The 144,179-nt window shown below is 39.1% G+C and overlaps 4 protein-coding genes across 7 annotated transcripts; 2 read left to right on the top strand and 2 right to left on the bottom strand.

The window, feature by feature from the left end:
• The first annotated feature begins 11,930 nt into the window (after positions 1-11,930).
• On the top strand, positions 11,931-33,726 carry SMIM3 (small integral membrane protein 3). The gene is made up of 2 exons (XM_061188342.1): positions 11,931-12,268; positions 32,414-33,726. Exon 2 carries the CDS (start codon positions 32,425-32,427, stop codon positions 32,605-32,607), a length of 183 nt encoding a protein of 60 aa, XP_061044325.1. The 5' UTR covers positions 11,931-12,268; positions 32,414-32,424; the 3' UTR covers positions 32,608-33,726.
• A 21,041-nt stretch (positions 33,727-54,767) lies between these two features.
• On the bottom strand, positions 54,768-116,639 carry LOC133090074 (sterile alpha motif domain-containing protein 1-like). 4 transcript variants are annotated; one of them, XM_061188344.1, is made up of 11 exons: positions 116,519-116,639; positions 115,500-115,597; positions 114,482-114,597; positions 113,848-114,021; positions 106,053-106,194; positions 105,088-105,481; positions 101,523-101,677; positions 85,745-86,021; positions 84,070-84,171; positions 73,022-73,285; positions 54,768-55,601 (listed from the first exon to the last, which is right to left on the bottom strand). In XM_061188344.1, the coding sequence occupies exons 5-8, from the start codon at positions 106,136-106,138 to the stop codon at positions 86,006-86,008; spliced, it is 651 nt and encodes a 216-aa protein (XP_061044327.1). In that variant the 5' UTR covers positions 106,139-106,194; positions 113,848-114,021; positions 114,482-114,597; positions 115,500-115,597; positions 116,519-116,639; the 3' UTR covers positions 54,768-55,601; positions 73,022-73,285; positions 84,070-84,171; positions 85,745-86,005. The 4 variants fall into 4 exon arrangements, with proteins under 4 accessions (XP_061044327.1, XP_061044326.1, XP_061044328.1 ...); XM_061188343.1 differs by lacking the exon at positions 115,500-115,597; XM_061188345.1 differs by lacking the exons at positions 54,768-55,601; positions 73,022-73,285; positions 84,070-84,171; positions 115,500-115,597 and adding an exon at positions 84,788-84,911.
• Positions 91,600-97,636, bottom strand: LOC133089538 (glycylpeptide N-tetradecanoyltransferase 1-like). The gene is made up of 2 exons (XM_061187602.1): positions 97,598-97,636; positions 91,600-91,995 (listed from the first exon to the last, which is right to left on the bottom strand). The coding sequence occupies exons 1-2, from the start codon at positions 97,634-97,636 to the stop codon at positions 91,600-91,602; spliced, it is 435 nt and encodes a 144-aa protein (XP_061043585.1).
• Positions 107,334-107,741, top strand: LOC133090075 (52 kDa repressor of the inhibitor of the protein kinase-like). The gene has a single exon (XM_061188348.1). It carries the CDS (start codon positions 107,334-107,336, stop codon positions 107,739-107,741), a length of 408 nt encoding a protein of 135 aa, XP_061044331.1.
• Positions 116,640-144,179: the final 27,540 nt, after the last annotated feature.

Genomic DNA, 144,179 nt, shown 5'->3' on the forward strand with positions numbered 1-144,179 from the left:
TAACTCAAAATGGTAGTCATTTTATGATCTGTGAGTCTTAGCTTTAAAGGGATTTTGGAAGTGTAAGTGACTTCAAAGAATATCTAATTTAACTCCTTTTTTTTCACTTTTGGGGTCAAAAGACCTAGAGAGGGGTAGGGACTCATTGAAGATCACATAGCAAACTAGTGATAGAGCCAGCAGAAGAAGCCATGATGTAGTATGATTTAGTGCCAGTTTCGTGCCCATTACCTTGTGCCCATGCTGTGCTCACTTCCCTCTGCCTCCCCGGCCCTCCACCATTCCAGTGGAATCCTCTGCTTGTGTGCCTCCAGTGTAGGGAGCTCATGAACACCCCAAGAAAGCTTATTCTGTTCCATTTTCAGACAGCTCTAAAAAAATTGTTTCTTAGAGTGAACTCAGAGTTGCCTCTCCTTGGCTGACACTCTTTGGTTCTAGGTTGGCCCTCAAGATGGCTTGCTCTGTCCCAGTGTATCGTGGAGCTTTGCTCAGAGTCCACATGGCCTCCATGAACCCCCCATCTCTAGATCCTGGTTTCTTGCAATTCTGTATTTTTCTGGTCTGCTTTAGAAGTTGAGAGGAATCTTATATTCTACACAGACGCAATTACCTAGTTAAGGTTTCCTTCGGACTGTGGGAACACAAATGTGATGACTAATTTTATACATCAGCCTAACTGGGAAATGGTACCTTGATACTTGGTCAAACACTTCTTGGTATTGCTATGAAGGTATTTTTTTTTTTCATCTCAAGTCAGCAAACATTTATTAAGCATCTACTTTGTGGCAAGAACCATGCCAGGCACAGGAGAGGCAGAGACAAATGAAATCAGGTTCTCAAGGTACTTACAGCCTCCAGGGAGGAAGCTTTATTTATTTATTTATTTATTTATTTATTTAGGCTGCGCTGGGTCTTAGTTGCGGCATGCGAGATCTTCGTTGCGGCATGTGGGATCTTTTAGTTGTGGCATGCATGCAGGGTCTAGTTCCCCAACCAGGGATCGAACCCAGGCCCCCTGCATTGGGAGTGCAGAGTCTTACCCACTGGATCATCAGGCATGTCCTGCTATGAAGGTATTTTTTTAGATGAGATTGACATTTTAATAAGTAGACTTTGAGTAAAGCAGATTACTCTCCATAATGTGGGTGGGCCCCATCCAATCAGTTGAAGGCCTTAAGAAAAAGACTGTCCACCTCTGAGGAAGAGGGAATTCTGCCAGCAGATGGCCTTTGGACTTGAGCTGAAGCATCAACACTTCCCTGGGCCTCCAGCCTGCTGTCCTACCCTACAGATTTTGAAGTTGTCAGCCTCCACATTCATGTGAGCCAATTCCTTAAAATAAATCAATCTCTTTCCCCCCATATCTCTTTACAATACACACACACACACACAATTGGTTCTGTTTCTTTGGAGAACCCTGACTAATACGATGTTTTCAAGCATTGAACTTTGGCTTTAGGCAGAACATCAGACCTGGAAAGAGAAGCCTTGGTTGATCTCTCAGCATCCATCATTCATTCATTCAACAGAGGGAACATTATTCTGTACCAAGTGCTGGTGATAGAAAAAAAAATATTGCAATAAGAGTTATGAACTTAGGGCCTTGATAAAATCAGACCCTGGCCAAAATCATAGCACAGAGTGACAGAGAATTTAGGCTCTGTAGTCAGACAGTCCTGGGTTCATGTCTGGCTTTGACAATTGCCAGTGACCTTGGGAAGTCACTCACCCTCCCTGAGCCTCAGTTTAAGTTTCCCCATCTATAAGAGGGGATTAGATTAGACGATCTTTAGTTTTCCCTTTAATTTTGTACAAGCAGTGTCCTAATTTATCAAAAATTCAGGAAGTGAAGAACTGTAAATAGTAACAGTCAACCAATAGGATGACAAAGGATGCTGAAATAAGATTGATAAATTAGATGCAAAATGGGTTGATACTCTATAAGGCAAGAAAAACATCTACTTTAGGGCCCAGGAGAAAAACCTATAGATGAATATAAAATTCATATTTACTATGTATACAAATAAGCAGTGTTATCAGTCATAAGCTCTTTCACGTTCATGAGTTGATCCTATTTCATGTTCACTAAAACCCCTGGAGGTAGGCACTGGCGTTCACAGTTTGTAGAAGAGAAAACTGAGACTCATAGACATTAAATACTTTGCCCAAGTCACACAGTTAGTAAGTGCCAGAATCGGGATCTGTTTCTAACGCTGTGTTCTCTCCAAATAGTTTGTCCAAGTATAATTTTGAAAATGTTAAAAATATTTATACATATAGTGAGTGTGTATCAAAGTTTTATTTAGATGTTTAACGGAGGAAATAGTAGGATGACAAAGAATGCTGACAAAATATTGATGTTAGGTGCAAAATTGGTTAATACCATATAGGGCAATAAAAACACAACTTTTGGGGTTATCTTTTCTATCAGATAGAAATAATTTGCATCTCTACTAGACAAACCAACCAACCAAATGACCAAACAACCAATCAACCAAACAAACGAACTGTACCTTATCAAATTTTCTACAAGTTAGCATCTAACTTTACAGAGCTGTAAAATGTCTGGACCTTAATTAACAGTAAGGGACCAGTGGGGACTCTGGGTGTCCAGTGTTTAAGACCTCGCCTTCCAATGCAGGGGGTGCGGTTTCGATCCCTGGTGAGGGAGCTAAGATCCCACATGCCTTGCGACCAAAAAAACCAAAACATAAAACAGAAGCAATACTGTAACAAATTCAATAAAGACTTTAAAAATGGTCCACATCAAAAACATCTTCAAAAAGACAAACAAAAACCCCCCACAAAAAACAGTAAATAGTAAATCAAACAAACGTACATATTTCTAGAGAGTCAGATGATCTTTAAGCAGGCTTGTTAGGCCATGCTCTTGTATGATGTTGACAAGACATCTGGTTATCCTTTTGGTTTATATCTGAGTTCTGGATAAGTTTTCTTATCAGTCCACCTCTATGACTACAAACTTCAAAAATTATTTATGATCACAAAAATGGCTGATTTCATTATATGTTGGGGATATTTGACCTGACTCATTTGCATAGATGCCTCATTGTTGTATGGTCAGCAAATCTAGAGCATGGGTACTGAACAACTGCTACAGCCAGAGGATCGACTTCTGTTTGGAGATTTCATAAAGAACTAGGATTGAATGTTCATTACCCACTATCATTCCACACATATTTTTAACTTGGTTGAGATATAATTCACATATCATACAATTCATTCATTTAAAGTATACAGTCCATCAGCTTTTAGTATGTTCACAGAGCTGTGCAATTATCATAACAATCAATTCAGAAGATTTTCATTATCCCAGAAAGAAATCCCACATTCTTTATATGCTGCTCCCCACCCCCTCACTACCCCCAGCCCTAGGAAACCATTAATCTTTCCATCTCTATTGACTTACCTGTTTTCGATATTTTATGTAAATAAAATCATATAATATGTGGTCCTTGTGGCTGGCGTCTTCCATTTAGCATAACATTTTCAAGGTTCATGTTGAAGTCTGCACTGGTACTTCTTTTTTTTTTTATTGCTGAGTAATAGTCCATTGTATCATCATGAAGATTTATTCTATGTTTTCTTCTTAGAGTTTTACAGTTTTAACACTTTCATTTATGCCTTTGATCCGTAGGAATCCAATTTTATTCTTTGGCACTTGGATATCCAGTTGTCCCAGCACTTTTGTTGAAGAGACTCTTCTTTTCCCACTTAATTGTTTTGGCACCCTTGTAATCAATTGACTGTAAATGTGAGGGTTTATTTCTGGACTCTCACTTTTATTCCATTGATCTATATGCTTATCATTATTCCAGTACTACACTGTTTTAATTACTGTAGCCTTGTAAGTTTTGAAACTGGAAAGTGGGAATCCTCCAACTTTATTCTTTTTTTAACATTGTTTTGGCTACTTGGGGTCCCTTGCATTTTCATATGAATTTAATTTATAAGTTTGTCCATTTCTACAAAAAATACACTTGGGGTTTTCATAAAATTGCATCAGATCTGTGTCTATTGAGATGATCATGTTATTTTTGTCCTTTAGTCTCTTGATGTGGCATATTACATTAATTTTTGGATGTTAAACAACCTTGCATTCCTGGAATAAGTCCCGCTTGGTCATGGTGTTTTTGTGTGTGTGTGGCCTTGTTGCTAGGCGCATATATGTTTAAAATTTCCTGACGGATTGACCCATTATAAAATGTGGCTCTTTTAATATAATTGGATTTACAACTACCATTTCATTTTTTAACTATTTCATATGTATTTTTGTTCTTTTATTCCTCCTTTACTGTTTTCTTTTGTATCAAGTAATATTTTCTAGTGTTAATATTTCAATCATTTAATGATTGATGTTTAAAAATTGCTCTTCTTTGCTCATCTATTCCAGTATGGGAAAACCAAAGCTAAGAAATTAACCTCTATCAGGCTTTACTTGAAATCCCTAAAAATAAGTGAATTCATCTTTTCTCGAGGTCCTCAACATTTGCTAAAGTTCCTGACCTGCCAGCAAGTGAAATTCTTACTATCTTACTAGCATAATGCTGGGTTCTATAAGCCATAAAATAGGTTTATCAGACCAGTCTCCTGGGAGGACTTCATAGTCTTGCTTCCACAAGGAGGTACAACTCTTGTTCCTTAACGGTTACACAATCATATTTTCTCAAATATAAAACTCTTTGGATGGCTTTGTTTTTATAATAGATTTGTCCAATTGCAGCCTGATAAAGATTAAGGGCAGCTTCTTTGAATCTTGGTGGTCATTCTTTGCAAATAATTACATTACTAGGGGCTCAGAGAAAGTATTCACTTTTGAACTCCGAGGGATCAGTGGGAACAAAATATCATTTAAAAATATTTCCTTTTAGTTTGTATAAGCCTACCTTGCTAAACTGAGGGTTAGAGATAGATCAGGAAGAAACCAAAGAAGCAACAGAGAAAAAAAGGACATCCTCATAGGCATATCAAATACAAAACATTAAAAATAGTCCCGCAACAATATTCTACAATGCATAACCACAATCTACAATTATGTTCCCCTCATCAACTTATTAGGCTTATGTGATTTATTCTTGACTCACAAATCTTGGACCAGAAGTGTACTTCCATGAAGTTTTCACTTCTGGACTAACAAGAGTCCTAGAAATCCTGATATAGATATAGATATTTACTTGTGATTGCAATGTCAGCTTATGTGGAGAAGCCTAGCCCTATAAGTCTATTCCAGTTAAGAGTACCTGGTGCAATCTTTCCCACCAAGTCATTTGGACTGTCCTATGTTGAAGACTTTAGCATGCAGCAGAAGACTTGAGGTAAGCATGCAAGGAAAGCAAAAGTCACTTGATCTTGATTAGACTGAAGGCTTTGTTAATTTATTAGAGAAAACAACTATATCAGAATAGAGGAGAGTAAAATCCTATTAGGTTGTGGACTTTGTCAGTGTTTCCTCAAAGGTAAGAATATACTGTGGACATGGGGATACTGACAAATCTACTTTAAAAGATGAACATAGGGAAGATAGAAAATATTTTTTTGATGGGACAGCTTGTCCCAGTTTGTGGGCTTAATATTTAATGCATATCCTACAACAGGATTAAGCCAATTAAGAAATATGGAGCATACCGAGACTTCCCTGGTGGTCCAGTTGTTAAGACTACACGCTCCCAATGCAGGGGGCCTGGGTTTGATCCCTGGCCAAGGGACTAGATCCTACGTACTGCAACAAAGATCCTGCGTGCTGCAACTAAGACCTGGTGCAGCCAAATAAATAAATATTAAAAAAAAAAGAAATATAGAGCATATTAAACACAGCTAATTAACTTTACTATCCCTCCTGATTGTGAATGACACATCATGGGTTATATGGTAAGAGGCCAAGCCTTTGGTATTTTAGTCATCTAGGAAGCAACAAAGACGGTTTGACATGTAAAAACACATTAATAATTACATTTTTATAAACTACAGAACAGATCTTGGGAAGGTAATATTGAAAAGAATTTTCAAAAAACCATCAACAGCTTAAGATGGAAGCCTAGATGCCTAGGAACAATGAATGGTTGTAGCTTGGCTACCTATTAACCAGCGTGACAATACACTGGTGCTAAATAAACATAACTGTAGGTATAATTACAAGGAACTTCAACTATCTAAGAAATGAGGAATTTCTGCTACTGTTTTTTTTGTTTTGAAATAATCAAGGCCATGACAAAGTCAGCAGGAAGTACAGACAGTTCTTCTGATCAGATATATAATATCTGATATTTGGGCAGATTACACAGAAGTTAAAGATAACTTTTACTATCTCTTGTTGATAACAAACTGAATAGTCCAAGACTAGTTTGTCATTTTAACATAAAGGAAAAAATTCAAGTTCTACTCTTGTATTAATATAACAATTTGCAGCAAAGACCTTTTTAACAAGTCCTATGAGTAAACGCATTAAAGCTGAGCCAATTTTGTCAAAAGTTTTAACATATTTCATTCTTTCTTTTGAGACTTACAATTTGTAGGTATTATAAACCATAGAAAACAAGGTTTTCTTTCCCTCAAACTTCTACAACTTACCCATTCAAATTTTATCTCTTACTAATCTTCACATTCTGGCACAGTCAGCCATTTATTTTACTTCAAGACAAAATTGCTCTTTTTACGTTGATAAACACAATCACACTCATAATCTTACATACACATTCATATTTCTTTGCTACTTCAATTCTTAATATAGTCTCAATGGCCCATATAAATTAAAACTTTAAAAAAATAAATTTATTTTATTTTTGGCTGCATTGGGTCTTTGCTGCTGCACGCGGGCTTTCTCTAGTTGTGGCGAGCGGGGGCTACTCTTCGTTGCAGTGCTCAGGCTTCTCATTGCGGTGGCTTCTCTTGTTGTGGAGCACGTGCTCTAGGCACGCAGGATTCAGTAGTTGTGGCTCGTGGGCTCAGTAGTTGTGGCTCATGGGCTTAGTTGCTCCGCAGCACATGGGATCTTCCTGGACCAGGGCTTGAACCCGTGTCCTCTGCATTGACAGACGGATTCTTAACCACTGCGCCACCAGGGAAGCCCAAAACTTTTTAAGCTTACACATTTATTTGAAGAGAATTGACATTGTCACAACTAGATTTTTCTTCTAGAAAAGTGATAGGTTCATACATTTGTTCGTATCTTATTTTGTATATCTCAAAAAGATTTTTCTAGTTCCCATGATATTGAATAAAATGGGATCCTAACATAATAGAGAGCCCAGAAATAAACCCACACACCTACAGGCAATTAATCTTCAACAAAGGAGGTATTAATATACAATGGAGAAAAGATAGTCTCTTCAGCAAGTGGTCTTGGGAAAGCTGGACAGCTGCATGTAAAGCAATGAAGTTAGAGCACACCCTCACACCATACACAAAAATAAACTCAAAATGGTTTAAAGATTTAAATATAAGACATCATACCATAAAACTCCTACAAGGAAACATAGGCAAAACATTCTCTGACATAAATCGTACCAATGTTTTCTTAGGTCATCCTCTCAAGGCAAAAGAAATAAAAGCAAAAATAAACAAATGGGACCTAATCCAACTTATAAGCTTTTGCACAGCAAAGAAAACCGTAAACAAAATTAAAAGACAACCTACAGAATGGGAGAAAATATTTGCAAATGATGTGACTGACAAGGGCTTAATTTCTAAAATATACAAACAGCTCACAGAACTCAATAACAAAAAAAACAAGCAACCGAATCAAAAAATTGTCAGAAGAACTAAATAGACATTTCTCCAAAAAAGACATGGAGACGGTCAAAAGGCACATGAGAAGATGCTCAAAATCGCTAATTATTAGAGAAATACAAATCAAAACTACAACGAGCTATCACCTCACACTGGTCAGAATGGCCATCAACAAAAAGTCTACAAATAATAAATGCTGGAGAAGTCATGGAGAAAAGGGAACACTCCTACACTGTTGGTGGGAATGTAAATTGGTGCAGCCACTATGAAGGTTCCTTTAAAAACTAAAAATAGAGCTACCATATGATCCAGCAACCCCACTCCTGGGTATATATCTGGAAAAGATGAAAACTCTAATTTGAAAAGATACATGCACCCCAATGTTCATAGCCACACTATTTACAATAGCCAAGACACAGAAGCAGCCTAAATGTCCATTGACAGATGAATGGATATATATATATAATGGAATATTACTCAGCCATAAAAAAGAACTAAATAATGCCATTTGCAGCAACATGGATGGACCACCTAGAGATTATGATACTAAGTGAAATAAGTCAGACAGGGAAAGACAAATATCATCTGATATCTCTTATATGTGGAATCTAAAAATAATGATACAATTGAACTTATTTACAAAACAGAATTAGACTCACAGACACAGAAAACAAACTCACAGTTACCTAAGGGAAAGCGGGGAAGGGGTAAATAAGGAGTTTGGGATTAACAGATACAAGCTGCTATATACAAAATAGATAACCAACAAGGTCCTGCTGTATAGCACAGGGAACTATATTCAATATCTTGTAATAACCTATAATGGAAAAGAATCTGAAAAAGATATATATATATATATATCTATCTATATATATATCTCACTTTGCTGTACACCTGAAATTAACACAGCATTGTAAATCAACCAAACTTCAATTTAAAAAATGGGATCCTATCCATTTCTCTTTTTTTCCAGCTTTACTAAGATATAATTGGCACTTAACATTGTATAAGTTTAAGATGTATAAAATGTTGATTTGATACATTTACAAACTGTAAAATTATTACCACCACAGTATTAGCTACCATCTCCATCCCATCATATAGCTACCATTCCTTTTTTTTGTGCTGAGAACATTAAGTTCTACTCTCTTAGCATATAAATTACAACTTTTAACCAATGTAACTACCTTCTATTTCCTCATGGAGGTAACTGTAGGCAAGTAACTGAGTATGGTTTGAAATACACAAACATTTAGCTACGAGCAAAGCAAACATAAAACTTCCTATGGCCACACACATCCCTTTTAAATTTCTTAAAGGGGCCAAACTGAACATATACATTAATATACCCCAAAGGCTTATCTACTCTCAAACATAAAAATAAGAGGCATGTGTGGTGTGTATGTGTGTGTGTACATACCATGCTTGGTGACCAATGTTTTTGTATTCTATCTTCCTTAAAAATTATTCAGCCATCTAAAGATTATTCACCAACTTACTTGATTTAATATCAGTCAAAATTCTTAAAGACCTTGGAAATTATGTTTAAGCTGATATATTACAGAGTAACATAATCACAAATGACATAAACCATTTAGGAAAGTCAGGTTAACTACCATCTCCATGAAAAAACACTCTCCATCACGGTATCACAATATCTTGTTGTGTAGTCTTCATGGTTTCACAAATTGATATCATCTCGCTTATTTATTTGTTTACTTACTTATTGTGAACATTTTACCACTAGATGTAAACACAATAAAGAAAGAGAATTTGGGGCTTCCCTGGTGGCGCAGTGGTTAAGAATCCGCCTGCCAATGCAGAGGACACGGGTTCGAGCCCTGATCCACGAAGATCCCACATGCCGCGGAGCAACTAAGCCCGGGCGCCACAACTACTGAGTCTGCACTCTAGAGCCCGCGAACCACAACCACTGAAGCCCCAGCGCCTAGAGCCCGTGCTCCGCAACAGCAGAAGCCACCGCAGTGAGAAGCCCGCACACTGCAACGAAGAGTACCCTCGCTCGCCGCAACTAAAGAGAGCCCGCGCGCAGCAACAAGGACCCAACACAGCCAAAAACAGATAAATAAATAAATTTAAGGAAGAAAAAAAAAGAAAGAGAATTCGCCTTCCTTGGTGACCAGAACATGTAGAAGACTTTCAATGAATAGTTTTGAATAAAGAAATATATGAATACTCAATAATTGTATCAGACAGGAGGAATAGGTCTCATTTTACTACTTTACAAGTGAGGCAACTGAGGCATTAATGATCATTTAGCTACTGAGTGACAGACTCAGAATTTTGGTTTCCTGATTTCTAACGCAACATACCACATTATTTCTCACAACTAAATAAATGCTCATGTGCAAGTGAAAAATATACAAAAGAAAATACACTGAAGAAGAATATTCTTGCACAGATGTGATTCACAGAGAGGGTATCAGAAATGGATTGCATCCTAGTGGGGGGACCTTTAGGCAGTGTTTTGATAGAAGCCAATGTCATTAGACTACAGCTTCTTTTATTCAAATCCCCCCCACTATGGGGGGGGAGGAGGGTGGAATCTCCCAGTAAGTATTACTTATTTCTTTGAGCTCCTGTTGTTTTTCCCTTTGGTGTACTTGTAATGGAGGATTAAGAAAGAGAAATGTCAGTTGTTCCCTGATTTTTGTTGTAACAAAAGCTTGTTGCTGAAATTAGCTATTCTCCCCCTCCTACTACCCCAACACAGCATCCATTATTCTTCCCTTCCAAAGCTGTCTTGGTAAAATCAGCCCAGCTGAGACACCAGACCTAATATGGGATATCTCCCATAGGATATTCAAATTTCTTCTTCTGGCTTGCCTTTTGGGTGCCAGGGCAAATTATTACTAAAGAGAGACTGAGACACTGCCAAATGGGAAAGGCAGACCAAGCCTGGCTGCAACTGGCTCTGTCCGGGGCCTCTTCATTCTCTAAGAAGGAAGCCAGTGTTCATAGAGGGCACATGGAGTTACCAGCTGTCCACGCAAAGGAACCCCTGCCCCCTTCCACTAACTAGGGAATATTTTGTATTAAGTTGAGATTATCCTCCTTTAACTTTTTATTTTTCCCTGTCAATAGTTTTGTATTAAACTATTCAGAATTGTGTGGTACTTGTTTTTAGGATCCCATACTTCTCTTTTCATTAAAATATGCTGTTGAGTGACAATTCCTAGAATTTTCGTCAAATAACTTCTCATGTCAGTCCCTTTCATCCGCATTGCTTTCCCTCTAAAAAACTGGTATCTGGTAGTGATGATTTAGAAGTCATTTCTGCTCACCTCATCCCTGATTCAGAGAAAAGAGTAGGGGTTACGTCCGGCACTTACGCCATATGAAATTTAGTCCTGAGCAAGTATGGTTCCTACTGTACAAATCTACTGGGCAAAGGAAGAAACTGAAACACAGCTGGGCTCCAAGACTCCTCAAGTTTGCACTGATAGTCAAGGCCTGAGCTCCTGTTTTTTAGAACAGTAAGACTGAAGAACGCTGGGCTACTGAATTAAATATTGTAGGTGCCGAGATGGGACTGGGAGTCCCCCTCACTGGGTAGATCACAGAGGTGTGTAGGAGATTGCAGAGTTGGCACTGTCCTTGTGGAAGCTGGGTGGGGAACTAGTAGGGCCTGGGAGGCCTCTCAGACACTGAGCTCTAATGGGCCTTAGATTGGGCCATTTCACTGTTATCACAAAATAAACAGGACGTGCAGAGGCACGTTATAGCGGGCAACCAACCAGCTTCATTCATGCTGGCCCTCCAACCCTGTCCTCACAACACGACTGGGAGACAGGTGTTCCTGTCCTCATTTTACAGAGCATGCAACAGTCAGCGAGGAGAAGCCTCTTGTTAAGGATCCTACGCTCAGTACATTGCAAAGGAGGAGCTTTGAGTTGTGCTCCTCCATTCAAACCTCCTTCCAAACCAAACTCCAACCAAACTAAAGGGCTAGACTTTCCCATGTGTAAGACTACAGCTGGAAAGGATCACGGAGGACACAGTTTAGGTCAATTCTCTCTGTTTACAATACAAGAGAGTGGAGACCCTCGACAGGAGAAGTGATTGCTAAGGTCACACGGCGAGTGCGTGACAAGTGGCACTCTCGGAACCCCGAGACTCGGTTTCTTCTTTCCTGTGCAGCCTGCTGGGGAGGCAGGGGGTGGAGTTGAGCCGGGCTGCAGCTGCTGAGGCCCCCGCGTTCCGGGGGCGGTCCCTGGCGGCCGCGCATTCCAGAGCCACCCGAGCAGAGCGTGCCCCGTGCCCAGCCGCGAGTCCCGGCCACTGCTGCGCGCTTCCGCCTGCCCGGGGCTTGGAGCTACGGGGCACATTCGGGGCCGAGATCCCAGGGCTAGGGGTCGCATCCCGCTGCTGGGGCCCGTACCGTCCGAGGAGACCTGGAGAAGCGTTCCAGCTGCCTCTACCCCAGGAACTTTTCGCAGACCTGGCACGATCCAGCAGCGGCGGGAGCCGTGGGTTTTCAAAGGAGCTGTGCGGATCCAGGGTGAGTGGGGTTATTCAGTGTCGTGCCTGGGACTCTGGCTCTCGTGCTGCCTCTACCCCAATGCTCTCCCAACTGCCCTCTTTTTATCTCCTTTTCTTCCACATTTCTCCCCCTTCATCGCTTTTCTTTTCTCTTTTCTCCTTCTGTCCGCCCCTAAGTTCCAAAGACCTTCGGCGCTCGATCTTGGGCCTCCCCGGAGGCCGGAGCTTGGATGGGTGGGCTCCCAGCCCCACCGGAAACGGGCCTCTCTCGCGTTTCCCTGCTCCTGCCCGGGGTTGGGGAGCGCGCCCCCTCCTCGAGCAGGCTCTGCTGCCTCTTTGCTCTGCAGGCGCGGCGTCAGGGCTCAGCTCCCCAGCCTGAACACCGCTGTGGGCGCCGCGCCGGCAGTTTGGGTTTTTGCACCACCCAGAGCAGCAGGCTATCTGTCTTACTTTTCTCAAAGTCCCGCGTGGAGAGCGCCAGGGGTTTGGAGTCAGGGGTGGTGGGTTCCAGCCCTGGTCTGTCACGAGCAGTTTCTCTATATGTGAAACGGAGAAAATACCCTTTGCATGAGAAAGGGAATGTGCAAAGTATCTTGGAGAGAAGCCTTCCTCCCAAGCTCCCTCCTCCTGCCTCTTTGCTTAGGACTTGGTTGTTGCAATTGCCAGTTCTCTTGCACCCCGGAGCCTCCTTGAGTGTAGGGACTGTCTCTCATCCTCAGCGCTTGGCACAGGGCCTGGTGAACAGGCGCCCGATACTGCCTACTGAGTGAGAGAGAGATGTAAACCGTTAAAAACCCAAACAACTGTCAAGGTTGTTTTTTGGATTCAGTGGCCAGGCTGGGCTCTTATGCATGCAGCTCCACTTGTTTCTTCTTGACTCGTTCTAGTCTTGTTGGCACCTGGGGGCTCTTGAGTCTCCCATTTGTCTATAGATTCCCTCAAAGATCTAGGCTGTAGTGTTGAGAGCTGCTCAGTTATTCAAGGATGTAAGATTCCCTGATCATCTGCTATGATCTGTGGTCCCAGTGTGGTGGGTAAATAGTCCATAGTCCGGAAGGATTGTTAATGCTTGAATAGGGTGGGGCTGGGGGTTGGGTGAACATTTCCCTGGGAGTCAGGAGACACTCTGGGTTACCTTGAGGGTTTTCCCTATCTGGACCTTGCTTCCCCCACCTATAAAATGAGGAAGTGGAGGTGGAACAGTTGGGTGTCTGTGGTTAAGGGGGATGTGCTTTGGGGGTTATTCAGGCCACTCAGCAATCCTCTGAGCATATACGAGACAGCCCAGCTGAGCCTCAGGACATCACGTACTTCTGTCATAACAACAACCAAAAACAGGCAAGGAGAAGCGTTTCTCTGCTCCAACCGAGACCTCCTGTTTCCAGCTGTCTTGGGGTTATGAATCATGCCACGGGGGTTATAACTCATGCCCCATCAGATCTTCCAAACACTGACCTCTCAGAGCGTCAGTGCTGTGGGCTCCGTCCCGTAAAACTTCTGGGGATTCCCTGTCTCTGGCCCAGCCTGAGAATCACTGAGCCGTGGTGAGGTGTTTGAGACATAAAACAAATCAGAGACTCTGGGGACCAAGTGTGGTTGGGTCACATATTGGGCCCAGGGGTGTCAGACCAAGGGGTAAAGAGGTAGTTACAGCCTCAGATGCTTTCCCAGCCATATTCTGATCCTTTTTTTTTTTTTTAAAGAAAAGTGCTTCTCAGAATAAAATGACTCACAAGCAATTTTTGTTAGCAGTAGCTAGAGAATGGGTAACTGACCATTCTGGTGAATGTAGTGGTGGTCCTGCACCTGGTCCTTCTTGTGGCATTTCTAAAAGAGGCCCCCGCAAAGATCCACCTCGTCGACTATCAGGTAAAATAAAATAACATATTCTAGAGGAAATAATACCCACAGGACTTAAAAAAAAAAAAAAAATGCTGCCAGAAAGTGTAGAGTCTGCTCTTCCAGGGGAAGGCTCAGTGAAACACGGTATATTTGTAATAGATGTTCTGTTCCCCTACACAGAGATGCCTACTATACTGCCTATCACACTCTAACGAAATATTAGAATGCTTTAGTGGGACATGTACAAAGTTTCAAATAAATACATTAAGTGCAAAAAAAAAAAAAAAAAAGAAAAGAAAAAGTGCTTCTGTTTCTTCTCCATGGATTAAAGCATAAAAACACAGGAAATATTTCCAAGGAAAGAGTAGCTTTATCTTGATTGTCTTACGCTGCCACTATTGGCAGTGGTATCAAAGACACACGTGTACTCGCACTCACAGTTTATAAGAGTAAATGTTGGTATTACCACACATTGCTGACCCCCTCCCTGATTGGCCAGGTAAGCTGAATAAAATGTAATAATAATCATACTTGACATTTATTGAGTGCTTGCTATTAGCCAGGCATTATTTTAAGCATTTTACATAATGCTATGATCTTTACCATAATCCTATGAGGTAGGGACCATCACTGCATCCATTTTATAGATGAGGAAACTGAGATCCAGAGAGTAACTCACGCATGATCACACAGGAAGTAAGTGGCAGAGCTGCAATTTGAACGCAGGCAGTTTGGCTCCAGGGCCTATGCTCTGAACCTCACTGTAGTTGCGGGGATCTGGATTCAGATCTTGCCTCTGCCACTTACTTACAGGGTGACCTGGGGGAGTTAAGTGAGAATTTGGCAGCCACTGGTCTAGTGAATCACTAGGGACTCTAGTACCCTTCCAACTCACTAGGGAAACAGACAGTGAACCTCAAGTGAGAGTGGTGTACATCTGGGAGTAAAGGCTAAGAGTTAGGTAGCCAGGAAGGGCAACAGGTCAGAATTATAAGTGCCTAGCACATTAAACAACAGCAAAACAGATTCAGTGACTAAATTGTGTGACTTTAAACTACTTAGCTGTGTGTAGATACAGCTTCCTTATTTTGTTGATTTGGACCCTGGTTGGCTGATTGGGCATGTGAATTGCTGGTGACCCACTACATAGGACCAGGGGAAAAGAAATGGAGGAGGGAGAAGGAAAGACAGAGAAAACAACTGGGTTCCCCAAATCAGTTTCAATTAATGATGACACATATCTGTCACACACATCACTCCTCCTAATTCCCTGCCGCAGGCTGACACTGATACTCAGGACTTTTCAACAAACCTCCACAGGGCAGGAGAATCCTTCTTAACACGGTGCTCTGGACAGCCTCTACGGATTGATTGTGAAGCGTCTGTCTAGCCCTCTCAGGCTTCCCACTTCATTCCTCTGGGATATGTATGGTCAAGGAAGTAACGAGGGGCAAAACAGGAGACCTTTCTTTTTGAGTGCCCTGGGTGGCATCTTAGGAAACACCTTGGGGCTTTTTAAAGATTAATCTTCTTTTTCCCTCACTCTTCTCTATGTTTTCTTTAATGGTTTTCAACCCAACACACCATCTTGATCTGGGGCGGAGCTCTCCGGGGAGCAGAGTCAGTCTTTGAGAGCTGGCCCCTTAGGGGGTCACCTTGTCCATCCTCTCCTATTGACCTACAGGAAACTGAAGCTCACTTTGAAAGAGGGACTTACGCAGGATCACACCCTGCATTTGTTTTCTAATGCTGTAACAAATTACGGCAAATTTAATGGCTTCAAATATATTGTATTACAGTTCTAGCAATCATAAATCTAGTATGGATCTCCCTAGAGTAAATTGAGGCATCATCAGCCTGCGTTTCTTTCTGGAGTCTTTAGGGGAGACTTGGTTCCCTGCTTATTTGAGTTGCTGGCAGAACTCAGTTCCTGCGGCTGTAGGACCAAGGTCACTGTTTTCTTGCTGGCTGCAAGCTGAGGGCCATTCCCTGCTTCTCAGGCCACTGCACTCCTCAGCGCACAGCCCCCTTCCTCCACCTTCAGGGTAAGTAACAGCCAGTCAGATCCTTTCTCCGACTCTGCTGCCTTCCTCCTCACTTTTAAGGACGCATGTGATTAGATTGGGTTCACCTGGATAATCCAGGATAATCTCCCCATCTCAAAGTCCTTAACTTTAATCACAGCTGCAGAGTCCCTTTGCCTCTTCCCTTGGCTCCTGCCTCTGAGCCATGCTTCCTTGTTCATATTTAAGGTTTGAGGACCAAGATGTGGACATCTTTGAGGGGTCATTATTCTGCCTACCATACACAGCAAGGCCCGCTTTAGCAGAGGGACTTGTTCTGGATCACACATCTTGGTAGGGGATTCACACCACTGCGGTGCCCTTGCAGCTCTATCACTGACACCCCTCCGCCCCCCCAGCCCCCCGAGAGCCGATCTCATGGAGCGTCTCCTTTGTCAGCCCAGCAGCAGCAGGCACTTAGTCACTGGCAAATAACAATGATGGATGGTAGAGGCTTAAACAGGATGCTGTGGATTTGGCCCCGGTTTCTCCTCTGCTGGCTCCCTGTTGGTTTCTATGACTCTGTGATTGGCTGGGTCAGATGGTACGTGCAGTCTTGAACAGCTCTGGCTGCTTTCTGATCTCTTTGAAATATCCTGGTGTTTTTCCATTTTTCCAGCCACAGAGGAGCAGATAGAAACTCATGCAGGGAACAAGTCTTTAGACTGTTAAGAATTTTGGAGAAGATAGAAGCCAACTGGGGTAAAATGAGAACAGAATGCTCCTCAGGGACCTTGGGTCATTGGAGAAAGTCCTCTGATTTGCTTTATTTCACATGTTTGATAGTTGTGTGTCCTGCCCACTCCTTCCACTGGCCCCTTTCTTTGGAACAAAGGTCCCTGGTGAAATGGACTCCTTGCTGAATTGGTAAATACTTGAGGCTAACTATTACATAACTGTTTCCAAGAGTAAATGTGAGACTGGGATGGCCTTCTCACACTGGACTTGTCCTGAGAAATCCCCTTCCCTTTTATCAGCCTCTCTGTCCTCTTTGGAGAACAGAGAGAGAAAAGTCCATACTCCGGGCAGTAACCCCCCAACCCCTACACATCCACCTCAATGCCCAGCCCCTGAACACAGGGAATCAAAACCTGAATTTGACTCACCAGCCCAAGCAAGTCAGTAGGTGGGAAGCCTAGAGGACATTATTCTGAAAGGCCAGTGCTCCTCTGCCTGGCACGTACAAGGTGGACTGGGAAAGAAAGAGGCCCCATAATCCTTCCTCAGTGTACAGAGATCAAGTCAGAAGGTGTTATTTTATTCAAGAGATAAGGTTCTGACTTTAAGGTCGTTGAACTTCTACAGGGATGAGAATCCTTTCTGGACTTCCCCCACTAACTAAGTTCTAGGAGTTAAGCTCAAATCTAAAGTTCCCCAGTCTGTCCATATTCATTTCCTTGTCAATCTCACATTCACTGGGCACTTACTGTGTGCCAGAGCAGAGCCTGTGATGGGTGCTAAGTGAACAGCAGAGAACAGGAGATGATGCATCTACTCTCCTAGTACTTGCACTGTACTTTGAGTGGGCAAAGGTGGCCAATAAAAACAAACAAACAAGCTAGTTTCAGGCTGTGAAAAGTCTATGAAGAAAATAAAACAAGGTATGAGATGGAGAATGGCTGGTGGATAAGATGGTAATTTAATAGGGTGGGTCTGGAAAGGCTTTTCCAAAGAGGTGGCGTTTAAGTTGAGATCATGGCCACTGAGACACTGGATATTGAAGAGATCTAGCGGCAAGAGCATTTTAAGAAGCGGGAACAGCAAGCATAAAGGTCTTGAAATGGAACAGCGCTTGGGACACAGGTCACTAGGTACCCCAGGCTACTAGGTGGCCAGTGGGGTCCCTTCTTGGTACTTGAGTTGCCCCCTCTGTCTGGCCTAAATGCTCCATTCTTTTCTGACAATCTCACCAGCTCTTTCAGAGGGTAGAGCTTTAGGAAGAGGTGCTACAAACTGGGCCTTGCTGGTAAACCCCCTAGTCTACTCCCCTGTGCTGCTTCAAGAGACGCCTCCAGCCTAAGTGACTCAGAGCTGGTTCTAGCTGCCTCCTCCCTGGCCTCCGTGTCTAGTGGAAAGGAGTCATCAGCCCTGTCTGCTCAGAGCTCTGGCAGTGCCGGACTAAGGCCACACCTGCAGGAAGCCACCTGCCTCTATCTGCCTTTTCTTCCACTCTGGCATAATTAAGTTTGCCTGCCATCAGGAAGTCATTTCTTTTATTGCATTCTTCCTTGGAGAACTCCTTGGTGGTAAAACTGGTTGGATAACCACTGGCAGTCTCTCAAAAGTTAACTGTTAGCTGCAGTTCAGATGTGGAGAGTGTGCATTTCTGGTGGAAGGTCAAAGCTGGGACAGACATCAACAGCTGTTTGTTTATGAAACTATCACTGCAGTTTCCTAGATCAGTCGCAGAGCAGTCATGGTGCCCAAACTAATGGTGGAGCCTCTGAACTTTGTGTGAGTTTGGGAGCTGTGTTCACTAGCTCAGTTTAACATTTATGAAGCCCTTACTGTGTACCAGGCATTGTCCAAGTAAGTGCTTTATGTACATTAGCTCATTCAACTTCCATGGCATCCCTATGAAGAAGTTACTATTAATAGTTATTATTATTCCCATTTTAAAATGAAACTGGAACTTTAAAAGGTTAAGTTTCTTGCCAAAGCCACCAGGACTACATGTGCTCCCAACACACCAAGTATCTCATCAGCTCTGGGCTTTGTTGATGATGTTTATTCTACTGATCTTGCCTTTCCCCGTATTTCTTTCATTTGAACTCCTACTTACCTTCAAAGTCCATATCAAAAGCCCCCTTTTTTGTCTTCAATTTTACTTAGACAAAAACGAAGGCATGAGGATTAATATTTTTTTGAGCGTCTGTTATTTTCCAGGACTCCACACATATTATCTCACTTTATCCTCACAATAGGATGTTGCAGTGCAGTGCTTTTAGTGTCCCTATTTTAAAGATGAGAAAACAGGTTTAGCGTTTTTAAATAACTTGTCCAAAGTCATACTTCTAAGGGTGGAAAGCAGGATTCAAATCAAGTACTCTCCTTCTTTCCTCCTTGGAGATAGCATGTAGTTTGTACCTTTAGTCCACTTTTCTGCCTTATATTGTAATTCATGTCTTTTCCTCCAGAAGAGCCTGAGCCTCTTAAGGGAAGACACTGTATTTCTCTCTATCTCCACACCCACTCCCCAGTGTTAATCACAGTGCCATAAATGTTTATTGAATTAGAATGAATTGCTACTCTACTAGCTTCATACTTGGACTGGAGGAATAGGTCAGGTTACCCAGTGCTGCTGCTGGTTGATTAAAAAAAAATTGTTAATATGGATTAAGCATCTATCATCTTTGTTGATAAAGCGAAGACACAGTCCAAGTTAGGGATGCTAACAAACTCTAGCCAAAGTGGGTAGATATTTGCAGAGAGTCCCTATGGTCAGGAATTATTAATCATAGGACGAACATTTGTAGAGTGCTTACTGTTTGTCAGAACACTGCTAAGTACTATATGTGATTATCTTATGGAGTTCTCCTAACCCTACAAGGCAGATACTACTATTTTCCCATTTTTGTTTTTGTTTTCAGCTGAGTAAATGGAAGCATTAGGAAGTTAAAGTAACTTATACAAGGTAGGTCAGCTAGAAAGTGGTAGAGCCACATTTAAATCCAAGCTGACTGGCCTCTAAGACTGGGCTTTTAACACTACTCTGCAGTCTGAGTGTTTAGGAGCTAATTCCCTGCTGTTTCCAAGTATTCTCTCCACTCTAAGAGCTTCCATCACCTTACCAGATTACAGGAGCTTGGGGCTTTGCTGACTTAAGAAATGTTTATTCAGTACCTATACCACTGAGTAGAGAGGGGAGGCATTCTGTGAGGAGAACGGAGCTGTGTTGGGTAAAATCAGTGCTTGGGCAGAGCTGGAACCCAGGCAAAGTCCATTCCTCTCCTAGTCTTTCGTTCTCTATGCATGTTGGCTTTTTTTTTTTTCCAATTTGGTGGAATCTCCCACTACAAGTAGGATTCCAGTGTCTCTCCCTCTCTTCTCTGATGTTCTTACCCAAGGTGAGGAATAAATAAGTTACAAGGCTTAGTCATTACGTTCTTCACTGGGTTGATTTGCATTTGGACCTTAAGTCAAAGGGATGAAATACAAAGGTTAGAACTATATCCATGAGTGCTTCCGACAGAACACTGCTTTGCTTTGCTTTTGGTGTGTGGGTGTGTGTGTGGTCCTGGAAAACTATCTCACTGCCTCACCTTTGGGGAAGTTGTTTAGGGCTCTGGGCCTAAAGGTCCCCTTAGGTTTTTATGTAGTAAAAAAGGTACAGTCAAGAAGCCTGTACCAGCCACTATGGAAAGCAGTATGGAGGTTCCTCAGAAAACTAAAAATAGAATTACCATATGATCCAGCAATCCCACTCCTGGGCATATATCCGCACAAAACTTTAATCCCAAAAGATACATGCACCCCTCTGTTCATAGCAGCACTATTCACAATAGCGAAGACAGGGAAACAACCTAAATGTCCACTGATGGATGAATGAATAAAGAAAATGTGGTACATATATACAATGGAATACTACTCAGCCATAAAAAAGAATGAAATAATGCCATTTGCAGCAACATGGATGCAACTAGAGATTATCATACTAGGTGAAGTATTTCAGAAAGAGAAAGACAAATACTATGTGATATCACTTATATGTGGAATCTAAAATATGACACAAATGAAACAGACCACGGACATAGAAATCAGACTTGTGGTTGCCAAGGGGGAGGGGATTGGGGGAGGGAGGTTAGGGTTAGCAGATGTAAGCTATTATACATGGAATGAATAAACAACAAGGCCCTACTGTATAGCACAGAGAACTATATTCAGTATCCTATGATAAACCATAATGGAAAAGAATATTTTAAGAAAGAATATATATATGTATAACAATCACTTTGCTGTATAGCAGAAATTAACAACATTGTTAACATTGTTAATGTTAATGTTAATCAACTATACTTCAGTACAAAAAAAAAGAAGCCTGGCTGGCTCTCATTCGTTATATTAGTTTATTCTCTATCACTGCTTTCTCCAACCCGATGCCCCACCGTCTTCTCCCAGCTCCCATCTGAAACAGGATAGTGATGGAGTTGAAAAGAGCACTGCGAATCAGGAGGCCTGAGTTCTCCCCTGGGTCCTGCCATTAACTTGCTATGTGACCCTGGGCAAGTCATGTCCTTCATCTATAAAATGGAAGGTAGATTATGTGGTTTAAACTAGATAGTGTCTAAATTCTGTGTAGATTTCTAGAATACCATTACTTTGTAGAAGTTTCACCTCCACGGAACAAACCCAGTAGGATACAGTATTGCTGTATTAGTTTTCTATTGCTACCATAACAAATTACCACAATTTTGTGGCTTAAAACATACATTCAGAATCTCACAGTTTCCTTGGGTCAGGATTGTAAGCACAATTTAGCTGGGTCCTTACAGAGCTTCAGTCAAGGTGTCAGCCAGACCTCATTGGCATCTGGGGGATCCATTAGGGCAGAATCTGCCTGCAAGCTCTTTCAGGTTGTGGGTAGATTTGTTTCTTGCAACTCAAGGCCAGCAGAAGAGTATCTTTGACCTAGGGAAAGCTTCAGCCCTCTTTTAAAGGACTTCTACCCGATTAAGTCAGACCCACCCAGGGTAATCTTTTCCATTACTTTAAGTATCTGTTTATTTATTTATTTATGGCTGTGTTGGGTCTTCGTTTCTGTGCGAGGGCTTTCTCTAGTTGTGGCAAGCGGGGGCCACTCTTCATCGCGGTGCGCGGGCCTCTCACTGTCGCGGCCTCTCTTGTTGCGGAGCACAGGCTCCAGACGCGCAGGCTCAGTAATTGTGGCTCACGGGCCCAGCTGCTCCGCGGCATGTGGGATCTTCCCAGACCAGGGCTCGAACCAGTGTCCCCTGCATTGGCAGGCAGACTCTCAACCACTGCGCCACCAGGGAAGCCCTCCATTACTTAAAAGTAAGCAATTCTAGAACCTTAATTACATCTGCAAAATCCCTTCACCCTTGTTACGTGACCTAACCTAATCACAGGGTAACACCAGGGAACGGAGATTATGGGAGCCACTTTAGAATTCTGCTTACTGTCATTGCTTTACAGAAATAGCCTATTTACAGTTGTAACTGGAGCATACTAGAACCAGCTCTCTATTTTCTGAGTCAGGTCAAATGACTTAATGTATGAAATAAGTTCTAAAACTTACTTGTTCCTACACTAAAACTACTCTGCTTTGAACTTGCTTTTTGAATGCAATACGTTATGCTTCCCTTTATTCTAATGTAATTACTCTCCAAGTTATTCTCTTCCAATACCATTAATGAATATATAGTTATTCATAGAGGAAATAATCTAAATGTTAACTTTTTATTTTAAATTAGTTTTTCTACTTGAAATTATATATTGTAGAAAACTACTAATTTAAGAAGTCTTCTGTGTCCTTAGGTGTTTTCTAAAATCTTTTTGTTCCGTCAGTATTTGAGAGAGATGTGTTGAACTCGCCCACTATAATTGTAAATTTGTCCATTTCTCCTTATAATTCTGAGATTAGGTATATAAAAATTAAAAATCATTTTATCTTTTGGTATCTCTAGTTATACTTTTTACCTAAAAGTCTACTTTATCCGACGATAAGATAGCTCTACTAGCTTCCAAAATTTGTGATAGATGGTATTTCTTTTGTTTCCATTTACTTTCAACATTTCTGAATCCCCATGTGTTTCTTGTAAAAAAAAAAAAATTATATTTTTATATGCTCTGATAGTTTTTGTTAGTTTCGGTTTAAATTTACTATCTTTTTTTGTGCTTTCTATTTGTCCCACCTGTTCTGTTTTCCCCCCCTTTTTCTTGTTTTCTCTGAAAATCATGTACCCTTTTGCTACTTTTAAGTGGCTACACTAGAGATTACAATGTACATCCTTGATTTAACAAAGTCCAATGTTATTTGGTTATCTTGCCCTTTCCCAGACAATGCCAGAAAATCAGAACACTTTAATTGTTTCTTCTGCTATTTATTTACTGTTATTGAATATTTAAATCCTGTATTTTTATCTGAAAATTTATTTCATCTTAATACTTTTTATTTTTGTTCACTTTAAAAAATCATTCTGCTTTCTAGATTCCATTGTTTCTGCTGAGAAGTTAGCTCTCAGTCTGACTGGTTTTCATTTGAAGATAATCTTTTTTCTCTTTGCCTCTGGCTTTCAGCAGATTTACTATAATGCACCTAACTATGGATTTCATTTTATTTATCTTGCTAGGACTTCATAGGGCTTCTTTAGTTTGTGAATTGATGTCTTTCATCAGCTTAGTTCTTTCTTTCTCTAATGTTGTTTCTGTCCCATTCTCTCTTCTCTCTTTCTAGGACTCCAGTTACATGTATGTTGTATTGTGTCACTGTTTCCTCTATACCCCTTACCCAGTTTTCTGTATTTTTCACCCTTTTATTTGTCTGCTTCATTATGATTTTTTCTCTCTGATCCTCCACTTCACTAATTCTTTTTTCAGCTATGCTTCATCTGCTGTTAAGTCCATTCATTGAGGTTTTTCTTTTTTCAATTAACTGTATTCTTCAGTTCTAGAATTTCTATTTGGTTCTTTTAAAAAATCTGTTGTGTTCTTTCTTATAGTTTCCAGTTCTCTGTGAAAATTCTCAATCTTGTTTTATTTTCTCCTCAAACATAGTAATCAAGGTTACTTAAAGTGTGTGTCTGTCTGACAACTCCAATATCTGGAGCCCCTGCAAATCTTTTCGTTTTTTTTTTTGGCTGCGTTGGGTCTTTGTTGCTGCGCGTGGGCTTTCTCTAGTTGCGGTGAGCAGGGGCTACTCTTCATTGCAGTTCGTGGGCTTCTCATTGCGGTGGCTTCTCTTGTTGCAGAGCACGGGCTCTAGGCATGTGGGCTTCAGTAGTTGTGGCACGAGGGCTCAGTAGTTGTGGTGCACAGGCTTAGTTGCTCCGCGGCATGTGGGATCTTCCTGGACCAGGGCTCGAACCCATGTCCCCTGCATTGGCAGGTGGGTTCTTAACCACTGCGCAACCAGGGAAGCCCTGTAAATCTTTTTCTATTGTCTGTTGTTTCTGATGGTTCCATTCTAGTCATCTTGCCTTTTTTCACTGCTGCTTATTTTTGGTCATGATTGGACATTTGAATAAAAAATTTGAAATTTGAATGAAAGTTTGAATTGTGATGTTATCTCCTCTAGAGAGGATGTAAGTTTGCTTCTGCCAAGCACCTGAAGGTACTAGTGATCTGGAACAAACTTAATTCAATTTCAGGGACTGTGATGATTCAAAGCTGGGTTGCAATCTCCGGGATTGGTATACTTCTTGTTCACTCTTAGCACTAAGAGTGCTCTTTGAAGTCCAAACTCAAAATGCAGGGATTTTGCTTTCTCTGTCTTGGCAGTCTTGTACTTTTGAGTCTGTCAGAAACACTGCTTAGCCTCCATCCTCCACTAACGGAAATGCTGCTTCAAATGCCAGGCTCACCTCCCTGAATTTCTGTCTTCTTCCAGATCTTAGCCTGGTAATTCTTCATTATTTTGCTACTTCTTAGTGCCTTTGAGCAGATTTTTGGGGGGCCTAATTTTTCCAGTCCTCAGTAAGAAGATTGGTCAAAATTATCTAGTTTGTAGTTAACAGAAGTGAAAGTCCTGATCTTTGTAGATTGCATCTCTCTTTTTTTAAACTGAGGTGTAATTAGCATATGACATTATATTAATTTCAGGTGTACATGATTCAAAATTTGTATATGCTGTGCAATAATGATCACAATAATTCTAGTTACCATCTAGTCACCAAAGTTACAAATTTTTTTTTCTTGTGATGAGTTTTTTAAGATTTATTCTCTTATCACTTTTCAAATATGCAATACAATACTCTTGACTATAGTTACCGTGTGGTATATTACATCCCGACAACTTATTTATTTTGTAACTGGAAGTTTGTACCTCTTGACCCCCTGCACCCATTTTACCCACTCTCTGACGCCTCTTCCCTCTGGCAACCACCAATCTCTTCTCTGTATCTATTGGTTTGGTTTAGTTTAGTTTTGTTTGTTCATTTGTTTTTTCATATTTCACATATAAATGAAATCAAATGGTATTTGTCTTTCTCTGACTGGCTTATTTCACTTAGCATTAATACCCTCAAGGTCCATCCACGTTGTCACAAATGGCAAGATTTCATTCTTTTTATGGCTGAGTAGTATTCCATTGTGTAGATACACCTCACCTTCTTTATCCATTCATCCATTGATGGACACTTAGTTTGTTTCCATATCTTGGCTATTAAAAATAATGCTGCAATGAACATAGGGCTGCATATATCTTTTCAAATTGGTGTTTTTGTTTTCTTTGGCTAAATACCCAGAAGTGGAATTGCTGGATCATATGGTAGTTCTATTTTTAATTTTTTGAGGAAGCTCCATACTGTTTTCCATAGTGGTCACACCAATTTACATTCCCACCAACAGTGTACAAAGGTGCCCTTTTCTCTACATCCTTGCCCACACTTATTTCTTGTCTTTTTTGTAATAGCCATTCTAACAGGTTGAGGTGATATCTCATTGTGGTTTTGATTTGCATTTCCCTGATGATTTGTGATGTTGAGCATATTTTCATGTGTCTGTTAGCCATCTGTTTGTCTTCTTTGGAAAAATGTCTATTCAGATCCTCTGCCCATTTTTTAAATCAGATTTTTGTTGTTGTTGTTGCGTTGTATGAGTTCTTTATATATTTTGAATATTAACCCCTTATTGGATATATGCTTTGCAAATATTTTCTCCCATTCAGTAGGCTGCCTTTTTATTTTGTTGATAGTTTCCTTTGCTGTGCAGAAGCTTTTTAGTTTAATGTAGTTTTTTTTATTGTTTATTTTTGCTTCTGTTGCCCTTGCCTTAGGAGTCAGATCTGAAGGATCCTTCCCAAGACAAATGTCCAGGAGTTTACTGTCTATGTTTTCTTCTAGGAGTTTTACGGTTTCAGGTCTTTAATCCAGTTTGAGTTAATTTTTATGCATGTTGTAAGATAGTAATCTAATTTCATTCTTTTGCATGTGGCTGCCTAGTTTTCTCAATGCCATTTGTTAAAGAGACTGTCCTTTCTGCATTGTGTATTCTTGCCCCCTTTGTAGTAAATTAATTGACCGTATATGTGTGGTCTTATTTCTGGGCTCTATTCTGTTCCAATGATCTGTTTGTTTTTATGCCAATACCATGTTTTTGTGATTACTGTGGCTTTGTAATATAGTTTGAAATCAGGGAGCATGATGCTTCCAGCTTTGTTCTCTCTCCAGATTGCTTTGCAACTCAGGATCTTTTGTTGGTTCCATACACATTTTAGGATTGTTTGCTCTATTTCTGTGCATACCTTTTCTTAATTCTCTAAATCTAGAATGCCCTTTGACCAAAAACAGTAATAGTCTGACCTGGACTTAAAAGAGACCTATGGATCTGGCATCTCCCTGTTCATACTCCTGGGTCTGTGTGGGTGCTTTGGAGGTAGCTGTACGTAGTGGTGAATACAGGGTCAGGAGACCTGAGTTTGAATCCCGTTTACTAATTTTATGATCACAAGCCAGTTAACCTCTCTCAGATTTAGTTTCCACATCTGTAAAATAATATATCCTGCACAGGATTACTGTGAAGTTTAAATAAATTAATGTATGGGACAAGGCCTAGCACAGTCCTTAGCAGTTGGTATTTGTTAAACAAATGCTGGCTTGTGTAATTCTGTGTTTAAGGGGAGGGATACTTCTTTGTGCTCCTTGGAATTAAAAGAGTCATGTCTTTTGAGTAAATAATAGTAACTCCTAAGAGAGTATCATGTATATAGCAAGTACTTAACAAGTGAATGAATGAATGAACACCCTAGACAGAGTTACTAGTCCTGAGATTGCTCAGCCAAAAACGATACAGTGCTCTGTCAGAGCGGTGAAAGTTACTTGTTGCGGAGTGAGTCTCATAATTGAAAGGAATGTAGATAGCACAGATTAGTCACTTTGAATTTGGTTATTCTATAACTCCTGACTTGTAGGAAATTTTAGTTTATGAAATGTATATTTTTTTGTTGGCACTAGAAAATTTGCCATATGATAGAACTGACTGGAAGGATTCTTTTTTTTTTTTTGTAAAAGAACTTTCAGTTACTTTAGAAAAATGGTCCCAAAAGTAAAATTTGATGTTTCTGAAGCAGGCAGCAGGGAACCTCCGCTTTCCTTCCTAGACTGGACCAAACAGACTACTTGATAGATGGGATGAATTTCCCACTTTTGGAGAAGGTACAATGTTTTCATCCTTTGGAGGAACTACTATTTTTTTCTTTTTTTCTTTTTTCCCCCTTACACTTAGTCTTATTAATGGATACAAAATACTCATTTTGGGATTCTTAACTTTTCCATTGCTTAAACTCGTGGTCTAAAGTGGGACCATGATGTCTCCAGGTCACAGGGCAGGTGGTGTAGGGCCTAGATGGTGTCAGTGGCTGATGAAGCTAGTGGCTCCTTTGTTTGTCAGCTCAGGGTGACTTTAACATAGTTTCTTAGACAAACACATCGAACATATGTTAAAGTTTATTATTTATTAACGAGGTAAATAGATAAAGTATACCAGTTTGAAGTAACAAGAATTTAGGCCTGACTGCTGTTTTACCTTCCACGGTCATAAAAACATTATATTTTTATCAATGATAAGGTTAAATTTGTGACATGAATGGCTTGTGCCATATTCCAACTTGACGTATTCATCAGAAATCACAAGTAATATATCTGCAAAGCAAACAATAAGCTTATTGATCTATAGTTATTCATTAGATGTACCAAGAAACAGAGTTTTATGCCCTCACAAGGAGCCAGTCACCCAGATGCCAGATAGAGCCCTCACAAGGAGCCAGTCACCCAGATGCCAGATAGAGGTCAAACGGAAGTCAGCGAGTCCTGCTTTTTCTCAAGCCAATTTTTCCAGCATGCCATTAATGGTGCTGAACATATGGTTTGTGTAGTTCTCATTTGGGGGAAAATTTCTTTTCTTTCACCGTGGGGAAGGGTGGAAGTTCCTGGAACCTCTGTTACATGGGAGGGAATAGCTCATCAGAGAACACGCTGGAGGACTGAGAGCGCTGAAACAGGGAGAGGGAGCTCCCTGTGCCCTCTGACTCCTGGCCACGTGTATGGCCAGCCTTAGAGCCCTGAAGGGCCCTTGGAGAACATCACAGCTTGTGGCTTTCAATCTGTCTTCTGAGGAGCCCAAGGGGTCAAGGAGAAGCTGAACAGCTGTGCTGTACCAAGTGAGCAGGCTGTGCTAAGTGGGGACACCAAAAAAATAACTGGGAAAGGTTATGTTCACAGATCTTTTCAGTTAGAAGAAAAAAATTACTTTTTTTTTTTTAAATTATTAGCACCTTTAATTATTATTTATTTATTTATTTATTTATTTGGCTGTGTTGGGTCTTCGTTTCTGTGCGAGGGCTTCCTCTAGCTGCGGCAAGCGGGGGCCACTCTTCATCGCGGTGCACGGGCCTCTCACTGTCGTGGCCTCTCTTGTTGCGGAGCACAGGCTCCAGACGCGCAGGCTCAGTAGTTGTGGCTCACGGGCCTAGTTGCTCCGCGGCATGTGGGATCTTCCCAGACCAGGGCTCGAACCCGTGTCCCCTGCATTAGCAGGCAGATTCTCAAGCACTGCGCCACCAGGGAAGCCCAAAAAAAATTACTTTAATTTCATTATAACATGTACATTTTGGTGTTATGGTTTAGTATTGCTTTGAGTTTGAATTATATATGTGAAGGGGGTGGGCACCCTAATCTCTAGTGCTTAGGGCCTCTAAGGACATTTACTGAGCTCTACTTACTGGATAGGACCCCAAACACCTCTCGCTGAGCACTCCCCAGCAGTCTAGAGGAGCTCCAGTTTTATCTGTTTTTGTGACTGGGTTTTAAACAATTTCATGTGTGAAAAAGTAATAGTGGTACAGTCTGGAATACAGGTTACAGACAAAGTTTCATTTATTCATTGATTTGTTCTGTTTTGTTTTAATTAGGGCCAGTGATCTGATCAGATTTATGTCTTTGAGTGATCATTCTGGAAGGGGGTGGACTTGAAGGTGGGGGAAGACCTTTGGGCTTCAGTTTTGCCACCTGTGAAACAAGGCTAGTTCTAGCTTCAGTGGTTTTTGGTTGTGGATGAGCCCTGAAGCCTGAGTTCCCGTAAATGACAGGTTTTCCTTATGAAAATCAGCCAGGGAGATTATGTGTTCCTGGCATTTGGAGTTACAGAGACTGTTTGATGTTAATGGGTTTACCGGAAAGGGCTTTTGTGGGGTTCTTTTGGCCCAAGGCAAGCTAGCTATTGATGTAATGAGGAGACCACAACGAATGATTTCCCCCACCCCTGTCCCTCTTTAACAGTGTGCGTCTCCTGTGACTCACGCTTCTGTGCCTTAGACCTTGGAGAAAGTGACCATGTTTCTGAGGCTGAGGCAGGGCCAGCCTGTGCCTCTTCCTCCAGGGCAGGCCCCCTGCCTTATAATCCTGTGGCCCTGAGAGCCTCGCTAGAGGCTTCTCCTCCATCCTAGAACGTGCCCGCATCTGACTTAGACTGGCTACAGAGCACGGAGGAATCAGTTCCCAAATCGTGGAGCTAGGAAGAGTGGTAGAGGCCTTAGAGATCAGGGGTTCCCAAAGCTGGCTGCACATTCAAATCACCTGGGAAATGGGGGTGGGGGAGGCCCCTCTGGAGTCTAATTCAGTAAGTCTGTAATGGGACCTCGAAGCAACGTTTTTTAAACTGTCCTTAGGTGGTTCTCACTTAGCACGGTATATGGCATTTGGTGACCACTAATCTAGTCTCATACTTTAATTTTATTTGGCTTGAAAATTGTATGTGTATATATTTAGTCTTTTTTAATAAAGAAAAAACAAAAACAAAAAAGCCCATTTCTCCATCAACCGGTTGACTTGAAAAAAATTAAAAGTAAGACATGCTCATGTTTATAAAACTCAACAGTATAAAAAAAAATGAAGAATGAAAAGCAGGAACTTTTCCCACTCCTAGTCCAACTCCCAAAGGTAATCACTATTAACATTTTCTTCGGATTCTGCTTATAAATGATTTTACTTTTATATATCCTCACCTATCTATCTACTTAATTCTACAAAATCTGAACCAAAGGAATTATCCTATACACATTATCCTGCACTTTATTTTTTTCCCCACTTAGGACTATTTTGGAGCTCACTACAGATCATCATTCTTTTTAATAATAACTATTAAATAAGTTAATATTTGTAACACACTTGGAACAGTGCATGGTATGTAGCAAGCATTGTATATTTGTTAAATAAATGAATGAAAATTGCTGCCTGGTATTCCATTACATGGATATACTCTACTATTTATGGATACTTCTGTTGTGTTGGTTGCTATAGCAGACAGTGCAAAAACAAACACCCTAGTATGCATATCTTGGAGACTGTACCTTGGGTATGGTAATCAGTAAACTTACTTAATGCGGCCACAGTGGGCATGGAGCCAAAGGCATTAAAAAGGAAAAGCTATTGATTTAGGTAAAAGCAGGAAATAGGACTGGAATTGGGGATTTTGCCTGGGACCTTGAATCACAGAATTATAAGTCTTTGATCTAGCAGGAACTGTAGGAGATTGTTTATTCCGGCCTTGTGACTTCTGGGCAGGGAACATATTGCACCTGTGGTTCCCAGGTTGTGCGCTGAGCCCTGGGGAGCCGCAGTGAACTCATTGGAAAAGTGTGTGTCTGGGAGCTGTGGGATCTTTAAAATTTTTGACAGGAATATTGATATTTGACAACTCTCAGACATTGTGCAAACTACTAGTTCAAGATAGTTTACAGTTTAACATTAATCATACTACATTCCTTTTGGTGATGCTATATTTTGTGATGCTGAGTTTTTGGCAGTTGCCATGATACTGCAAGCACTGCACACAAATGAGTGTGGAATAGGAAGTGAGCACGGCATCGTCCCATCTGACTCCAAAGTTTGAAAAGTTGTGCAATGCCTCACAGTTGCACACATGCCGTAAGTAACTGGCTAAGAGTGAAATGCAAATTTTTTTCTTTCAATTTCTGTGTATTAGTTTTTCAAACAGCTACTCATTTGTTAGGACATAAATGTTTATTAAATTGAACCTAACTACGTAATAAATGGAACTGCTAGGTATTTCTTTTGGCCTGGAGTGCTGTGAGAAAATTACTGAAGGCGCTGTGAATCGAAAAAGTTTGGGAACAACTGATGGACATCTTTATCCATCAGAACTCTTTTAACTGCAAGTGAGAGGAACCAAACTGACACTGGCTTTAGCAAAACTAGAGGATTATTCGCTTATATATCTGGGCCGTCCGAGGTTGCAGATGGTGTCAGACTGGCTGGGTTCAGGTACTCAAATGAGGTCGTCAGGACTCCACTTCTCTTTCCATCTCTAGGACATGCTGTCACATGTGGGCAAGATAGCCCCATGCCCATCCTTTCCAGACTCACATCCTTTCAGTTTAGCAATCCCAGCAGAAAGAATCATCTTTCCCAATAGTTTGTGAATAAAAGCCCTGGGAGGACTTTGGTTGACCTAGCCTGGGTCACTTGCCTATTCCTGAATTGAGGCTATGGAGATTTGTAATGGCCAAGCCTAGGTCACATGTGCTTCCCTGTGCTCAGGTGTGTGCCCTAACTAAACCACACAGAAAAGGTAGGTTCTCCAGAAAAGAGGAGGATCTGTTACCAGGAGAAGGGGAGAAGGGGTGCAGGACCAAAAACAATGAATTTCCCATTTTACAGGTGAGGGAACAGACTGGTCGTATGATAGTTTAATAGTTAAACCTGAAGACTCTGGAGTCCCACCCACCTGGCTTTGCTTCCTTGGGCAAATTAACTACATCTACATCTTTTAAGGCTTTAGAGTCTTCATCTCCAAAATGGAAATAACTGAAGATAAAGGCCAAGAAATAAAAAAGCATGACAATAATAGTCCCTACCGCAAAGGGTTGGTGGTTGAAGTGAGGACTAAGTGAGTTAATACACGTAAAGTGCTTAGCATAGGGCCTGGCACATAGGAAGCCCACAGTAAATGAGGCCGTTACTATTATTGATCAGGCAACATTAATGAGTACACAGCAGCTGGTAAGTGACCTACCTTCTGACTCCTGGGGTACAAAACGGTGAATTCCTCTTTCCCGTCTGTTGCAGAGTGAAGCAGCATGGATGCCGTCAGCCAGGTCCCCATGGAAGTCGTGCTCCCCAAGCACATCCTGGACATCTGGGTCATTGTCCTCATCATCCTGGCCACCATTGTCATCATGACCTCCTTGTTGCTGTGCCCGGCCACTGCGGTCATCATCTATCGCATACGGACTCATCCTGTCCTCAATGGGGCTGTCTGAGAACCTCTCAAGAGGGGCAGGTGAGGGATGAGGACAGCGTCCCTGCCCCCAGCTTCTTCCCCTTTCTCAGAAGAGCCGCAAGAGGGACTTTGGAGCGTGGACTCTGGAGCTCGATATGTGAGGAGACCCGAGTTCTGGTTTTGATTCTGCCACTGGCCAGTGGTGTGAGTTCGGTCAAGGGACCTAATTCTATGAGTTTCAGGTTCCTTATTTTCCAAATGGGGATCGTGATTCCTGCCCGTCCTACCTCATGGGGTTGTGAGAACCAATGACCTAGTGGAGGTTAAAGCTGTTGGTGAGTAGATACACAGGTGTTACTGCTGAATGCTGAGAAGCTTTGAAGAACCAAAGACCCTAGCTGCTGATGAGGGCCTTCAAGGTGGTGAGGGAGACACTGGGGCAGAGCAGTCTTTCCCAGTGCCCCTAAGGTGAAGGCAAGCAAAGGCACCCTGTCATCATTCCAAGGGACCAACAGCATGTGGCTCAACGTTATTTTCTTTGAGGTGCCACTCCCTTGAGTTGTCTAATTTGGGGGGGAATTGAGCATGGCAGAGGGAGGGAGATGGGTGGATCTTCCCAGGACACCGGAATCTGCAGTTTGGAGGGGCTCTGACATTTCTTGGCAATGCCAAGGGAGCTGGGGTGATGGGCTTCTTTCTGCATTAGCATCCCATAGCTTTGACGCTCAAGCAGTGTTGGCAGATGCAGGGTGGCTGAGTTCCCTGGCCAGCTTTCAGGATACCCAGCGCCCACCCCGTCCCCTGTGTGCCCCTCCGCTCCAGCCCCTGCTGTAATTAGGTCCACCGCATAACGTGTACTCCCTTCATCCCCTCCCACCAGCACTGCAACCATTCCAAGGTACGAGATGTTCCCAGCACCTTTGGAACTAACTCAAACAATGATGTTTATTTTAAATTCTACAATTTATATTTATATGTATAGAGAGATTTCTGGACCGCTCAAGCTCTTTGACCAAAATCAGGAGCATCTGGGGATTTGTTAAATTATGTAAGAAGATAGCGCAGATTATCGGGATATTATTGTGTGAAAATGATGCTTTTACGTTGATCTGATTTCATTGATGTACATAACTAATTTCCAATAAAGTGCTGGAATGAGCATGTCTGAAGTCTTTCTTTAAAGAGCACCTATTAAACTCAGTAAGAGGATTCCACTGAATTTATGGTCTTAGGGACAGATTGAATATAGGAATAGAAAGGGAAAGAGGACAATCAAATCAACTTCAGTAAGTGGGTCTAGCTTCAGTAAGTGGGTGAATAGTTGTGCAGTTTACACAGACATAGAATGCAGGAGGGAGAAAAGATTTTGGAAGTAAGATGACTTTAGTATTTAGTATCGGGTTTAACATGTTGAGTTTGAGGTGCTTGTGATATTCAGGTGGGTACTTTCAGGATGCAGTTGGAAACCTGGGAAAGATTTTATAGCTGGGATTATGTTTGGGGGCATTATCTGCATAATTAGACTGGGAGGAGTGAGGTGCTAATGCAGAACTGGGAGAATGCTAAAGAGGAGTGGAAGGGGAAGAGGGGGGAAAAGACAAAGCAAGGAGACGGAAAAGGTCATGTGATATGAACTGATTATGAGAGGGATGGAGTCGTACTCTGTGAGCGAAGGAAGGATGGGGGGTTAGGAATTGGAGACAGTGGGAACAGACAACTCTTTCCAGGAATAGAACGTAGTATAGAGGTAAGAGAGGAAGGTTTCGGAGAAAATGGTCAAGGGGGTATAGATATATGTGACGAGATTCTGATTGGTTTGCTCAGCATCTATTCCAATTTTTTTTTTTCTAATATGCCTTCCTGGGTGGCAGAGGCTAGAAAGTGAAAAACTATACTGACTGTGAAAAACTCCCATTTTCCTAACTAAACTTTAGCCAGAGATTCATGTGTGATTTAGAGTTTGCTAATTGGATGCGTGCATTGGAAGCTGAGTTTGGAATCTAGTTGGGTTGGGAGAGATACTGCCAGGTGTGAGGCATTCACGGTGCTGATGTGAATCCAATAAGAATCAGTAGACTGGGAACTGCTGGGTGTGCGGCCAAGGCCATGTGTGCTGCCCAGTCTTTCCGAGTCGGATTCCTGGTCTGTAAGGCAGAGTGTATCAGAATTAAATGAGAAAATCCTTCCAAGGCTCTAGGGTGACTGAACGTGAGACTTTCAGGCAGTCCACCAGATGGTGATACGGCTCTTTTTTCACATGGAACAGTCAGCTCTCAGAAGTTTCCAGAGTCAATCCCCTCACATTCCTAGCAGCTCAAGAGGTTATTTTACAGTTCTGGTTTCAGAGACTCTGGAGGTACTAGAGGGACCATCCAGTCCAACCTCCCCTGTAATGAAGGAATCCCCTTATTAACCCTGGGGTTGCCAGTTGTTGCCTATTTGGTATTTCCCTGTGTGGCCCTAGACCACCTGCCTCAGGTTCACCCAGGAGCATTTGCTTATACATGCAGCTTCCAGGGCTCTGCTTCACACTTACTGAGAGTCCCTGGCAGAGGGTTCTTGAATGTCTGCTTTGTAAAAACAAGCTCTATGGGTGATCAGTGAACAGGTCAAAATTGGAGAACCAAGTGCCAGGGAAAAGGAGTCCTCTTCTTGCTTAAACGACCCCTTGATAGCTGTTCTGCTAGAATTCTTCCTTCAGTGAGAGAGAGGTGGGGACCCAGCGGCACCAGCTCGGCCCTCTTGGGGCCACCCTGAAGAGATCAACTTCCTTTCCTGTGACAATGTCTGAACAATTTGAAGATAGCGATCATGACTTACCTCATCTTCTCTAAGTGAAAGATTCACACTTTGCATTAGGCATTGGCTGTCATCCTCCCTCCCTCCCTTTCCGGGAGACAGTATAGCCAGAGATTAAGAGCAAGGGACTGAAGAATCTTGGCTTTGCTATTCACTAGCTTTATGATTGTGGGCAAGTAACATAGACTCTTTGAGCCTCAATTTCCTCACCTGTAAGACAGATGTAAAATTATACTTACATCACAGAATTGTTACAAGTATTAAATGAGGTCTCACAAATGCAAGGTGAAAAGGTAAAATACAGCAAATAATCAATGTGATCTATATGAATGAGTCTCAGTTTCTCGAGCCTGTCTGATGGTCATGACAGTTACTTCTGAGTGTGGGGAGGATTAAATGACATAATGTAAGTAAAGGATTTGGCCAGTGTCTGACTCATAGGAGTCTCTCAATAATGGTAACTATAAGGTAGCCAATAACGTAAAAACACTAAAGGCCTATAATCCTAATGGGGTGGGATTTTAAAAATCACTAGTTAAAGCAGTGAGTTGAGCAGAAAACTTCCCCACTGGCACCCTGTAGGATTGGCACTAAATTCACAAACGTCCTCAGAACTAATATAAAAATTGTACTTCTTCTCCCTTCAGGAATTATTTCATAACTAACTCACAATTAATAAAATACAAAGTTTTCAAGTTTTAATTCTTCACAGAAACTGCCTTCTAAACTTTTAAGAGTGCAAAAAAACATTTAAAATCTTTAAGATGAAACTTTAATCAGGTCTCTACATAATTCTTGCTAAAGAGAAAGAATGGAAAAAGGATTGTGAGATGAAATGATGATAAGAATAAAATTGCCTTTGAAACCCTTAATCCCAAAAGTTGAAGTAGCAACTTTTAAATTGTCCAAATCACACAAATAATTTAATTGAGGTGTATGGAAGGCTCTTCAATTTCCATAAAGATTTACATGCTAGAAAAAAAGTTTCTGTGTTAGCAGGTCTCTAACATTTTTTATCAAAATCATAAAAATTATTGTATGTATTTAAATTTGGACAGCTACCATTATACAGTGAATTGTTTACATGCACAAACTTCTGAGTCAAGCAGACTGAATTCCCATCTGGCTCCGCCAGTGTGTTCTTGAAAGTAGCTGTCTTGGAGTCTCACTGCCCTCATTAGTAAAAGGGAAGGTTGTGTTGATCTCTGCAGGGCCACTGGAAGAATTAAGTCAGGCTCTGTACCTAAAATATTTACAGAGAGCTGGGCCTGTGTAAATACTCAATGCTTATGTTACCTAAAAACAAAGGAGGATTGTTAGCTCTATCGCAGAGAATATAGATACAAGTGGGGCAGTTCTGCTGGATTGGTCTCCCTAGATTGGTTTCACCCAAATACCTCAGGGAACACTCATTCCCAGGGCATGAGCAGGAGAGTGGAAAGGGTGAGCAGGTTGGGGTGGAACTGGGGTGGGAGAGGGTAAGAGACAGTTTTTCTGTGTTCCAGGACCCAGTTCCAAAGTGCATGTGAGTTGTGGAGGTGCAGGCGTTCCCTGCACCAACAAGCAATTCTCAGACACCAGTAGGTGTTCAAGAGTTCAACTCAATTCTGGAACCTGGGAATAGCATTAGATTCTACAGGTAAAGAACTCAGTCCCATAAGACCACCCTCTATTTTAGATGCCAATGGCAAGCCTAGGTTGTTATGTGTCCTTCTGGCCCACTGGCTATAAATCAGAGGTTTCCATGACCTCCTCCTTGGGTTTGATTAATTTGCTAGAACAGCTCATAGACCTCAGGAAATTTACTCCCTACATTACCCATTTATTACAATGGATATTAAAGGATTTGAATCAACAGCCAAACGAGGAGATGTATAGGGCAAGGTCCCAAACAAAGGGGCTTCTGTCCTCATGGAGTTTGGGGCTGGGTAAGGTAGAACATGAAAAACGTTCTGGTTCCCTAACCTGGAAGCTCTCCAAACTTCCTCCTTTTGGGTTTTTATGGAGGTTTCATTAATAGGCGTGATTGATTAACTCATTGACCATTGGTGATTCATACAACCTCTAGCCTCTCTCCCGTACCCAGAAATCAGGAGGTGGGACTGAAAGTTCCACCCCTCTATTCCTGGCAGCCAGCCCCCATTCTTAAGTGCTTTCCAAAAATCACCTCACGAACATAACCCGGATGTGGTAAAAAGGGGCTTGTTACGAATAATAACAAGATACCAATTTCACCTTTATGGCTCTGAAGTGTTTTCAGAGACTGAGAATGAGACCAAATATTATAACAAAAGAGCATTGCTCTTATTGCTAAGGAAATTCCAAAGGTTTGGGGAGCTGAGAGCCAGAACTGTGGATGAAGACCAAGTATAATGAGAAACATATTTTGGTCATCTGAATGACCAAGTATATATATTTCTTATAAATTACAATATCACAACAGCTAAACAGTCTGAGGAGAAATTAGGGTAAGGTAAGCTAGCTAAAGCTGGGTTGGACGGTTGTGACTGGTGAATGTCAGGGTTCCTTGTGGGTGTTTCCAGTAAACGACTGAGGTTTTGATCTGTGATGTGGGCTGGGCTGTGGACTCACCCTCCATTTTGTGGCCCAATATATGAACTCACTTTATCACAACGGTATAAGAAATATATTTTAATGAATCTTTAAATTGTTATTAGTGGCTTTAGAATTTCCACTACTGGGGTTTTTTATACTTCATTACTTTTAATCAAGATTTGTACCTCAGAAAACATACTTAAAATTTTGTTGTTACTGTTGTTGTTAGAAAAAATCCAGTATGACTGCTGCTGTGTCACTTGTTCACGGCAATTATCTGGGACATGTATAACAAAGAATGCATAACTAAAAATGAAGATATTTTGTGCTCTAGGAATCGAACCGCAGTTGGCCAAAGAATGATTTATGGAATCCCTGAACATCAGGGCAGTAGATTGCTCTTATTTTCAATTTTTCCATACTTAGTACTAAACTATTTTGAACTTATGGGAAGGTAAGCTAAATAAACCACAACTTTTCATTTTGTTGCAAGAAGCCTGACACTTTCAAAAGGGACTAATACTCTTTCTTGGTGTAATGGATTGAATGGTGGCCCCCAAAAGCTTTGTCCACTTCCTAATTCTCTGAACCTATGAATGTGAACTCATTTGGGAAAAAGGTCTTTGTTGATGTCATTAAGTTAAGGATTTTGAGATAAAGAGATCACCCTGGATTATTTGAGTGGGCTCTAAATCCAAAGACAAGCCTTATGAAAGTCACATAGAGGAGAGACACACAAAGAGAAGAGGAAGAGGCAATCTGACCATGGAGGCAGAGACGGGAGTGATGTGGCCACAAGCCAAGGAATGCTCGGAGCCAGCAAAGGACAGAAGAGCCAAGCAATGCATTGTGCCTCAGAGCCTCTGGAGGGAGTGTGGCCCTGCTGACACCTTAATTTCAGACCTCTGGCATCCAAAACTGTGAGAGAATAATTTTCTCTTGTTTTAAGCCACTAAGTTTGTGGAAATTTGTTAAGGCAGCCCTAGGAAACTAATACACTTGGTAAACTGATGTAGGATGACAAAGTTTTTCAACAACTGTATAAATGGACTAAAAATTCTAAAAAGTAAACAGTAATGGATAAGGAGAGATAACATGATACACACTGGAAAGGGAAAGGAGAAGGAGAAGGAAGGGGTTCAGGGAAGAGAGAAAAAGAAGGGTGGTAATCATAATGTGAGCTAAGATTTGTCAGGCTTCCAGCAAAAGTATAAACTGTTGGGGTCCAGGGCAGGCTGCCCCCAAATATTCCACAGTGGCATATTATTTTGAATTACAGTTATTTAAGAAACGGCTAACACAAGAGGGACACTTCAACCCTCCTGTCTCCCATGTGAAAGGTGCCCTCCCCACGTCTGGAGGTAAAAGGACACACTTATTGCCAGAGATAGGGAATTCAGCCTGAGAATCCTGTATAAACAAACCTTGCTACTTCTTTAATTCACTACCCAAGCCCCAAATCTGTTTAGATTCTTCACTAATTAAGCACCCAAAGCCTAAGTTTGTCCTGTTGATTCCTCACAAATTTATTGTTTGTCTAAAAAGTATAAAAGCTGTTTCTTTTGTAGGAATATGCTATAATTTATTTAGTCATTTTACTGTTTATGGACATTTAGGTTGGTTCCCATTTGGGGCTATTATGAACCAGGCTGCTAACACTCTTCTTTGAATATTTTTGTGAACATGCTTTAATTTCTCTTGGATAATTGCCTGAGTGGAATTGTTTCTTCATAGGGTAAGATGCAAATTTAATTATATAACCAACTGCTGGACAGATCTTCAAAGGGGCTGTACATTTTATACTCCCACCAGCAATGCATGAGTGTTCCAGTTGAGTTACATCCTTGTCAACATTTGGTATAGTCTTTTTTATTTTACTCATTAATTTTGACATTTCTGTGAAATGATATATCATTGGTGGTTTTAATTTGCATTTCTCCATTGACTGAAGATATTGAGCACTTTTCCAGGAGTTTATTAGCAAACTACTGTTCTTTTCTGAAGTATCTGTTCAAGTCTTTTGCCTATTTTTAAAAATTGGGCTTTTTGGGAGACCTTCAAGATGGCAGAGGAGTAAGACGTGGCGATCACCTTCCTCCCCACCAATACATCAAAAATACATCTACATGTGGAACAGCTCCTACAGAACACCTACTGAACGCTGGCAGAAGACCTCAAACTTCCCAAAAGGCAAGAAACTCCCCACGTACCTGGCTGTGTGGCTGACAGGGTATTGGTGCTCCAGCTGGGTGTCAGGCCTGTGCCTCTGAGGTGGCAGAGCCGAGTTCAAGATAATGGTCCACCAGACACCTCCCAGCTCCACGTAATATCAAACGGTGAAAGCTCTCCCAGAGATCTCCATCTCAAAGCTAAGACCAAGCTCCACTCAACGACCAGCAAGCTACAGTGCTGGACACCCTATGCCAAACAACTAGCAAGACAGGAACACAACACCACCCATTAGCAGAGAGGCTGCCTAAAATCATAATAAGGTCACAGACACCCCAAAACACACCACTGGACGTGGTCCTGCCCACCAGGAAGACAAGATCCAGCCTCATCCACCAGAACACAGGCCCAAGTTCCCTCCACCAGGAAGCCTACACAACCCACTGAACCAACCTTAGCCACTAGGGGCAGACACCAAAAACAACGGGAACTACGAACCTGCAGCCTGCGAAAAGGAGACCCCAAACACAGTAAGTTAAGCAAAATGAGAAGACACAAAATAACACAGCAGATGAAGGAGCAAGGTAAAAACCCACCAGACCAAACAAATGAAGAGGAAATCAGCAGTCTACCTGAAAAAGAATTCAGAGTAATGATAGTAAAGATGATCCAAAATCTTGGAAATAGAATGGAGAAAGCACTAGAAATGTTTAACAAGGACCTAGGAGAACTAAAGAGCAAACAAACAATGATGAACAACACAATACATGAAATTAAACATTCTCTAGAAGGAATCAATAGCAGAATAACTGAGGCAGAAGAACGGATAAGTGACCTGGAAGATAAAATAGTGGAAATAACTAGCACAGAACAGAATAAAGAAAAAAGAATGAAAAGATTTGAGGACAGTCTCAGAGACCTCTGGGACAACATTAAATGCACCAATATTTGAATTATAGGGGTCCCAGAAGAAGAAGAGAAAAAGAAAGGGACTGAGAAAATATTTGAAGAGATTATAGTTGAAAACTTCCCTAATATGGGAAAGGAAATAGTCAATCATATCCAGGAAGTGCAGAGAGTCCCATACAGGATAAATCCAAGGAGAAACACACCAAGACACATATTAATCAAACTATCAAAAATTAAATACAAAGAAAAAATATTAAAAGCAGCAAGGGAAAACCAACAAATAACATACAAGGGAATCCCCAGAAGGTTAACAGCTGATCTTTCAGCAGAAACTCTGCAAGCCAGAAGGGAGTGGCAGGACATATTTAAAGTGATGAAAGGGAAGAACCTACAACCAAGATTACTCTACCCAGCAAGGATCTCATTCAGATTCGATGGAGAAATTAAAACCTTTACAGACAAGCAAAAGTTAAGAGAATTCAGCACCACCATACCAGCTTTACAACAAATGCTAAAGGAACTTCTCTAGGCAGGAAACACAAGAGAAGGAAAAGACCTACAATAACAAACCCAAAACAATTAAGAAAATGGTAATAGGAACAAACATATTGATAACTACCTTAAATGTAAATGGATTAAATGCTCCAACCAAAAGACGTAGACTGGCTGAATGGATACAAAAACAAGATCTATATGTATGCTGTCTACAAGAGACACACCTCAGACCTAGGGACACATACAGACTGAAAGTGAGGGGATGGAAAAAGATATTCCATGCAAATGGAAATCAAAAGAAAGCTGGAGTAGCTATTCTCATATCAGACAAAATAAACATTAAAATAAAGACTATTACAAGAGACAAAGAAGGACACTACATAATGACCAAGGGATTAAGCCGAGAAAAAGATACAACAATTGAAAATATTTATGCACCCAACATAGGAGCACCTCAATACATAAGGCAAAAGCTAACAGCCATAAACGGGGAAATGGACAGTAACACAATCATAGTAGGGGACTTTAACATCCCACTTTCACCAATGGACAGATCATCCAAAATGAAAATAAATAAGGAAACACGAGATTTAAATGATACATTAAACAAGATGGACTTAATTGATATTTATAGAAAATCCATCCAAAAACAACAGAATACAGTTTCTTCTCAAGTGCTCATGGAACATTCTCCAGGATAGATCATATCTTGGGTCACAAATCAAGCCTTGGTAAATTTAAGAAAATTGAAATCGTGTCAAGTATCTTTTCCAACCACAACGTTATGAGACTAGACATCAATTACAGGAAAAAAATCTGTAAAAAATACAAACACATGGAGGCTAAACAATACACTACTAAATAACCAAGAGATCACTGAAGAAATCAAAGGGGAAATCAAAAAATACCTAGAAACAAATGACAATGAAAACACAGTGACCCAAAACCTATGGGATGCAGCAAAAGCAGTTCTAAGAGGGAAGTTTATAGCACTACAATCCTACCTCAAGAAACAAGAAACATCTCAAATAAACAATGTAACCTTACACCTAAAGCAATTAGAGAAAGAAGAACAAAAAAACCCCAAAGTTAGCAGAAGGAAAGAAAACATAAATATCAGATCAGAAATAAATGAAAAAGAAATGAAGGAAATGAACGCAAAGATCAATAAAACTAAAAGCTGGTTCTCTGAGAAGATAAACAAAATTGATAAACCATTAGCCAGACTCATCAAGAAAAGAAGGGAGAAGACTCAAATTAATAGAATTAGAAATGAAAAAGGAGAAGTAACAACTGACACTGCAGAGATACAAAGGATCATGAGAGATTACTACAAGCAACTATATGCCAATAAAATGGACAACCTGAAAGAAATGGACAAATTCTTAAAAAAGCACAACTTTCTGAGACTGAACCAGGAAGAAATAGAAAATATAAACAGACCAATCACAAGCACCGAAATTGAAACTGATTTAAAATCTTCCAACAAACAAAAGCCCAGGACCAGATGTCTTCACAGGTGAATTCTATCAAACATTTAGAGAAGAGCTAACACCTATCCTTCTCAAACTCTTCCAAAATATAGCAGAGGGAGGAACACTCCCAAACTCATTCTACGAGGCCACCATCACTCTGATACCAAAACCAGACAATGATGTCACAAAGAAGGAAAACTACAGGCCAATATCACTGATGAACATAGATGCAAAAATCCTCAACAAAATACTAGCAAACAGAATCCAACAACACATTAAAAGGATTGTGGGCTTCCCTGGTGGCACAGTGGTTGAGAGTCTGCCTGCCAGTGCAGGGGACACGGGTTCAAGCCCTGGTCTGGGAGGATCCTGCATGCCGCGGAGCGGCTGGGCCCGTAAGCCACAATTACTGAGCCTGCGCGTCTGGAGCCTGTGCTCCGCAACAAGAGAGGCCGCGATAGTGAGAGGCCCGCGCAACGGGATGAAGAGTGGCCCCCGCTTGCCACAACTAGAGAGAGCCCTCGCACAGAAACGAAGACCCAACACAGCAATCAATCAATCAATAAGAATGTGAATTTCAAAAAAAAAAAAAAAAAAAGGATCGTATACTATGATCAAGTGGGGTTTATCCCAGGAATTCAAGTTTTCTTCAATACACGCAAATCAATCAATGTGATACACCATATTAACAAATTGAAGGAGAAAACCATATGATCATCTCAATAGATCCAGAAGAAGCTTTTGACAAAATTCAACACCCATTTATGATAAAAACCTTCCAGAAAGTAGGCATAGAGGGAACTTTCCTCAACATAATAAAGGCCACATATGACAAACCCACAGCCAACATCGTTCTCAATGGTGAAAAACTGAAACCATTTCCTCTAAGATCAGGAACAAGACAAGGTTGTCCACTCTCACCACTATTATTCAACATAGTTTTGGAAGTTTTAGCCACGGCAATCAGAGAAGAAAAAGAAATAAAAGGAATCCAAATTGGAAAAGATGAATTAAAGCTGTCACTGTTTGCAGATGACATGATACTATACATAGAGAATCCTAAAGATGCTACCAGAAAACTACTAGAGCTAATCAATGAATTTGGTAAAGTAGCAGGATACAAAATTAATGCACAGAAATCTCTTGCATTCCTATACACTAACAATGAAAGATCAAAAAGAGAAATTAAGGAAACACTCCCATTTACCATTGCAACAAAAAGAATAAAATACCTAGGAATAAACCTACCTAGGGAGACAAAAGACCTGTATGCAGAAAACTATAAGACACTGATGAAAGAAATTAATTGATGAAATTAATTAAAACTATAAGACACTGATGAAAGGTGATACAAATAGATGGAGAGATATACCATGTTCTTGGATTGGAAGATTCAACATTGTGAAAAGGACTATACTACCCAAAGCAATCTACAGATTCAATGCAATCCCTATCAAACTACCAATGGCATTTTTCACAGAACTAGAACAAAAAAAAAATTTCACAATTTGTATAGAAACACAAAAGACCCCGAATAGCCAAAGCAACCTTGAGAAAGAAAAACGGAGCTGGAGGAATCAGGCTCCCTGACTTCAGACTATACTACAAACCTACAGTAATCAAGACAGTATGGTACTGGCACAAAAACAGAAATATAGATCAATGGAACAGGATAGAACGCCCAGAGATAAACCCACGCACATATGGTCACCTTATCTTTGATAAAGGAGGCAAGCATATACAGTGGAGAAAAGACAGCCTCTTCAATAAGTGGTGCTGGGAAAACTGGACAGCTACCTGTAAAAGAATGAAATTAGAACACTCCTTAACACCATACACAAAAATAAACTCACAATGGATTAAAGACCTAAATGTAAGGCCAGACACTATCAAACTCTTAGAGGAAAACATAGGTAGAACACTCTATGACATAAATCACAGCAAGATCCTTTTTGACCCACCTCCTAGAGAAATGGAAATAAAAACACAAATAAAGAAATGGGACCTAATGAAACTTAAAAGCTTTTGCACAGCAAAGGAAACCATAAATAAGACAAAAAGACCACCCTCAGAATGGGAGAAAATGTTTGCAAATGAAGCAACTGACAAAGGATTAATCTCTGAAATATACAAGCAGCTCATGCAGCTCAATATCAAAAAAGCAAACAACCCAATCCAAAAATGGGCAGAAGACCTAAATAGACATTTCTCCAAAGAAGATATACAGATTGCCAACAAACGCATGAAAGGATGCTCAACATCACTAATCATTAGAGAAATGCAAATCAAAACTACAATGAGGTATCACCTCACACCAGTCAGAATGGCCATCATCAACAAATCTGCAAACAATAAATGTTGGAGAGGGTGTGGAGAAAAGGGAACCCCCTTACACTGTTGGTGGGACTGTAAATTGATACAGCCACTATGGAGAACAGTATGGAGGTTTCTCAAAAAACTAAAAATAGGACAACCATATGACCTAGCAATCCCACTACTGGGCATATACCCTGAGAAAACCATAATTCAAAAAGAGTCATGTACCACAATGTTCATTGCAGCTCTATTTACAATAGCCAGGACATGGAAGCAACCTAAGTGTCCATCATCGGATGAATGGATAAAGAAGATGTGGCCCATATATACAATGGAATATTACTCAGCCATAAAAAGAAACGAGATTGAGTTATTTGTAGTGAGGTGGATGGACCTAGAGTCTGTCATACAGCGTAAAGTAAGTCAGAAAGAGAAAAACAAATACCATATGCTAACACATATACATGGAATCTAAAAAAACAAAACAAAAAAATGGTCATGAAGAACCTAGGGGCAGGACAGGAATAAAGACGGAGATGTAGCGAATGGACTTGAGGACACGGGGAGGGGGAAGGGGTAAGCTGGGACGAAGTGAGAGAGTGGCATGGACATATATACACTACCAAATACAAAATAGCTAGCTAGTGGGAAGCAGCCTCATAGCACAGGGAGATCAGCTCCGTGCTTTGTGACCACCTAGAGAAGTGGGATTGGGAGGGTGGGAGGGAGATGCAAGAGGGAGGAGATATGGGGATATATGTATATGTATAGCTGATTCATTTTGTTATACAGCAGAAGCTAACACACCACTGTAAAGGAATTATACTCCAATAAAGATGTTAAAAAAAAATTGGGGCTTTTTGTTGATTTCTAGGTATTCTCTATATAGTCTCATGCAAGTTCTTTGCTGATATGTGTTTTACAAATACTGTCTCTCAGCCTTGTTTTGTGGCTTGTCTTTTAATTTTTAAATGGTGTTTTGATTAGCAGACATCTCTAATTCTGATAAAGCCTAACTGAATAATTTTCCTCTTACGGTTCACGCTTCTCGTGTTCTGTCCAAGAAATCTTTCTCTATCCCAAGGCTGTGAGGATATTCTGCTATGTTATTTTTTTTTAGGTTTATGGTTATGGTCTTCCAGTGAGGTCTACGAACCATCCCAAATTATGCCTTGAAGTCAAGTGATGTAAATCTTCCAACTTCTTTTTCAAAATTGTTTTGGCTTTTCTACATCTTTTGCATTTTTACATAAAATTAGGAATCAGCACGTGAAAAAACCCAGCTAGAATTTTTATTGGGTTTACACTCACCCATGCTCTTCTCCCTGGTTCCTCTCATGGAGTGTGGGATGGGCAAGCCCCTCTGCTTCCAGCAACTGAAGGCTGGATTTTGTAGAGATGGGGACCCTAATGATTGGGGGCTTTTTCCCTTTTGGGTCAGATGGGAACAGTTTTACTGAATGGAAACTGTTTAAGCAACATCCGTACCTGTTACATTACCAGGCCTGTAATGTTTATAAGTAAGTGAATGTCTCTGGCATTTTGTTTGAATGGGCTGGTTTTCTTCATTGTGCTTGGAGAGAACCCAGAAGAAACATGTTGTCCCCACCCTATTATCTCTAAGTGTCCTTAGACTTCTGTGTATCATATTGAAACTCCAAACTAAAGACACAAACCATCCCATGCCCCTCCTGATCTTTTCCCAGGGCTCTCTTGCTGCAGCTTAGTACCTTACCAGGAGGACATCGGCGAGCCCCTGAGCCCAGCACTGGAAGGTGCTTCGGGGCTGTCCTGGCCATTAACAGTCTGGGCCTGAGTACAGTGTGTTTGGCAGCGGTAGCTGCTGGAGGTTTTCTGTTCTAGGCACCAAAATCCAAGCCACTCCTTTCTTCCTCCTGTGGAGGTGGGAGGACCTGCTTCTCTTTTTGTATTTCTTTCTGGGAGGGTCCAGCCAATTTCAGGAACCTGAGAACAGCTCCCAGCAGAGGGTCAATGCTGTCCTTATCTGGAGACAAAATAAGCTCAACGACTCCTATATGATGACTTGGGAAAAGTAGCCTTTTTCATAAATTCCTCTAATGTATGGAGCTTTTGGATACTGAATTTTCTGGGGAGCGTGCACTTATACTAAGGATCCTTGACCAGCCCCTGAATCAAGCAGTAATGGGGACCATCAAGGAGTTGAAGAAATTATTTCGGCCAGGCCTATCAGTCAGGACTGTCATTTCTTATAAGCACATATAGTTACTTTTCTAATTCTGTGAACTTCTGTGAAATTAAAGTTTCAATACCGTGGATAATAACACAATACAAAGAGATCTTAATTGCAGTATATTCACCAGATCTGATCAGACGGTGATTGTCCAGCTACTGATGGGAAGGTGGGGGACAGGGGCTCTCAGTCATGCTGACACAGATTGAGCTCTTAAAATATGAGCCAATTCAACCACAAATGGACTCCCAGAAAGTAGCAGCTGGGAGAAATCACCACAATGTTCAGCTCAGAGAGCGGTTGGGATGAAGTTACATGTCAGTCTTGCTCTGAGCAGTAAGAGTGTAATAATTAAAACTGGTGGAGGCAGGAGACTAGCCTCTGAATGGGAGTGGTCAAGGGGGAGGTGGTGGACATGGTGGTGGACATGGGCATGAAGGGGAGAGGGATCACCTCGTAGCTGCAGATATTTCTGTGTCTTCCATACACACTTTGTCAGTATGTCTGTAAATATCCCATTATGTTATTCTCTCCATTTCTTCCAACACTTCAGTTTTTCTTTAATTTTATATCTGTAATTCTCATTTTCATTTAACTGCTGAATTTTTGGACCTGCTAAGTTATGTTTTTTCAACTCATGTTCATTGATAAGCAGTGTGATTTAGTGGTTGAGAACACTGACCTCAAACCAGACAGCCTGCTTTTACCCACAGGCTACTCCAGCTATTAGCTGTGATCCTTGGACAACTTACTTAACCTCTCTGTGCCTCAGTTTCATCATCTGTAAGATAAAAATGATGATATTAATAGTATGAGACTCTATAGGGTGTATGTGAATACTATTTGAGATATATACATAAAGGGATTTAGAAGAATGATAGTAGTTTCTATGTAAGTATTTGTGACTACTTTTACATACACTACTTGTCATTTTCTAGGAACTCAAACAGTTCTGGCTATATTATTATTTTGTTTAGTTATTGCAAACAAAGAATGCCTTTCTGTTTGTCAGTGATCTTTATGCAAAGGAAGTACCCCAGGATAGCAATTTCAGTTGCAGTGTTAAAACAGTAGTAGCTGGATCAAAAATAGGAGAAAGAAGGAAGTTTCAGAATTTATTTTGATCTTAAAACACTACAGAAAAACTTGAGAGAACAGAACGCATGGCGATGGGCCCATGACTATAATCACCTGCTTTGCTCCCTTGTTCTCTCCATCTTCCTCCCACTTCCTTTCCTCTGTTGTGTATTCCTCTCTCCTCTCTGTTATCTTCCACTTATATCTACATTTTCCCCATCTTCACCATTAAACTCCTAGAATTCCTAAATCAGTGAAAACTCATTCATTTGACAAAGTTATTGAGCACTAACCAAGTGTTAAGAACTGAGCAAACTCAGGGCTCGAAACATAATTACAATTAAAGCCTACCCTTTTTGCTCCTTTTTCCCTCCCTACTTATGAAAAGAATCTAAAGAGTGTAGACAGTCACCCAAATCAACAATGGCCATGCAGGGGTATGCCTCACACTTTATAAAATAGATATGTGCAAGGTACTGCAGGGGAACAGAGGAAAAGTTGTGCATGCAATGGACCACGTGTGAGAAAGTCATCCAGAAAAAATGACTCTTGACTTGAATTTTTAAAATGGAGTAGTAATTCACTAGATGGAGACAAGAGTGAAGGGCATTCTAGACAGAAGAAACAGCAAGTTTGAAGGTACATATGTATCCAACATCGTGGCATGTTTATACAAAAAATGATTGGTACTTTTTGGCTGGAGACAAAAGAAAGTATGTGAAACCGTGTGAGCAGTAACAGAAAGTTAGGAAGCATCAATATTACAAAGTACTTTATGTTCTAAGTCACAGAGTTTTGGTTTTAATCTTTAAGTCAGAGACTAACTGTTAAGTGACATGCAAGCTCAGTGAAATTTGGGCAGCTGCTAATCAGTCCAGCCAAATGTTGCCATGTAGCAATGTAGGTTCAGTGTTGCCAGGCCATCGGGGTTATCAAGAGACACTCAAATCCAGAAGGTAAGTAAAATATAATTTTTAAATGTTGGTAACTAAAGTAATATGTCAATTATCAAGAGATCCAAACCAAACTTCACCTCTGTTAGGCAGTAGGAGCCATTGAAAAACTTAAGTTTTGAGAAGATTGCCTGGGATGCAGCGTGGAAGGCACACGTATTCAGTGGCCACTGTGGCAACAGGCTGGTGAGTAAGGACAGCATGCTGTAATCCCAGAAAGAAGTCAGAGGCAGTGGGAACAGGAAGTTTGAGACACTGTATAGTGATGACTGAAGATAATTTATTGATTTATCACCCTGGACTTGAGAGAGAATGTAGGATAATTCTCAAGATTCTGGATTATTCAGTTAGATGGGTAAAGGTATGGTACACTGAGCTGAGGAATAAAAGCAGAGTTTGGTGGACAATGAGTTCAGCTGTAGAAAATTTGGATCTCTGGTGGCTTTCATTAATCTGATTGGAGATGTCCAGTACATACTTAAGATGTATGTTTGGACCTTATCAAAGAGATCTAGACTAAGAATATAGTTTCTGATTTATTAACATGTTATTCAAAGCTTTTCATTTTAAAAATTTCATCAGGGGCTGCATATTATACTTAAGTATTTGTTCCATGAAGAAAAAGAGAGCCTAGGATAGAGCTGTATAAAACATGATTTTGGGGAAGCATGTGAAGCATCAGAAGCATTACATGAAACTAAACAGTGACTAAAAATGATAGATGAAAGTAAGTGAGAGCTGACATACAAAATCCAATGATGGATCTTTAAGGAAGTATAAGTGTCAAATACCTAATAAAGATGAAGCAACATATAAAGAAAATGTCCATTGGTTTTGGTGCTACTAAGGTAATTGGTGAATGTCCATTGGCTTTGGCACTACTAAGGTAATTGGTGAACTTAGAAAGAATATTTATAAATATTACAACTAGGAATGTAAAAGGACTTTAAAGAGATGTGGAATTCTCTAAATCCATAGATAATGTGGAAATTGCACTTTAAGGAGATGGGAAATGATCCTAGAAGGATGTATGGTCTATGAAAACAATAAACTGGTGAATATGTAGAAACAACTAACAGAAAGATTTTTATATAATAGTGGTAGTAACATCTAAATATAAGAGACTAAAACAGTCTACAGAATGGAAAGGGAAGGGAGGAATGTCAAATTATTGTTTAAAATTCAATGACTTAAGAATGCACGCTAATTTTCCACAGCAAAGGAAACCATAAACAAGACGAAAAGACAGTCCTCAGAATGGGAGAAAATATTTGCAAATGAAGCAACTGACAAAGGATTAATCTCCGAAATATACAAGCTGCTCAATATCAAAAAAACAAAGAACCCAATCCAAAAATGGGCAGAAGACCTAAATAGACATTTCTCCAAAGAAGATATACAGATTGCCAACAAACGCATGAAAGGATGCTCAACATCACTAATTAGAGAAATGCAAATCAAAACTACAATGAGGTATCACCTCACACCAGTCAGAATGGCCATCATCAACAAACCTGCAAACAATAAATGCTGGAGAGGGTGTGGAGAAAAGGGAACCCCCTTACACTGTTGGTGGGAATGTAAATTGATACAGCCACTATGGAGAACAGTATGGAGGTTTCTCAAAAAACTAAAAATAGGACAACCATATGACCTAGCAATCCCACTACTGGGCATATACCCTGAGAAAACCGTAATTCAAAAAGAGTCATGTACCGAAATGTTCATTGCAGCTCTATTTACAATAGCCAGGACATGGAAGCAACCTAAGTGTCCATCATCGGATGAAAATGGATAAAGAAGATGTGGCACATATATACAATGGAATATTACTCAGCCATAAAAAGAAATGAAATGGAGGTATTTGTAGTGAGGTGGATGGAGTTAGAGTCTGTCATACAGAGTGAAGTAAGTCAGAAAGAGAAAAACAAATACAGTATGCTAACACATATATATGGAATCTAAGGAAAAAAAAAAAAAAAAGGTCATGAAGAACCTAGGCGCAAGACGGGAATAAAGACACAGACCTACTAGAGACTGGACTTGAGGATATGGGGAGGGGGAAGGGTAAGATGTGACAGGGTGAGAGAGTGGCATGGACATATATACACTACCAAATGTAAAATAGATAGCTAGTGGGAAGCAGCCGCATAGCACAGGGAGATCAGCTCGGTGCTTTGTGACCACCTAGAGGGGTGGGATAGGGAGGGTGGGAGGGAGGGAGATGCAAGAGGGAAGAGATATGGGGACATATGTATATGTATAACTAATTCACTTTGTTATAAAGCAGAAACTAACACACCATTGTAAAGCAATTATACTCCAATAAAGATGTTAAAAAAAAAAAAAAAAAGAGTCATGTACCACAATGTTCATTGCAGCTCTATTTACAAATAGCCAGGACATGGAAGCAACCTGAGTGTCCATTGACATATGAATGGATAAAGAAGATGTGGCACATACATACAATGGAATATTACTGAGCCATAAAAAGAAACGAGATTGAGTTATTTGTAGTGAGGTGGATGGACCTAGAGCCTGTCATACAGAGTGAAGTAAGTCAGAAAGAGAAAAACAAATACCATATGCTAACGCATATATATGGAATCTTAAAAAAAGGTTCTGAAGAACCTAGGGGCAGGACAGGAATAAAGACACAGACGTAGAGAATGGACTTGAGGACATGGGGAAGGGGAAGGGTAAGCTGGGACGAAGTGAGAGAGTGGCATGGACATATGTACACTACCAAATGTAAAATAGATAGCTAGTGGGAAGCAGCTGCATAGCACAGGGAGATCAGCTTGGTGCTTTGTGTCCACCTAGAGGGGTGGGATAGGGAGGGTGGGAGGGAGGGAGATGTAAGAGGGAGGAGATATGGGGATGTATGTATATGTATAGCTGATTCACTTTGTTATACAGCAGAAACTAACACACCATTGTAAAGCAAGTATACAATTGCTCCAATAAAAGATGTTAAAAAAATAAAAAAAAAAGAATGCATGCTAAGATTTCAAGTGTAACCAGACAAAGATTAGAGAGCATAATTTACAAATCAGAGAGAGAAGTGGAATAAGAAAATAAACTGATGCAATAAAAAAAAGGGGGGGGGAAGTATTTTAAATGGTACTACTATCAATTAAAACGTAAAATGGTTAAATGGTAATATGTCAAATATAAAAAAAAATACTAAAAGGCCAGTGTATTAAACTTACAATTAGTAAGACATGAATGGTCATATTAGATTTTTTAAAACTTGAACTTCATGCTATTTACAATAGCCAAACCCAAAACATATGATCATAGAAATTTTGAAAATAGAAGAATGGAAAAATATGTCAGCAAAAAAGTAACCTAAACCAAATAACTGGTGTGACTATTTTACATTATGAAAATGTTTTAAGATGAAACACATCATTAGGCATAGGGGAGTAAGTACGAAATGACAAAGAATTTAATTCTTTAGGAAGATACATCACTTCCAAACATATAGGTACCTAATAAAAGAGCTTTAAAGTTGATAACACACAAAATAATAGAATCACAGAGAGAAACTAAGAAACCCACTGTCAGAATGGAATAGTTAAACATATCTTCCCATTATCGACAAGTCAAGGAGATTAGAATCACACGAGTAATCTTATCTTGAGCTAATATAGATATATAGACATCTGTATCTAGCAGTTAAAGAACACACATTCTTCTCAAGGCTATAAAACACATTTACAAAAATTGATTCTGTACTAGCTAGGTCATAAGCTCATCTTCACAAATTTCAAAGAAGAGGCATCATTACAGATCATGTTTATTGACCACAACACAATTAGAAGTTAGTAACAAGAAAGGTGACTTTAATCCCTAATATGTTTGCAAATTAAAGGCACGTTTATAAATAACCCATGGGTCAAAGAAGAAATCATGCCAATTGATATATAAATGAATTAATGATTGTTAATAAATCATGTATCAAAAACTTTTTGGTTTTGTATATTTTAATTTATACTTATGGCTTATTATATTAGGAATGGAGACTGCAAAATAATAGTGAGTCCAAATAAAGAAGGTAAGAAACATACAACAAAATTATTCCCGATAAAGCAGTGGGAAGGCACTAAGAGTAGATTAAGAAAACAAAGGAAACTAATAAAAATGATTGATTTAGAAAACAAAGGTAAAATGGAGAGAATCAAGAAAGCCAAAAGAGAATTTTAAAAATACATAACTACCAATCCAGTATAGATTAAAATATAGTAAGAGAGTACCATCAAATAATTTATATTGATAATTCAACAGCTTAGATGAAATGACTATTCCTGAGAAAATATAACTTACTAAAATATACCAAGAATAAAAAACCTAAATAGTCCTATAACAATAAATGAAACTGCAAAAATAGTTATTATCTTCTCTTATAGGAAACACAAGTACAGCAGTTATATAGGCAATTCTCCAACAATTTCAAAAAGAGTTAATTCCAATCCTTTACAAAATCTCTGAATATGAAAAAGGAGGGAACTACATCTTAATTTATTCTGTGAAGCTAGTTTAACTTGATAACAAAACCAGATGAAGACAGGATAAGAAAGGCACACTAGAGTGTCTTTTTACCCATGAATGTATATATAAGAATTAAAACAAATTATTGGCACAATAAATCCAGCAGTCATTAGATGATTTTTCATTTTGACAAACAGACAAACATAAATGTAACTGGAGTCCTACAGGCAGAAGAAAGTAGAGAACAAGGTAGAAGTAATATTTGAAGAGATAATGACTAAGAATTTTCCAAAAACAATGAAAAATATCAAGCCAAAGGTCCATGTCTGGAAAACCTCAGGTAGAATAAATAATGAGCAATATAGACAACAAAAACCCCAAATAACCAACCAAATAAACAACTCCACCCACAAATCTAAACTCATCATTTTTGAACTGCTGACAATCAATGATAAAGAGAAAATCTTGAAGACATCGAGAAAATAAAGACATTAAATCAGAGGAATAAAGATAAGAAATACGTGTCATAACTGGAAGACAATGGTGTGACATCTTTAAAGTTCTGAATCTCAAAACTGTCAACCCAGAATTCTAGTCACGATAAAAATATCTTCGAAGTCAAGGTGTCAGGAGCTCAGATGAGCTAGAGACAGCTGAGCTGCCAGGTGTTGGAGTATCCAATTAAGACAACAAGGCAAAATGAAAATAACAGACAAGTTTTTAATCACTTACTGTCATAGTACAAGCAAGAGGCTAAACAGGAGAAAGCACTGACTCCTCCATTCCATTTTCCCTCAAGGAATGGTGCGTCAGTTAAGGGTTAAGTGGATTAGCACAGATGTGGGGCTTGTCTCACTGCTGAGGGAGCCCTGATCAGAAAGCTCCCGCAATTTCATGGACCTGGAAGCCAGGGGCAGGGAGAGTAGGCTAGACTTGGAAAAGTACTGAGTGCTGAGTCAGTGCGGAGAACATGGCTTCAAGGTTCCCTCCCCTCTTCCCAACAAAGCGGTTTCGGCAGAAGTGTCTGACGAAGGCTTCTGCCAAGAGCCCCAGTGAAGAGGCCTCCAGAGGCACTTGAACTAGGAATGCAGATATACATACGAGCATAGGTGGACGGGGTGGGGGGGATCGGGGGGGTGGGCCTGCGTCATTGACTGCAATTCCTTTCAGAGACTGCAATGCACAGGCTGTGCTCCAAGTCTGGTGTGGGGAGGGCAGCCAGATAAAGCTATAAAAAATTAATAAACAGAAACCTCCATTAAATAGAGTTGGGAGACCAGAAAGGGGAGCTCTCACACCCAGCACCACTGCAGAGCCCAAGAGCAAGAAGTCTCCTCTCCTTTCCAGGCAAGGACTCAGCCAAAGAAAAGCCACGGACTCTTTGTTAACTGCAGCCCTCCCAACTTCCTTTTCCCCTTTTCTTCTTTTGCTGTGTGGGGACTTGCATGTGGCTTGCCATGGTTGCAGATCCCGAATTGCAATTCTCTGCTGATCCTGAATAAACCCATCTTTGCTGGAGAAATATCTGGCAGTCTATGTTTCAGGTCCAGAAAGACTTTGTAATTGCCTATGGCCAGATCTGAAAAAAAATCACACATAGGTTTTTAGTCAGAAACAGGACTACTTGAAAGGTAAAACAAAGACTCTATGAGACAAATAAAAGTTGAGAGAATTCACTACCAGCAGAATGTGCTAGAAAAATGTTAAGGACATTCTTTAGGGAGGAGGAATATTATAGTAGACAGAAACTGCAACACCAAGAGTGAACCGTAATGTAAACTATGGATTTGGAGTGATTATGATGTTCAATGTCGGTTCATCAATTGCAACAAGTGTGCCCCTCTGATGAGAAATGTTGATAATGGGGGAGGCTGTGCAGGTGTGCGGACAGGGGAGTCTATGAGAAATTTCTCTGCCTTCCTTTTCATTTCACTTCAAATATAAAACTACCTTAAAAAAAATAAAGTCTCACAAAACAAGGAAACAAAAAACCAAACCACCACTCTTGCCATCATTTATGTTTTCATTAGTCTTGAGTCAGGGAGGCCTTAGGCACCCCTGCACACCGGCTCTCCTGTGTCATGCTTACTGAGCACCAGATGCTGTGTTAGGCAGTTAACTGACATTCTCATTAGATTCCCATGATAACTTATGAGCTGAGTATTATTTTACAGAAAACAGAAGTTTAGTTCTAGCTAACACAAATTGAGCACTTCTTGTGTGCCAGGCATCGTGCTGTCTACTTTTCACAAATTGTCCTATTTATCCTCACCACCAACCTATGAGGTCATAGGTTCTATTATTTTCCTAATTCACAGTTGAAAAATCTGAAAGACAGAGTGTTTAAGTAATGTGCCCAAGCACATACAAGTAGGAAGCATTGGTGTCAGGGTTCCAAAGACCCATGCTCTAAGCACTAGCTACATGGTTGCCTGGAAAATGTGGGAATGACAGCAGAATACAAAGAGAAAACTAAAGCAATGCAGAAACATGAGAAAAGCAGAAAACTGGGAACTTTTCCACCTGGAAAAAATAATAAGATTAAATGTGGGAAAACAGTGCTAGCTATCTTCAAATATTTCCAAATTCTGAAGGGGAGAGTTCTCTGTGGTGCCAGAAACCAGAGCTGACTTGGCTCACTGGGGGTATATTTTCATTTAAAGAAGAACTTCAAAGTACAAAGTTCCCTAACATCTCAGTGGGCAGCTTCAGTAGGAGGTGTTCTAATGTGCTGGAGTTAACCATAGTGAGTGATACTATAAAGGGGATTCCTGCAAGTCAGGCATGGAAAGGATATGAGGAGTCAGAACTAGGTAAGTTCTTGTTCCCTTATAACTCTCAGTTTTGATATCAATACTAACACTACAAATCTTGGTTGGCTAAGAAAGTTGTGAACTTCTGAAGTGACAACCTGGAACCAATGGCAAAGTGCTCCATTTGAAAAAAAAGCCACACTGCCATCTGGTGATCATAATAATTGTTATTTTTATTCTTTTGTTTTTGAGTGTTTGGAAGAAAATCCATTAATACCCATCAGTAATTAAGATATAAAAGTTTCCTTAATTGTTGACATTTTTCCTTCAGTGCATTGTCTCTGTAACATTCCCTGCTAAAAAGGTCTATTTTGTTTTTGCTTTTTATTTCCCTAAGTAATAACATTTTGCATCTATATCCCTATACAGTGGTCTGATAATTTCTTTGCAATAATTTCCTAAGAAAGGAGATGCTGTGTCAAAGAGTATTGTTTAATTTTTAAACTTTTGACATGCATTTTCCAATTGTTCTTCTCAGAAATATTGTGCCAACATGCCATCATTTTATAAGGGAATGTTCTTCCCTGCACCCTCACCAGTTCTACATAAGATCTTCAAGCTGTTTCTTTGTCTATTTGAGTTTATTTAATTGTATATAGATAGAATTTCCTCTTCTGTAAGTCTGTAGTTTCTGAATATTACTTATGTTGAATATTCAGATACACATTTTGTAAATTTTCTTGGTTTTCTTTTCTGCTGGTCTTTTCACCTGTTCTTTTTAATTACTGATTTGAAAGACCTCTTTATAAAATAAAAGAGTAATACTGTATTTGAAAACACTGAATATCCTTATAGGCCAGGCATAGTGCTGCTAAAGCACATATTTGAAAATAGCTCAAATTCTGTAGGGGAGTTTTTTTTTCTTCTCTACCCCATCAACATGCAATCAAATTTTTAAAAATTAACTATCTAATATGCACTAGGCATATCACAGTGCTGGCGATATGTCCATGCCTTATCACTCAACCATGCCCTCTTATATAATACAGGAAATAATCGTAGTACCTTTATTAAATTGTGAAACTTTGTAGTGGTTCCAAGAGTCTAAGGGACAAAATTTTTATTGGAAGATCAGGACTTCAATTCAGACTCTCAGACAAAAAATATATGTCTATTTTGTGCCAGTTACTGACCACAAAGGAGAGATTTACATAGGTAGATAAAACACTGCCCATCTCATTATGGGCTTACAGTCTAGTGTGTTGAAGCGGGGGAATCAAGCACGGAAAGCAATAATAATAACTACTATTTATGGTACAACTAAGAATCAAGTACTATGCTTGTTACTTTTGATAGATTATCTCTAATCCTTACTGCAATTCTGAGATGTGATTCTTGTCCCCATTTAAATAAAAAAAGGCTGGAATAAGATTGGTCAAGTTGGACAGTTCAGGTGAAATAGGGTGGTTTTTCCTGGAAGTAGGGAGTTCAACCTGGATACCAGTGGAGGAGGTTTAATGAGGAAAACAGAAAGATATTTAAGCTATGATTTAAATTCTGGCTCCAATAAAGAGCCTGTGTGTGACTATCTCTCTAGGGCAAAATGCTGGGGGGAAGTGAGGGAAAGCACAGAGTGGGAGCTTCAGAAATTTTCACTTCAGAAGCCATTAGAGTTGATTTACATCCTTTGTGAAAGGTAATCTCTTTGAGAAAATTTTCCATTTTTTTCTGCCCTGACTTGAGTAAATGAGTCATTAAAAATAATTGGAATTATGGTTAAATAGGGAACAGTAAGCTAAGTTTGCCTCCTCTCATGTGCAAAACACCATTGTTATGACAAAAAAATTTTAAAAATTAATAAATCCTTAGAAGGGCTAGAAAAGAGAGAAAATATGCCACAGGGATTACAAAATTCATATGAAGATATTGTGAACTAGTTTGACAATAAGTTTGACACCTTAGATGAAATGTATTAATTCCTAGAAAATGTGACTTGCTAAAACCAATTCATGAAAAAACAGAAAATCTGAACAAGTCTATCTATTAAAGCAACTAAATGAAACATTAAAAATCATCCCAGGGAATTCCCTGGCGGCCCAGTGGTTAGGACTCTGTGCTCTCACTGCAGAGCATGGGTTTTCCATCCCTGGCTGAGAAACTAAGAACCTGCAAGCTGTGGGGGCGTGGCCATCAATCAATCAATCAATCAATCAATAAATCAATTTCTCATTGAAAAAAAATAAAAAAATAAAAATCATCCCATAAAGAAAGCTACAGGTCCAGATGACTTTCATGAGGAATTCTTCTAAGCATTTAAAATGGAAGAAACAAAAATCTCCCACAAACTTTTCTAGAGAATAGAAAAATATGGATACCCTTCACCACATTTTGTAAGGGCAATGTAACTTTGATGCCCAAACTTGATAAGACATTACAAGAAATGAAAATTATAGGGTACCATGTTAACAAAATAAATCAACTTATCTATTGATCTCTCTGTGTGTCACAACCATATTAAGTTTATTTTCAGAATGCAATGTTTATTAATATTTGAAACTAAAATTATTGAAAACTACCACAATGTAAGAGACAAAGGAGAAAAAACATGATAATCTCAATTTGAGAAGGACTTGGATGTAAGTATTTATTTGGAAGATGATCCTAGGAAACACAAATGAGGAAACTGGGAAAGCGAGACAAGGGTGGGAAAAAAGCTAAGGAAAATACATTAATGAGCAGGTTAATATTGTGGAAAATTGGAACTCTCTGAACACGTGTGAGAAAAATGGCTCAGAATCACACTAACAGAGGACAGGGACGCTGTGACATTTATCCACTGATTGTCATTCCCTGCACTTCTGGCTGCTCCTTCTAGCAGCTGAGAAAGCACCCCTGGTGCTTGAGAAAGCTCTCAGGCAGAGAAGAGAGATCAAGGCGCCTGATGTGGAAAGCTGCCAGGGCAAATATCTCTTGCAGTTACTGCTGAACCCAGGTGGGCCAAGCGAATATGGGACAGGGCACCGACAGCATATGCTACAGAATCCAAGAGGATAATGTAAGAGACAAGAAGTCATGCACAAAAATCTGATAAAAATTTTAAGAGCTAATTTTTCTTTGTGGAAAAGAAATACAAATGTCAATCTAAATTATCAGAAAACACTGATATGGAATGTGACAGAGGGTAGCAGATGCAGCGCCTACGTTCTATGTCAGGGGAGCTATGGAAATGTATTGGCTTTAGAAATTATGTTTACTGTTTAATAAAATAATAGGTAAGATTAATAGAAAGTGTATTATATAAACATTACGATAAAACATATCAAATGTTTTTTACCTGAGATTTTTAAAAACTAACTCTCTCCTGTCAGATAGTTATGATAATTGCTATTATCATCCCATTTTCCTGTTAAGCAAATGAAGCTTAGAGAGGTTCAGAAACATGGTTAGGGTCACACCTAGCAAGTAGTGGAACTAGGAAATGTTCCCAAACTGCCTGACTCCAGAGCCAATGCTTTTACCCACAGTGCTGTATTATGATTTGATGTTAAAAAGTTAAGCGTAACTAAACAATAGATAAGTGAAATAGGAAACAAATATTGAGATGATGAAGCTAAACCAAAATAAACATTGATTCTATTGAGTGTAAACAGACTACACCAAGTAGATGTAAAGATTGTTAGACTGAGTAAGATACTGAACTACATGTTCCTTATGTGAGACATACATAACTTAAATATAAAGCAAACTAAAAATTTAGGTTAAAAGGTTTGGGGGGAAAAGCCCCATATAAAGTCTAACAAAAGGAGAGCTTGGGTGGCTTGCTAAAATTAGTCAAAGTAGACTTTATAGCATTAAGTATAACTAGACTTATGAAGAGACACCTTGCAATTGTAAAAAGTTCAATTCACTAGGAACATATAATAATTATTTCAGCCTAAATATCAGCAGTCATTGAATAATGGCATGTTTCTCTGTTGAGTGACAATATACTCATTTCCACTAAATCAAAATTGTAAAGGAGATAAAATATACCCCCGATCAGGAAAAGATGTCTTTATGTCTTGAAGTAAAGGCAATGCATTCTATCGGGTGAACTCTGTTCCGCAGCTTAAGTTCGGTGGCTCTGTGATTCTGAGTTCCCATGGTGTTTGAGTCTCTGATTCTAATCCTCACCAAGTCAGTTGTTGAGGCAGCTAATGTCATTCTCCCTGTCCTGTCTGGAAATTCCTGTAGCGGGAATGGACTTATATGGGTCCCAGTGTGGGAGAATTCATCAACCTAACAGCTGGAGACAATGCACTTGCAAGGTGTCAGGCTGACCAACTTGGGAAAAGAAGAGGACTTAGCAGCATATGTGTTTTCTCCAGAGCACTGGCTTATCCCGATTTAAGACACAAAATTAAAACAGGATTTGGGGGACTTCCCTGGTGGCACAGTGGTTAAGACTCCGTGCTTCCAATGCAGGGGGCCCAGGTTCGATCCCTAGTCAGGGAACTAGATCCCACATGCATGCCACAACTAAGAGTTTGCATGCCACAACTAAGGAGCCCGTGTGCCACAACTAAGGAGCTGGCAAGCCACAACAAAGGAGCTCCACCTGCCACAACTAAGACCCAGTGCAACCAAATAAATAAATAAATAAATAAATATTTTAAAAAAAAACAGGCTTTGAGAAGTCTTGGAAAGACAGGGCACAATGACTGTCTTTTGTTAACGAAACGTGGTTTTAAAAAAAAGCTTGACAAAGATACTGCTGATAAACTAATGGAAACTTTACACAGCTCTCTACAACCCATCTGGCTAGACAGACTGAAGTCAGGGTTGCTCAGATTGAAGTCAGCTTTAGAGAAGGAGGGCTCAGTATGACCACTGGGTGTCACGAGGAACACATGCCCTTGCTCAGGTAGTTGGGACAAAAGAGCAGAGACCAACAATAAACAAATAGGCTCTCAGTAATAACATAAAAAACATGAGACCTGGGGGCTCCTTTGGTGAACTGAGATCCAGACACGCAAAGGTTTAGGACAGGGTAGGCAAACTTTTTCTGTAAAAAGCAAGATAACATTTTAGTCTTTGTGAAGCCATGTGGTCTCTATCACAGCCACTCAGCTCTGCCATGGTGGCACAAAAACAGCCATTGACAATGTGTGAAAGAATGAATGTGCCTGTTCTCCAGTAAAACTTTATTTGCAAAACAGGCAGTGGGCTGGATGTAGCCCATGGTTGGCTGACCTCTGGTCTACAGGGAAAGCGAAGCTGCTCAGGGGGTTGAGCAAGTGAACTGCAATAGGCTTGGGGCGGAAAAGGTGGGGTAATTCAAGTCTGAGGCCTGTGAGTCACTCTAGGGCCGGTAAGACCGTCCCATAATGTTGTGTAGGTTGCTCACTGCACAAGGGCACCTGGTTCAGAGGTGAGGGTAAGAGTATACAATCCAGGCTGCATTACTTTCATCAAGCTGTGTAGTCATCCTGGTGCTGGCTTGCCATAGCCTGGAGGAAAGGGCACCTGTCTACTAGCCAAACTATGTGTCTGAGGGGCTGTGTCTGCCCAGAGGGCCCCTTTGTCTAAAAGGGCACTATGTATGGGTTAACTGCATTTAGTAGGTGCTGTGCTTGTAGGTGCTAGGGAAACAGACCCTTATGAGGCTGTTAAGGAAACTGGGACAAGAGATAATGTGTCTTTTCATCTGTCTTGACAAAATATAGTCTTAAGCAATAAATCTGTGTTACTGCATTACATGGTTCAAATGGCTCAAGCCTACAAAGACCTTAGAGCTGACCAGGTGAGTCTAGGCATTTCAGTCCCTCCCTTTAAGAATGATACAGCAGAACAAGGCAGTATTGCAAATAATACACTCTGACATGGAACCCAAGCTGTTAGGGGCCTCCCCATGGGAGGACTCCCAAATATGGCATGGATTCAAAGGAAAGAGAGATCTGACACAGCCCCAGAGGTTCACCAAGCCTTTGTGGAGGAAGAGACCTTTGGCTGAGTATGTAAGGGGGACTGTGGAAAGTAACACCAAACAAGGAGGTTGGGGACGTATAGTGGGCCTTGCATGCCAGAGTGAGGGAGGGAGGGATTCGCACATACCTTTTTTTAGTAGGTGGCAGGGAGCCTTTAAAGGTTTTTGAGCTGAGGCATGATGAGATCAGTGATGTACTTTATTAATCTGAATTAGGGCTCAACCTCTCAAGAAAAAGAGATGGATGTGAGAGGTGAAGTAGAATGTACAGGACTTGGTAACTCTTTTAACAGAAGGAGTGGAATGTGGCTGGGCCTATTTGTTTTCCTTCCTATTTGTTTCCACCTAATCTCCCACTCTTTGGCTCCCTGTAGGCTGTAGCCCTTCAACTTAATAAAGATATCAATCCATAGTCATGGAAAAACAACATCTCCATCTGAAGGTTGCCACTAGCTGCTCTTTTTACCTCCTGGTGTGTTGCCCTGAGATCTTTTTGTTTATTGGGAAAACCTCCTGAGACCACCAGGGGAGAGTTCTAGCAGTGCTCAGGCCATCCCAGCTGGGACACAATGGATTTAGCTTCCTTTGAGGCAGAGGACAAGAAGAGTCTAGAAGTTAAGACTTAGCAGATACTCTAGAAAATGGGGCCAGGGTGTTTTGGTTCCTGCGAAGCAGGTGGTGCTCTGGGGCTCACTTGAAAAATGAATTGCATTTGGAAGGGTTCAAGGCCAAATGAGCCACCATTCAGAGGCCTTGCCACAAGGTTCCTAGTGCTTCCAAAGTGAGATTTGTTAGATACCAGCTCCTCCATTCGAATACCCACTGTCGTAATGCCTTCTAAATCACACTGACCATCCAATCTATTCTTGAACACTTACAATTCCAATACAGGCAGTCTGATCTGTTGCGGGGCATTTTTAACTAATAGAAAGTCCTCCCTTTATTTGGGTCCTAATCCATCTCCCTGTGACTGTCACGCACTGATTTTTGTCTACATCAGAGGTGGTACAAGCTGTGTGCATGTGTACAATTTGTTAGTCGCTATCAAAATGGCCAGCAGTCTCACTTCTAGGAATATATTCTGCAGATATATGAACAAAAGTATATAAAATAAAGGTATATTGTGGCAGTTCTCTTACTAACACTGGAACTATTCAAGCAAAACTTGAATCACCATCGTATGGATACTAGAGAGGGGATTAAACAGGAGACTGGACTTGACTTCAAGTCAAACTCTTGACTTATTCATCTACGGGAAGAGAGGGAGCAGGACTTTCTGGTCTCACTCATTTTCTCTATTTGTTTTTACCCCCTTGGCACAGGTCATGAGTGTCTATGGAGAAGGGCATCAAGGTCAGGTCAGAATCAGGTGACTTCACATGATTCCTGAGATATTTAAGGCCATCTCTTCTTGTTATGCTTAGGTGGGAGCAAGGAGGAATCCAGTAGTCCTCCCAGACATACTGTGTTTATGGAAGCACACACTCTTTTGCAATCATGAAACCTACGCTGCCTGACTAAGGGGCAGCAGCAGGGGCCGGGGAGGCAGCGCTAACAATAGGAGCCACAGCAGGTGCTATGGACATGGCACCCACCCAGTCTTCACACTCAGGACAGATCAACTCAGCGCTGGCAGGAGCAGCCTTCACGGATCCAGGAGGAAGCAGAGCCAGCATGGCCAGGGCAGGGGCTTCTGACATGTCCCCACCTATGAGGTGAGGTCTTAACATGTTTGTGGCAATGGCTGTAAGCATCTCGTTGTCCTCAGAGGGCAATTCAGCATGTCAGCAGGAGGTACCAGTCTCTCCCCAGAGGGCAGCATGCATGTGGTGCTTGCAGGAACAGATACCACCAGCAAGCCTCTATCGGAACAGCTAAAGTTCCAGGGGTGGGACCCCTCATCTCAAGCTTGCAGACTGAAAGCTGCATGATTAACAGGATGGAAGCCAGAAGGTCTCCCAAACCATGCTGAAGCCTAGAGGGAAAGAAAGGAAAATGACAGAACTCCCAATAGAAGGCATTCCCGTCACCATATGACTGGAAGAGGACAAATCAACCTTAATATCATCCTCCTGCTGGCCCTTTGCCTGGCATGGAACCACTAGGGGTGGAAAAGAAAGAAAAAGCCTGGAGCAGCCCAGGATGCAGAGGACATAGATCCTCCTCCCATGAAAAACAAAACAAAAACAAAAAGCCATCGGCCTCAGCCTTACCGAAAAGGAGTCTGGGTGGGTGGTCAGATTACTCTTCCTTTCCTACTTTCTATTGACTTCAATACAATTGTGAAAGGCCCTGTACTCAGGTCTGGGTGGTGAACCAAGGGAAGTGAGAAACACTAGTCCTCTTCTCAAGGAGCTCACACTATAGTAGAGTGTATTGCCATCTTTTCTCTTATTCTCTTTGCCTGCTCATGAGAATCACTAATGCTGAATCACAAATAGTACAAGGCAGATTGATGAGTGCCATAGGAAAGGAAATCATGTAAAGCTGAAATGATTGGAATGTTTCTCTCTTTGGACTATGGGCTCCAAAAGGATAGGGACATAGCACATAGGTCAACTCAGTCGTGCAGTGGGAAGAAAAACAGTCTTGCTGCTGCCTACTCTGTGCCAGGCATTGTCCTTGGCACTTAACCTACATACCTAATTCTCACAACAATTTTATAATGAAGGTATCATCATCTCAGTTTTAGAGATTAAGAAAATGGAGGCCCAGAGGACTTGAGTAACTTACCCAGAGACACACAGGTAGTAAGTGATAAAGCTAGGATTGCAACCTATGTCTTTCTGACTACATAAACTATGTTCTTGGCAGCAGTCCACAAAAGCTAATTTAATAGGCAAAAATTGACTTACATTTAAAAAAGCCTTATTTTGACCTACAGTAAAGTTGCAAAAATAGTAGAGAGTTTCCATATATTCCTCACCTGGCCTCCCCTAATGTTAATATCTTAATACCATAGTACAATGATCAGAACCGGGAAATTAACATTGGTAACAATATTACTAACTAAACTAAAGCTTTCATTTGCATTTCATCAGTTTTTCCACCAATGCCCTTTTCTACTCTAGGATTCCATCCAGGATCCCACACTCATGATTTCTTTTCCACAGTAGTTTCATGCTAATGAGGCTACAAATAAGGTACATACCCTGCATTTTGCCGAAATCTTTCTTAATTTTATGACACAGAATGTAAACGACACTTTGTAAATGGTCTGTAGGCACTTGAGAAAAAGTTGAATTTGTACTCTGCTGTTGTGTTGTGTTGTGTTGTGGGATGTCCTGTAACCGTCAATTAGGTGAAGTTGGTTGAGACTCATGTTTAAGTCTACCATGTCCTCACTGATTTTCTTTCTACTTGCTCTATCAATTACTGAGATATTGTTATTGACATTTCCAAGTATATTGTAGATATGTCAGTTTCTTCTTGCAGACCTATCAGTTTTTTGCTTCATGTATTTTGAAACTCTGTTAATTGGCACACAAACAATTAGGATTGTCTTATCTTCTTGATAAATTGGCCCTTTATCATTTCTACATGGTCCTCTATCCCTGGTAATATTCTATATTCTGAAATCTAACTTGATTGATATTAATATGGCTATTAATATAGCCACTTCCAATTTCTCTGGATTAGTGTTAGCATGCTATATTCTTTACTATCTTTTTACTTTTCAGCAACGTTTATTTATATTTTTATTGGGTTTCTTATAGACAACATATTGTGTGTCTTGTTTTTTTATCCAATTTGACAATCTGACATTTAGTTGGGTCTTTTGGAATATTTATGTTTAATGTTACTATTGATATGTTTGTGTGTAACACTTTTCTATCTGTTTTCTACTCGCCCATCTGTTGTTTGCATTCTCTTTTCTCTTATTATACTTTATTTTTAATTAATTATGTTTTATAATTTTGTTTTACATAATGATAGATTCTTAAATATTTATAGTATACATCTTTAACCACAGACCACCTTCAAGTAATATTAAACTTCATGGCACTTTAAGAACCATACAATAGTAGGACTTCCCTGGAGGTCCAGAGGTTAAGACTCCACGCTTCCAGTGCAGTGGGTGCAGGTTTTATTCCTGGTCAGAGAACTAAGATCCCACATGCCCTGCAGCGAAGCCAAAAAAAAAAAAAAAAACAAACCAGAACCATACAATAATACACTTCCATTTACCCTTTCCTTGCCTAAGTATTATTCTTGTCACACATTTTACTTCTGTATATGTCATAAAGCCCACAAATATGTCATTATTTTTGCTTTAAGCAGTCAATTATCTTCTGAAGAGATTTAAATCTTAAACGGAAAAAAGTCTTATATTTGTCTCTGTATTTATTTCCCATAAATTTCATTCCTTGTACAAATCCGGATTTCCACGTGCTCTAGTCTCCCTGGGATTACAGGCCGTCCTTTAACATTTGTAGTGAAGTTCTGTTGGTAATTAATTCTTTAACCTTTTTTAGGGATAAATAAGTATTTTACCTTTGCTTTTGAAATTTATTTCTGGTGGGTAAATTGTAGATTGACAGTTAAAAAAATTTTTTTAATACTTTAAAGAAGTTACCCTTACTCTCTTCTGACTTGCATTTTTTCCACTAACAAGTCTGCTGTAATTCTTATTCTTATTACAGAATAAGAATAATGTATCTTTTTTCTCTTTCTGGTTTTTAGATTTTTTCTTTATCACTAGATTTCAGTAATTTGATTATTGTGTGACTTTGTGCAGTTTTCTTCGTGATTCTTATGCTTTGGGTTCACTGAGCTTCTTAGATCTGTGAGTGTTCACTATTTATCAAATTTGGGAAATTTTCAGCCAGTATTCTTTCAAAAGAATTTTAGCACTATCTCAATACAATGCGTCACAGTTAATCTACAAGCAAAGTCAAAGATGGATGGGTAATGCTCATGATTACAATGCATTTACTTTGCACACAACTCAGACTGATGCAACAACAGGTGATTCATTACTGTGAACTGCAAATCATGATTGCCAACATCAGTTATCAGGGGAAAAAACAGTGACAGTGACTAAAGAAGGCAGATAATCTATGCTGTATTCATTTGATATTAAAAAGAGTGTTGCTTTCAGGGACTTCCCTGGTGGCACAGTGGTTAAGAATCTGCCTGCCAATGCAGGGGACACGGGTTTGAGCCCTGGTCCGGGAAGATCCCACATGCTGTGGAGCAACTAAGCCTGTGTGCCACAGCCACTGAAGCCTGAGCGCCTAGAGCCCGTGCTCCGCAACGAGAAGCCACCGCAATGAGAAGCCCGCGCACCGCAAAGAAGAGTAGCCCCCGCTCGCCGCAACTAGGGAAAGACCCCGTGCAGCAATGAAGACCCAACGCAGCCAAAAATAAATAAATAAATAAAAGCTAATAAGAAGCAAGTAATAAACAAAATTAAAAAAAAAACAGAGTGTTGCTTTCAGACCTATTTTTTGGGCTGCTGCACTGGTTTTACAGTTTTCCTCCAACCTTCTGTACCCATTATAGGAAACTGGAGATTTTTGCATCATGAAAAGGGGTTTCCTGGGACACATGAATTTCATTACTAAAACCAGGCTAGTCCCAGACAAACTGGGATGATTTATTACCCTAGGGCCAACCTTCTTGAAGCCTGACTGGAGAGCACCAAATCTACCAAAGCATGTTTTCACCCACCTCCCCAAAAGAGAGCTGATTCAGCTAAGGAGAGCACTTGGATATGGATGGCAGGAATCGGAGCCTCACAGGCAAAGGAGGAGCTCAGTAAAAGAACCCAGTAGGGGAAAGAGAGAGAGAAGCACCTGTATTAAAAACTGGAATCAATGTAGGGGTTTCCAATGTGATTCTGAAAATCAACTACATGATGGCCCTTTCAGTGGAATTTATTACTGCAATGATGGAAACCTGACAATATCAATTCTATTCCCCAGTAGACTTGTAGCCTTCACATACTTCTAGCAAAAAAAAAAAAAAAAGGTAAAAATAAATAATTTTAAAAGAAAGGAAAAGAATCCATATTTTTCAACAAGTGAGAGACAGGATTCGAACGGACAGATCAGAAAGTATCTAGAAGTTTGAGCCATATTTCCACCGATGCCAGACATATATACTGTTATGGGTAATCAGACTATGCAATGTGAAAAAAGAGAGGGCAAAGACTATAACAAAAATAGTCTGCCAAAATTTACTGTTTCAGATAGCCAAAACCTGGTAGAAACTCAATGTACTGAAATGTCTGTAGTTTTACGTTAGTTAAAAATAAGCATATTACAAATAGATGGCTAGTGGGAAGCTGCTGCATAGCACAGGGAGATCAGCTCAGTGCCATGTGACAACATAGAGGGGTGGGATAGGGAGGGTGGGCGGGAGGCTCAAGAGGGAGGGGATATGGGGATATATATATATACATATAGCTGATTCACTTTGTTGTGCAGCAGAAACTAACAGAACATTGTAAAGCAATTATACTCCAATAAAGATGTATAAAAAAATAAGCATATTACAGAGATTGATGAAGAGTAAAACGATGGAGTTATTGATTTTCAGACCAAGGGCAACTGTGATGAAGACATTTCTAGTAGACCATGGAAGTTCAGAAGACATAGAGAATGGAGAGACAGAAAAAAGAACTTGGCACACAAGTATGAGTAATTACTAGCTCTCTGCTACTACAATTAGCAAAGTGAAGCATACTGTGAATTCCTAGAAGTGGTCTCAGTAAGCTCCATAGAGAAATTTATTTTGACTATGTCTGAAAGTTATGAGATTGTGAATCTAGGCATCAAAATGGTAACATTGTTCATGGCAAACAGAAGATTAGATCATAAATTACATGTGATGTGTATTCAACTGAATATGAGGTTAAAGGGAAAACTGGCTCTTTCATACTGACCCGGCTGTGGATGAGAGGAAGTGAGAGGAAGGAAGGAAGCGAGGGAGGGGGAAAATGTTTTAAAAACTGCTCAATATGGTTTATATGAGATAGACTATGAAAACAAAGCTTTTGAATAATCTAAAATACGAAGGCCATATAGAAAAATGTAGAGAAAAAACTGGGAGTGAAGAAACTTTCCAAGTGTCAATTCTGAAGTAGCAAAAAAGGTTGGACAATTTTGGAGATGTGTTGGATAAAAGGAGAGGCTTGGGGAGGGGGTAATAAGTGCTCTAATCCAACTGGAGCTCTCTAAGCCCATCCAGCCTTGGGGCCAGGCAAGCCACTCCATGGAAGATGTTCAGGTCCTCCAAAATTGAAGAAAAAGAACTAGGGCAAAGCCAGAGAGAGGTTTGCCCCAAACTACCCAGAAATCAAACTTCGGAAAGATGCAACAGAAACTATGCTTTGGATAAAAGGATCAGTCCCAGAACAACTATTACAACTTTTAAAGCGTTTTGAGTCTTTCATTATATTGCAGAACTTTTTCTCTCCCTATAGAAATAAGTGTGATAGGGAAACCACATGGCTATTTACCCCATCACTATTCTAAAATATGTGTTTTGCTTAATATGAATTATTTGGCCAAACTGGACAAATTAAATATACGAAGTCTTCCTCAATGGATGATAAGTGCCAATGCTAAGCCATGTTCTCCTGGATGACTGTTGAGGATGACTTCACCTATTTTCTAGCTGTCACTCTGGATAACCAAGTCAGCACTGTGAAGTGTAAGGGTCCATAGCAGGTATATTAGATTGAGGAGGATGTGGGATTAGGACAATGCAGCAGCATTTTGAGCATAGATTTACTTAGATCATGGATAGAAGAAAGTCCCAACTGGCAGATGTTGTTGAACACAAATATTACCAACATTGTATTTCAACTCAAAATTGCCCTTGCCTGAGACAGACACCATGGCAGAGAAGGGACTGCAAGACTGGAAGCTGGGTGTTCAGAATCCCCATCTCAGTTCTGTTACTAGGACTAAATTGGTCCCTGAATGCCTTTAGACCTCAGTTTTCTCACATGGAAAATGAGGGATTGGGTTCAATATGTAATGCAACACAACATTAATCAAGTGCTTCCTATGTTTCAGGAATTTTACTGGAAGAATAAATTGTTAGGATTCTTACCATTTGGGGGCTCCTGTTACAATTTTATGACTCTGTAACAAGAAAACGGACTGTTGTTTACACCTTTATTTAGTGTCTGGGTGGAGAAACTGCAAATCCAGTTCCGCATCCATGCTAACATTCTTTGGTTTCCATGCTAGGGATGCCAAATGTAGAGGAAGTGGTCCAGGATGGGAAAAGGCGATGTCATGTGAAACAACTGGACCAAATCATGAGAGAGGAAGCAGGCCCCTCTTGAGATAAGGGTTTTTTTGCCCTTCCTCATCCACCCCTTACCCTCTCAGCATTCTCAGGTGATCCTTCCTGGTGGGTCTGCTCAAGCAAAGGAGAAGGCAGGGACCCAGCAAGGAGGTCAGAGTCTGTGGAGAACTGTGGCTCAGCAGAAGATCTATTAAATGATGTTTGGTTTGCAGCTGATCCACCATTATCCTTAAAGAGGGATCCTCACCTTATGTCTGATTAACTGATATGCATGGAAAGTATAACTACAAAAAAATTATCGACTCTATTTCTTCTAAAATTTTTTTTCAGAGTATTATACATTCTTATTATGGATAATAGGGAGGATCAGAAATATATGGAGAATAAAATAAATATCACCCATGGATATGAAAAGAAAACTCTAATTCATTCCATCTTATGTATTTTTTCAAATTATATATTAACTTTATAAAATATGGACATTTATACATTTTTAACTTAATATTTTCTGAAGTATTCTCTCATGAAATTAAATGCTTTTAGAGATTCATATTATCATTTAATATCTCTGATCATTTTTAAAGTAAGAAATTTCAACTTTATTTAATATTTCCCCATATCTCCCCTAATTAACATCTGGGGAAAGTGTTCTCCAGGAGAATGTTTGAGAAAGTTTAAATTATCTCTAAGTTATCCTCTTATTCAAAAATGGGTTATATCTATACTTTTGGCTTCTTTTTAATTAACTTATTTTGATAGTTTGTTTTTCTTTTGCTGCTGTGTACAGTGGTGTCCCACACTTCACTGCTGGACATCTCATCTGCTCCATTATGGGAACCACGTTACTCAGGGCCCCTATATGAATCCTAACTGAAGCCAAACTAAGGGAGGCTGAAGGACTAGGGTCCATGTGGTAATCCATTCTGTTGGGCAAATAGCATTTTTTCCACAATAGCAAGACTGAGAATAAAACGCCATTCAGTACCAAGATAAAACCAAGATTCCCAACTGAAGAAGTGCTACCAAGAAATGACCCTTCATATTCCTGCTTTCCAAGCCTTCAGTCTCTTTCACATACATAACATTTAACTCTTTTAGATAACCGTTTTACTCTTCCAAGTCACCATCTTACGCCACCCGGTCCCAACAATGGACAAACTCAAATGACAGTCATCACATTGCCCCAGCCCACTTACTTTTAGATCTTCTTTGTACCGCAATGAAAAAAACAACCACGGAAATGCAGACTACAGCTAAAATAATACTCAAAATTATCCATATATTATTTCTGTCATGAAGGAAAATATAGACATCAATTACGACAAGTGGCAATGTGTGTCAGTACATACTTAATTTCTCGAAAGAGCCAGATATCTAGTTCATGCTGACCTTAAAGCATCTTACATTTTCTTTTTTTTTTCTTTTTGATAACATTTAAATTCTTCTCTACTGTAGCCCCTGTCTACACTAGAGGGGATGGGTCAGTCCTAATCTGATCACTCCACACACACATGCCTCCATCATTTTTAAATCGACCAGTAAAATAATACAAATAACTTCCCTGGCGTCTTACAGACAAAACAATCATTTCAATGATTTTAATATAATTCAACTATTTACTGTGCCATTGCATAAATATTATGAATACAAGAAGTGCCTATGTAAGGATAAAGGAAAGCTTCAACTTCACTGTGCTTCCTGTCAATTTACTGTTAACAATTATTATATTCATTATTTAAAAATCAGACTCTGGTAAGAAACCCAAGCTCAAGAAAGAATATTGTGAATTTTGAATTTCGTATCACACCTCACTTAGCAAAGATATGCTAGCAACTCTGGTCCAAGTAGGAGACTTTGAATAGAATAATTCAATTTGGTATTGGAAGGTTGCTTTAAAAAGTACAATTCAGGGACTCAAAATCATTTTCCTTGCTATTAGAAATTCAACAAGACACAAGAAACACAGCTTTTAAAACACTACTCAAGGCAATGAGATGTAATAATATAGAAACTAACCTGACAAAGAAATAGTTATTTCCTTCTTCTCGTTGAGCCTGGGGTTGAGGACCAAAGAGGTCACAGTTACCAGGAATGAAGACTCAGTGGAGAACAGGCTGTTTCCACCTGCTCCGTTGTTTTAGGAGTGCGGCTTTAAATTCTGTCCTTAGGGATCTCCCCAGCTTGCCTCAGGCTCTGGGTACCAGCCTGCAGCCTGACACACCAGATGGGCCACTCTGGCATCACTGTTCTTGATGAGAGGGTGTGGGGAACTTCCTAATCCTGTGAAATGTGAAGGGGACAAGGAGCTCAATTAAGAGAGCAACAACCAAAAATTGTTTTGATCCTAGGTTTTAGTACATTTAACCAAACAGAATGATTGCTCATCTCTTGTGTAACTTAGGTAGTAAGAATATTCTGTGAACAATTTCCTCAGAATGAATGATTATCCTAAGAGAACAAAGGTAGCAGAAAAAGGGAAGAACAAGAAATCTTGAAGGAATGAGATATTAACAAATAGTCAAGAAAAGAAGGTAATAATGAGAAGTCGAGTGTTAGGATTTATAGTAATCTCAGAGGCTTGTTGAAGGACACAGTTCTGATTAAGTCATTACACTACCACAAATGTTCAATTGTCAAAACAGATTCACAGCAATCACATGCTGTACCTAGCACCAAACTTTACTATGATTAGTGATAGACACAAAAAGCAAGGACAGAGACAGCAACATCCACCTCTGAAATGGTCTAAAACCATCTGACGTACTTCTCAAAGAAGTCATTTTTCCACCCTGGGATGTATTTTGGTTTTACATTAAGTGCTAACAATGAGTGCTAACAATATGTGTAACACATGTGATTTAAAAGTTAGAGCCTGAGGAAGCCACTTTAGATTCTCAGCTTTTACACTCCATCAATCACAGGTAGGGAACCTACATGACTGACTTTCGATCTCCAGTTGTGCCCTATAAACCATAAATTCCAGTTTTATGTACAATAAGCAATATAGAAAGACCAAGTATCCAGAGATGCTGTTAACTCCTCCTTTCCCAGTTATGAGTGGGTGAATCAATGCTGTAGCCTTCCTTTTTGGGGATGTGCATGAGTTGCAGTCCTGGGAGTGGCAGGAGATTGAATCTGCATATGGAGGACGATTATCTACTCCCTAGACACCCTATTGTACATTGTGGACCCTGGCCTCTCTCAGGACTCCTGATGGAAGACATTGACAGATTTCTGAGCATCCATGAGATGGGCCTTGAGCTCCAATGAAATTGTCTCTGGACCTCTACTCTCTTACCTTTCTCCTGGGCTCAGAATTATTCAAGTTAGCACTTCTTTTTATACATCTTCCAGGTCTCCATCTCTGACCCACACTGAGGCCTATAATGCTAAACATATAATGCTAAGAAAAGAGCAAGGCTACAGGCAATAGGAGAGAGTGTGAAAAAAGGAATGAATACACTGGAGACACTAAACTGGTCCTTGGGATGCTCTTGGAAATGTAGTAGGGCTGCCCACTAGTCAGTGCCCAGTGGTTTGGGAGACTACAAGGTAATAGACATTTCTGGATCTCAACACAATTTTTAAAGCACACAACACACAGAAGCACCATTCATGGTTGATATATTTGGTGAAATCAGGGAACAATGCTGTATTCTGTGTCTGGAGTGATATTTTGGAAACTAATAAAAGCAACTGAGGGAAAACAAATTGACCACTATACTTAGCTACTATTAGAATCCAGATGCTAGTACCAAATTTGAGCTTTAGACTGTAAACATGGAAATATTTGGAGAAGGCTGCTACACTTTGATATGATTTCTTGGACTAGAGGTTCAGGGCATTGTTTTTGTTTATTGTAAATGTCAAGATGATTGCTGCTGATATACCAAGGGTAGATCATCAGCAGCAGCATTTATTGTGCACTTACTATGTACTATGCAATGTACTAATTTCTTTGCATGCATTCTTATTTAAATTACATAATATCTCAATGAAGTAGGTAGTAGAGTTGACCCTTGAACAACACAGGTTTGAACTGTATGGGTCCACCTACATGCAGATTTTTTCCAATGATTTTTGTATTTTCATTTTACAGATTTCATACTAAGAGTGGGGAAAAGTGTATTCGATTAGAGATCATAATATGTGAAATCAAGAGAACTAGGGTTTGAGTTCTGATTCTGTTCAAACTGGTTCAGCTTCCTGCCCCTGGGTGAGTCATTTATCAATTCCTTTGAGAGACAGCAGTACCCAATTTTCAAGGGCAGTGTTGGGGAGTGAGGGGTTGGTGCCTCAACCCTCACGTTATTCAAGGGTCAGCTGTATTTTCCTCACATTTGTTTAAATAATGGAAAAATGTTAAAGGTCAAGTAACTTGCATAAAAGGGTATTTCTAAAATATAGTAGAGCATGAACTTCTTCTCAATTTTTTTTTTATTCTTTGTTACAAAATAAGGAATGAATATTATCTTCTCAGGGTGACTTCGTGTGAGTTTATTTGTGCTCCATCAGTAAGGTATAAAATCTCACCTTGAAATGATAAATAACATAATCTTAGAGGATTTAATCCCTGGAATTATACATTTTAGGCCAGTGTCCAGTTGTTCAACCCTACTAAAATCCTCTGTGTTGACAGGAGATGATGTGTTACTTCCTCCTACATTGTCTCAGGCCTTCTGCAGTGTGGTTGGGATACCATTTATTGATTGCAATTGTCAGTTAATAAAATTTAAGAAATGTACCAGTAAGTCACTTTGATATAAATATTTGATACTGAATTTATGAAAATATTTGTGGAGAGATTAAATTATAGACATCTGAGAATAGTAAACTTGAGACAGAGAGATGAATATAACATTTCACTGGTCTGATACAGTGAGTTTATGGGGTTCTTACCATGACTCAAGGGGAGGAGGGATGTGCTACAAGAAAATTGCATAGAATGGAGATATACTGCACAAAATCACCAGGAGGAGATGGAATTCCATTTTCTCTTGCCAGTTCTCCTTGTATATGAGCAGAGTGGTCATGTGAGAAATGACAGGTCTTATCCTAGAACTCAACCACACAGACTCCTATCCCAGAGACTCACCTGCCACATACACTTAAAGTAGCATTACTGTGACAGGACAAATGCTCAAAGTTGCATCTGTACTGCTCTTCATCAGAAGGGTGTATCTTGCAGCCTCAGAGCAACACTCCCCATGGTGTTCCCTGATGATCAGACATTTAAAAAATCTGTCTTAGCTAAGGGGTGATCTTGAGTCCACTCACTCCATGTATTGGGCATCCACTTGGGGGGAGGGTCTGAGGTGACAGGGGAGCACAGCCTTCTGCCCCATCGGGGCAATGATTGGCTTGTTAGCTCCAGCACTGATAACTTCCCTGGGAAAAAGGAGCTTTGCAAAAAACCACAAACAAACAAACAAACAAAAACTGTCTAAGTGAATCCTAACTGAGCCAAAGAAAGGAGGAGTCAGAACTCTTGGAACTTTTTGGACTCATTATAATTGGCAAGGATATCACTTGCTATTTCCAGAAAACTGCCCCATGTTACCATTTTTCAAGCTCCTTTTGTATTAGCTAGAGCTTAGAAAACCTTTGTGGATTTTGAATCCACACCTACATAACTCCAAACATTCAGTCAGACTGGAGTAAACCCTAGTTATAACTACAATAAACACTAAAGTTTCAGAACCATATTTCTACATGATAATCAAAATTTGACAATTATTTAAAAACAGAAATTACTCTGTATTATGATTCATTTAGCTCTTATCTATGAAAAAGATATTTTATTGATGAAGTCATGATACTTAGCTTAAGAAAAACCCACATATTCTGGAATTCCACTTTCAGAATCCCAAAGAACTTATCTTATTCTTGAGACACTTGCAGCTTAAGAATTTATCTGGACTTTCTCTACAGACTTTGCAATTTGAATCAGATGCCAAACTAATTCTCTTATAATCCCCTTCTCTGATAGTACGGGCATCAGTGTCACAAGAACCACCCTCTCAGGCCAACAATAGCAGGTCTGATTCATGGAGCTTTCTAGTCAACAAAGAGGGCAGGTACCATGAACACAAATAAGTAATTATACAGGTGAATTAACCTGCCATAATTAGTGGGTGATTCAGTCCTTTCACAGTTGCTGCTGTTTTATTATAGAATCCATCTCTGTCCTCCCAATATCAACAGATGCTCACAGACTCTTAGATTACTGTCTCTGAGCTCTCAGACCACCCTTTCTCCCAAGTGCTGCCTCCTTAGCTATATGGAATCCCAGGTCAAGTTCTCTGCTCTGACAAAATATATGTTAAATCACACTTAATAACCTGAAGGGTCTCAGCTACCAAAATCTCCATGTTCTCATGCTCAGATGCAAGAGATTTTATTTATTCAAATTATTTGGCAAATTATTATTTATTGGACACACAGCTATAGACTAAAGTTTGTGTCCCCTCAAAATTCTTATGTTGAAAACTAGCCCCTAATATGATGGTATTTAGAGGTGGGGCTGTTGGGAGGTGACTAGTCATAAGGGTGGTGTCCTCATGAATGGAATTAGTGCCCTTATAAAAGATACCCCAGAGAGCTCCTTCACTGTTTCTGCCTTGTGAAGACACAGTGAGAAGACCACCATCTATGAAACAAGAAGAGGGCTCTCACCAGAGATTGAATCTGCCAGTGTGTTGATCCTGGACTTCCCAACCTCTAGAACTGTGAGGATAAATTTGTTTTTAAGTCAGTCAGTCTATGGTATTTTTGTTATAGCAGCCCAAACGGACTAAGACCTCTACTATGTGGCAATCATGTTCCAAGCCTTAGGGACAGAGCGTGCATTGCCATGAACAGTAAGGAGGCCCGTGTGGCTGGAGCACTGGGAGCAAATGTGGTTAATTATGGCTGTATTCCTGTTTCTTTCCCTTCAAATAATGCAAGTCACTGTTACTATTCCTTCAAGTACAGCTGAAGTGTGACTGCAGTACACTCTCTGTCCTCTTGCCTGGACTCCTGTACAATTTAAGTGTTTTCACTAGAAGTCTGTGGACTCACTATAACAGATTTTCCCTTTCAAAAGTGAGACTTGATGCCAACTCAAGGACTTTTAAAATTAAGTTCCCTCTGTCTGTACCACTTTTCTCCATGCAGGGCTCACTCCTTCACAATCTTCAATATCTGAAAGTCATTATAGCAAATATTTTTATAATGAAAGTCCAGATAACAAGAGATCCCTATATTTGTGGTGTGCGTTCCCACTGGAATACATATGCATTTATAGCCCCAGGATAGCGAACATACTGCCAGTTTGAAACTTTTATCTTAGTCCCTTTTATTTGCCAGATATTTTTTCTGTCGTTTACAGATTTTTCTGCTAATGCTATGAGAAAGGTGAGTACTATCATCCTCATTTATAGTTGACAAAACTGAGACAGAGGGAGGCTAACAAATTTGCTTAGTGTCTTCTTGGCAAAGAGTGGAAGAACAAGAATTCTGACCCTAGCTCTTAGCCTACAGATTTAACTAAGTCGATAACTTGTATAGGAAAAACAACCAAACCAAACCAACCAACCAAGCCAAACCAACAAACAAAAGCACCTAGAATTCTAATATTTCATCACCATTAAATGAAAATAACTGATTCTGGGGTTATTGAGTAGAGACAATGTGGCTTCCATCATGAGTTGGGTGGAGCCAAACATGTCACTCACCATCACTCACTTACCCTGCTTACTCCTGGATGCCACTTCAGAATATTGTGTCATTTTCATCCTAAGTGGTAGAACATCCATCTAACACACACACACACGTGGAAAACACTTATTTTGCATAGATAGAAGAAAGAAGTTGAACAAACTCAATATCTTTCTCTTCTGCTGAGCTTGGATTTTCTTGGATATAGATAAATAGTGCTTAAATAATATTCCAAAAATGTTCAGAGTTTTGGAGATGGAATGGAGCAACTCTGTTGCTGTTTGCTTTTTGTCTCTAAGCTGAGAGACACCAGCAAAGGGTGTAAGTGTAAACAATATGGAGAGGGACTATTTGGTTCCTCTCAGCCCATCAGATGCTTTTCCACACTCTAAAGGCACATTTTAGCCAACATTTCACCTTCTACCCAGTACTAAAACCAGGCCTTCAAATGGATATGGAGGTCCAACCAATGATTCATATGTAATGTGAAACATGTATTTAAATACAAATAATAAACATTCATTGTAGAAAAAAGGGAAATAAAAACAAGAATAAAGAAAGCAAAATAATAAATAAAGGGAATTTAGAAACAAAGTGAGAGAGATGAAGTATTGCAGCCAGAGGAATATGATACAAGCAAATGCCCAGAAGTGGTTACATGTAGATGTTTTGAGGTCAGGGCACAAAACAACTGGGGAGTGTTGTAGGACACTTGCATCACAAAGGTAATTAGATATGTGAGTTGACAGAGAGCACTGAGTGTCAATAACAAAAGTTTTCAATTTACCATAAAGTCCTTAGGGAAATACTTTTTGAAGAAGAATTATTTGCACAAACTTGTCAGTGACTTCATTTTGTAGGTTTAATGAAACCATATGTTCACATTTCCACTTTGGTTATCTAATTAATTCACCAAGTCAGTAATGCAATAATGTAACAGAAAATCCATTACAAGTAGACTGTAAGGAATTGAGAAATTATAAAAACAAACAAAAACAAAAAAAATGTGCCCAAGAGCAGCTGTCCCTCCCTGTTTCCTCGAGTTTCAGTATTGCTTAAATAATGCCTTATTTGAAGCAAGTGAGGCAATAAAGTAATAATAATACTTTACAGAGTTTGCAATGAAAGGACAAGACACTTCATTAGCTGGAACCTGGTCTAAATTTTTGTCTTACAGAGTGAAACCTCATTAAAATATTTTATAATTGACTGTGCTTCAATGGAGAAAGTACTTGGATTTCTATAGGAAATGATTTCATTTTAGTAGCTTGAAACATCAAGCACTGGAAATCAAAATTAAAGTTTCCTAATTCACAAACTCTTTACAAATTATTCATAGAGGTTATCTACCTAAATACACATTGCTCATTTGGTACTAACTCCCCTGCCCACAACCAGATTCTCTGAGAAGATAAAGAACAAAAGCTAGACAGGGAATACTCTTGGGAAGACCCCCCAGAGCCAAACTGAACCACCAGGCAGCTGCAAACGTGTTGTTGGGTGTGACATGCTGGGAATGATCCATGCAGGCAGCCTGAGGGTTAGACAAATGAGAGATAGATAGTGAGATGGAGTTGGCAGGACGGCATGGATAAGAGAAAATAATTGTTTCAATATTGAAAAATTGGTGTCTCCAAGAAGTGTTGTGATACAAATAACAGAAGAGGGATGCTGGTTTTAATAAAGCTGTGGTGGTATCCATACTTACACTATTTTAAATATTTTCAAAATAGATGATTAAAGTCATGACTATGTGAGATATGGCTTACCAGCAACAATAGGGATTTGTATCTGTGTCTATAAAAAGTGTTCCAAAACACAATTTTACTTTCTGAATATCTTTTCTACACCAAATACCACAGGCTTTTCAAATAACTATGAAAAATTTGCACTGTTGTCATTCCCCTCTCAGTGTGAATGGTAGGAAATGCAGTTTTGTTTTGCTTGAGTGAATTTTTATCAAACTATAAGCAACACTAAGAGACCGCAAGATCCAGTAGTCAGCCAAGGAAGCTCCAGTTAGCCTGGGTTACGATATACATCAGTGTGACTTTCTGGTTGTCCAAGGCTGAAATCAGTTGCAGTTGCAGGGTGGTCAGTGAAAGAAGATCCATTCCATTGTCTAGGATCTCAAGGGAGAAATATGAGATTGGAGGAAGGTGTAATTAAAACTATAAATATGGGTCCACTCTGTCACATTATAGACTAGATCCTCTCCATAGTGACAGGACTGTCTGAAGGAAAGGAGGGAATGCTGAGAAAGAACTTCAAACGGATTGTTCTTGAGGCTCAGTGAATAGGAAACTATGGTCAACTAAGTATCTACATCCCTTCCTTCCCAGTGACCTGAGTCCAAACAAAAATTCAACAGACTTTCTTGGGACCCTCACCTCCCAGTAGTGATCACCATCAGAAAACATCTCTTCACCCAATGTACATATCAGAGTTTCAAAGTGTTTCCTGTTCTCTGAAGGATGATGCTTTTTGAAACTGGAGAAAACCAGTTTCCTATAATTAAGTGTAACAAAGTAGGGATCCAAAGTCACCACATTTTGAAAAGGAAGGTCATTTAATGTACTTTTACTTCCATCCATGAAAAGGTAACAGCTACACAAAAAGTTCTCTCATCATAAATGAGTAAACTGAATAAAATTTATGAGACAGCTATTTTCAGACAATGGACAACAGGTAATACAGGACTGGGATCTTCGAGGAAAGGAAACATAAACTGAGCCCTAAAATCACCCCAGCTTTCTATCTCCTCGCCATCCATTATTTTTATGGAAATGAAAACACCATAATCTTACACTCAGGGATCACCACCAAGGTTAACACCTTAGTGTATGTCTTGGTGGATCTTTTTCTACACATGTATGTATACCTGTATGTGTTGGTTTTTAACCAAAGTGAGAACATAGTGTCTCTACTGTTTTGTAACTTGTATCTTGGTCGATAATATCGCCTCTGTGTTTCAGTAATTTAAAAAATTTCTCTCGTGATCTTGAAATGTTTTTACACTTATGTCCCTTCCTATTCCAGGATCATACTTTAATCATACTCTTGGGCTTCTCTGGTGGCACAGTGGTTGGGAGTCCGCCTGCCAATGCAGGGAACACGGGTTCGATCCCTGGTCCGGGAGGATCCCATGTGCTGCGGAGCAGCTGGGCCCGTGTGCCACAACTGCTGAGCCTGCGCTCTGGAGCCTGCGAGCCACAACTACTGAGCCTGCGTGCCACAACTACTGAAGCCTGCGCACCTAGAGCCCATGCTCCACAACAAGAGAAGCCACTGCAATGAGAAGCCTGCGCACCACAACAAAGAGCCACAACTGGAGAAAGCCCGCGTGCAGCAACGAAGACCCAACTCAGCCAATAAATAAATAAATTTAAAAAAAAATCATACTCTTAATCTAGCATAGTACCTTTCTTCTGTTTCTGACTTATTGAACAGATTGGGCCAATTTTCTTATATTGATACCTGGTGATTTCCAGGCACCTTCACAAAAAGTGGGAATCAATAGATGCCCTGCCATTCTAACTGAATTGAGTCCAAAACTCTTTAAAGGAATAAAACAAAATCTGTCACTCAATAATGTAAAAATCACACATCCAGCATCCAATTAAATTAAGTAGACACGGGAAGGAGTAGGAAAATGTGACTGGTAACCAGGAGAGACAAAGAAGAAAAAGCAATGACGGAATGAGTAGAAAAGGACTTTACACATATGTTCAAGCATTTAAAAAATAAACATAATGAGATAAATGGAAAGTATAAAGAAGAATGAAATGGAACTTCTAGAAGTGAAAAATACAATATCTGAAATTATGTCACTGAATGGAACTAAAAGCAGATTTAACTCTAAGGAGGAAAAAATATCAGTGAAATTGTAGGTGTAATAACAGACATTAGGCAAAATAAAAGACAGATTTTAAAACAAATTTACAGAATGATCAGAGTCTCAGGACCTGTGGGATATATCAAGCAGTCTAACATACATGTAACTGGAGTCTCAGGAGAGGACAAAAAAGAAAAAAATAATTGTTGAAAATATTTAAAACAAGTTGAAAACCGTAATAAAATTCTATACAAGAGATAAAAAGAAATTTTAAAGCATCCAAAGGAAAAAGAGAAATTACATATAGAAGGAGTAAGATAAGAATCACTGCAAACTTATGGTCACAAACAATGAAGGTCAATAGAGAGACAGTTTTAAAGGGTTAAAATGGAAAAATTTCTATCTAAAATTGTATACCCAGCAAAAAATGGTGCAAAACACTTAGATTCACTTCCCAATTAGTTCTTTCAAGTTCAAACATTTTTAGGATCCAACTGAAAATGTGTACAACCATGCTGAAGCAATTATTTTTTTATATTCAACATTGGCTATAGTACACACAAACATTTTCGCTCCTCTAATTCTATGAATATAAAAACATTAAAAAAAGTTTTTTTTTTGACTGTTGAATCTCTTTTTTGGTGGAATATTGTAGCTTGTTAGTATGAAAATATGAATTTTGTATGTACTACAACTGAAATTTTCTCCATGGGTTTCTTAATTTAGTAAGAATATAGTTTTCACTATGACACCAATATTTTTATTTATATCACCATCATAAAGCATACAGTTGACCCTTGAACAACACGGGTTTGAACTGTGCTGGTCCACTTATACAATGATGTTTTTTCAATAAAAATATTGGAAAAATTTTTGGAGATTTGTGACAATTGGAAAAAACTTGCAGATGAACTGCATAGCCTAGAAATATTGAAAAAAAAATAAGAAAAAGGTATGTCATGAATGCACAAAATATATGTAGATATACATATAACAGTAAACTATTTCTAATTAAGTTTTGGGGGAGTCAAAAGTTATACATGGATTTTCCACTGTGAGGGGGGGGTCAGCGCCCCTAAACACTGCATTGCTCAAGAGTCAATTGTAATTTTATAGTCAATGTTAAAGTTTTGAGCTGAATTTACACTTTCAATTATGTAACTTGTCTCATAAATGTTACAATTATGTAACATTTCTCAACAAAATGAAATTCCAAAATAATTCTTTTTACTGTGTCAGTCGAATAAAAGAAACAAATTGTTATTAGAATTAACTAATTTTCTGGTTGATACAGCTAATGACACTGGCTTCATTCAAACTCTTGGCAAAGTTTTTCCAGTGAAACAACACAGTAGCACTAGAATGGTGCTCAAGAAAACTTGATGGAAAAAATGAGCCAAGCTATTTTAGAAGAACAGTGACTAGACTATATAAAAAGACATGTGTCACAAAGTGACATGTAAACCCCCTTCTGCTGCCTAATGTGTGAATTTATCATCTTTGGTTAGAGTCTTCTTGAAATACTTACTTTTTAAAAAAATGCTGATGCTTCTTCAGCTAATTTGTGTCTTCCCATTTTCATGGGGTCAGTGATATTGCTACTATTCTTAAGGCAGGTGGAAAACATTTCCTGTAAGGAGCACATACACCATCAACTCTCTTTAAAAGGAACACAATTTAATTATACAATATTTTATTAAACGTAAACTTTTCAGGTTCTTTGGCTCATTGTTGCCAAAAAGGTTCATTGACAAATGGGAAAATGTTTAAACCATTAAATAGCTGAAGATTTATAACATACATTTCGTGACAAAATGATCCTAGCTAGTGTTCCGGCTACTCTTTATAACGTTGCACACAGTAGGACCACTCATCCTCTATTTCCCACACACGTCTCATTGCAATTTACATGTAATTGCCCGCTGGTAGTCAAAAGCTGAGGGAATACAGCTCATACAAAGGCCCAGTCACTTGCTTCAATCTGAAACCACTTTGCAAGGCCATTCTAGCTCCAGAGCTCCTTGTGGGATCAGACAAAGTCTCTCTCAACACTGCCTCTTAGTTCAACTTGAGCTTTCCCTACTACCTCCCTAATAAAACTCCTGCACTCAAATGTTCATCTCTGAATCTGCTTCCCAGAGATCTTGAACTAAGACCCAAGAGTCTTTCTGTGATCCAGCATGATGCATTTCTTAAAGGCTAATGAAGAAACTGCAGGTGAAGGCTTGCCTGAGAGCTGAGAAGATAATCTGCGTGAGGGTGTCCCTGCGGAAGCAGTCATGCAGGATGATCCTGAGGGCCAAAGAGAAGCTTGGGCCAGTCAGTGCTGCCATGAGCACAAGAAGGCATAGGTGGGGGGAGCTCTGAGACCTGGGTAACAAAGAGCAGGAGAGATCTGCTGGGAGTTGGAAGGAGTAACATGCTTTCCACTCAGACTTATAAATTCAGTTTGCTGACTGCTATACAAAGGATCTATCAATCTCTTATGTGGAGAGGGAGAAGAATGCAGATAGGTAATAATATAAGCTTACAGAAAGTAAGAGCAATATTATCCAAAGGATGTCATTTTTGGTTGTAAAGCTTTAAAGCAAGGCTGATTTTCTTTTCTTTTCTTTTCTTTTTTTTATTAATTAATTTTTATTGGGGTATAGTTGCTTTACAATGTTGTGTTAGCTTCTACTGCACAGCAAAATGAATCAGCCATACATATACATATATCCCCTCCCTTTTGGATTTCCCTCCCATCTAGGTCACCACAGTGCATTAAGTAGAGTTCCCTGGGCTATACACTATGTTTCCATTACTTGTCTATTAAGGTTGATTTTCTTTAAGCCATGTGATGCTACAGTTAGAGATGCTACAGTTAGCATGAGAATGAGTCCTGTGTTCTAAGAAGATATATTTGTCAGAGAAGAGGTATTTAGCTTGTGATCTTTATCATTCAGAAAAGGTCTTCTCCCTCACAGCTATCACAGATATTGTATTAAGGCACATCAGGCTTAATCAAGACACATCCCCACGCACAGATAAGGAACTTTCACAGGATCTACAAAGAGAAAGTTCTGAATTGCTCTGAACAGTGATCTCTGTGCGCTTCTGTTTCAATTATCTGTTACTATGTAACAAATCACCCTCAAATTAGTGGCTTCAATCAGCAACAACTAACATCATGGCTCATGAGTCTGTGGATTTGCTCAGCTCACCTGGGTAGTTCTTCCTTATGTGGGTTGAGCTGTGGCTGCAGTCATCTGGAGGCTCAACTGGTCTGGAATGTCCAAGATGGCTCACTGGAGGCGTAACTGATTTGGAATGTCCAAGACAGTGGCAGTTGGTGCTGCCTGGAGGCTGGGATTTCATGTGGGGCTGTCAATCAAAGCACTTTGATCCTCCTTCATGTGACATCTTCAAGTGGCTCACTTAGGCTTCCTTAAGAGTCTGGTAGTCTCAGGATAATCAGACTTCTTCTATGGTGGCTGAACCCTAAGAGTACAAAATTGGAAGTAGTCACGTCCTTTTAAGTCTTAGGCCAGGGGTAACATATTAGCACTTGTGTCACATTCTATTCTATTAAAGCAAGCCATGGAGCCAGATCAGATTCAAGAGGAGCAGACCAAACGAGGAGACCACTGGAAGGAGTCATTCATTACTGGTCACTGATGTAGAGATTACCACAGCTTCCCAATCTTTCTATTTTCAAACAGGAGTGTTCACAGTGGTTATCCTGTCCCTCTTCCTTCACTGAAGGATAGGTGTGTGTGAGTTTAGTCTCTGGATTAAGAGAGGCACATCTGAAACTTATACAGAAACTATCATGAAACGCTGACTCTGAGACTAAGCCAAATGATGGGCATTTTGGCTGCCTCCCTGAGGGAGAGTGGGAGGATAGTTTGCACATTAAAGAAGGAAGGTGAATATTTATCAAAGTAATATTATATTTAATAGTAATATTAGATAATCTAATGTCTATTATAATATTAATATAGTATAACATTATAAAATTATCTATCATGTAATACAAAATATATTAATATAAGATGTATAATATAAATATATACTACACATTATCATATATATTAATATATCTAATATTACAGAATATTTTAGAGATAATATTCTTAAAATTGTTGTTTGAATTCTGAAGACAATTTTTAAGATATACTTTGTGAAGGAGCCTGAGCCTGCGCCTGACAAGCAGTCAGTACTCAATTAATATTAATGTCTATTCCTGACCTTGGTCACCTCTTATCTCTTTTACATTATTATTCCCTGTGAAACACAATAAAGAACAAAGACAGCTCTGCTAAGCAACTCTCCATTTTGAATTTATCCCCAGGAAAAGGAGCTCTTTAAGGAGAGTCATAATTTGAGCTCACATATTTGATAAAAATAGAAGTAGATAAAACTCATCAATTAGTTTCTGACATTTTTCTGTTAAGTAAGCAGAACACACAGATATTATAGGAAATCCAAATAAAATTATTCTCAATGATTTTCCTTTAATACCCAAGACAGAATTAGCTAATAAGGTTTTGAAAAGGTCTAAACGAATAAATACAAAACTCTTATATAAATATTTACATAAAACCCTATCTGTAGTGGGGGAGGCAGTGAGTGAATTCTGCCACAGAGTTGCCAAGTTTGAATATAATGAATTAGTTACTGCTTCTAAACACAATCCAAATGCCTGGGCATTAACAAATATATTGTTTGTGGGAGAAGGTTTAATCAAAGTTGGTAAATAGGAGTGAGGGTGCAATGGACAACACATTCTTAATTGAGAAAGTTAACAAATACTTTTCCATGAGGTAATTGCTGCTGGGAGATACGTAAAAATTCAGAAGCACCAATAAGGAGATGTCTCAAATAACTCTCCAATTAATAAGCTTTGCTCAAAACTATAAACTGGGGCAATTTCCCAAAATGACCACATAGGATAGGCAAGTGAATGTCTTTAGAGGTAAAAGACAGTAACTCAGGAATGATAGCTTTATAAAGGATCCTGGCATGTGAATTCCTCTTGGGTACCCTAATAAAACCTGTGGGGAAACATTAGAGAAATAACACTTTTTTATGTTTTCAAAGTGGACAACATATGCAGAAAACGAAGCAAGATGAAAATACCTCAGTCCATTCTTTCATCTTTTTTTCCCACATATGAATTCCTTGGATTAAATCTAACTACAAACTTCCACAGTAAAACCTTAGAAATTGTGACACAAACTAATATTAACTGTTACTTCCTAGCTCGAAAACTTTCAATGGCTTGACATTGCTTTCATGATAAACTCCAAGTCTCCATCTCCTTTCCAAGACCATTCCAGCCTTTCATAAATTCCACCCAGTACATACCATCTTACAATGACATCTTTGCTCCTCCTTGAATTGTCTTCTAATTTTTGCTTTCCCAAATCCTAGGCTATCCTTAATAATTTATTTCCTAAACAGCAATTGAATGCAGATTCTTTCTTGAATACTTTGGTGAGTTCAACATGCCACACATGTAAACACACACACACGTGCGCACGTGTACACACGAAAGAGAGAGAATATTTTAATAATTTTTTTATTGAGGTAATAGTGACTTATAACATTATATAAGTTTCATGTGCACAACATCATATTTCTACTTCTGTATACACCACAGCATGCTCACCACCAAAAATTTAGTTTTCATCCATCACCATATAGTTGATTCCCTTTACCCACTTAGCCCTCTGGCACTCCCCCCCCAGCCCCTTCTCCATTCTCTGTATCTGTATGTTTGTTTTTGTTTGGTTTGGTTTGTTCATTTATTTTATTTTTTTTTTAATTTTATTGTTAATTTTTTATACTTCAGTATGAGTGAAGTCATGGTATCTGTCTTTCTCCATCTGACTTATTTCACTTAGCATAATACCTTCAAGGTCCATCCATGCTGTTGCTAATGACAAGATTTTCTATTTTTTTTATAGCTGAGTAGTATTACATTGTATATATATATACCACATTTTTATCCATTCATCTGTTGATGGGCACTTAGGTTGTTTCCATATCTTAGCTATTGTAAATAATGCTGCCATGAACAAATGGGTGCATATATCTTTTCAAATTAGTGTTTTCATATTCTTTGTATAAATACCCAGAAGTAGGATAGCCAGATCATATGGTAATTCTATTCTTAATTTTTTGTGGAATCTCCACAATGTTTTCCATAGTGGCTGCACCAGTTTATATTCCAAGCAACAGTATAAGAGGGTGCCCTTGTCTCCACATCCTCACCAACACTTATTATTTCTTGCCTTTTTGATAACAGCTATTATAACAGGCTTGTGGTGATATCTCATTGTGGTTTGATTTGTATTTCTCTAATAACTAGTGATGTTAAACATCTTTTCATGTGCCTGTTGGCCATATGCATGTCTTTGGAAAAATGTCTATTCAGCTCTTCTGCCCATTTTTTAATAGGGTTGTTTGTTTTTTTACTTTTTTATTTTTTAACATCTTTATTGGAATATAATTGCTTTACAATGGTGTGTTAGTTTCTGCTGTATAACAAAGTGAATCAGCTATACATATACATATAACTCCATATCCCCTCCCTCTTGCGTCTCCCTCCCACCCTCCCTACCCCACCCCTCTAGGTGGTCACAAAGCACTGAGCTGATCTCCCTGTGCTATGCGGCTGTTTCCCACTAGCTATCTATTTTACATTTGGTAGCGTATATATGTCCATGACACTCTTTCTCACTTCGTCCCAGCTTACCCTTCCCCCTCCCTGTGTCATACAGAGTGAAGTAAGTCAGAAAGAGAAAAACAAATACCGTATGCTAACACATATACATGGAATCTAAAAAAAAAAAAATGGTTCTGAAGAACCTAGGGGCAGGACAGGAATAAAGACGCAGACATAGAGAATGGAATTTATTGTTGAGTTTTAAGATTTCTTTATATATTTTGGATATTAACCTCTTACTGGATGTGTATGATTGGCAAATATCTTCTCGCATTTGAAAGGTTGTCTTTTTGTTCTGTTGATGGTTTCCTTTGTTAGTTTGATGTGTTCTCACTTGTTTATTTTTGCTTTTGTTTCCCCTGCCTGAGAAAACATATTTAGAAAGATGTTGCTAAGACCAATGTCAAAGAGCATACTGCCTATGTTTTCTTCTAGGAGTTTCATGGTTTCAGGTCTTACCTCTAAGTCTTTAATCCATTTTGAGTTGATTTTTTTGTATGCTGTGAGATAGTGGCCTAGTTTCATTCTTTTTCATGTGGCTGTCTAGTTTTCCCAACACCATTAATTGAAGAGACTATCCTATGTCCATTGTATGTTCTTTGCTCCTTTGTCATAAATTAATTGTCCATATGTACACGGGTTTATTTATGGGCCCTCAACTCTGTTCTACTGATCTATGTATCTGTTTTTCTGCCAATACCATGTTTTGATAACTATAGCTTTGTAATACAGTTTGAAATCAGAGAGTGTGCTATCTCCAGCTTTTTCTTTCTCAGGATTGCTCTGGCTATTTGGAGTCTTTTGCAGTTCTATATACTTTTTAGAATTTTTTGTTCTATTTCTGTGAAAAAAGGTCCTTGGGATTTTGAAATGGGTTGTATTGAATCTGTAAATTGCTTTAGGTAATATGGACATTTTAAGAGTGTCAATTCTTCCAATCCATTAGCACAGAATATCTTTCTATTTATTTGTGTCTTCTTCAATTTATTTCAACAATGTCATAGTTTTCAATGTACACATCTTTTGCCTCCTTTGTTAGATTTATTCCTAGGTATTTTATAATTTTTGATGCTATTCTAAATGGTATTATTTTCTTAATTTCTCTTTGTGATGGTTTGTTGTTAGTGTAAGGAAATGCAACAGGTATCTGTATACTAGTTTTGTATCCTACAACTTTAATGAATTCATTTAGTAGTTCTAAAAGTTTTTTGGTGGCTTCTTTAGAAATTTTTATGTATATATATGCTATCATGTCATCTGCAAACAGTGACAGTTTTACTTCTTTGTTTCCAATTTGGATTCCTTTTATTTCTTTTTCTTGGCTGAATGCTATGGCTAGGCCTTCCAATACTATGTTGAATAAAAGTGGGGAGAGCGGGCATCCTTGTCTTGTTCCTGACCTTAGAGGAAATGCTTTCAGCTTTTTTTTTTTTTTTTTTACATTTATTTATTTATTTGTGGCTGTGTTGGGTCTTCGTTGCTACATGCAGGCATTCTCCAGTTGCAGAGAGCAGGGGCTACTCTTTGTTGCGGTGCGCGGGCTTCTCATTGCAGTGGCTTCTCTTGCTGTGGAGCATGGGCTCTAGGCACGCAGGCTTCAGTAGTTGTGGCACGCAGGCTCAGTAGTTGTGGCTCGTGGGCTCTGGAGCACAGGCTCAGTAGTTGTGGTGCACGGGCTTAGCTGCTCCGCGGCATGTGGGATCTTCCCGGACCAGGGCTTGAACCCGTGTTCCCTGCATTGGCAGGAGGATTCTTAACCACTGCGCCACCAGGGAAGTCCCAGATGATTTCAAACTTCTAAAGAATTCTAAGTCTTTTGAGTGGAATACAATCTAACTCTCGCCACAAGTTGGGGAGTGCTGCAAACACAGTACACTTGATATGCTTGAGTCTCACAATTATTAGCCCCCACTTAAGTGGAAAAAATTAAAGCAAGAAGCTATAAATCACTCTACCCTAAGAACAGTCAGAAGCAGAACTGGGGTGACACCTCAGCCACGTGGACCAGCTGATGCCTATAATGTGGTACTTTCTATGGGCTGACTCACGGACACAAAGGAATCCTTTATTTGGACCTGACTGACCATGGACCTGAAAGGCAGACTGGGCAGAAGCTCGGAGTGATCACTCTTCCACAGAGCCCCACACCACACTGCCCAGAAGGCATATCGAGAGGAAACAAAACAGCCTCGTTCCACCTTCCCGAGGCCATCTAGGTCCCTGTGAGCAATAGTGTGGCTTTTTCACGAGCTTTCTGAGAACAAAACAGGAGCACTGTCTACATACAGGTGGAGAAACTGAGGCAAACAACAAAGAGTAAATGAGCTAAAGCAGAAGAGAAGCCCATTAATCCCAATTGGCCTCTTCACCAGGTTCCATGTCCAGTTTGGGGACGGGTTGCGTGTCCCAGAACTGGTAGCTTCGCTTGCTAGCCTCCTCCATGGTTTTTGCAGGTCCCTGACCTACTGAAAAAAGTTCAATGGCCTTCTGTATTTCCTGGATCCTCTCTGCTGGCAAAGAGTTCATCTTCACAGGCTGATCCTGGGCTGAATCTGTCTCACCGCCTTTCTCTTTCTTCTTTTTTTGTTTCTTTTTCCTCTTTTTGGCTCCAGTGTCATTGGCTGGACTCAAACCACCCCGGTTGTAGCCGTTGTCCTCCTCATTCTCGCAATCGTGGCAATGCTCATGGCCGTTTCCGGTCCCTTCCATCATCTGTGGCAGCGGAGGTACCGGCGGCTTCACCTGCTTTCAGCTTTTTACCACTGAATATAATGTTAGCTGTGTGCTTGTAATATATGGCCTTTATTATGCTGAGGTGTGTTCCCTCTATACCCAATTTCTGGAGAGTTTTTATCGTAAGTGGATGTTGAATGTTGTCAGAAGTTTTTCTGCATCTATTGAGATGATCATATGATTTTTATTCTTTAATTTGTTAATTTGGTGTATTACATTGGTTGATTTGTGGATAGTGAATCATCATTGTGTCGGGAACCAGCTGCAAGCTGACACAGTCCTTGCAGCTTAAAGCATGACAAAGTCCTGCTTAATTCTTGACAGGACCCGAAAGAGTTATTAGAGAAGATATGAGTCTTGGCCCGTGAGGTTGCTTGCGGTTTCTCTAACTATAGTTTGTCCTTGGCATGTTTCGGCCATCACAGTCTGTTCTCATGCATGTTTATATTCTGGTTCGCAGAATGTTTTGTACTATAACTTCAACATTAAGGAAATACTGTCTGATGATTCTGTCTTGTGATTTTAACAAAAACATGTATTGCCTACTGCAATCTATGAAAAGAGTTTTGATGGGGGAAATAAAGTGTGTGTGCGCTTGTACACCACCCTCCTGACCCCGTCTCTTCTTAATCCCCTCACCTGCTCTCAGGACTTGTTCCTCAGTCTAACAGCGACTGACATCATTGCATCCCTGGGATAAATCCCATCTAATCATGGTGTATGATCCTTTTAGTGCATTGTTGAATTCAGTTTGCTAATATTTTGTTGAGGATTTTTGCATCTATGTTCATCAGAAACAGTAGCCTGTAATTTTCTTTTTTTGCAGTGTCTTTGTCTGCTTTTGGTATCAGAGTGATGCTGGCCTCATAAAATGAGTTTGAAAAGCATTCCTTCCTTTCTCTTCAGATTTTTGGAATAGTTTGAGAAGGATAGATATTCACTCTTCTTTAAATGTTTGGTAGAATTCACCTGTGAAGCCATCTTGTCCTGGACTTTTGTTTGTTGGGAATTTTTTTCATTACTGATTCAATTTCATTACTGGCAATCAGGCTGTTCATATTTTCTGTTTCTTCCTGATTCAGTCTTAGAAGATAGTATGTTTCTATCTAGGAATTTATCCATTTAAATTTCTAGGAATTTACCCATTTAAATTTCTATAAATTTCTAGGAATTTATTCATTTCTTCTAGGTGTCCATTTTATTGGCATGTAATTGGTTACAGTGATCTCTTATGATCCTTTGTATTTCTGTGGTGTTGGTTGTAACTTCTCATCTTTTATTTCAGATTTTATTTGTTTGGGCCCTCTCTACTTTTTTCTTAATGAATCTGGCTAAAGGTTCATCAATTTTGTTTATCTTTTCAAACAGTGATCTCTAATTTTATTGATCTTTTCTATTTTTTTTTTTAAGTCTTTGTTTCATTTATTTGTGCTCTGATATTTAAGATTTCTTTCCTTCTACTAACTTTGGGGTTTTTCTGTTCTTCTTTTTATAGTTACTTTAGCTGCAAGGTTAAGTTTTCTATTTGAGATTTTTCTTGTTTCCTGAAGTAGGCTTGAATCACTATAAATTTAGAGCTGCTTTTGCTGCATCCATAGTTTTTGGATCATTGTCTTTCCATTTTCTTTTGTCTCCAGGTATTTTTTTATTTCCTCTAGGCGTGCAGGCTTCGGTAGCTGCAGCATGCGGGCTCAGTAGTTGCGGCACGTGGGCCCTAGAGTGTGTGGGCTTCAGTAGTTGTGGCGCACAGGCTCTAGAGCACAGGCTCAGTAGTGGTGCACGGGCTTAGTTGCTCCATGGCATGTGGGATCTTCCTGGACCAGGGATCAAACCCGTGTTCCTTGCATTGGCAGGCAGATTCTTAACCACTGCACCACCAGGGAAGTCCCACCGTCTTTGTTTTAAAGTCTATTTTGTCTGATATAAGTATCGCTACCCCAGTTTTCATTTCCATTTGCATGGAATACCGTTTTCCATTCTCTCACTTTTACTCTGTGTGTATCTTTAGATCTAAAGTGAGTTTCTCGTAGGCAGCATATATATGGGTTTTGTTTTCTATCCAATCAGTCACCCTGTCTTTTGAGTGGAGCATTTAGACCATTTACATTTAAAATGATTATTGATAGGTATGTACTTATTGCCATTTTGTTAATTGTTTTGGGTTTTTTTTTTTTTTTTTTTAAGGGAATGCTATTTATTTATTTATTTATTTTGGCTGTGTTGGGTCTTCGTTTCTGTGCAAGGGCTTTCTCTAGTTGTGGCGAGCGGGGACCACTCCTCATCGCGGTGTGCGGGCCTCTCACTGTCGCAGCCTCTCTTGTTGTGGAGCACAAGCTCCAGACGCGCAGGCTCAGTAGTTGTGGCTCACGGGCCCAGTTGCTCCGCGGCATGTGGGATCTTCCCAGACCAGGGCCCGAACCCGTGTCCCCTGCATTGGCAGGCAGATTCCCAACCACTGCGCCACCAAGGAAGCCCTTGGGGTTGTTTTTGTAGTTCTTTTTTGTTCCTTTCTTCTTTTGCTCTCTTCCCTTGTGACTTAATGACTATCTTTATCATTATATTTGGATTCCTTTCTCTTTTTTGTGTGTGTATCTATTACAGATTTTTAGTTTATGATTACCATGGGGTTTATATATAAATATAACTGTAAATATATATGTAAATACATTTCTTTTAAGTTGATGATCTCTTAAGTTCAAGTGCATTTTTGCAACCTTGTATTTTTACTCCCTTACCCAAACATTTAATGTTTTTGACATCATATTTTACATCTTTTTGTTTTATCTTTTAACTACTTAGTGTGGATATAGATGATTTTGCTACATTTGTCTTTTAACCTTCCTACTAACTTTATAAGTGGTTAATCTACTATCGTTACTGTATGTTCGCTTTTGCCAATGAGATTTTTCCTTTCATAATTTCCATATTTCTAGTTGTAGTCTCTTCTTTTCCACTTAGAGAAGTCCCTTTAACATTTCTTGTAAAGCTGGTTTAGTGGTGCTGAACTCTTTCAGCTTTTGCTTGTTTGTAAAACTCTATCTCTTCAAATCTGAATGAAAGTCTTGCCAGGTAGAGTATTCTTGGTTTCAGGTTTTTACTTTCATCACTGTAAATATATCATACCACTCCCTTCTGGCCTGCAAAGTTTCTGCTGAAAAGTCAGCTGATGGTCTTATGGGAGTTCCCTGGTACATACTAGTTGCTTTTCTATTGCTGCTTTTAACTCCTATCTTTCTCTATCTTTTAATTTTTACTATTTAAATTACAATGTGTCTTGGTGTGGATCTCTTGGGTTCATCTTGTTTGGAACTCTCTGAGCTTTCTGGACCTAGATGTCTGTTTCCTTTTCCAGGTTAGGGAAGTTTTCAGCTATTATCTATCTCTTCAGATAAGTTCTCTGCCCCTTTCTCTCTCTCCTCCTTCTGGGACCCTATAATGCAAATGTTAGTACACTTGAGGTTATCCCAGAGATTTCTTAAACTATCCTAAGTTTTAAAAATTTTTTTTTCTTTTTTCTCTTCAGCGTGGGTGGAAACTACTCTGCCTTCCAGTTCATTGATCCATTCCTCTGTATCATCTATTCTACCATTGATTTGTTCTAGTGTATTTTTTCAGTTATTGTATTCTTCAGCTCTGTTTGATTCCTCTTTTTATTTTCTAACTCTTTGTTAAACTTCTCACAGTGTTTAACCATTCTTCTCCTGAGTTTACTGAACATCTTTATGATCATTACCTTAAACTCTTTATTGGGTAGAGTGGTTATCTCCACTTCACTTAGTTCCTCTTCTGGGTTTTTATCTTGTTCCTTCATTTGGAACATATTCCTCTGTCACCTTATTTTGCCTAATTTGCTGTTTTTATTTCTACATATTAGGTAGGATGTTTACCTTTTCCAAACTTGGAGAAGTGGCCTTATGTCAGAGACTCCTATGGGGCCCAGCAGCATACTCCCCTCTGGTTACCAGAGCTACATGCTCTAGGGGTGCCCCCTAGGTGGGCTGTGTGGGCTCTTCTGTTGTGGTGGGGTGGACTCCTATGGGTAAGCAGGTAAGTGGGGCTGGCCCCGAGCCTGGTTGGCTGTGAGGTCCTGCCTCGTGCAGAGGCCGCCAACCCACTGGTGAGTGGGGCCGGGTCCTGGCATGTTTGGCCATGTGGACCAGGGAGTACTGTGGCTGATGCCAGCACACTGGTGGGTGGGGTTGGGTCCCAGGATGGCTGACTGCTCGATTGGGGGATCACGGGACTGCTGCCAACAGGCTGGTGGGCAGGTAAGCCCCCGGCACTAACAGGCTAGAGGAAGGACTCCAAAATGGCACTTGCCAGTACCAGTGGTAGAATGAGCTCCCCAAAATGCCCTCCACTAGTGTCTATGTCCCCAGAGGGAGTTCCAGTTGCCTCCTACCTCTCTGGGAGGCTCTCCAAGATCAGCAAGTGGGTCTGACCTGAGGTCCTTTCAAATTACTGCCCCTGCATTGAGTCTTGGAGCATGTAAGATTTTGTGTGAGCCCTATAAGATTGGAGTCTCTGTTTCCTACAGTCCTCTGGCTCTCCCATACACAAGCCCACTGGCTTTCAAAGCCAGATATTCTGGGGGCCCTCCTTCCCAGTGCAAGACCCCTGGACCGAGGAACCTGATGTGGGGCTCAGACCCTTTGCTCCTTGAGGAGAATCTCAGCAATTGTGATTCTCCCCCTGTTTGTGGGTCCCCCAAGCTGGGGGTGTGGGTTTTGACTATACCGTATCTTTTCCCCTCCTACCCATTTCACTGTGATTCCTTCTTTATATCTTTAGCTGCAGAAAATCTTTTCTGTTAGTCTTCAGGTCATTTTCATCGACAGTTGTTCTGTAAGTAGTTGTAATTTTGGTATGCACATAGTGGGTGAGCTCAGGGTCTTCCTATTCCCCTATATTGGCCACCTCAGCTATTATTTCTTTAAATAAACTCTGTGCTCCCTTCTCCTCTCTTTTCCTTCTGGGATACCTATTACCCTAACATTGCTATTCCTAAAAAAGGTGGATAGCTCTTGTAGACTTTCCTCACTTTACAAAATATCTTGATTCTCTTTTCTCTTCCATTTATATCATTTCTATATTTCTATCTTCAAGCTCTCTAATTCTCTCTTCCATATGGTCTGCTCTATTTCCAATGCTTTCTAACGCACTCTTTGCCTCATTTATTGAGTTCTTCAGCTCCAGAATTTCTATTTGGTTCTTTTTAGAATTTCAATCTCTTCGGTAAAGTATTTCTTATGCTCATTAACTTTATTCCTGAGCTTACTGAACTGCCTTTCTGAGTTTTCTTGTAGCTTGTTGAGTTTCTTTATGACACCTATTTTGAATCCTCTGTTAGATCATAATATTTCATGACTTTAAGTTTGGTTTCTGTAGAAGTGTCATTACCTTTTTGTGGTATAGTGTTGTTGTTACTATACTGCTTGATGAGTTGTTCCTCTGCCAGCACGTTGAAGTAGCCAACTTGCTACTTGATTTTAATGATTCAGTTGTTTAGAAATTAGAGGCCTTTCTTTTCATTTCCAGTAAGTGGCGCTATAGCACACCTTTTTGGTTTCTCTTACCTGAGCTGCCTCTGATTCTATTTGAGAGTCCGCACTTTCACCCTCCACTGCCTCGGACAGAGGTGTCGCCCCATGCCAGCCTTATCACTGATTGTGCCTCTGGGGTTGTTCGGTTTGCTGGTGCCACCACTGTAAGTGAGGGAACGTAGGTCAGAGTCATGGGTGTCTCTGCAGCTGGAGGGATAGGGCCCCAGGTCCTGCTGCTGCTGCTGCTGCCCGCTTACCTATGGCCTAGGGCACCGTTGCAATCAGGAGGCTGGAGTCATCTTACATTTAAGTCTTTAAGTCATTTTGAGTATATTTTTGTACATGGTGTGAAGGAGTGTTCTAACTTCATTGATTTACATGCAGCTGTCCAGCTTTCCAAGCACCACATGTAAATTCTTGCCTCCTTTGTCAAAGATTAATTGACCGTAGGTATATGGGTTTATTTCTAGGCTCTCTATTCTGTTCCATTGATCTATGTGTATATTTCTGTGCCAGTATCATACTGTTTTGATTACTGTAGCTTTGTAGTATTGTCTGAAGTCTGGGAGGCTTATGCCTCCAGCTTTGTTCTTTTTTTTTCATTGTTGTTGTTCTTGTGTTTTATTTTCAGGATTGCTTTGGCAATTCTGGGTCTTTTATGATTCCATATAAATTTTAGGATTACTTGCTTTAGTTCTGTGAAAAATGTCATGGGTAATTTGATAGGGATTGCATTAAATCTGTAGATTGCTTTGGGTAGTATGGCCCTTTTAACAATATTAATTCTTCCAATCCAGGAGCATGGGATGTCTTTCTTTTTCCTTGAATCATCTTCTGTTTCCTTTATCAATGTTTTATAGTTCTCAGTGCATAAGCCTTTAACGTCCTTGGTTAGGTTTATTCCTAGGCATTTTATTTTATATTTTTGATGTGGTTTTAAATGGGATTGTTTTTAACTTTCTCTTTCTGATATTTCATTGTTAGTGTAAAGAAATGCCAAAAGATTTCTGTATAATAATCTTGTATCCTGCTACATTTCTGAATTCATTTATCAGTTCTAACAGTTTTTGTGTGGAGTCTTGAGGGTTTTCTATATAGAGTATCATGTCATTTGCATATAATGATAATTTTACCTCTTCCCTTCCCATTTGATACCTTTTATTTCTTTTTCTTGTCTGATTGCTGTCTCTAGGACTTCCAATACTATGTCGAACAGAATTGGTGAGAGTTGGCATCCTTGGCTTGTTCCAAATTTTAGCAGGAAGGCTTTCAGCTTTTCACCATTGAATGTTATGTTGGCTGTGGTTTTGTCATAAATGGTTTTTATTATGTTGAGATATGTTCCCTCTATATCCACCTTGGCAAGAGTTTTTATCATGAATGAATGTTGAATTTCATCCAATGCTTTTTCTGCATCTACTGAGATGATCGTGTGGTTTTTGTCTTTTCTTTTGATGTGGTGTATCACATTGATTGATTTGCATATGCTGAACCATTCTTGTGACTCTGGGATGAATCCAACTTGATCATGATATATGATCCTTCTTATGTGTTGTTGGATTCAGTCTGCTACTATTTTGTTGAGGAATTTTGCACCTATATTTATCAAAGATTATTGGCCTGTAATTTTCTTTTTTGGTAGGGTCTTTGTCTGGTTTTGGTATCACGGTGATGGTGGCTTCATAGAATGATTTTGGGAGTGTTCCCTCCTCTTCAGTCTTTTGGAAGAGTCTTTTCGGTATAAGTTATTCTTTGTGTGTTTGGTAGAATTCCCCAGTGAAGTCATCCTATCCTGGACTTTTTTTTCAGGGAGTTTTTTAAATTACAGATTCTATTTCACTTCTAGTAATCAGTCTGTTCAAATTATCTGTTTCTTTTTGATTCAGTTTTGGCAGGCTGTATGTTTCTAGAAACTTGTCCACTTCTTCTAGGTCATCCATTTTGGCATATAACTGTTCTTAATATTTTCTTATGATTTTTTGTATTTCTGTGGTATCAGTTGCTATTTCTCCTCTTTTATGTCTTTTTTTTAATAAGTAAAAATTCTTTTTTTAAAATTTATTTATTTTATTTATTTATTTTTGGCTATGTTGAGTCTTCATTGCTGTGCACGGGCTTTCTCTAGTTGTGGTGAGTGGGGGCTACTCTTCATTGTGCTGCTCTGGCTTCTCATTGCAGTGGCTTCTCTTGTTGCAGAGCACGGACTCTAGGCACGTGGGCTTCAGCAGTTGTGGCACGCAGGCTCAGTATTTGTGGCGCATGGGCTTAGTTGCTCCGTGGCACGTGGGATCTTCCCAGACCAGGGCTCAAACCCATGTCCCCAGTATTGGCAGGTGGATTCTTAACCACTATGCCACTAGGGAAGTCCCTCTTTTTAAAAAAAATATTTATTTATTTTGGCTGTGCCAGGTCTTTGTTGCGGTACGTGGGATCTTTTAGTTGTGGCATGTGGACTTCTTAGTTGTGGCATGCATGCGGGAACTAGTTCCCCAACCAGGGATCGAACCCGGGCCCCCTGCATTGGGAGCATGGAGTCTTATTCACTGGACCACCAGGAAAGTCCCTCTCCTCTTTCATATCTTATTTTGTTTATTTGGGTCCTCTTTTTTCTTCTTGGTGAGCCTGGCCAAAGGTTTGTCAATTTTGTTTCTCTTTTCAAAAAAACAGCTCTTGATTTTATTGATTTTTTCCATTTTTTTGATCTCTATTTATTTCCTCTCTGATCTTTATTATTTCCTTCCTTCTGCTGGCTTTAGGTTTTATTTGTTCTTCTTTTTCGAATAATTTTGGGTGGTAGGAGAGGTTGTTTATTTGGGATTTTTTTTTGTTGTTTAAGAAGAAAGTTTTTTTTAATATAAATTTATTTTATGTATTTATTTATTGGCTGTGTTGGGTCTTCATTGCTGTGCACAGCCTTTCTCTAGTTGCGGCGAGCGGGGGCTACTCTTCATTGCAGTACGCGTGCTTCTCATTGCAGTGGCTTCTCTTGTTGCGGAACATAGGCTCTAGGTGCATGGGCTTCAGTAGTTGTGGCATGCAGGCTCAGTAGTTGTGGCATGCAGGCTCAGTAGTTGTGGCACACGGGCTTAGTTGCTCCGTGGCATGTGGGATCTTCCCAGACCAGGGATCGAACCTGTGTCCCCTGCATTGGCAGGCAGATTCTTAACCACTGTGCCACCAGGGAAGTCCCTATTTAGGATTATTCTTGTTTTTTGAGGAAGACCTGTATCACTACAAACTTCCCTCTTAGGACTATTTTTGCTGCATGCATAGATTTTGTATGGTTGCGTTTTGTTTTTATTGTTGTTTGTCTCGAGGTTTTTTTTTAAATTTCCTCTTTGATTTCATCATTAACCCATTGTTTTTTTTTAGTAGCATGTTTCTTAGTCTCCATGTAATTGACTTTTTCTTTGTTTCTCCTCCTGTGGTTGATTTCTAGTTTCATGCCATTGTGGTCAGAAAAGATGCTTGAAATAATTCCTACTCTTTAAATCTGTTGAGGCTTGTTTTGTATCCTAGTATGTGAGCTATCCTAGAGAATGTTCTATTTCACTTTTGCAATCTAAAATCTGAAGATGTTTACATTTAGAAGTAAAAGTATTTGTACTAAGTAAAATAATTCCATATAGAATAAAGAAATAAAATTCAAGGAAAAAATAGCCACATGGATTATTGGGAACTCTACATAAGTCTTAAAATTTTCAAAGAAGAATGAATTCTCCTATAATAATACAAATACAAATTATTGGATGAAAGTCACTGCAGAAGACAGTGGAGGTTAGGAGGTTAGATATATTCACCTCTATCTTCCTTACTGACTCATTATTAATTAAATTCTAATTGACATTAGATCCTGGAACTTAACCTGAGCCGTTTTCCTCAGTTGTGTAGTTGAGTCTGAGCACAGGAAGCAACAAGTCACCTGTTAGGCTTGTTAGGAACACTGATGATTCATCAGTGGGAGAGGACCACACTGCACAATATTGCACTTACCTGAGCCAGGGCAGCACCAGAGGAAGGCAAGGAGTGCAGGCGAGCCAGAACCGAGCACAACGGGGGAATTCCCTCATCTCCCAGAGGCCTCGTGCTGTGGTCAGCACCATCAGAACCAGCCAATGTATGGAGAGAAGTTTGCAAGACATAAGGGCCTTGAGGAAGAGAGAAAATTATAAGAAATATGATATTTTTGATTATGTTGGCAAACCCTGTGTTTATACACATTGACAAATTAGAATTCTGTGGTCACAGAGGTGAGTATATATGAGACACAAATTTGAGCAAATTTCCACTGGAGTAAATTAACTTCTAACTGTGCCTAAATTTTAACTATTGTTTGAAAGATTCTTATATCAAACAGGTCTATTAAGAGAGCAGAAGGAACATGTAATTTTCACAAAATATTTGTATCATTTGAGTACAACATAATTATACTACTGCAAATATTTTTTTTCTTGAAAATTCTCCAGTTTAAAATAGAATTACCTTCATTATCTAAAACTAATGATCAAAACCATCTCATGAAAGCCTCAGACTCCTTCTCTATATCTAAAACTATCCCATTCCGCGAGCTCAGTTTATTAATTAGTCATCATGAATTAAGGAGAAAGCTCTACAAGTCATAGAAATTAGGTTCCCTGATCTCTAGATAGTAGGATTACTTAAAATACTCCTGAAATTCTTCATGCTACCTTGGTTCTTCCTGTTCAATCTATTTTGTTCTGTAGGCTAGGAAGCTCCCTGGCATGAATAGCATTTACCAAAATCTCTCAGAGTGGCAGAGTTATATATTCTACATCTGATTCCCTAAATTAGCTAGTCCATATGCTTCTGGTCACTTATTTCTTTTTTTGAATCATTCTGCCTTCTGGTGTTTCTCTGAAAATACTTTGAAGCAGTTACTGTACTCTCTGCTGTGTTTGCTGTGTATGAACTTACTGGACTTTTATCCACTGACTCAGTAACTGAGATCATGAGGTAAACACTGTTCTCTTACTCCCTCTCCTTGAAAAACAAAACCAGTTTCCAAAGACAGTTGCATTGTCTGGCCAGTTTCAGCTTCCTTTTATAAAATTCCCTATGACTCATTGACTTGCTTAGGAAAAACGTATTGCTTATTTCTCTGATCCTTTCCTGCAACAACTAGAATTTCATCATATAAGATAACATAATCAGAACGTGTAGGTACAAGCCTCACTTCAGCTGTTTTAGTTTTGCTCTAAGATTGTACAGAGACAAAACATCCCCACGCCTCTCCCTCTGCAGATGGCAGAATGTCATCTGCTTTTATCATTTCTATGGTTTGCAATACTCAGAGCAGTATCTTTGGTCACGTCTGTTTTCCACAGTCTAATTGGCACTCACTGTTAAAAACAACAGGTAATAATCACGTGCCAAATTTTAACTTATTAACAAAGAAACCAATTAGAAGACAATGGGGTTGGTGGCAAGAGTATTTGAAGAACATAGTTCTGTACTATTCAAAGGGAAAAGAATCAAAAATTGCTCAGTCAGATGAAAATCTATAAATATTCTTCAAGAGAACAAGCCTATAAACTTTAGGGTTATCTTCTCCACAATGCAGCAAAATATCAAACCCTATAATTTTCAATAAACTAACCACTAACTTTACAGAGCTGTCTGTACCCTTGCCAATTGTTAATTGTTAGTTATATTCCAGAGTCAGATGAAAGCCTAACTGATTTCTTTGATGAAGCTTTAGCATGATATGAAGGAATCAAGCAATGAGCATTTTGCCTTTTTCCAGGTTTGGAATAAATTTTTCCTTAGCATCAGCTCAGTCCTTTCAACCCTCAGAGGATACTTCCTAGTTCCTTGGTCCATTGTCTCAAATCACCTGCCTGCTACTCATTCATGGACTGAGGTCTACAGTCCAACAGCTCTTGAGTAACTGAATGAAATAATCACTTAAGTGAACTTGGGAGCAGATCCTTCCCTAATCAAATCTTCACACGAGTCCTCAGCACCTGAAACCTTGACTGAAGTCCTGTGAGAAACTGTGAGCCAGAGGACTCAGCAAAGCCATGCCCAAATTCCTGTCCCACGGAAACTGTGAGATAATAAATGTTTGTTATTTAAAGATACTAAACTTTCACCCAAGGCAATCTACAGATTCAACACAATCCCTATCAAAATACCAATGGCATTTTTCACAGAACTAGAGTAAATAATTTTAAAATTTGTATGGGAGCACAAAAGACCCTGAGTAACCAAAACAATCTTGAGAAAGAAGAATAGAGCTGGGGGAATCATGCTTCCTGACTTCAGACTATACTACAAAGCTACAGTAATCAAAAGAATATGGTACTGGCACAAAAACAGACAGAAAGATTAATGAAACAGAAGAGAAAGCCAGAAACAAACCCACACACTTATGGTCAATTAATCTATGACAAAGGAGGCAAGAATAGACAATGCGGGAAAAGACAGACCGTTCAATAAGTGGTGGTTGGAAAGTTGGACAGTTACATGTAAAAGAATGAAATTAAAACATTTTCTGAGACCATATACAAAAACAAACTCAAAATGGATTAAAGACCTAAATGTAAGACTGGAAACCATAAAACTCCAGGAAGAAGCATAGGCAGAACACACTTTGACATAAATTGTACCAATATTTTTTAAAATCTGTCTCCTAAGGCAAAGGAAACGAAAGCAAAAATAAACAAATGGGATCTAATTAAACTTAGGAGCTTCTGCACAGCAAAGAAAGCCATCGACAAATGAAAAGACAACATACCAAATGGGAGAAAATATCTGCAAATCATATATCTAATAAAAGGTTAATATCCAAAATATATAGAGAACTCATACAACTCAACAACAGAGAACAAACAATCCTATTAAAAAATGGGCAGAGGAGCTGATAGACATTTTTCCAAACAAGACTTTCAGATGGCCAACAGGCACATGAAAAGATGCCCAACATCACTTATCATCAGAGAAATGCAGATTAAAACCACAATAAAACATCACCTCACACCTGTCAGAATGGCTATTGTTAAAAAGACCACAAATAATAAATGTTGGCGACTATGTGGAGAAAAGGAAACTGTTGTGCACTGTTGGTAGGAATGTACATTGGTGCAGCCATTGTGGAAAACAGTATGAAGGGTCCTCAAAAAACTAAAAATAGAACTACCATATGATGCAGCAATTCCATTCCATGGTATATATCTGAAGAAAATAACACTAATTTGAAAAGATACGTGCACACCAGTGTTCATAGCAGCATTATTTACATAGTCAACAACAGATGATCTGACCCTCAACAGATGAATGGATAAAGATGTGGTACGTACACACACACACACACACACACACACACACTGGAATATTGCTCAGTCATAAAAAGAATGAAATTTTGCCATTTCCCACAACATGGGCAGACCTGGTGGGTATTACACTTAGTGAAATAAGTCAGAGAAAGACAAATACTGTATGTTACCATTTATATATGGAATCTAAAAAATACAACAAATGAATGAATATAACAAAACAGAAACAGACTCACAGATGTAGAAAACAAAGTAATAGTTACCAGTGCGGGTGGGAAGGAGGCGGCAGCGTCCCGGGCGGGCGGGAGGTGCACCAGCGGCGGCGGCGGCGGCGGCGGCGGCGGCGGCGGTAAATCCTCCCGGCCGCTCACAGCACTGTGTGGCCGCATCCTCAGCCCGGCCTCGGACCGCGGCGCCCCTCCTGCCCGTCGCGGCTTCTCGCCCGCCCGCCCCTCCCCACGGTGCGCCGGCCCTAACGAGCCGGCCGGTCGGCCTGGCTCCCTCCCCGGCCCCGACGGGCGGGCGGGCGGGCTACCTTGAGGAGGCGGGGAGGGGGAGGGCTGGGAGTGCTGGGCCGGCCGGCTGGCAGACGACGATGCCGAACTTCTGCGCGACCCCCAATTGCACGCGGAAGAGCATGCAGTCCGACCTGGCCTTCTTCAGGTTCCCGCGGGATCCAGCCAGATGCCAGAAGTGGGTGGAGAATTGTAGGAGAGCACTTAGAAGATAAAACACCTGATCAACTAAATAAACATTACTGATTGTGTGCCAAACACTTTTGAGACTTCTATGATCTGTAGAACTATACATTTTGCAGAGGCATCAGAAAACTAAAGAATGATTGGGTTATTTTATTTCTCAAAATTAATTGAAGCAGATACATGTGAAGTCATTGGGAGAGTCCTTATAGGACAGTTCTTCGAGATAATGCAATGCCAACAATATTTGATCTTACCAGCCATAATCCACACAGTAGACACAGAAAACGAATAAAAGAATTGAGTGAAGATGAAATCAGGACACTGAAACAAAAAAATTGATGAAACTTCTGAACAGGAACCAAAACATAAGGAAATAAACAACAGCAATGCTCAGAACCCCAGTGCGGAAGAAGGGGGTGAAGAGCAGGGTGAAGACATTTTACTTTTAACCCTTGAAGAGAAGGAAAACAAATAATACTTAAAATCTTTATTTGAAATTTTGATTCTTATGGGAAAACAGAACATACCTCTGGATGGACATGAAACTGATGAAATCCCAGAAGGTCTCTTTACTCCTGATAACCTTCAAGCACTGCTGGAGTGCCGGATCCATTCTGGTGAAGAGGCTCTGAGAAGGCGCTTTGAGACAACTGCAGTGAACACATTGTTCTGTTCGAAAACACAGCAGAAACAGATGCTAGAGATCTGTGAGAGCTGCATTCGGGAAGAAACCCTCAGGGAAGTGAGAGACTCTCACTTCTTTTCCATCGTCACTGACGATGTGGTGGACATAGCAGGGGAAGAACACCTGCCTGTGTTGGTGAGGTTTGTTGACGAAGCTCACAACCTGAGAGAGGAATTTGTGGGCTTATGAAGCTGATGCAGAAATTTTGGCTGTGAAATTTCACACAACGATAACTGAGAAGTGGGGATTAAACATGGAGTACTGTCATGGCCAGGCTTACATTGTGTCCAGTAGATTTTCTTCCAAAGTGAAAGTTGTTGCTTCTAGACTTTTAGAGAAATATCCCCAAGCTATCTACACACTCTGCTCTTCCTGTGCCTTAAATATGTGGTTGGCAAAATCAGTGCCTGTTATGGGAGTATCTGTCGGATTAGGAACAATTGAGGAAGTTTGTTCTTTTTTCCATCGATCACCACAACTGCTTTTAGAGCTTGCCAATGTAATTTCTGTCCTATTTCAGAACAATGAAGAAAGGGGCAAAGAACTGAAGGAAATTTGCCATTCTCAGTGGACAGGCAGGCATGATACTTTTGAAATCTTAGTGGACCTCCTACAAGCACTTGTTTTATGTTTAGATGGTATAAATAGTGACACAAATGTTAGATGGAATAACTGTATAGCTGGCCGAGCATTTGTACTCTGTAGTGCAGTAACAGATTTTGATTTCATCGTTACCAATGTTGTTCTTAAAAATGTTCTATCTTTTACAAGAGCCTTTGGGAAAAATCTTCAGGGGCAAACTTCTGATGTCTTCTTTGCAGCCAGTAGTTTGACTGCAGTGCTGCATTCACTAAATGAAGTGATGGAAAATATCGAAGTTTATCATGAATTTTGGTTTGAGGAAGCCACAAATTTGGCAACCGAACTTAATAGTCAGATGAAACTCCCAGGGAAATTTCGCAGAGCTCAGCACAGTAACCTGGAATCTCAGCTAACCTCTGAGAGTTACTATAAAGAAACACTAAGTGTTCCAACAGTGGAACACATTATTCAGGAACTGAAAGATATATTCTCAGAACAACACCTCAAAGCTCTTAAATGCTTATATCTGGTACCCTCTGTCATGGGACAGCTTAAATTCAATACATTCGAGGAGCATCATGCTGACATGTACGGAAGTGATTTACCTAATCCTGACACACTCTCTGCTGAGCTGCATTGTTGGAGAATCAAGTGGAAACACAGAGGGAAAGATATAGAACTTCCATCCACTATTTATGAAGCCCTTCATCTGCCAGACATCAAGTTTTTTCCTAATGTTTATGCATTGCTGAAGGTCCTATGTATTCTTCCTGTGATGAAGTTTGAGAATGAACGCTATGAAAATGGGCGAAAGCGTCTCAAAGCATACCTGAGGAACACTTTGACAGACCAAAGTTCAAGTAACTTGGCTTTGCTTAACATAAATTTTGATATAAAACACGATTTGGATTTAATGGTGGATACATATATCAAACTCTATACAAGTTAAGTCAGAGCTTCCTACAGATAATTCAGAAACCATTGAAAATACCTAAGAGACTTTAAAAATAGGCTTTCTCTTATATTTGATATTTGAAAAAATCTGTAAGAAATTCGAAAATATCTTTCAGAAAAGTTGTAAGGTGTACGTAGGCCACTTAATCACTGAATATCTTGACCTGTAGGCCTCTCATTGAGTACATTAGTCATTGATAATCTTCCTGTTTAAATGGCCCGTTTGAAGTCCCATGCTTTGGAGACCTAACTGTTCTTCCAGAAGATAGCATTGAAAGTACCATGTTACCATACTGTATTTGTTTTTCTCTTTCTGATTTACTTCACTCTGTATGACAGACTCTAACTCCATCCACATCACTACAAATAACTCAATTTCGTTTCTTTTTATGGCTGAGTAATATTCCATTATATATATGTGCCACATCTTCTTTATCCATTCATCCGATGATGGACACTTAGGTTGCTTCCATGTCCTGGCTATTGTAAATAGAGCTGCAATGAACATTTTGGTACATGACTCTTTTTAAATTATGGTTTTCTCAGGGTATATGCCCAGTAGTGGGATTACTGTGTCATGTGGTAGTTCTACTTTTAGTTTTTTAAGGAACCTCCATACTGTTCTCCATAGTGGCTGTATCAATTTACATTCCCACCAACAGTGCAAGAGTGTTCCCTTTTCTCCACACCCTCTCCAGCATTTATTGTTTCTAGATTTTTTGATGATGGCCATTCTGACCGGTGTGAGATGATATCTCATTGTAGTTTTGATTTGCATTTCTCTAATGATTAATGATGTTGAGCATTCTTTCATGTGTTTGTTGGCAATCTGTATATCTTCTTTGGAGAAATGTCTATTTAGGTCTTCTGCCCATTTTTGGATTGGGTTGTTTGTTTTTTTGTTATTGAGCTACACGAGCTGCTTGTAAATTTTGGAGATTAATATATGGAATCTAAGGGAAAAAAAAAAGGTCATGAAGAACTTAGTGGCAAGATGGGAATAAAGACACAGACCTACTAGAGAATGGACTTGAGGATATGGGGAGGGGGAAGGGTAAGATGTGACAAAGTGAGAGAGTGGCATGGACATAGATACACTACCAAACGTAAAATAGATAGCTAGTGGGAAGCAACCGCATAGCACAGGGAGATCAGCTCTGTGCTTTGTGACCACCTAGAGGGGTGGGATAGGGAGGGTGGGAGGGAGGGAGATGCAAGAGGGAAGAGATATGGGGACATATGTATATGTATAACTAATTCACTTTGTTATAAAGCAGAAACTAACACACCATTGTAAAGCAATTATACTCCAAAAAAGATGTTAGAAAAAAAAAAAAAGAAAGTACCATGTTACACTCTGTGTGATCTCTGCTAATGGCACTTTGAAATTGTATTAGTTAAGTCATTTTAGATATAACATTTGTCACTGTGGATCCAATTGTCAGGTACTGAGTTATCAGTTCTTTGAAGAAATAAATTTTGAGGAGGTATGGGAGGAAGGAATACATTTTATAAAACATTACGATGAAGCTCATGACTGACCTTTGAATAGTAGGAGTTTTAAGTAGGCTGTTAAAAATCTGTAAGGGACCATTAAAATTATCAGACTGTAAGAGAAACGTGTGAGCTTGCCAAACAAGGATTTCATTGTAGATTTTGTCTTTATCAAATGAAGTTGAAGGAACAACTTATAGTTAAAGTTTGAATGGAAGAGACTGCCATTGTTGTTCCACATCTGATTGTTGCTGTTTACATTCCTTTATTGAGCCTACATCTTCATAAACTTTTTGACAGGTATATGTTGAACACTTCTGTTTCACGGTCAAGACAGGATCAGAGGCCATGGATACTGACAACTGATTTGTCTGTTTTCTTCTGTCTTTTTCCATGACTGTATCTACTGCCTCATCTTGATTTACAAGCAAAACCTAGAAAACCTACAAAAATAAGTGTTTTGTGGTTTATCTAGGAATAATACAGAAAATATTGCTGTTATTTTTGGTGAGGAAAATCAATTTTGTGTAGTTTATTTCAACCTAAATAAAATGTGGATTTTGTTTAAAAAAAAAAAGTTACCAATGTGGGGAGGTAGGAGATTAAGAGGTACAAACTGTGTACAAAATAAATAAGCTACAAGGATATATTGTACAGCACAGGGAATATATCCAACATTTTATAATAACTTTAAATGGAATATAATCTATAAAAACTTTGAATCACTATGTTGTACACCTGAAACTAATATAATACTGTAAATCAACTATACCTCAGTTTAAAAAAAAAGAAAAAAGAAAAAAAGATACAGATTAAAATTAGCCAGGAAAAAGGTACACAATGAAGAGTCTAAAAGAGCCATCAGATGCAAGCTTCCATTTGTCCTCTCCCAGTGGATTGATACAGACAACATTTAAGTCTTCTATCAACAATGAGAGACAACATGCACAAAGTACTGCCAACCCATGAGGTTCACTTGAGCCTTGGTGTCCAGAGTTTTTATTCAGGGTCAGTCATGTAGACAAGGTGTGCATACATGGCTGACCTTCGTTACTTAGTCTCTAGCCTCTCAGAGGTCAAACTGATACTAAGTATCCCAAAGCCCCATGTAAAAAAGATGCTTTTATCAGGCAGGATATTCCAAAAACTTAGAGGTTACCTCCTGGGAGCCTGGCAAGTGGTCAAACCTTTCTTTGAAATGGGCAGGTTTTAGACAACCCAGGCCTACTGAGTGTATCTTTTACTGCAGAGAAGCACACTCTTTCTTGCAATCCAGAGACTTTTGGTGCCTGACAACAACAGGAGTGGCATTAGCAATGACAACAGGCACCACGCACCACTACAGGTGCTATAGACATGAGAGCAACTGAGTCTGCAGACTCAGGACAGTTAATCTCAGCTCTGGCCAGAGCAGCCTTCATGGACCCAGGAGGAAGTGGAGCCAGCATGTCCATGGCAAGCACTGTGAAATATACTCAAGAATGTTTAAAATGGCTGCAGCAAGGGCCACAAGCCTGGCTTTCTAGTATGTCAGCAGGAACTGCTGATCTCTCCCCAGAGGGCAGCCTGAGTGTGGTGATTACAGAAGCCTGTTGCAGAAACAGCTAAAGATTCAGTAGTGGGACACCTCATCCCAAACTTGCAGGGTTAAGGCAACACAAGTGAACGGGACAGAAGCCAGAGAGTTTCCCAACCCAAGATTGAAACCCAAATGGAAAGAAAGGGAAAGGATAACTTCCAATTAAAGCCATTCCAACACCATAAGGTGGGGTAGTACAGAAAAACCCTCATATTATCCATATGCTGGTTAGCCTACCAGGGAACCACTAAGAGTTAAAAAGAAAAAAAGGAGGGAAAGGCCAGAGCATCCCAGGGGAGAGAGGATGCAGCTTCTCCCCCATCATAAATACTGGATTCAACCTACCACATAGGAGTCTAAGTGGGTGGCCAGAAAGCCCTTCCTTCTGTGAAAGGGCCTATACTAAGGTCTCTGTGGAGAATAAGTGAAACAGTAACCCTCTTCTCAAGGAGCTTGCAGTGTAGTAGAGTGGATTGCAAACTTTTTTTTTTTCTTCCTTCAGCTGCTCATGAGGATCACAAATACCAAATCATGGATCGTGCAAGGTAGATTGATAAGCACAAGAAAGAAATTGAGTGAAATTGAAGTGATCTGACTGCATTCCTCTCTGGACTATGATCTCCATAGCACATGATCTCTGGACCATGATCTCCTACAGGGCACTGGGTCAATTCAATTGTGTAGTGAATTGAATGTCTCTTATGGGAAGAAACACTTAGACTTGCTGCTATCTGTTCTGTGCCAGGTGCTGCCCCTGGCACTTTACAGGCATAACTCATGCTTGCAACAATTTTATGATTAAGGCATTGTCATCTCAGTTTGAAGAAAGTCATATGAAGAAAATGGAGGCTCAGAGGACTGAAGTGACCTGCATAGGTCACACAAGCTAATATGTAGTAGAGCTAGAATATCAAGATGTGTCTTTCTGACTATATAACCTGTGCTCTTTGCCATATACTGGGAATTATTTCTTTTAATTACTAATGTAATAAGTGAAAATGGGTATTCTTTTTAAAGAGCAAGCATATAAAAGTTATATAAAAGTTGCAGGACTTCCCTGGTGGTCCAGTGGTTAAGAATCTGTCTTGCAACACAGGGGGATGCCAGTTTGATCCTCGGTCAGGGAACTAAGATCCCACATGCCTTGTGGCAACTAAGCCCGCACACCGCAACTACTGAGCCCACGCTCCACAACTAGAGAGCTTGTGTGCCACAACTACAGAGCCCTGGTGCTCTGGAGTCCGTGCGCCACTAGAGAGAAGCCCGCACGCCACAACTAGGGAGAAGCCCACGCACCACAATGAAGCGCCTGCACGCCACAATGAAAGATCCAGTGTGCCGCAACTAAGACCCGACACAGCCAAATAAATAAATAAATAAATAAATAAATATTAAAAAATAGAAATAAAAGTTGCAAATATAATAGTGTCCTGATATCTTTCAACCAGCTTCCCCTCGTGTTAACATCTTACATAACCACAGTACAAGCATGAGAATCAGGAAATTAACATTAGTACAATGTTATTAACTACTGTAAAAACTGTATTTGAATTTCATAAGTTTTTCCACTGAAACTATTTTTGAAAAGGTCCAATCCAGGATCTCACACTGCACTAGTTATTTCTCCTTAGTCTCCTCTAATCTGCAGCAGTTCCTCAGTCTTTCCTTGTCTTTCATGACCTTGACACGTTCTAAGGGTATTGATCTCCTATTTTAATGTTCTGCAATTTGGGTTTGTCTGATATTTCTTCATGATTAGTCTGAGGTTGTGCATTTTAGACAAGAACATTGCAGAAATGATTTTGTGTCCTCCTGAGGGCATCACATCACAGGATTTAGGTTGTTGTTTTTTTTTTAAATCTCTGTCCCTTTTTTTTTTTAATATACACTTTTTTATATTTATTTATTTATTTATTTTATTTATGGCTGTGTTGGGTCTTCGTTTCTGTGCGAGGGCTTTCTCTAGTTGTGGCAAGCGGGGGCCACTCTTCATCGCAGTGTGTGGGCCTCTCACTATCGCGGCCTCTCTTGTTGCGGAGCACAGGCTCCAGACGCGCAGGCTCAGTAATTGTGGCTCATGGGCCTAGTTGCTCCACGGCATGTGGGATCTTCCAAGACCAGGGCTCGAACCCGTGTCCCCTGCACTGGCAGGCAGACTCTCAACCACTGCGCCACCAGGGAAGCCCCAGGATTTAGGTTGTTGATATGTCTTATTACTGGTGACTTTGACTTTGATCACTTGGTTAAGAGGGTTTCCATCAGTTCTCTCCACTCTCAAGGTAATATATTTTCCTTTGCAGTTAATAAATATTTTGGAAGAGATGGTACGAAGCTCTACAAGTATATTTCTTCCCAAATTTTCACCTCCTAATTTTAGCATTCATCAGTGGATTTTATCTGCAGTTATTCCTGTGGTATTGACCTAATGGTGATTTTCTGTTTTCCTCATTCCTTTTACACTCATTAGTTGGAATTCTACAGCAAGGAAGAGCTATCTCTTCTCCCTCATTTATTTATTCAATTATTTATATCAGTATGGACTCATGTATAAGACTCTGAAATTTGGTTGTATCCAGATTGCCAAAGGTCTCAAATACTATGTTAAGAGTCTTCACTTGATTCATTGGGCAATGGAGAGCCACTGTGGCTTTTTTTTTTTAAGCAGAGAATTAATATAGACATTATTAATGGCTTTTGAATCAGAATCCATCAGTGAATTAGTTGAGGATCAAAGTAAGAATCCCTTCCTTCCCTCATTGTCCCTGTAGGTCCTTTGTTGCTTATGGCTCTGGCTCTTTTATCTAGGGCTTCAAGTAACAGCCCCAGTACAATTGGCTTTTTTAAAAAATAAATTTCAAAGCCTACCCTATTACACAAACAGTAGTCCCATGTTCTGAGTAAGAAGATACAGCAGTTTTGGCTCATTGTTAAAGAACCTCAAATCCCACACTACTCCATAGTGGCCCCAGGTTCTGAAAATAAGAGACCCAGAAGGACTGGCTCATTGCTGACAAAGCTCAAAGCCTACCTTATTGCACAGACAGTGGTCTGGGGTTCTGCAAGAACCTCAACGCCTACTGTACTGTGTATGATACAGAGGTGGACATCATCGGGTCCCAAGCTGTGGAGGAGAGCAGCACGTAATCCATCACACAGACAGAAGAGCATGGGGAAGGGCTGGAGGTCACTGGTGCCATCATATCTAAGACAAGGAGACAGTAACCGGTTAAGCCCATCAGAAGAAGAGCCAGAATGTGAAACCAAGCTGTTTTCAGTTTAGCGTCCCTTAGTTTTAAATTCATTTTTAGAATGAATTACTATCTTCTTTTTGAACTTATGTATTCCACAGCATAGAAGTGACCTCACAGTGGATTCTGTGACATCAACCAAGCTGCAGCCTGAGACGACCCTAGTCTCCAGTCAAATGGAGCCCCACCTCATACCCATGCTCAATGGAGCTGGTAGAAACACTCTACCTCACATTAACCCCTGTCTATCTTTGGTTCCTCAAGGTTATGGCTGAAAGTCACCTTCTGTGGGCTGGAAAGCACCACCACTTCCTTCTCTTGCTTGTCTTCCCTTTGAAGGCCCCTGAACATAGATACTAAGTCTGGTCTGTAGATCAATCAAGAACAAGACTCATGTTTCCTCAGGATACTCACGGGAGGGAGGAGTGGAACAGCAGTATTTGTCAGGCTACCATCTTGACTTGACTTCGCAATTCCACTTCTGGGTATATACCCAAGAGAAACTCTAACACATGTGTACCAGGATACAACTGTAAAATGCAACAAAATATAAGGGCAAAACATTGGAAATAGCCCCAAATGTCCATCAACTTGGGAACTGATAAATTATGGACTACATATACTGTTGGATACTATACAACAGTGGCAGTTAGACACAGAGGCATGAATGAATCTCACCTATGGTAGGGTAAAAACAGTAAGTCACAGAACACATGTGCTTTAGTTCAATGTATAAAACAGTTAATAATAATACCTAGCAATAAATTATTTAGAGTATATATTTGGCAAAATTAGAAGAAAGCAAGTATCTATAGGGTATAAAGGAGGGAGATGTTATTAGGGAAGTATATACAACAGCTTCAATAGTGTTGGTGATTGTTCTATTTCATAAACAAGGTGGTGGGTACACAGGTATTTATTTTCTAATATTTTCACATTTCTGAAATCTGGATGGTCTTAAGATGTAGCTGTCATTATCATGAATACACCTTAGTCAGTTTTTTTAATACATTTTACTTTTTATGTATTCACAAGGGTGATAAATGTTAAAACCAAAGTCTGAAAAAATTTTTAATAAGTATAAAAAATTCCAAGTGACAAAAAAATAATTGTGTCAGTTTAATTGGTATAATTTTTTCTTTTTTAATGGTACATAAAATACAATACGTATTATACTTGATGACATCTTATATTCAGAGGGATACTAAATTTTTAACCATATTAACTGTATATTGTATATACAGTTTTGCAAGTATGGTATATTTTATAATAAAAATCTATTGTTTGTCATCATTTTCCCATTTTGCACAGGGGTAAGAAAAAACACGAATACCTATGGGAAAAGGTATTTCATGTAAACAGTAACTAAAGGAGAGTAGGGGTGGCTATACTAATATTAGACAAAACAGACTTTTAAGTCAAAAACTGTTACATGAGGGAATTCCCTGGCAGTCCAGTGGTTAGGACTCCGTGCTTTCTCTGCTGAGGCCACGGGTTCAGTCCTTGGTTGGGGAATTAAGAGCCTGTAAGCTGTGTGGCGCAGCCAAAAAGAAAAAAAAAAACTGTTACAAGAGACAAAAAAGGACATTACATATTGATAAAAGGATCAATTCACCAAGAAGATATAACAACTATAAACTTATATGCACCAAATAACATACCTCCAAACTGTATGTAGCAAACATTATTAGAATTAGAGAGAGAAGTAGACAGATCTAAAATAATAGTAGGAGACTTCAATAATTCACTTTCAATAATGTATAAGACAACCAGACAGAACATCAGTATGGAAATAGAGTACTTGAACAACACTATAGGCAAATGGACACAACAGACACCTATAATCCTCTCAACAACAGAATATACATTATTTTTCAAGTGCACATGGAATATTCTTCAGGATAGACCCCATATGTTAGACCACAAAGCAATTGTTAATAAATTTTAAAAGATTGGAATTATGCAATGTATCCTTCAAATCACAATGGAATGGAACTAAAAATTAATATCAGATGAAAAACTGAAAAATTCACAAATATGTGGAAATTAAACAACATACTTTTAAACAACCAATGGGTCAAAGAAGAAATTGCAAGGGAAATTAGGAAATATATTGAGACAGATGAAAACAAAACACAATGCGCTGAAACTTATGAGAAATAGTAAAAGCATTGCTAAAAGGACAATTTATAACTGTAAATACGTACATTTAACAAGAAGAAAGATTTTAATTCAACAACCTAACTTTTTCTCTTAAAGAACTAGAAAAAGAAGAACAACCTAAACCCAAAGCTAGCAGAAAGAAGGAAGTAATATAGATTAGGGAAAGCTGCCTAAAAAGTACAGTACAGGAACTCAGTATCATTTCCCTTTCAATTAGGAACTCAACAGTGTGCACTCAGTCTTAAAACACTTCTCCAGGCAATGAGATATAATTATAGACAAACTAACCTGAATCAGAAATATTTGTTTCCTTTTTCTGGTTGAGCCTGGAGTTGAGGTTGGAACAGGGCACAATCTTTTTGAGTTCAGTTACCAGGACTGAAAACTCAATGGAGAACAGGCCTTTTCCATTTGCTCTGTTATTTTCAGAGTGTGGTTTTAAACTATGTCTCTGGAGGTCTCTCCAGCTTGCTTCAGGCTCTGGGTACCATCCTGCATCTTTACATACCAGACGGACCACTCTGGCATCCCGTTCTTGATGAGAACATGTGAGGACTTTCCTATTCCTGTGAAATGAGAAGGGAACAAGCAGCTCAATTAAGAAATCAAAAAATGGTTTGATTCTAGTTTCAGTATTTTGAATATGATGAACCAAATCAAAGGATGGTCCATCTCTTGTATAACTTAGGTAAAAACAATGAAAAATTTCCATCAAAATAAATAATTATCCTAAGGAATCATATATAGCAGAAAAAGGCAAGAACAAGTAATTTTTAAGAATGGAGATAATTGAAAATATGGAAGAAAAGAAGATAATAATGAGAAGCTGAGTCTTACAATTTATAGTAATTTCAGAAGCACCCTAAAAGCTGGTTGAATGGCACAGTTCTAATCAAAAGTTATTATACCACAACAGAAGTCAAATTGTCAAAGCAGATTCAGAGAAATTAGGCACCTTACTTAAAAGCAAATTTTACTAATGATTAAGTAAGGATACAAGCAAAAAAGCAAGCATAACATCTATCTCTGGAAGGGTCCAAACTATCATACGCACCTCCAAAAAATAGATTTTTGTACTGGGATGTATTCTGGCTTCAGAGTTAGAGATGAGTGTTCACTGTGTGTGTTGGACATGTGCTGTAAAAGTCAGCTCCAGGGCGCTATTTAAGTTTAGAGCTTCTTAGTTTTTATATTCCATCAGTCATGCAGAGAGGGGATCTACAAGACTAACTTCTGTTCTCTAAGCTGTGCTCCATAATCAATAAATTCCAGATTTGTTTACAATAAACAATGTAAAAATTCTGGTAAAAATATTCTCACATGAGACCTTCTTTGGCTATCCTCCTATTTGTAAGTTTACATGGAGGAGAGAGTTACAGAGCTGTTGTTAATTCTTTTCCTTTTGCAGGGATCTGCATGAATTGCTGTACTGAGAGTAGCAGGGGTTTGAATCAGCATATGTCAGATCACTCACAGATGCACTCCCCAGACACCTTACTGTGCCTTGTGGAACTTGGCTTCTCTTAGGTCACCTGGTCAAAGACAATGACATGTTTCTGAGAATGCATGAAATGGATGTTTGGCTCCAATGAGAATGTTTCTGGCCCTCACCTTTCTTAACTATCCTCTGGGCTCATAATTCTTCACAGTCTAAAGCTTCTTTTTATACGTTTCCCAGCTCTCCATCTCTGATCCACATTGAGGACCAAAAGGGCATGCAATGCAATCAGGGAACAAGGCAGCAAGCGTGAAAGATGGAATGATGTAATTTACAGTAAATTAGAAATAGAAATGATACTATCGATCAGTTCGCAACTGATGAAATTCAAGCATGTTTCAATATATGCAGTACATCAGACTTCAATGAGGTAGAAAATTATGAACAATGGAGACAAATTAGAGGAAGTATTCAGAGACAGACAGATGTCCCAATGGCCCTTGATATCCAAATTTTCAAACTTGGATTATATACACTATCTTCTCAAAAGAACAAAACAAAAAGCTCAATCATACACAAAAATTTTATATATTATAAAGTTGGTCCTTAGTATCAGTCCTGAAAAGATGGAGTGGCAAAGCCCTAAGGGGAAAAATTTTTTTTCACTCATATTGTACATTTTACTCTAGAATAGTTTCAAATAGATCAAAGATTTAAGTAAGATTAAATTAAAATATACTAAAGGAAATTAAGAGAAAAGGTTTTAAAAATCTGTGTGTAAGAAAGGAATTTAAAAGCATGAAAAATGAATCCACAAAAAGATACAATCAATGATCAAAATTTTTAAATTCAACAATATTTATAATTAGCTATGTTAAAAAATAACCCATAAAACAATAAAAAATTACAACTCCTATCAAGTGAAAGCTATATTTTCCTACCATTAAGAAGCTCTTACATATTGATAAAAAGATGAACATTATATATGGAACTATTATTTTCCCTCCAAAACCTGTTTCACCAATTATCCTAGACTCAATGAATAGCAATTTCATCACTCCAGTTAGATTGGGCCAAAAATCATCGAGCAATTATGAGCCTTGTTTCTCTCACGCTCATTTCAAGAAATCCTATTTACTCAACACTCAATAAAATCTGCAGAGTATATGTGCATACTATTCTCAGTGTCTGTGTGGTGTTCTAAATGAACCTGGGAATGATAGAGTCCAAACTCTTGGTAGTTGTTGGATCCACTATAACTAGAAAGAGTTATCACTTGATATTTCCAGAAAACATCTCCACATTACCATATTTCAAGCTTGTTTTCCATTAGCTAGAGCTTAGAAAACATTTGTGGATTTTGAATTCATGTTTATACAACTCCAAAAATTCAGTTGGACTAGAGTGAACCTAGTAATTATAATGAACACTAAACTTTGAGAATTATATATCTAAATGATAATCTCAATTTCACAATAACTGAAAACAAAACTTACTCCATATTATGATTAATTTGGTTCTTATTTATGAACTAGATATTTTATCATGGAGCCCATGATACTTGGCTTAGTTTTCCATGGAGATCTAACTTATGTGCCAAATGTCATGTGAGACCATTCAGATTTTGAATCTAAAATCTGAGGGGATTCAGCATAAAAAAGAATATTTGGGACAAAGTGAATAATTCAACTGGGATGAATCGTCTATATCTGTATATAGTATACATAATTACAGTGAGTTAATAAGCACTTTAGAGAAATGCATTTAAAATTTTTATCCCATATAAACACTTTTAAAATAAGACGAAGCAAAACATATCCAAAAAATTAACTCAAATGTAGAAGAAAGAGTTGTCAAGCAGGTCACTTATATTGTTATTTAAATTTTTCTTGCCAGGCATTAGCCTCAAGCCACATGGTTACTATAATTTTTGAGAGCTTTGATGTTTGTTTTTCAAAATATTCAGGCCAGTATCTTAATTATGGCAATGACATAAGAACTTATCTGGACTTTTCTCTACAGACTCTGTCACTTGAATCAGATGCCAAACAAATCCTCTCATGACCTCACTCCCTGGAATGTGGCTGTCAGTATCACAACAGGCATCATACCCAGGCCAGCAGCAGCAGGTCTGATTCACAGAGCTTTCTGGCCAATAAAGGGGGCAGGTACCAGGAACACAAAGAAGTCATCATACATGTAAATTAACCGATCATAATTACTGTGTGATTTAGTCTTTACATGGTTGCTGCTGTCTTAGCATAGAGTCCACCTCATTTCTGCCAATCTCAGCTGATGCTCGCTGACTCTTACAATGTTATCTCTATGCTCCCAAGCCAACCTTTTGTCCAACAACCACCTTTTCAGCTAGAGGCAATCCTAGGTCATGTTCTCTGCCCCTACAGAATATATAAGTAACACTTAATACACTGAAGAGCTGCCACTACCTAAATCTTCTTTTTCCCTTGCACATGATCAAAGAAATTTTTATTCAAGTAATTCAGCAGCTGTCTCTGTGACGGAACTGTTCTAAGTTTTGGGGACAATTCCAGGAACAGCAATGAGAGAGTGGCTTAGAGTACTGGGATCAAAACCGGGGTAGTGGGATTCCTGTTACTTTTCCTTCAAATAATATAAATCACTGCTAGTGTTTCTTCTAGTACAGCTGATACACAACTGCAGTGCACTCTGGGCATAATTTTAAATTTTAGGATTTTCTTAAAGGTATGCAATTTAATAAAATGCATCAACATATAAACTGACTGAAGGAATACTAAAGCAAACTATATATGCCCAACAAATGAAAACTTTTATTACAAAATAAAAACAATTGAGAAAATAAGAGTGTGTGTAATACATTGTATAATCTTAGGTTCCATTGTAAAATGGAAATATGGGAACTCTTGTTCAAAAATCAAAAAGAAAAGACTACTGAAAATACTAAAATATAAAGATTTTACCTTTAAAATACTTTATTACTTACAAAATATAATAGAGGTAATAGTGATATATAAGAACATAAATTTTTAAATTGCAAAAAATACTATTTAGGTGTCATAATTTATATAAAATAATTAATAAAATACTATATTATTGTGACACCTTGATTGATCACTGATTTTTTTTGGCTTGCCTTTCTGCAAATTTATTTATTATGTCATCACAATTTATACCTTTAGAAACTTTATTTTCATACTGATATAACTGGAAGCAATATGAGTTGTTCTGGGCAAATGTAAGGTTGTAACTAATTTTTGATAATTTTTAATTTTGAGAGGAATCTTTCTGCTGATGCAACTGTTACTGGAGCTGTGAGGAGTATTTTAAAGGCTGTGACAACCCTGGAACATATTTCTGATAAATTATTTTGAAGTATAAATTATAGTTCATGTCAAGTTGATGAGTTTGACATAACACTTTTTCTGGAAAGATTTAACTCCTTATTCAAGTGAGTTTCCTGTCTGAATTTATTTTTAAAGGTTATGCAATGGTAATTTAATGAATTACAAGGAAAAATTAACTTTCAAGGTATCTTGTGAATAATTGGTTCACGTAAAGCTTCATTTAAAACTAGTGTTTTTTCTGTTAAGGTGGGTGATCTTTAAATTTAATTTCTATTTTTAAGCCTATGGGTATTTGCTTTGCAATGACCCAGCAATTTTCAAAACCAGAGATTATGAACTCTTTGAAAAATTCTAATAACTTCCTGATACGCTTTATTGCAATGTCCGTGTGTATGATGTTATTTTGTAATAATTTACTGACAAAGTTTACAGCCTGGGCATCTGCAGTACCTGTCCCAGTGCTCAGCACAAAGAGTTAATAATTGCAGACATTGTAGGGACAAGGTCTGGAAGCAAGCCAGCCTACCACCCAGGTCCCTGTGCTATCCCATGCGAAACCTGTGCCCACTGTTCTTCTCTCCTGGGCTGTGCTCACTGTTGCCATCACTGTTGCTTCTGCTCATGCCTTGGGGCCTCCCACCTTAGTACCCCTGTGCACATACAGACACAACCACTAGGCCAGTTGCTCAGGGCCTCTGCTACCTGCCTTGCTCACTGGCTTCAATCAGCAACCACCATTTATTGCTGCTCATGAGTCTGTGGGTTAGTTGGGCTCAGCTGAATATTTTTTCTCTATATGACGTGAACTGAGGCTGCAGTCATCTGAAGGCTCAGCTGGTTTGAAATATCCAAAATGGCTCACTGGATGTTCAACTGATTTGGAATGTCCAAGACGGTGGCCATTGGTCTTTGCTGTAGGCTGGAATCTCACGTGAGGATGTCATTTGGAGCACTTTTGTTCTCCTCCTTGTGGTCTCTCCAGGTGGCTCACTTAGGCTTCCTTAAAAGTCTTGTAGTTTCAAGATAATCAGACATCTTCTCTATAGTGGCTGGATCCTAGCAGTACAAAATTGAAAGCTGTCAGTATTTTTTAAGGCTTAGGACAGGAATTAGTCCAAACTTACTTCTGCAGCATTCTGCTATTTAAACAAGTCACAAGGCCAGCTTAAATTCAAGAGGAGGGGACTAAATGAGGGACATACCTAAAGGAGTTGTTCATTAGTGGCCATCAATGTAAGAGACTGCCACAGCTACCCATTCTTTCTCTTTCCAAATGGGGAATGTTCATTGTGGTTATTCTGTCTCTGTTCTTTCATTGAATGCTGTATGTGGGGGGCATATCGCTTACAATTTTTAATTCACAGGTCTCTGAACTAAGAGAAGGTACATCTGAAACTTACATAGAAACTATGATGAAATCCTGGTTGCCTCCTTTTGGGAGGGGGTGAGGATATTTTGCATGCTAAGTTAAAGGAGGTAAATATTTGTGGCCATAAAAGTGGACTAGGCAAACTGAATTACTTTTCAAAAATATTCTCTATCCTTTCCTATCAGAACCTTTGAACATGGCTATATTATGACTATTGCTGCATAAAAAATTACCACAAACTCATGGTTTTTTAAAAAAAATACAGGTTTGTTATTTCATAGATTTTGTGGATCAGGAGTCCAGGAACAGTTTAACTGGGTCCTTTGCTTCAGTGTCTCTCACAGATTGTAATGAAGTTGTCGGCCAAGGCTGGGGTCTCATTGAACGTTCGACTAGACAAGGATGTACTTCCAAGCTTACCCAGGTTATTGGCAGAATTCATTTTCTCACTGATTTTTTTCCTTGTTGGCTGCTAGCTGGAGCCACCCTCAGTTCCCTGTCATGTGGCACTCTCTCCACACTGCAGCTCTCAACATGAGCAGAGTACTTCATCAAAATCAGCAAGGAAGAACATCTACTAGTAAGAGATTTTCACCTTTGTTACATAATAACAGAAGTGACACCCCATAGTCTATACGTTAGAGACAAGTCACAGGTCCTGTGACACTCAAGGGAATTGCACAAGGGATGACTATCAAGATGTTGGTATAAGTGGGGACTATCTTCGAGTCTGTCTTCCACAAGAGGCCCCTCACTGAGGGATAATTAGACTTTTTGCACCATACATTTCAGACCTGAACATATGTCTTATTTCAGCCAATGGATGTGAGCGATGTGCTCCTTTGAAGAAGAGCTTTAAGAATCATCATCTGTTTTGCCACCTTCTCTTTTTTTCCTCCCTCCAAGACTAGCAATATCCCAGATAATTCATCAGCCTGAATCCTGCAGCTGACGCACTCTAGGTATGTAAAAGGAGTAAGAGATAAACTGTTTGTTGAAAGTCACTAAGATTTGGGGGACGTGTTTACCTGCAGCAAAACTTAGCTGAAGCTGACTGACACAGCTGATCCAAGAGATACATCCTGGGGTGAAGCATCCTGAGGATAGCAACAGTGGAGAGCTACTACTTCCTAAGACCAGGAGGGATGTGGGAAGTAGGGGAGGGACTGAAGGAGTGAACACATTGGCTTCACTCTCCACTCTCTGATCTGGGACTGTGGCTGCCCTTGGCAGAGAGAAGAGGACTGAAAGTCAGAGCCTAGAAAATGCTAACCTTTCTGGGACAGATGAAGGAAGGAAGAATAATATATGGGGGAGCTGAGAGGAACTGGCCAGAGAGGAAAAAGGAAAACAAAACAGTGGTGAGATGGAATAGACTGATAAGGGAATGAACAAGCAGCCACACTAAAAGATTCTTCTCAGGATGGCACTAATTTAAGGTTAGTGTCTATCAGATTTGGAAAACAGCATCTCATATGTGACACAGAAAGAGAGACATGTGAAACTGCCATGAAACGGAGTATGGGAATATGATGTATCAAAATGACTAGTCAACAGAAAGTAAAGTTGTAGAAAGGAGTTCTAGACCACCTTTTAAAGAAGTTTGGCTCTAAGGAGGAGATAAATAATATGAAAATAGTTAAGGGAGAGGGGGGTTCAAAAAGGTGGCTTGTTTTAACAAATAAGAGAGTTGAAATTTTTTTAATAAAATCAATGAAAATGTCCTACTGGGGGCTGATGATGCAGGAGAGAAGTGGATCTGTATATAAAACTAAGTCCACAACAGTATGGGAAGAGATATAATGATTACCTTTGGATAATTTTGAGACTGGAGAGCAAAATAAAATGATTGGTTTAAAGACAATTTTGCATGTTAGAAGCTGCAAAGTTGATGAATTCCATTCCTGAACACTTCTATTTTCTTCTTGAAGAAACAAATTAGGCCATCTGCTGGATAAGGTAGAAATGATGTCTTAGAACTTAAATTGAAGAGGAAGTATCATGAGAGTAGGTTATTGTGACAGGTGGAAAGTTAGGAAGATGTGCTCAAGAAATGTGATGCCAGAATTTAAGATGACAGATATGGAGCAGTAGGGTAAAAGATAATATTTGGAGGGTGGCCACAGAGTGGGTAGCTGAAGGTGAATTGAAACAAAGATCATTGAAATTGAGAGGAAAGATAAGGATTCAGATACACTTTCAACAACACTGATATTAGTAATGCTAGTATTATTAATAATATCAAATACTATTGAATGCTGGATCTGATGCCAGGCACTATGCAAAGTGATTAACATTTATTATTTAATTAAGTCTTCATAATGTCCATAAAATTAATATTATCCCCATTTTACAAATGAAGACACTGAAATTCAGAGACATAACATAATTTACCCCAAGTCATAAAGATAGAAAATAGATGAGCTGGGATTTGATGACAAGTCTGCCTGTCTGATTATAAAGCTTAGGTTTTAAGTGTTAAACTATCCTTCTTTCTAACATTGGCGTTTGGTTTACTTTGGGTGATATGGGCCTACCAGGCTAGTTGACAAAGTCACCATGTAATGTGGTGACATAATTGGGAGATTTGCAGGTGGCTGACAAAGTAGAATATAGGATACAGAGCTGGGTTTCATAAGCTGGTGCAGGAAGAAAGTTTTTGTGTGAAGCTGGAAAACAAATATCCTGGAAAGAGTTGAAGGAAGAAAGAATGCAGACACTTCCTCCACACTTTTCAGTATGTGGAAAATGGCATAATCTTAGTATCCATTTTATTTTATTTTTAAATTAATTTTTATTGGAGCATAGTTGCTTTACAATGTTGTGTTAATTTCTACTGTACAGCAAAATGAATCAGCTATACATATACATATATCCCTTCTTTTTTGGATTTCCTTCCCATTTAGGTCACTACAGTGCATTATAGTATCCATTGTAAATGGGAAGCCACAGAAAAGATGTCTCCTGTTGGAAAACCTAGGTTTCAGGTAAAGTAAGAAGATTAAGTTTTCTGATCTCAGAATTTCTGCCCTAAACCAGGCAGAAACCCAATGTATCAACAAGAGACTTAAATATATAGGGTTTTTTTGCTTCTATGTTCCAAGTTGAATGTTAGTGAAAAGTTGTTTTCTTTTCTCTGTAATATCCAGTTCTAGATAATAGCTGTGGGGTGTTCAGAACCTGAATCCTTTTGGTCTTGATGGAATCTGAGCTAAATCTCTTTATCTCCCACAATAGAAGACTATCCTCTGTCAGGCTAACCTTTGTTACCATGCAAACAAAAGATGGGTTTTGGATGGATTCTTAGATGATTGTTCTTTGTAAAACCATGACATTGTGATTTTTGCGGAGTAGATTGTGATCGTGGGCTGCATATGGTGATGCTGTGATCATCTGGGGAGGGGGATAGTAGTAAGGGAGTAGTCAGTGGTATCCCAGGAGCACAAAGCAAAGTAAAACATTCTGTAGGTTGGGATGTAAAGGACAATGGCAGTGATGTCACAGCTGAGTCACTGGTAAGTAGCACATCATAACTATTGTAATGGATTCATTTTTTGTTGGTAAATATCTTAAAGCATCTAAATATGATCTTGTAAATATATATTACACATACCCCGATCCTCAGTACATCTGCCCTTTAGAGGGGCTCCCTCACAATACCATGACAAATACCAACCTAGGAACCTTTATGACATTTTATACCATCCTTAAGCAATACACATTTCATCACAATTTTCCATCTCCATCTTCCCTCTTCCCTCCCACTTGGTATATGTGCACATAACTTTCTCTCCCAGTATACTGTAAGCACTTTTGGTTCACTTATGAATTATCCCTATACCAACAAATGCCTACAAATATCTACTAATCAAAATCTTTACAAATATCTACTATTCATCTTTAATGTGTACCCTCCTCCCTCATAGTATCTGGCACACAGGAGGCACTTATTAAGATTTTATTGACTGAATAACTGAAAAAAAGCTTCACCTAGTTGCTATACTCCATACTATCTTCGAGACTCAATCTCACAAAAACATTTGTAAAATGCAAAATGTTGTCATGAGTGCTTTACTGAATACATTGATATTATGAAATGACTCTGCCTTCCAGTGGTATCTTGTTTACTGGAGTTGAGGAAAAGAGAGAGAGAAGGAAACTCAAAATAGCATATTATAACAGGACTTCAAATTAAGGGCTACTGAGATGCAGAATGTCAGATCATATCTAATTGCAAAGTTTGGAGAAGGCACCATGAAGTAAGAGGTGTTTAAACTGGCAGTCAAGAATACAGAATATTTCATTAGGTGGATATGTTCACCAGATATTAAGACAAAAAAATACGATATGAAAATAGAGGGGAGGAAACTGTAGGTTATTTGGTGGGAACAGCGAGTTAAGTCCTTTGAAAATAAGGAATGCAATCAGGATGGTAAATAAGTTAATGGAGATTGCAGATTGAATACAGAGTGGGAACTATGGACTTAAGAAGATAATTAGAAGCTATTGAAGTTTTTAAATAGGGTTGTGAAATGGTCTGGTCTCTGTTTTTGAAGGATCATTCTGACGATATGCATAAAATCAACCAGGTAGTGGTGAGATGGTAGAAAGAAAGGCTAACACAAGGTGAGAATTTTGTAATAGGTTGGCATGACATAATGAGGGACTGAAATAAGGCATTTGAAGTGTATTAAAAAGAAGAATAGGATTAGACTTGGCAATCATATGGAAAGACGTGGGGAGAGACAAGGAATTGGGGTGACTAATGTTTCAGGACTGTTTGCTTGAAAAACGATGGTCTTCATTATTTTTTCTACTCTTAGCTAAGTTTGAATTTTCTATGGCTTTCTTTTTTTAGTGTTAAGTTTTAAAAATAATATACAAAATATGATAGTATAAAGAGAAAATAAAACATGTCTTACAACCCCAACACACAATGAACATCCAAAAAAAAAGGCAAAACATAATAGCCCCACTTCTACTTCTTCACTCCCAGGCTACTGAAAGTTGGTTGATGGAATAAGGTGAAATACTCACAGATCTAGGAAGAAACGAGGCCGTTCATATTGAGAAGAGGGGAGACCAGCCTGGCTAAAATAAGCAATGACCATGGGCAGGAAATATCGACAGAAGGAAACAAAAACAAAAACAAAAGCAAAAAGAAGAGTGATCACATCCTGGAAGAGGAAGCAAATTGAAATAAGAGAATGAGAGGCTGGAGGCAGAGAGTTACATCTCATAGCAGAGAATACAGTGTTGGGATGCAGGACATCTGGTCAGAGTCAGCTCCAAATCAAGGAAATGAGGGGAAAGAAAGTTAATGTTTCTCTGAAAATGGTAAGTTTTCACTATTTGAAGAGTGTATTCTCAGTGCCTGAGATTGTAGGACTTTGATAGGACTAAGAGGGCAGGAGGCTTAGGAGCACAGGCAGCAATACCCAGTAAGTAATATCCAACTAAAGATCCCTGGGGCAAGGCCCAGTCACAGTGGATGTATTTGTTTACTAGGGCTGCCATAACAAAGTACCACAGACTAAGTGGATTAAACAACAGGAATTTATTTTCTAGCAATTTTAGAGGCTAGAAGTGTGAGATCAAGATGTCAGCAGGATTGATATCTGCTAAAGCCTCTCTCCTTGGCTTGTAAATGGCCATCTTTTCCCTTTGTCTTCAAACGGTCTTTCCTCTGTATGTCTCTGCTTCCTAATTTCCTCTCACTATAAGGACATATTGAATTAGAGCCCACCTAATGACTTCATTTAACCTTAGCAACCTTTTTAAAGTCACATTAGTTAGGACTTCAATATATGAATTTGGGAGGGTACACAATTCAGCCCATATCACCGGAGCAAACCAACTGGGCCTTCAAGAGACATGCAGTAAGGCACCAAGGGGAGATAAAAAGAATGTGTGAAAAGGTATGTTTTTAGAAGTATCATCTCATTGTACCTTCTCCTGTCCCCAACCCACCCAGAATACAGGTTTGGGCAAAAGTATTTGTAGGAGAAGAATGTTACCTTGTCAGAAAACCTCAATTGCTTGTCCTAGTCCAAAAAAGATTTGAATAACAGGATCTTTTGTGAAAAGAGTAGATATTAGGTTGAGAAAGGGAAACCAGAATAATCCAGGATAAAGAGAAGGCTGAAGACTCTTCAGCAATGCCTTTCTAGAAATTCCAACGTTGGGCCTAAGAGTTAGTTACTGAAAGAGGAAAAACAAGAATATTTCTCATTCAAGGGATAGTATATCCCAATTCTGAGGCTCCTGATAGGTTGAATATACAGGGTTATAAATTTTTAAAAATCTGTATTATCCAGAATTTTAAATGAACAATTATAACTGCTCATAGTATATAAATGTGCCACTTTGGACATTTACATTCATTTTCTTATTTGATATTTACAACAGGGTATGGAGTTGGCATTATGGTCCCCATTGTATAGTGCAAGAAATAAGATCCAGAAAGCTCATAACTGCAGAGGCTACCATGAACCCATGTTTTCTGTTCCCAAGTGCAAATGCTATTCCCTCTTAGTCTAATTGTCTATCATTTTCTAAACATTCTTGACAAGGAAAGGATAACGAAGCACTGCTTTGAGAAGGCTAGTTTTGAAAGGTTCTTTATTTTTGGAGAAATATGATTTAAGGGACAGATTTGGAGGTGTTAGTACCAAGCAGCCTATGACAGGCCTTGTGGTGCTCAGGTTGCACAGCTCGTTCTGGCTGCCTCTTCACCTTCATCTTGAGCCCACATGTAACAGCCAGGACCTGGTTTTTCTTAGCCTTTGGATCCACCTCCTACACAAATGCTACTGTACATTTCTCTCCCAGCCGTAGATCTTGGGCACAGGGTTGGGAATCTGTCTGGGGTCCTAAGGAAACACACAGGGCTACAGGACAAATTCTTTCACTGTGGGATTTAGACTTAGATCACTCTAGCCCTGCCAAACCATCCATCTTCTGCTCTGGCCAGCCAGACACTTCACCTTCCTTCAAAACTTTATCTTGCCATCTTTTACTTTTGTTGATATATCTTCCATTATTCACTTAGTTATTGTATTTCCCTCTATTCACCTGCCCCATTAATGTTAATTTCTCCCGTTGTAAAAAAGAGAATCATTTGCTTCCCAAGATTCCCTTCCATGTGGATTTCCTTCTCTGCAGCTCTTGTACCACTTCTTCCCAAAGCGCTGTATTTCTTATTTCTCGTCTCTTTCACAAATACAGACTCATCCTAACTTCTGTATCTCTTCCCCATTGCTAGTCAACACTTTCAAATCTTTTCCCACTTTAGTCTCCTCACCTGAAGTTCCTCTCTTCCTTCAACATCATGTCCAGGGCACACCCTGAGGGGCTAAGCTAAGGGGTTTGCTTCAAAGACATACATTTTAAATAGAAGATACAGAAATACTGAAAGTAATGGAAAGAAAAAATATATCATTCATATACTAATCAAAAGAAAGCTGTTATATAGCTCTTCTTACACTGGACAAAATAGAATTCATTGAAAGGGAGAGAGGTTACCAGGCAATAAAAAGGGAAAACTCATTACAGTATAACATTCAGTAAATATAAGCAATGAAGAAATATAGGCACGTTTATTGTTATGTGAAATGGTGAAATGTACACATTTCTAAAATAAGGGTATATATAAGGTAAAATATTCTCCATCATCAGACAAAAAAAAAAAGTCCTTTTAACTTCAAGATAAGAAATTATACTGTCTTGAGCTCCCTTGTGCCTTCAGTCCCAAGATTCCATGGTTCTGTAATTCTGAGTTGCCATGGTTTTGTGAACCTCTGATTCCAATCCAAAGCAGTTCATTTGGAGAAAATAGGGCCATTTTCACTATTCTTACTGAGAATTCCTGAGGCAGGTATCTTGGTTACACTGGTGTAGGCCATGGGAAAGCAAAGAAGGTGACTTAAAAGTAGTAAAAAGTACACCTAAAAAGTGTGGGAGTGACCAAATTTAGGAATAACAGAAAGAAGAACCAGCACATTAAACCACCAGATTGTTTAATGAGGGCACTGCCATATTCTAATTTAAAACTGAATGAAAACAGCCCTTGGGAAGGTTTTGGAGAAGATTCGGAGGTTCACCTCCTGCTTGACTTCTGTACCACCACTGCAGTGACTTTATCTTGAATGAGGATGTCATTAATGAAGAATGTCATTACATATGGATGAGATGATCTGAATTATTTTGTATGTTAACCCCTTATCAGACATATCATTTGGAGATATCTTCTCCCATTCAGTAGGTTGTATTTTTCCTTTGTTGATGGTTTCCTTATCTCTGCAAAGGCTTTTAAGTTTAATTAGGTCCCATTTGTTTATTTTTACTTTTGTTTTCCTTGCCTGAGGAGATAAATCCAAAAAAATATTGCTAAGACTTATGTCGAAGAGTGTACTGCAGCCCAATGTTCCTAGTAGCATTATTTACAGTAGCCAAGATATGGAAGTAACCTAGCTGTCCATCAAAAGATGAATGGTTAAAGAAGATGTGGTATATATAATACAGTGGAATATTACTCAGCCGTAAAAAAGAATGAAATTATGCCATTTCCAACAACATGGATGGATGTGGAGGGTATTATGCTTAGTGAAATAAGTCAGAGAAAGACAAATATTGTATGTTTTCACTCATATGTGGAATCTAAAAATTAAAACAAATGAATGATAGGGCCTTTGAGACAATACGGTATAGTACAATGGTCCTTAACACTGGCCTCACTTAATAATCACCTTTTAAAAATAAAATTACCAGTGCCACATTCCAAAGGAATTCTCAAAACTTTGTTGAAAATTTATATTTAAAATATAATATTATGTGGGAATTCTGGAAATCAGATTCCACCCTCTCCCCAGGTTTTGTTGTTGTTGCTGCTGCCATTGTTGTTGTTGTTGTTGTTAGTATAGTGACTTAAAAAATTGAAGTATACTTGATTTACAATATTATATTATTTTTGAGTGTACAGCATAGTGATTCATTATTTTGGCAGATTGTACTCCATCATAAATTATTACAAAATAATGGCTGTAACTCCCTTTGCTATGGAATATATCCTTGTTGCTTATCTATTTTATACATAGTAGTTTGTGTCTATTAATCCCAAACCCCTAATTTGTCCTTCCCCCATTCCCTCTCCCCTTTGGTAACCACAAGTTTGTTTTCTTTATCTGCAAGTCTATTTCTGTTTGCATATACATTCATTTGTATAATTTTTAGATTCCACATAATAAGTGAACAATAAGTCTTTCTCTGACTTATTTCACTAATCGTAATATTCTCTAGGTCCATCCACATTGCTGCAAATGGCATAATTTTTTCTTTTTTTATGGGTGAATAATATTCCATTTTGTGTGTGTGTGTGTGTGTGTGTGTGTGTGTGCGTGCGCACGTGTGTTTGCAAGCATGCACCACATCTTATTTATCCATTCATCTATTGATGGGTACTTACGTTGCTTCCATGTCTTGGCTGTTGTAAATAGTGCTGCTATGAACACTGAGGGTGCAGTACACATGTTGACATAAGTCTTACCAATATTTTTTTGGATTTATCTCCTCAGGCAAGGAAAACAAAAGTAAAAATAAACAAATAGGACCTAATTAAACTTAAAAGCCTTTGCACAGTGAAGGGAAACCATCAACAAAATGAAAAGACAATACTGGAGTGCATGCATCTTCAAATTAGTATTTTGTTTTCTCCAGATATATGCCCAGGAATAGAACTGCTGGATCACTTGGTAGTTCTAATCTTCGTTTTTTGAGGAATCTCCATTCTGTTTTCCACAGTGGCTGCACCAATTTACATTCCCACCAACAGTGTACAAGGGTTCCCTTTTCTCTACATCCTCTCCAACATTAGTTATTTGTAGACTTTTTCATTACAGCCATTCTGACAGGTATGAGGTGATATCTCATTGTGGTTTTGATTTGCATTTCCCTGGTGATTAGTGATGTTGACTTTCTGAACTAATTTTAGATGAATGAAATGAAAAACACAATATACCAAAACTTATTGAGTTCAGGTAAAGCAGTGCTTAGATGGAAATTTATAGCTATAAAAACCTACATAAAAAAAAAGATAGGCTAATGACCCAAGCAAGATGTCTGCCTCCAACAAGAGTTCAAGTAGGTGAACACTCCCTGATATTTCTGCCACCAGCTTTTATGACTCCAGAGAGAGCAACAGCCATCCTCTGCCTCCCCAGGACACACCCCAAGACCAGCAGTGGACAAATCTGGAAGACACCAACTTAACCAAGTGATTATAAGTTTACATCAACAATAATGGGACAAATCAACATCACGTGCTTCCTGATATGAGAAGAACAAAACACCACTTCTCAGAGGGCAGACAGCAGAAGCAAGAAGAACAACAATCCTGCAGCCTGTGGAACAAAAACCACATTCACAGAAAGATAGACAAGATGAAAAGGCAGAGGGCTATGTACCAGATGAAGGAACAAGATACAACCCCAGAAAAACAACTAAATGAAGTGGAGATAGGCAACCTTCCAGAAAAAGAATTCAGAATAATGATAGTGAAGATGATCCAGGACCTCGGAAAACCAATGGAGGCAAAGATCGAGAAGATGCAAGAAATGTTTAACAAAGACCTAGAAGAATTAAAGAACAAACAAACAGAGATGAACGATACAACAACTGAAATAAAAACTAAACTAGAAGGAATCAATAGCAGAATAACTGAGGCAGAAGAACATATAAGTGACCGGGAAGACAAAATGGTGGAATTCACTGCTGCGGAACAGAATAAAGAAAAAAGAATGAAAAGAAATGAAGACAGCCTAAGAGACCTCTGGGACAACATTAAACACAACAACATTCACATTATAAGGGTTCCAAAAGGAGAAGAGAGAGAGAAAGGACCCGAGAAAATATTTGAAGAGATTATAGTCGAAAATTTTCCTAACATGGGAAATGAAATAGCCACTCAAGTCCACGAAGTGCAGAGAGTCCCATACAGGATAAACCTAAGGAGAAACACACCGAGACACACAGTAAGAAAGTTGGCAAAAATTAAAGACAAAGAAAAATTATTGAAAGCAGCAAGGGAAAAATGACAAATAACATACAAGGGAACTCCCATAAAGTTAACAGCTGATTTCTCAGCAGAAACTCTACAAGCCAGAAGGGAGTGGCATGATATACTTAAAGTGATGAAAGGGAAGAACTTACAACAAAGATTACTCTACCCCGCAAGGATCTCATTCAGAATCGATGGAGAAATCAAAATCTTTACAGACAAGCAAAAGCTAAGAGAATTCAGCACCACCAAACCAGCGCTACAACAAATGCTAAAGGAAATTCTCTAAGTGGGAAACACAAGAGAAGAAAAGGACCTGCAAAAACAAACCAAGAACAATTAAGAAAATGGTCATAGGAACATACATATCGATAATTACCTTAAACATGAATGGATTAAATGCTCCAACCAAAAGACGCCGGCTTGCTGAATGGATACAAAAACAAGACCCATATATATGCTGTCTACAAGAGACCCACTTCAGACCTAGGGACACATACAGACTGAAAGTGAGGGGATGGAAAAAGATATTCCATGCAAATGGAAATCAAAAGAAAGCTGGAGTAGCTATACTCACATCAGATAAAATAGACTTTAAAATAAAGAATGCTACAAGAGATAAGGAAGGACACTACATAATGACCAAGGGATCAATCCAAGAAGAAGATATAACAATTATAAATATATATGCACCCAACGTAGGAGCACCACAATACATAAGGCAACTGCTAACAGCTATAAAAGAGGAAATCGACAGTAACACAATAATAGTGGGGGACTTTAACACCTCACTTACACCAAAGGACAGATCATCCAAATTAAAATAAATACGGAAACAGAAGCTTTAAATGACACAATAGACCAGATAGATTTAATGGATATTTATAGGACATTCCATCCAAAAACAGCAGATTACACTTTCTTCTCAAGTGCGCATGGAACATTCTCCAGGATAGATTACATCTTGGGTCACAAATCAAGCCTCAGTAAATTTAAGAATACTGAAATCATATCAAGCATCTCTTCTGACCATAACACTATGAGATTAGAAATGAATTACAGGGACAAAACGTAAAAAACACAAACACATGGAGGCTAAACAATATGTTACTAAATAACCAAGAGATCATGGAAGAAATCAAAGAGGAAATCAAAAAATACCTAGAGACAAATGACAATGAAAACACGATGATCCAAAACCTATGGGATGCAGTAAAAGCAGTTCTAAGAGGGAAGTTTATAGCTATATAAGCCTACTTCAAGAAACAAGAAAAATCTCAAATAAACAATCTAACCTTACACCTAAAGGAACTAGAGAAAGAAGAACAAACAAAACCCAAAGTTAGCAGAAGGAAAGATATCATAAAGATCAGAGCAGAAATAAATGAAATAGAACCAAAGAAAACAATAGCAAAGATCAATAAAACTAAAAGCTGGTTCTTTGAGAAGATAAACAAAACTGATAAACCCTTAGCCAGACTCATCAAGAAAAAGACGGAGAGGACTCAAATCAATAAAATTAGAAACGAAAAAGGAGAAGTTACAACAGACACTGCAGAAATACAAAGCATCCTAAGAGACTACTACAAGCACTCTATGCCAATAAAATGGACAACCTGGAAGAAATGGACAAATTCTTGGAAAGGTATAACCTTCCAAGACTGAACCAGGAAGAAATAGAAAATATGAACAGACCAATCACAAGTAATGAAATTGAAACTGTGATTAAAAATCTTCCAACAAACAAAAGTCCAGGACCAGATGGCTTCACAGGTGTATTCTATCAAACATTTAGAGAAGAGCTAACACCCATCCTTCTCAAACTCTTCCAAAAAATTGAGGAGGAAGGAACACTCCCAAACTCATTCTATGAGGCCACCATCACCCTGATACCAAAACCAGAAAAAGATACTACAAAAAAAGAAAATTACAGAACAATATCATTGATGAATATAGATGCAAAAATCCTCAACAAAACACTAGCAAACAGAATCCAACAACACATTAAAAGGATCATACACCACAATCAAGTGGGATTTATCCCAGGGATGCAAGGATTCTTCAATATACACAAATCAATCAATGTGATACACCATATTAACAACTTGAAGAATAAAAACCATATGATCATCTCAATAGATGCAGAAAATGCTTTTGACAAAATTCAACACCCATTTATGATAAAAACTCTCCAGAAAGTGGGCATAGAGGGAACCTACCTCAACATAATAAAGGCCATATACGACAAACCCACAGCAAACATCATTCTCAGTGGTGAAAAACTGAAAGCATTTCCTCTAAGATCAGGAACAAGACCAGGATGTCCACTATAGCCACTATTATTCAACATAGTTTTGGAAGTCCTAGCCACGGCAATCAGAGAAAGAAAAGAAATAAAAGGAATACAAATTGGAAAAGAAGAAGTAAAACTGTCACTGTTTGCAGATGACATGATACTATACATAGAGAATCCTAAAGATGCCACCAGAAAACTACTAGAGCTAATCAATGAATTTGGTAAAGTTGCAGGACATAAAATTAATGCACAGAGATCTCTTGCATTCCTATACACTAATGATGAAAAATCTGAAAGAGAAATTAAGGAAACACTCCCATTTACCACTGCAACAAAAAGAATAAAATACCTAGGAACAAACCTACCTAGGGAGACAAAAGACCTGTATGCAGAAAACTATAAGACACTGATGAAAGAAATTAAAAATGATACCAACAGATGGAGAGATATACCATGTTCTTGGATTGGAAGAATCAATATTGTGAAAATGACTATACTACCCAAAGCAATGTACAGATTCAATGCAATCCCTATCAAATTACCAATGGCATTTTTTACAGAACTAGAACAAAAAAATCTTAAAATTTGTATGGAGAAACAGAAGACCAAGAATAGCCAAAGCAGTCTTGAGGGAGAAAAACGGAGCTGGAGGAATCAGACTCCCTGACTTCAGACTATACTATAAAGCTACAGTAATCAAGACAATATGGTACTGGCACAAAAACAGAAACATAGATCAATGGAACAAGATAGAAAGCCCAGAGATAAACCCACGCACCTATGGTCAACTAATCTATGACAAAGGAGGCAAGGATATACAATGGAGAAAAGACAGTCTCTTCAATAAGTGGTGCTGGGAAAACTGGACAGCTACATGTAAAAGAATGAAATTAGAACACTCCCTAACACCATACACAAAAATAAACTCACAATGGATTAGAGACCTAAATGTAAGACCAGATACTATAAAACTCTTAGAGGAAAACATAGGAAGAACACTCTATGACATAAATCACAGCAAGATCTTTTTTGATCCACCTCCTAGAGTAATGGAAATAAAAACAAAAATAGACAAATGGGACCTAATGAAACTTCAAAGCTTTTGCACAGCAAAGGAAACCATAAACAAGACAAAAAGACAACCCTCAGAATGGGATAAAATATTTGCAAACAAATAAATGGACAAAGGATTAATCTCAAAAATATATAAACAGCTCATGCAGCTCAATATTAAAAAAAGAAACAACCCAATCCAAAAATGGGCAGAAGACCCAAATAGACATTTCTCCAAAGAAAACATACAGATGGCCAAGAAGCACATGAAAAGCTGCTCAACATCATTAATTATTAGAGAAATGCAAATCAAAACTATAATGAGGTATCACCTCACACCAGTTAGAATGGGCATCATCAGAAAATCTACAAACAACAAATGATGGAGAAGGTGTGGAGAAAAGGGAACCCTCTTGCACTGTTGGTGGGAATGTAAATTGACACAACCACTATGGAGAACAGTATGGAGGTTCCTTAAAAAACTAAAAATAGAATTACCATATGATCCAGCAATCCCACTACTGGGCATATACCCTGAGAAAACCATAATTCAAAAAGACACTTGCACCCCAGTGTTCATTGCATCACTATTTCAATAGCCAGGTCATGGAAGCAACCTAAATGCCCATCGACAGACGAATGGATAAAGAAGATGTGGTACATATATACAATGGAATATTACTCAGCCATAAAAAGGAACAAAATTGGGTCATTTGTAGAGATGTGGATGGACCTAGAGACTGTCATACAGAGTGAAGTAAGTCAGAAAGAGAAAAACAAATATCGTATATTAATGCATATATGTGGAACCTAGAAAAATGGTACAGATGAACCGGTTTGCAGGGCAGAAGTTGAGACACAGAAGTAGAGAACAAACGTATGGACACTAAGGGGGGGAAAGCGGCGGGGGGTGGTGGTGGTGGTGTGATGAATTGGGAGATTGGGATTGAGATGTGTACACTGATGTGTATGAAATGGATGACTAATAAGAACCTGCTGTATAAAAAAATTTAAAAAGTATTTTAAAAACAATAGATGTTAAATCAATAATGTAACCTTCTACCTTAAAAAGCAGAGGAAAAAAGAACAGATTAAATGCAAAACAAGAAAATCATAGGATATAATAAAGATTACAGAAGAAATAGAGAACAGAAAAACATTAAACAAAGTCAATGAAAAGTTCATTCTTAAAAAGAGCAATAAAACTGAGAAACTTCTAATTAGGCTGATTTTAAAAAGGACTCAAATTACTAAAATTAGGAATGAAGGTGGGACTATTACCACTGACTGAACAGAAATAAAAATGGCTTTAAGAGAATACTATGAATAACCTATGCCAACAAATTAGATAACCTAGATGAAACAGAAAAAATTCTCAGAAACACTCAAACTACTGAAACTGACTGAAGAATAAATAGAAAATTTGAATAGAATTATAACAAGTAAAAGATTGAATTAGTAATTTAAAAAAATCCACATAGAATACTCTATGCCCAATATACCCTGAGAAAACCATAATTCAAAAAGAGTCATGTACCAAAATGTTCATTGCAGCTCTATTTACAATAGCCAGGACATGGAAGCAACCTAAGTGTCCATCATCAGATGAATGGATAAAGAAGATGTGGCACATATATACAATGGAATATTACTCAGCCATAAAAAGAAATGAAATGGAGGTATTTGTAGTGAGGTGGATGGAGTTAGAGTCTGTCATACAGAGTGAAGTAAGTCAGAAAGAGAAAAACAAATACAGTATGCTAACACATATATACGGAATCTAAGGAAAAAAAAAAAAAGGTCATGAAGAACCTAGTGGCAAGATGGGAATAAAGACACAGACCTACTAGAGACTGGACTTGAGGATATGGGGAGGGGGAGGGGTAAGATGTGACAGGGTGAGAGAGTAGCATGGACATATATACACTACCAAATGTAAAATAGCTAGTGGGAAGCAGCTGCATAGCACAGGGAGATCAGCTCGGTGCTTTGTGACCACCTAGAGGGGTGGGATAGGGAGGGTGGGAGGGAGGGAGATGCAAGAGGGAAGAGATATGGGAACATATTTATATGTATAACTAATTCACTTTGTTATAAAGCAGAAACTAACACACCATTGTAAAGCAATTATACTCCAATAAAGATGTTTAAAAAAAAAAAAAAAAAGAATACTCTACGCCCAGATGCTTCACTGGTGAATTCTACCAAATGTTGAAAGCATGGACACCAATCCTTCTCAAATTCTTCTAAAAATAAAATAGGAGGGAACATTTCCTAATCCACTGTAAATATAAGGCCAGTAGTACCCTGATACCAAAACCAGATAAAGACACCACAATGAAAGGAAATAGATCAATATCTCTTATGAATATTGCAAAAACCTCAACAAAATACTAACAAACTGAATGCTGCAACATATAAAATAGGCTTATACACTATGATCAAGTGGGATTTAACCCAGGAATGCAAGGTTATCTCAACATATGAAAATCAATGTAATACATGATATTTATAGAATAAATGATAAAAATCAAATGATCATATCAATTGATGTAGAAAAAGCATTTTAAAAATTCATCTCCTTTTCATGATAAAAATGCTCAACACACTAGAAATAGAAGAGATCTTCCTCAACCTGCTAAAGGGCATCTAGGAAAACGCCACAGCAAGCACAATACTTAATGGTGAAAGAGTGAAAGTTTTTCCCCTAAGATCTGGAACAAGATATGGCTGTCTGCTCTCACCACTTCTATTCAACCCTATAGTTACGGTTCTTGTCAGGGCAAAATACTAGCAAATGAAGATACAGTACCTTTCCAACCATAAATATTTCACTATATATCTCTAAAAAATATAGAGGGGTTTTAAAAAATTCAACCACAATACCACTATCCAGAAAGTTAACAATCATTACTTAATATAATCATTTTAGTACCTATTTAGATTTCTTCCTTTGCCTCTTGATTTTTTTCAGTAGGTTCATGCTAATCAGAGTATAAATTAAGGTTATGTCTCTCAATGTTATGGCTGACAATGTGATTTGTCTTTGTAAATGTTCCAAGCACACATAAGAAAAATGTTTGGTGGAGTGTCCTATAACTGTCAACTAGGTCAAAAGAGTTGAGTGTTTTCAGTTCTACAATATTCTCAAAGAACTTATTTTTATGTGTTCTACCAATTACTGAGAGATTGCTATTAAAATCTTTATCTTTATTTGTGGATTTGTCTATTTCTCCTTGCAGGTCTATCAGTTTTGCATCATGCATTTGGAAGCTCTGTTATTTGGTGCATAAAAATTTAGTATTGTTTCATTTTCTTAATAAATTGGCCCCTTTATCATCATGAAATGACCCTTTTTATCCTTGGTTATATTCTATGCTCTGAAATCTGATTTGCCTGATATAGTTACTCCTTCTTTGGATTAGTGTTCGCATGGTATATTTTTTCATTCTGTTAATCAGTCTGGTCTTTATGAATTTCTTATAGACAACATATAGTTGGGCATTGCTTTTTTATCCAATTTGAAAATCTCTGGCTTTTAATTGGGTCATTTGGATCATTTATATTTAATACTATTAATGATATGTTTGTGTTTAAATCTATCAACTTGCTATTCATTCTTTTTGATCAGTCTATTTTTTTTCTCTTATTCAGTCTTTTTGGGAATAATCAAGTATTTCTTTTATGATTCTGTTTTGCTCTTGATGTATTCTTAACCAGACATTTATAGCATACATCTTTAACTTATTTTAAACTATATTCAGGAACTATTGTACCACTTTAGGTACAGTTTAAGAAGCACACAAGAATATACTTCCGTTTATCTTCTCCTTGCCTTTATATCACTCTTATGCAGATACATTAAGTTACACATATTATTTACACATATGCTAGAAAACCCTCACTACATTGTTATTATTTTTGCCTTAAAAGGTCAATTATCTTCTGAAGAGATTTTTAAATAAAGAGGAAAAGTCTTATATTTATCTATACGCTTTTCTTTTCGCCTATAGATCCAGATTCCATCTCTTCTATTTTTCTTGCAACTGCAGGGCTTTCTTTAAGCTCTCTTGTAGTGCATGTCTGTTGGTGATAAATTTTCTTTCAGCTTTTGTAGGTCTGAAGACATCTTCATTTCACCTTTGTTTTTAAAATGTATTTCTGATGCACCAAGAATTCTAGATGGACAGTTATTCATTTTTCTTTTTTTTCAGTACTGTAAAGAAGTTACTCCGCTGTCTTCTGACTTGCATTACTTCCACTGATGAATTTCCTGTCATTCTTATCCTTGCTCATCAGTACATAATACATCTTTATTCTCTTTCACAGTCGTTCTGCCTGTATATCCAATGTTCTTTTCTCTCTGTTGAATATATCTAAGTTAGGCCTTGTTGCCAGTCATGCAAGATTAATAAAACCACCCAACGCTAAGAAGACATTCAAAGAAAGCATCACTATTATCTCCAAACTCATCCAGTTGTATATATTACATATGTACAGCTTTTTTTCAGTCATTAAGTGGTCTTAGGAAAAAAAACACTATTTTTCATTTCACTTCTCTTTTGCAAAGAAGTAATATCTCACTGATACTTACCCTAGATCAGTATCAAGGGAAGAGTTCAATAAAGACAGGATGTAGGGAAGAGAAATAAAATGTATTGATGGCAACTTTTATGCCACCTATAAGGTAAATAATAGACGACCTTACTTAATGAAACTGTCATTTGGTGAGCAGTCATACTATCAACACTATTTTACAAACAAAGAAAGCAGGATCTTGAGAGATGGAAGTGATCTATTCAGGGTGCACATTCAGTGACTTGCAGAGCTAGGATTTGAACCCAGTTGTGCTGATGGAAACCCTTAAGCCTACAGCACTAAGTGGATGCTGTTCACTCTTCCCCAAAAGTTACTGTGAGCTGTAAGGACATGTAACATGTCCACTAGTCACTCCTACCAGATCCCCTAATTCACAGAGAGCCTCTGTCCTGCTCACCCTCTGCCTCATTCATCTCCCTAATTCTCTTATCTTCCTATAGCATCTGCCTGGACTGTAAGAAAACCTCCTATCACCTGCATGAGTGCTGTCAAGAACCCAGACTCCCCCAAGGAGTCTGAAGGATCAAGTTTCACCTAAATATTCAATACAGAGACAAGGACTAACTAGGACTTTATACACGTTTAGCAACAATCACATGTAGAGTGCCAAGCTGGACCAGCTGGAGACAGGACAGTGTTACTCATTTAACCTCTCCTGGCCTCAGTTTCCTCCTGTCTTCTGAGAAATGCAGAAGAAAATAATGTACCCTAATCTGTCATGGGCTCAAATTTGTCTCTGCTCTTTAACATTTGTGACCCTAGGCAAGTCCCTCCTCTCAGAGTCTCACGCCTTCGAACAGTGTTCTGAGCCACAGGTGAAAGGATATCAATTAAGAGTATGTTTGAAATCCTGTGCAAAGTGCTAAATGGAGGTAAGTCTGACTGCATTGATTTGGACTGTTGATCCAGACTGCCATGATATTTTACACAACACAGTTTGGTGGTAAAGAATGTGACTGGAGCTGGAGTTCCCAGCTTGGATGCTGGCTCTGCTATTTGCTATCAGTGTAACCTTAGCAAATAACATAAATTCTATGTTCCCTAGTTTCCTTATATTTAACATGGGGACACTAATAGTATTTAAACAATAGGATTAAAATGAGGATTAAATGAGTAAATACACATGAAAGGCATAAAAGTGTGCCTGGCAAAAGTAATCAGTTCATATATATATAAAATATGCTGAAAAGTTGTTGGTAGAAAATGGAAAAACCAGGAGAGATATAGAGGTCATGATGGGATCTGCTAGGTTAGATAGTAGGGGATGGGGATTGGGTTCACCTTCCTCATTTTCCCCTCCCCCACATTCCAGAACCCTTTGTGACTGTTCCATAGCTCTGTGATGCAGGTCTGGAACTCCAGACTGGAGTGGGTAGTCTCTGTGCTCATCTTCCTGAGGTAGTAGTGTATTTTAGATGATGGAGAACTTTGGCCGGTTGTTTCTGCATTTTAGTGAGTCCTGGGACCTTGGTTCCATCTTTTACTTTTGTATGAAGTTGGGGTCACCTTTTTGTCTTGTTACTGCACCCAGTGGTGTGCATAATTACCAATGTTTGAAAAAAAACAGAGACATTAGTCAGGTAAGGGAACTCTAGGCTCAGCCCACAAAAGAGACTGACTTGACTCTTGTTTTTCCTTTTCCTACTCCCACTATTCTAAATCAATTATTGGAATGGAGAGATAACAGGAATGGGAATTCTCAGGAGAGATTAGCACATCATTTGACTAGGAAAACTGGTTGGGTGGACAAGGGGTATAGTGGAGACTAGGGTTTCTAACCAAAGTTCACAGACCATCTACCTAGATGTGGTAAAGAGTTCCACGTTAAAATCCAAACACTGTGATTCATGGGTCATGGATTGGTTCATAAAGAGAGTTCAGGGCACCTGAAGAGAAGAGGCCTTCAATGCTTGTTCAGCAGCTGCTTTCCCATTATAGTGTTACCTGGCCAAGCCTCTCTCTTGTGTTTGGGCTGACCCAGAGAGCAATGTTGAGCCTCCGAAGGCCTCTGATACAGATTCTACTCATGGAGCAGAATCCTATAGAATGGAGCAAACATGTTCCAGAAAATGTGAGTTTCTGTGCCCCTTTACAGTAGAGGACCACTATCCGAAATACCAATTGAGGACCAAAGGCAGTAAGCCATTCTTTGAGAAAGATTCTTCTCAAAGAATTGTCATTCTTCTTTGACAAAGGAGAATCAGTAGAAAACATATCTACTTTACAAATAAATAACATGGAAACAATACAGGACTCAACTTTATCAATATAGAATGTCACTTTACTCATTAATGAATGTCTGCTGCTTGCTTAGAATAAGGAGTATAAGAAATGGGTCCCACTTCTAATTTTTTTTTCTTGTCTTGTCTTTCAGCATCAACTCAGTGGCAGGAAGAGAAAGTGGGAACTTTAAGAGCTAAGGTTTTGCTGTTCAACCCAGGCCTCTCCCATTGATACCTTTTGCTCCTTTCATTGTGGAGCAAATGGTCTTAGGTCCACAATTGTTGGGATGTCACTTCCTAAAGCCAATCCTCAAAAAACATAGCCCTCTGAGGAGAGCTCATTGGAAGTAAATCAGAATTGGGGACACTTCTAATCCCTTCTCTCTCTTCCACAAGAATTTAAACTGGTGGAGCTGGGCAGTGGGTCGTGCCCATGGGGTGGGGTGGTGACGTGAGATAGTAGAAGCAATATAGGTTGTTTTGGAGGCAACATTTTGAGGCCTGACTTTGTACAAGTTGCTATCTTCCCTAATATTCAGACTAATCCTTTGAGAGAGCATCTGGCTTGCCAAGAG

This window comes from Eubalaena glacialis, chromosome 4 (genome assembly GCF_028564815.1).
Source record: "Eubalaena glacialis isolate mEubGla1 chromosome 4, mEubGla1.1.hap2.+ XY, whole genome shotgun sequence".
Taxonomy (NCBI): domain Eukaryota; kingdom Metazoa; phylum Chordata; class Mammalia; order Artiodactyla; family Balaenidae; genus Eubalaena; species Eubalaena glacialis.

Coding starts and splice junctions, on each gene's coding strand:
- SMIM3 (XM_061188342.1), top strand. CDS start 32,425: ATGGATGCCGTCAGCCAGGTCCCCATGGAAGTCGTGCTCCCCAAGCAC.
- LOC133089538 (XM_061187602.1), bottom strand. CDS start 97,636: ATGGGGCGACACCTCTGTCCGAGGCAGTGGAGGGTGAAA. Junction 91,996..97,597: donor CGAGGCAGTGGAGGGTGAAA/GTGCGGACTCTC, acceptor AGCTGAAAGCAG/GTGAAGCCGCCGGTACCTCC.
- LOC133090074 (XM_061188343.1), bottom strand. CDS start 106,138: ATGGATCCGGCACTCCAGCAGTGCTTGAAGGTTATCAGGAGTAAAGAG. Junction 105,482..106,052: donor AGTTTCATGTCCATCCAGAG/GTATGTTCTGTT, acceptor GGGAACCTGAAG/AAGGCCAGGTCGGACTGCAT. Junction 101,678..105,087: donor CCTCCTTCCCACCCGCACTG/GTAACTATTACT, acceptor CTCTTCCTCAAG/GCCCTTATGTCTTGCAAACT.
- LOC133090075 (XM_061188348.1), top strand. CDS start 107,334: ATGGGACAGCTTAAATTCAATACATTCGAGGAGCATCATGCTGACATG.